This window comes from Dermochelys coriacea, chromosome 5 (assembly GCF_009764565.3).
Source record: "Dermochelys coriacea isolate rDerCor1 chromosome 5, rDerCor1.pri.v4, whole genome shotgun sequence".
Taxonomy (NCBI): Eukaryota; Metazoa; Chordata; order Testudines; family Dermochelyidae; genus Dermochelys; species Dermochelys coriacea.
In genome coordinates, this window is record NC_050072.1 from 81,285,639 (window position 1) to 81,429,817 (window position 144,179).

Sequence of the window (144,179 nt, forward strand, 5' to 3'; positions counted from 1 at the left end):
ATAAACTGGCTCTGATAAAACCAGCCTCAACTCATACCTTTGCCCAACATTTGATCTGAACCAGTGATGACTTTTTAGTGTGTTTGAGCCAAAAACTGAGAGATTCCCATGATTTGGCCCTGTGTAAATGGTTCATGGGTGTTTAATTGAGTGGCATACTTCATGAAACTATCACTAAGAAAATGCATAGGCATCAGCTCTGCTAAGTAAAAGAAGATGGCAACTTTTCCCTCGGAAGAACTGATGTGACTATAAAGGTACTCAGTTCAACATTAGAAATGAGTTACTTTCTGGCATCTCAATATGTGGTGAAAGATTATGGGGAACAAGCATTGGCCCTGAACCCCCTAGCCAAGCACTGCAGTCCAAACTGTTTGACTTTGTTCAGTTGACTGTGCTTGTTGCCATCTTCATCATCAGCCTGTCTAACCTTCCAGATATTGAATGGCCTGAAATCTAAAATGAAAGCAAGGCAGAGTGAATTTAAAACGCCAGTTGAGGTTCTCTAGAGCAGAAGGACCAAACGCAAACATGTTCAACTAGCAGATTTCTCTGACTTTACAATAGGCCATGGAGATTACATATCAGCACCAATGTACTTTGGATTCCACAGTTCAGCATGAGATGAAAGACCAATTTCCTCACAGCGTTCTTGTTGTTGTGCGTTCTGCTGCAGTTTGACTGACAACAAGCAGGGGGAAATGCTTTCTGCTTAGTGGAATGAAGTCCATTCTGTGACCAATATGGCAAGCATTGTCAAATCCATAGTTCTCTCTTGAAAATGGAGTTGACTATGGCATACAGTTTTCTGACATGCTTCTGCTTTTCTGCACATGGAGGCTACATTTTTGATATTAAGCCCATAATGAGATCATTGCACCCTGAAGTCTTTCCTAACATGCATTTCTTTGTTCAGTCTGTTAACACATTGCCTCTGGCAGAGGCAACAGGTGAAAAGTCATTTTCAGCACAGAAATATCTGAAGAACCACTTTCCTCAGGAACAGAATGAAAGAAGAACATGTTAAATACCTCCTTGTTAAACTGTGAAAGCATTATGGATCCTTATAAATTAATAGGCTCCTTTAGAAGTTTACTGGTGTAGTTCTGGCTAGATCAGACTGAAAATTTATTTCTTAGCTACTGTTTAATTAAAAGTGTAAAAGTTCACTTGCTTTGACACCTGAACAGTTTCATCCTCAGGCACTTGTAACAAAGAACTGGGAGAGCAAGTGTCATTCTGTGCTTTCAGGAGGAAAAGTCTTAAATATACATTTGTTACAGTATAATCCAGCCAGAAAATTAATTTTCTATTAACGCTTAACCAGTGTACAAGCCAAGAATTTCAGATAGGCCTTTAAGCATGTGACAAATACAATACATTATTTATACAGCAAATATACATTGCTTAATGTCAGACTAAATTAGAAAATAAACCAGAAGCGTGTCATGGGCAGTCTGTTTTATCAATTAAGAATTTTGTTCTGGAAAAAAATAGCTGATAGTAATTTATGTGAATTTGTTTCCAAAACAAGAGATGTACAGTTAGTGACCTTTGCACATATATTGAATCAGCACATATACATATAGCCTTCAGGTGTGTTCAGTGCTGCAAGGTGTTACAAGTTGCTGTTATCCATTTACAGACACATACTTTTGGTTTTCTTGGCCAGTACAGTACTTGCAGTTTATGCAAATAATTTATACATTTGGGTAACAATTTACAAATACTCTTCTTCTATTCTTCTTAATTGGATTTGTGAATACTCAGATGAGCCAAGTGTTTGGTGATAGAGAAAAAAAACCCAGGTTCACTTTAATGAAGGCAAAAGGCCAAATTACAAAAAAACAAAAAGAAACCAAAAGGACTTTACAGGCAGATACTCGCAATATCCCAGACTGGACTGCTTTGAGGCAAAGGGGAGGAAAAGGGGAAGAGAGGAGAGAACTGTAGCAGCGGAGGGAAAGAAGCAGAAAGACAGGAAAGAGAAAACAAAGAGAATGAAACCCTAACCCCATTAAGGTCAATTGGTATTTTGCCATTGACTTCAGTGGGCTAGGATTTCACACAGAAAACCTAATTCTATTCTTACATCAGTTTTACAATGATGTCACTCCATCGACTCCACAGGAGTTACTCCTGATCATTGTAACCATTCTGAGACCATAGGACCAGATCATGTCCCCTAGATCTGCTCCTGAAGAGGAACTTTTGCACTTGAATCCTCGCCTTCTGTGCAGAAGTGCTTACCCACCTCCACATACCACCTCCTCTACCTGTCTGAATCCTGTAGAGGCCTTTCTGTGCAGTCCAGGGGCAGGACGGAGACTTGGTGAAGAGAAGTGGGGAAGCTAGAGCCATGGCATATCATCTCCCCTTGATCTCCTTGGAAATCAGGCTATATTATCTTTTCCATGCAGGCCCCAAAGGGGCTGCCAATAGATGCTGGCACCAGGGAGTCAAGAGTCCCAATGAGCTGATATAGAAGGCATAGATAGTCACGGCCTTCTGTAGATCCCCAGAGGTCATTTGGGGAGAGCCCCACAGTCATTTTGGCAAGGAAGAAAAACCCACAACTCCTTCATCCTGCCCCAAAAGGATGATGTGGGGAGATAACAGTAAGGAATTGTCAAAGACAGTTCTTCTCCCAAAGCTTCTCTCCCAGGTTTTTACATCAGAAGCTGAACCCAGCTCCTGTCTATTCTCCTCATAGCTAGATTCTGTTGTAATCTGCAATGAGGTCAGATACTTGTATGTTGGTAATCTGCTCAAGAAAAGACTATATTGATAATAAGCTCTCTCAAAACCTCTGGACATGGTTCAGAAAAAGGCAGTCACAATATTCCCTCCTTGCCCCACAAAAATTAAGTTTTTCTTAATTGTTTTTAAATTACTTAATCAGAAGAAATCTTTTTACTCTTCAAACACAGACTGCCTCTTGCAAAGAGCTAGAGAGTTTCCCTCTCTAGAGAAAAATTGATGCTGTTAGTGTGCATGACTTCAGTTGGCTCAAGCAACATACACTGGGGTGAATCTTGTGTCTGACTAAGTCAGCTTTAGGGCAGCTTTGCACCAGCAGAATGGCACAAAGATGTCCCATCATAGAGAATAATCTGTTCTGAGTGCTTAAATTGGGACAATGATGAAACCAGCAAAGCTATTGCACTTTTATCCATCACAAAAATAGGTCAGATCTGAACCTAAATCTTCAGAAATAAGATTAATGTACTAACCCGCAGATCCATTTCACCCCCTAAACTTGGAAAATCTTGAGTGGCTATCAAGCCAATGCATCTGCATCAGGCCTGGTCAAACAAATCTGGGCCCGCTACAAAGTCCTTTGATTTGGGCCTATATCTGTTTAACTATAGCCACTGCTTTCAGTGTATGCGGACACTTGCCATGTGACAGCATTCCTGTAATAAGGTCTCAAACCCTTATTACAGTCTGTATGGTCATGTTCTTTTTCAGGCATGATGAGTGTATTTAGCAAAGTTATTTTTATTTAAACATTACATAACCGTAACACAATAGCAACCATAGCCTGGAGTTAACTGCAGCCTGCAGCTTACTGAGGATAATTTGTGCCTCTTCAGCCATGCCCACATCCTTACACAACAATCTAAACTACTTCAGAGTTTGGAGGGTCCAAAATTCAATGTGTAAACTCCTTTCACCACCTGATTCACACTCCTATATTTTGAAAGCTACACGGAGCTAATTTAGCGAGAGAATAAGTAACTGGTCCAGAATTGGTGTCTGTGGAGAGAGTTAGGGAAATAGTGGACGGAGATTTCATGTTAAACAGGAAGAGGCAGTGTACACCAGCAAGGTCATGTCCTAATTCTTCAGGGGCTCCAGTTTTTATCCCTGCAGAGCTCTCAGCTACAGATAGCAGTTCTCACACTCCACTGCAGTGTGGTTTTATGTAGGAAGTAAACCTCACACTAGCATTAGTGAGGCCCCTGTGACTGCAGTTTGGCAGCATTTTCTGAACTATCACTGACCTGCATTCAGATTATACTGTATTCTGAAATTTATGTTGTACAATAGGCATCCTCTGTTGTTGTTCATTATTGTAACAAATTTATTCCAAAGTGTAGGCAGACTTACTGGCTGTGCAGCTATTGTCACCAAGGGCTTGTGATCCGAGCATCAACTTCCTTGCATACACATAAAAGTGATTTTTCTTTCTAAATTCAAATATTAGATCTAGAATTCCTTCTCTGACTGAACACAATTTTTTTTTCTATTGCAAGGAAATGCAATGGAATTCTCAGGACCTACACAAGTCTTGTGTTTCAATATCAAGACTGGATATTTGTCACAATTATCATTGGGGTAACTTATACCATCGTTATTAGGTGTGTTATTTAATATCCAGAACTCTTGACATTTTGGCGCTTTTGCACTTGAGTTGGTAGCATATGGGGAGGCAAATGCTCAAAAAACCTCCTGCAGAGCCTGAAAGGTTAAACCCTGGGAGGCACATGAAGCTAATGGAGAGCAAAAACTCAATAACAATTCTGCAGCAACAAAAAGCACCTGATGAGCCATTTCTGAGTTTCCTACTCCCCAAGTAAACAAAATAAGTGTTATTTCCTATGTAGGCTCAAGCTGAGTTTTACACAAGCATTTTGCTTGCTACACAGTCAGTCTGAGTGACAGATTCACCATGAAACTTTTATAACTTCCCTCATGATTTACTTTGACAAGCCTCCAGCTATGAACATTGCACAATTAGCCACAGGAGAGGCAGGGGACACTTTAATCCTCAGACTCGGTGGATAAATATTCTGCTCCAATATGGCAATTACTACGTTTGAGTTTATTCAGCATTGTCTCAGAAAGTTGTTGTTCAGAATAAATATAGCACAGTAAAGGATATTTTGGGTATAAGCAAAAAAAATGCTTATAACTTCTGAACTTTTTTATTGCCATCACTATTCATCAGAGCCAAGTGAATAATTTATTAGGCAATGTTCTGTTACCAGAATGCCTGCCGATTATTTACTTTCAGATTTAATTGATGAATTTTCTGAGAGTTTCTTTACTTTATGGATGAATCACCAACATTTTGTTGCAAACATTCAGTACTCAGTATATGAAATTTCAGCTGCGTAGAGTGGCCATGTAAGTCTCATAGTTTTGTTGCGGTTCCCTCAACTGGATCATTATTGGGAGGAGGACTTGAAGAAACCACTAGAGCTTTAATTCTACAGGAAAAGCGAGTAGGAGAGAACTACAATTGCAGAATTTTAGAAAATGTTAAACCCGTTTCCTTTCTCCACATAAACCTGGCATTGTTCCTAGAAAAATGAGGCTATTGTAGGGTGCTCAGTGTAGAGGTTACATTTAATTCCCCATTGCATTCACACATGATAATGATATATGTAGTCCGAGTTGCAAAGGGTGCTCTGAGATCCTCATATGGCTTGTTTAATTGTCTCTTTGCCAAAGCTCTGGTGAGGGTTTTTGGAAATACCTCATCCTGCTGTGTTAAGTAGTGTACTACCTCCCATACAAACTATATTAACTGCCTATGATTACTAGTTTGTAATTTCCTTTTATCACCACAGTTATTGACAGAAAATAATTGCATGTGTGATTGTAGCTACAAAGGGTAGGGTCAGATCCTTATCTATCTCATTTAATTGCCTCTGCGCCTGGGCTCTGAGGAAGGATTTTATTAAATCTTTTACCCTGCTGTGTCATGAATGCCTCATTCCATATAAACTACACCACTTCTAATGTGAATGCTTGAGCATGCAAGCTTAAAATTTGCTTTCCATGAACAATTTTTCCATTAAAACTTAGTCGCTTTAACATTCACAGAAAACCAAAGCAGATCAAGCTGAAGTAAACTCAGAGAGGCGGTATATCCTACTTAAAAGTATGTTGGCTTGAGGATCAGAAGCCCTGGATTCTAGTCTCAGATCTACCACTGGTCTGCTTGGTGACCTTGGAGAAATCCCTTTGCCTCTTGGTACCTCCGTTTCCCTATCTGTAAAATGGGAAAAGTGAGATTTACCTCCTTTGTAAAGCACTTTTGAAATCTACTGATTTAAAACATTAGAGAAGAGCTAGGTGTTGTTATTATTTAATTCTAAGTGGATACCTACAAAAGATGTTTTGTGATATTAGCCCTGTTCTACTTTTCACTTTTCCCCCATGAGGCCACTTAAATTAGCAGGATGAGTAGTGCTGATGTAATGCTCAATCAAGGCCTCATAATTCTAGAATTCTCTACTATATAGGCTATAAATAAAGTCCCCGGGTGAAAGCTCAGATGTTATTTCCTTTTTAATGTTTTCTAGATTGTTTGTGCATATTTATATTAGAGGCTTATGTGTTCCCTTGATCCCCCTTTGTACTTTCTATGAGGCATTTTGCCCTTTTGTTTTTTTAGATACGCTTTGTTAGAGACCCGAGAAGCCTTCAAGCATTTTTCACGAGTAAATTACAAACATACTGGGCCAAATTCTAACCTCACTGATACCAATTTTATCTTCAGTCTAGATCTGAATTTTGTAATTTGTGTTTATCTCTATTATTTATTGATTCTTCCCAAGTCATATATAGACTATATAGACATATATATATTTACTTCTCTAATTTCATTGCTATTGGACTAAGGAACGATTTCCTCACTTACATATGAGCTGATTGCTCATTTTGCACACCAGCTGTTCAGCTTTCACATGTATTGACAATCTACACTCATTTTCTCCATTTATTTGTCTACTTAATAGAAAGATTAATGTAGATATCTCACACCTATATAAACCCTGTAACATATAGCCAAATTATACAAAGGTAGACATTCATACATCTTACATTGGAACTGTTCTGTTACTTAACAGTGACTTTTCTTATTATTATAATTCAGGAGAAGGGATAGATGTAAAATAAGATCTCTTCATCAGTGTAACAGACTGCAGTGTAACAGTCTAACAGACTGCAGAAACAACTGGTCAGCAGGTATTGATCCTGCTGGGAAAGGGGATTCTTTTAACTTGAGTGGTAAGATGGTTCATTAATGAGAAAAAGGACATAGGATGTAGGTTGAGCAGTCCTGAGGGAGAAACCCTGGGAGGAGCCCAAATTTCAGAAGAAGTCTTTAGCTAAATTTTACATTATCTTATTGTTAATTTATTTGTTAATAAGCCAGACTTCAAAAAGGGGTGTTTTAACTCCACTCATTGTGCAGAGCTTGTTTTAGAGCAGGCTGGGATAGAGACATGCTCATAACCAGGTACTGTATTTTTGTGTAAATCAAACTAATTACACACCATAGGCAGATTGTGGCTTTATACTACTGATATACATTGGGGTGATGTCAAGGCTGGCTTGTTGACATCTAGCCTACAGGATAGAGCCAGAGTCAGACATCAGGAAGTTGAGTCATGGGTCAATCCAGGGTCAGGAACTAGGGGCCAGAGTCAAGACCAAATCAGGAGCCAGGAGTCAGTGTCAGGAGGTAAGGCCGAGATCAGAAGTAAGAAGCAAGAGACAAAGCCGAGTCAGATATTAGAGCTAGGAAGTAAAAGCTAAGGTCAGGAATCAGGAGTCAGGAGCAGCATGAGGAAGCACGGTCTGTAGCAACAGCTAGCTGAGGTTCCGCCTAGCTGAATAGTCAAACTTCCTGTATCTTCCCCAGGCTTAAATTGTATGTCCGGACCCATTGGGAATGTCCTGTCAATTAGGCCCTGTGTGGGCCACATCCTGAGACTCATGACCTGTTAAGTGTTTCTGCTGTTAGGTGGCAGCATGGAAGCAGGAATCCACAAACCCAGGTTCTAGGGCTGCTGCTCCTCACAGGTGGACAAGCAAGGCATACCCAGGATGTGCCCCTGGCACCTGGGAAGCTCATGTGAATCAAAACCTTCCTGAAACAAAATATCAAGTTCCAGGCCTCTGCAGATTTTAGTCATGTGACTCCTATTATCATGGGCTTCACTCAGATAAATCTCTTTCCAGACCTTTGAAAATGAAAGTAACATAATAATTCTCCTGAGGATGCAAGAAGGACAAAAATCATCCAGTCCAACAAAGTTAAAGTTATAATCCTCTAGGTGGTGCTAGCCTGCCACATATTTAGGATTTGACAGATGGTAGAATTCAGTTTTACTTAACTACAGAATTCAGTCTCTCACTAACTTCCTGGCTGTGCAGACTTAGGGGGGGGGAAACACTGAATTGTTCACACAGAATATCTCGTTATCATATTCTTATCCTTCATTCTGATCCTTTTTCTAAATTTTTCCAGTTTATATATGTGGCTAGATAAGACACAGATCTACTGCACATAAGGAGGACAATTTTCTTTCAAAAATGTGGTGCAGACTTTGAAATTTTAAGGCAACAAAGCAATGGTCCAAATTCTCCTTACAGTTATAGTGATGAAACTCAACAAGGATGCACTGGCATCCCTACATGGAGAGCTTGGACTGGACAGAGGGAGACAGAATGAAAGGTTAGATTTGTGTAGTCATTGGTGTAGAGATGATAGTTGAAGCCAGGTAAAGTGATAACTTTGACCATCAATAAGGCATAGAATGTGAAAAGGAGGGGACCAAGGATGGAGTCCTGTAGAATCCACACTGAAAGAGGAAGAGGTGAGGAGGGGACCCACTGAATGAAATGCGGAAGAAGGGTCCCGACAGGTAGGAGGCAAGATGGGAAAGAATGGAATCACAAAAGCTAAAATGGGAAACGACAGCTGAGAGTTCAAGGTGGATAAGGACAGAGTACAGGTCCCAAGATTTTAATAGGAAAAGGTGATTAGAGACTTTGGCAAGAGTGGTTCCCAGGAAGTGTAGAGGGCAGAAGCCACATTGGTGAGCATCTAGGATAGAATTGAAAAAGAGGAACTCAAGATGGCAATTGTAGACTCTGTCCCTGGAAAAGTACAGCCTCATCTGTGCTCTGAATCAAGGATGCAGCTGGGAGGAGAGTTAAACCAGATGTGTCAGACCCAGTGGCATGGAGCTAATCCAGTGTTCTTTCTGTTTGTGTACAAATACTCAAGTACCCTAGTAATGAGAATTCTTGACATATGCATATAGTCAACCTCAACACCACTGCCTCATTTCAAACAAAAAGTTACAGCATGGAACTAAAATCTCAACCTCTCTTTCTGCCATTTCCTTGTGGATGACTAGCCATCAGTTCAAGCTCAACATGGTTAAAACAACCCTTGCATCACATCTCCTTTTGCATCCCTCCAGTGGCTCCCTCTTCTCTATTGCATCAGACATAAGTTGCTGGTGTTCATTTTCAAGGCCCTTCACAGTCAATCCCCATCCTATCTATCAGTTCTTATTTGCTATTGAGCTGTCAATGCTTGCCTCCAGTTGGCCCATGATTTCAGCCTCTGTTGCCCACATGTTACTGTGATGGCGCCCCCCATAAGGCTTTATGGAAATATGCTTATATATTATATATATATATGACATAACTGGAATATGTTTTACACTACATATGCCATGTAACATATCTCTGTGGAGGTTATGATCTACTGAATCTGTTAATCCTATTTGTATGCATATATCATTTTTGTATTCAAAGTTATGAATATTGGCTGTATACTTGTATGATTCTAAGTAGGCTTTAGTGAAGCAGTTGATCAGCTTCCTGAGAAAAGACTATTCTCAGTAAGTGCCCAATCAAGAAGCCCTTAAGCCAACTTGGAGACACCAATCCACATCTGGGCTTTCCCAGGAATGTGGCTTGGCTGGTAAGGAACGCAGTCATGCATGGACATTACCCAGGTGACTTACCCTGGTGACTCCAAAACTCCATTTTGTAGCTAGGCTTTGCATAAGAGAGAGGCGGGGGTCTCTACCCACAAGAGAAAGTCTATTTAAACTCCATGGGAGACCCCTCCATTTTGTCTTCAGCTGGCTGAAAAGAGAGCCTCTCCACCCCTAAAGATACTGGAAAGAAACTGGAACAAAGGACAGTAACTACAGAGGGTGTGAGTGATTGCTGGACCCAGACTAGAAGGAGATTAGTCTGTAAAAGAAAGCTTACTGGTGAGATTTTTATCTGTATTCAGTTTTATTACCATACTAGATATAGACTTATGTGTTTTATTTTATTTTGCTTGGTAATTCACTTTGTTCTGTCTGTTACTACTTGGAACCACTTAAATCCTACTTTCTATATTTAATAAAATCACTTTTTACTTATTAATTAACCCAGAGTATGTATTAATACTTGTGGTGGGGGGGACAAACAGCTGTGCATATCTCTCTATCAGTGTTATAGAGGGTGAACAATTTATGAACAATTCATGAGTTTACCCTGTATAAGCTTTATACAGGGTAAAACAGATTTATTTAGGGTTTGGACCCATTGGGAGTTGAGCATCTGAGTGTTAAAGGCAGGAACATTTCCTAAATTGCTTTCAATTAAGCCTACAGCTGTTAGGGGATATGGTTCAGACCTGGATCTGGGTTTGCAGCAGTCTAGCGGGTCTGGTTCAAACCAGGCAAGGCACTGAAGTCCTAAGCTGACAGGGCAGGAAAGTGGGAGCAGAAGTAGTCTTGGCACATCAGATGGCAGTCCCAAGGGGGTTTCTGTGATCCAACCCATCACAGTTACATTTACAAACAAGCACCTTCATGCTTTCTCCCATGCTTCCCCACATGCTTGGGAGGCACTTCCCGTAAACATCCACAAAGTTCTCTCATTGTCCATCTTCAAATTCCTCCTCAAAACTCTCTTTGATGCCTACAGAAAACTTGACAATGACTAGGGTGCTGGTATGCAGAGGCAGTGGCCCATCATGCTGATAAATACTGTCTCATTGACATCAGCCTGTCTGTATTCATCTGTTGTCTCTTGTCTTATACTTAAAATGTAAGCTCCTTGGAACAGGGACCATCTTTTTGTTCTGTTTGTACAGTTCCTAGTACAATGGTCCATGGTCCATGACTAGGGCTCCTAGGCGCTACAGTAACACAAATAATAAATTACCTAAAGAGGAATGGTAATGATTGGTTGAGTCACCTCTAATGTTAGAATGATACTACTTAAAAATGACATAAGCTGTAGAACTGGTTCTGGCTATAATTATAACACATTAAAAAATCAATAATTTTGCTAATTATAACTTAAGTTCTTCAAATATACCTTTTTACAGAGTTTTCAATTAGTTTTAACTATATAGAAAGTCACTAACAGACTGTTTGTTAACTAGGGAGGGGGGAAACAGTGAATGCAAAACTAATTGTTTTAACAGAAATCTAGTCAACTCATTCATTAAGTGTTGGGAAAAGATTTTTCTCTCACTTCTTAATACGGGTCTCAATATTTTGTGCTGGTTTTGATTACCCTGAAGACAGTTTAAAGTTTAATGCTAAATTTTATTATTCTAAAGAACAGCCTGTAGTTCAAAACAATATTTGCAAGCATGGCAATATTGTGTCCCATTTTACATATACACTACCTGTCATTATTGCATTATTTGACACAAACACCCTGTAGACTTTGTTTACTGATTACTTTTAGTTCACTGTTTTATCCTGGACAATAAGGTATAAATAAACCAGTTCAGATCTTCTGGCATATCATCATGAATTTTCCCACAGTCACAAAGCAAAGTCAATTTTACAATGGGAATAGAACTCAAAATTCCCATTCCTCTGCACACCCCTTGTTGAAGTTTGCATTTAAAAGATGGATATTGCCATTCCATTTGCTGGTGAGTTAGATACCAACTTACCAGACTGTCTACTTTTGCTACAGAAAATAGTAACTCCATATCGAGTAATATCCTATACTGAAGAAAATATTGTCTGATTCTAAACCATTAGCTGTGTAATCACCAGAAAGTATGAAATGATGTTTGCAACACAAAAGCAGATTTTTATGCAAAGATTAAATATGCTTTCTTATGTAAAAATGTTTGGAAATCTATATTAATGATTAATGTGTTTTATTTTATTTTACAAACATTATTTTGCAAGTTCCCAATTCTGGAGCATTAATTTCATTTATTTTATATCTTTCTTCAATCTCATTGCAAGGGATTGGGGGGAAAATGCCATTAGGAGATTAAAGTGGAGCTGTGTAAAGCAGTTCGTTAAAAATCTAACCCGTCACCACCACCTTAGGGATTTGTACAGAAATGAATAGACCAGAACTATGCTTCCGCTCCTGCTAGTAATGCTTTCAACTGCAAGCAGAGCCAAAAAGAGCTCTGCTTTCTCTTTAGCTCTTTTTTTTATAGTAATTCGTGACACAAAGTAGTCACTCAAGGGAAGGTGTGCTGTATTGTGGTTACAGCAGAGGAGTGGGAATTTTGAGTTCTATTCCCAATTGTATCATTGACTTTGCTTTGTGACTTTCAGCAAGTCAGTAAGAGGGTAAGATTTTCAAAAGCACTCAGCAACTCGATTCCCACTGAAGTCAATGAACTGTCATTAGATCTCTACTGAGCACTCTGAAAAAATCCACTTTTAAATCTCTGTCCTTCAATTTACACAACTATAAAATGAAGATAAAACAACATATTTTTCACCTACCTCCCCTGGGTGGCATGTAGTTCATTAACTAATATTTGTAATGTACTTTGATTTCCTCAGATGAAAAGTGCCGTAGTAATGCTAAATATTGTTACCTTAAAGGGGCCTTTTCTGTGATTATCTATAACTTGTGTATCATGGATTTCTAATTTAAACAATAGAGTTGACAATTCTCTTTTAAATTACAAAGTATTGTACAATAATCTGCTTTTATTGAAACTGTCTATATCTTAAGAATCCTTCTGATTATATTACAAATTGTGCACAGAGCAGGTCTATGAAAAAAATAATATTCTTTTGCTACATCCTGTCCCTCATGTATTTGTTCATTCAGTGTTTTAAACTTAGACAGTAAATTCTGTGGAGGTAGAAGCTGTCTTTCTTAAATCTACACAGAATCTAGGAGAATGTGGCCCTGATGGACCTCTCTGTACTACTGTAATACAAATAAATAAATAATAACTTGCAAAGGAAGAGGATGAGTGGCATGAAAACCAATGGATCAATCTTTCAAGTGAATTTAATGCTATCATTAGTTGCCAATTAAGAAAGTGGAGTTTAATGTTTATCCTCCCCCAAAAATACACAGCAGCACTAGTGCATGCTTCCATACATTGCCCCACCAATGTGCCTCAATCATGTTCTGGATGAAGGCATTCTAATAAAGGTGACAGGGAATCAGTCTTTATGTCATTCAATCCATTTAAGCCTCTTTCCTGGGAATGCTTACAAAGGTGGCAATTAGAGACAATCAGGGTGGTGGTTTAGTCAGTGACGGGGTGAGAACACTAACACATTTCACACTGGCCACCGAACAAGCAGGAAGCGGAGTCAACTTCTTGTCACCAATAACTTGGTTAGAATTAAATCAGTGACCTAGAAATGAAATGTTCTACATCTCTACGAATCCCATAACCCATTCATTCCCTCAAATAACAGGTTTCAGAGTAGCAGCTGTGTTAGTCTGTATTCACAAAAAAGAAAAGGAGTACTTGTGGCACCTTAGAGACTAACAAATTTATTTGAGCATAAGCTTTCGTGAGCTACAGCTCACTTCATCGGATGCATCTGATTTTCCACTGAATGCATCCGATGAAGTGAGCTGTAGCTCACGAAAGCTTATGCTCAAATAAATTTGTTAGTCTCTAAGGTGCCACAAGTACTCCTTTTCTTTATTCCCTCAAATGTTTTTCCACTTTTCAGACTCATCTTTGAAGAGCTAAACCAACTCCAAAGGGACCTCAAGGAAAAGAGGAATTGCCTGATTTTCTATGCTTTGTCATGCCCTTCCCAATTAGGACTATGCGTGTACTTACACATAAAATTACTATTATAAAATTAATATTATAAAAATATGTGCTAATGGCTATTGTGAATAGTGATAGGTGGTGAGAGAAAATCAGAGACCAATAAATGTATTTAGTAGGTATAAGAAATTATGTTGTATATGGGAATTATGACACTGAACACAAAGGATATGTCTACACAGCAAAGAAAAAAAATGCGGTTGGACCACCCTGTAGGGTCCTAGAGTCCGGGGTCCAGTCTGAGCCAAGAAGTCTACACAGCAAAACAGTCCTACAGACCCAAATCCTGCAAGTCTGAATCAGCTGGCACAGGCCAGCTACAGATCTTTCTTTGCTGTGTAGACATAGTCACAGTTCTTCAGAAGTGCCCTGGCCAGAAGACTGGTACTAACACAGTTAAATCAAATGAAACCAGCAAAGAGGCTATGCAACCTCACCCTTCATATCAAAGGCCAAGCACTATGCACAATTACTAAATACTGAAGTGGAAGAGACTGTGGTAAATTGTGATAAGTGGTAAGTGACAGAAAGATGGGAGATAGTTGGATTCAATCGATGCACTTGGTATTTACTTTGTAAATATAGCAATTAGTGCTGTATGTAGGAAGGGGGATATACAACAGTTCCTGTATCCCCCAAGAGAGAGCCCTGGCAGTGAGGAAATTAATCAAACAAAGGAGACAAAATATAGGTAAGCACACCCTTTCCAAACAGTACATATCAAAAGACAATTGCTTTGAAGGTGCAGTCTATTCAACAAACAATAATGTATAGGGTTTATAAGTTCTTTCTCCCTGAAGCAGTAAGAAACCCATATATATTGAATTTAGGTCTGGTACATGTATGTAGACACATATGATATTATTTCTGAGAGGAAATAGCAGTGACTGCATTTTGGGAGGGCCATGGTCAAGAAGAAAAGGTGATAGCCAGGGAACTCCATGTGATATTTTGTCTGCAGTGTCTGTTTATTTTCTTAATGATAGAATAGAGAAGAAGTTTTTAAGATACGTTTTTAAAAAAATTAGAAAAACAGGCAAGAGCAAAGATTTGGAGGAAGGGGATTTTTCTAGTAAAAACAGAAAATTAAAAAAGATAAGCAATGGGAAACAACAAAATAATTATTAAAATAAAGTTATCCCCCACCCATTTAATTCAGTCTGATTTATCAAGGTGTGTGCTATTATGTAGCAAGGTGATCTTTTCATTGTCTCTCCTGTCCTCCCTCTTATAGTTTGTTAAACTCACTTAGTTATGTCTTGTTTTAAAATTAGATGTTTAAATCTTCTAGCCAAGGACTGTATAGTACAATATGTTTATACAGTGCTTAGCACAATGAGGCCATAATTCTGACTGGGCTTGTTTTTGCAACCCCAATGTGGCCCTCGGGCCAAAAAGTTTGCTCACCCCTCATCTAGTACCTCATGGTGTTTATCCCACGCATTACACTTGGTTCACATGTCTATGCCAGTGTCATTGTGCTTTGTGTACACCACTGGGTTTCCATGTTTCATGTGGTGACTTAGAACAACGCTTCCTCAGCTCTCGTCCCCTAACGCCCTTACTCTACTTGCGCTATATTGATGACATCTTCATCATTTGGACCCATGGAAAAGAAGCCCTTGAGGAATTCCACCAGGATTTCAACAATTTCCATCCCACCATCAACTTCAGCCTGGACCAGTCCACACAAGAGATCCACTTCCTGGACACTACAGTGCAAATAAGCAATGGTCACATAAACACCACCCTATACCGGAAACCTACTGACCGCTATACTTACCTACATGCCTCCAGCTTTCATCCAGTCCACATCACACGATCCATAGTCTACAGCCAAGCTCTAAGATACAACTGCATTTGCTCCAATCCCTCAGACAGAGACAAACACCTACAGGATCTCTATCAAGCATTCCTAAAACTGCAATGCCCACCTGCTGAAGTGAAGAAAGAGATTGACAGAGCCAGAAGGGTACCCAGACGTCACCTACTCCAGGACAGGCCCAACAAAGAAATTAACAGAATGCCACTAGCCATCACCTTCAGCCACCAACTAAAACCTCTCCAGCACATCATTAAGGATCTACTACCTATCCTGAAGGACGATCTCTCACTCTCACAAACCTTGGGAGACAGGCCAGTCCGCGCTTACAGACAGCACCCCAACCTGAAGCAAATACCCACCAGCAACTACACACCACACAACAAAAACACTGACCCAGGAATTTATCCTTGCAACAAATCCCGTTGCCAACTCTGTCCACATATCTATTTAAGGGATACCTTCAATAGGATCTAATCACAATAGGATCATAGGATCTAATCACATCAGCCACACCATTAGGGGTTCATTCACCTGCACAGCTACCAATGTGATATATGCCATCATGTGCTAGCAATGCCCCTCTGCCATATACACTGGCAGTCTCTATGCAAAAGAATAAAGGGTCACAAATCAGATGTCAAAAATTATAACATTCAAAAATCAGTCGGAGAACACTTCAACCTCCCTGGACACTCAATTACAGACTTAAAAGTAGCAATTCTTCAACAAAAAAACTTCAAAAATGGACTCCAATGAGAAATTGCAGAACTGGAATTAATTTGAAAACTAGACACCATCACATTAGGCCTGAATAAAGACTGGGAGTGGATGGGTCATTACACAAACTAAAAACTATTTCCCTGGCTAATTTTCCCCCTACTGTTTCTCACACCTTCTTGTCAACTGTTTGAAATGGGCCACACTGATTACCACTACAAAAGTGATTTTTCCTATTGTTGTTAATAGCCCACTTTAATTGAATTGTCTCATTAGAATTGGTAAGGCAACTCCCATCTTTTCATGTATTGTGTATATATATCTTCCTACTGTATTTTCCACTCCATGCATCTGATGAAGTGGGTTTTAGCCCACGAAAGTTTATGCCCAAATAATTTTGTTAGTCTGTAAGGTGCCACAAGTACTCCTCATTGTTTTTGCTGATACAGACTAACATGGCTACCACTCTGTCACCTGTCACCTACCTCTGTTACCTAAAACATGATACTGCCATTCCACACTGGAGTTGATTTCATTTCACTGTTTCAAACACTATGGGTCTATAGCAAGCATGAAATGACTGAGTGAAGCAGGACTCTGGCTGAAAGACAGCTGGCTCAGACTCAGTTCTAGTAAGATGGTTGGCCAAGAAAGCAGTTCTGAAGAACAGTCAGGAGCTTACCCTGTCTGATGCACAATTTTTTAATTCTGGGGCTTGGCAAGGCTAGACATCTTTGCTTGGGTTGTCAAGCTGTAGCAGCAGCAGTCACCCAGCCTCAAATGAACTAGGAGTAGTAGGAAACAGAAGTGGCTAAACCATGACAAGGCGGGAATTAGCCATGGCTTTGTTCTTTTGGTCACTTCTACTCTATTCTTTTATGAAATCTTTAGTCTCCTTTAAAGAACTAATGGCATTCTCATGGTTTTGCTCTGTTTGTTGTTGTTTGTTTTTATCTGTTTGTTTTCCAAGAAGAGGAATAAAGTGCAGAGATACAATATGGCTAATCAGCCAGTGATTATAAATTAATTCCATTAAGCAGAACCCTGGGCAACTAAAAGATCTGGATAGCTGGAATTCAAAGATATAAAATATAGTTCTGAAAAGTATAGTTAGTATAGTTCTAACTCATTGGAATTCCAGAAAGTTTAACTCAGGGAAGCAGAAAATTTAAAATAACTTCCTTTTTTGGGGGCGATCATTGTCTGTTATTGCACAGATAATATTTAAGGAGATCAACAGTACAGATTTCACTCATTTTTTAAAACTTCATTTCATAAAATTCTATCTATAATCTTTTTACATGTCAATTTTGTGTTTGATATATATTTCTGTTTCTCATATTTTTTTCTTGTATCACAGTGAACCTAGCTTCCTTATCTTTTCTTTAATTTTTTTTAATGATTTTGAGTTTTTACCTCCAAAGGGATGTGCTGTTTTGTATTGATCTTTGCTTCCTCACCTGTGGTGATAATCATGGTGTTGTCATAGCTTGTTTTCCCCTCTGTTCTTTCTGTCATTTATAGTAGTTGTAATTATAGTTTGCTTCACATTGATCACAAAACAGATTTTTGTTTTCTAAAACTAAGAGGCTGGGGGGGTATTAGTTACACAAAGAAACAAAAGTAAATTGTACAGAAAATCATCATAATTTAAACAACATTTATTTTGATTGAATAGTACAAATTCATTACCATTTGCATTGTTAAAGAATCTGTCTATGCAACTTTAGAATAAGAAATCAGGTTCATTGATTTAGAATCCATCAGGCAATGGAATCCTCATAGCTAGACCTTTCTATCCAGATTGAAGGTAAAGGGACTCTGTACAAGCATAAGGGTCTGTCTGCATGGACTGAGGACTTGTAGTAATAAGTTCTAAAGTCATATCACACCACACAGTATGCACTGTGGACAAACAGAAAACCACCTTGTGATGTCATGCTAATATGTTACTTATTAATAGATCTTTAAAAAAAAAAAGCTTGAGCTTTTGCACTTCCTACCGCAGTGAAAGGCTGAGCTTTTAAAGGATCACTTTGGAGAGTGGCTGAATTTGTTGAATTCTGCAGTTAACTCCCTTAAAATGGTGAGAAAAAGGCATTTCTTGGATGACTCGGTTTTTCATTATGAGAATCAGAACAGCTTCCGAAAACCTAGTGATGACTCTCCACTCAGCCTTACAGATAGCATCGGATCAGTGTTTATGTGGTAAGTTCAGTATGGTTCAGACTCTGATTGAGCATTGTGAACCTATTTTATATCTGGAGCGAGAGTGGCAGCAAAAGAGTGGGATGGCACCATAACACCTACACTGCTGGAAACCCTAATAAAGACGTTTAATTTGTGAAGGTAAAGCACACAGTGATAACGATTACAGTTGGATTAGAGACTGCACTTGGTATGCGGGAGTTAGTCTGAAGGGAGCCAAGCAGGGGGAATTTATGGGGGAGGACAAGATTTATGAGATTACAGTTCCTTATTTTTGTATAGCAATAATAAGACTAATTAAAAATAATAAGTAGGACTTTGAATTTGTATAGCATTGTCCATCTGAGAATTTCAAAGCTCTTTGCAGTCATTAAGCCTCATGCCAGCCCAGTGAGGGTGCAAGTGTTATTTAGAAAGTAAAAGTGGATTTGAATACAAAGTGGATTTAAAGTGTACTAAAACAGGGAAGTAGGTCAAATATTTTCTCAAGCTTTATGGCCTGTGGGAAACTTTATAGTGCTTGTTAAATTGAGTTTTAAAAAAAATTCTACCATAATAGCAAAAAGTGCTTGTGTGATGTGAGATTTCATAAAGGCTCTCTAGTAAACTGTTCTACTGGAAAAGCTCATATTCTAAGTGCCAAATCCAGCTTCTCCTTGGCAGTCACAGAGGTCTCCCAAGCAGCACTACCATCAATCGCCACACTATCACTGTGGTTCCATTGGCCAGTGAAGGTTCCAGATGCAGGGCGGACTGTACAGTGGGTGTACAGTTTACTGCATGGCATGGCATGGCACAGCACTCTTCTCTGAGCAGGGGTGGAGTGGGAGGAGCTTACGCAAGTGAAAGAAACAGAAAGGGGAAGACTAGAGGATCCACTGCTATGTGAATCCTCTCATCCGCCCCTTCTGTGGGCAGGGGTGCTGGAACAATTTATATAGTGGGGGTGCTGAGAGCCATTGAACCAAACTGTAAACCCTGTATATGATGGAAATCACTTCAAGCCAAGGGGTGTGGCAGCACTCCTAGTTCCAGCACCTATGTCTGTGGGGGATGGGAGCTATGCAAGGGCCTGTGTGCTGAAGTAGCCTCTTGGTATAGCTCTGCCACCACTGTAGCTTGGATGAGAATTTTTCACCACTGTTTGACCCCTGTATCTGCCCAGGGCCCCAAATGCTGTTAGTAACCACCACAGTCTTTTTTACTAGAAATTGGTGATTGATGTGTTATATAAGCACAGTCACACAGTGCCTCGTGAGGAGCACCCTGACCATTCCCCGATGTAACTGTTATTTTGCTACTCAAGAATAAATCTCAAAGTGTTAAAATAATTGGAGACCAGGGTTCAAAAATATTGTTTACAGTTCAAGTGAAAATTACTTTGATGGCCTCATCTCACTTCCTGTGAAATATTATTCTTGTTTGTTTTAATGTTTATATCTCCATAATGGCTTTTTTATCTAACTTGAATATGGGCGAGAGATTGTCTACCAGCCTGAGCACAGGATTGGGAGCCAGGAATTCCTGAGTTCTAATTAAAAAGAAAAGGAGTACTCGTGGCACCTTAGAGACTAACAAATTTATTAGAGCATAAGCTTTTCGTGCATCCGATGAAGTGAGCTGTAGCTCACAAAAGCTTATGCTCAAATAAATTTGTTAGTCTCTAAGGTGCCACAAGGACTCCTTTTCTTTTTGCAAATACAGACTAACACGGCTGCTACTCTGAAACCTGAGTTCTAATTAAATCTGTGTCAGAGGCTCTTTTTGTTTCCTTAAACAAGTCAATTAGGGCCTGATTTTCAGATCAGCATCCAGTGTTCATTTGTTGTACTCACTTCACCACATATACATATACCAGCTGGGGATGGACATGCATACCCAGCTAGATACCACGGATGCTCTCGAAGCAATGTAATCAGCCCTTCGAGGGATAAAGTCTGTGCCTCATGTCACTCAAAAACAACCTCTCCTGCCAAGTAACCAATGGTGTGGAGAGACCCTGTGGAAACCCAGGCCAATCCTGCTCAGTCAGGTGGGCGGCGGTGATCATAAAGGCCTTCAATAAAAACATTCCTTTCTAAACAGCAAACACTAGAACAACATAAACTAACTTACAGACTACCTAGTAAGAAGTACTAATTCCATGGCATAACCTGGAAGCTGGAGTGAGCTCTTATGAACTTGTTTTCAGTATGTGTGTCATAGTTCTGACACACTCACCTAAAGTGAGGTGTGTGCCGCTATCCGTGAAATAAGATTTTAAAAAAGGCATGCAGGCTTTTTTATTCCAATTAATATTTTCATTACAATCCTGTTTATTTATAGAATATTATCCATTATCCATGTGTGAAGATATACAGACAGACAATTTAGTATATTAATGATTGTTCTCAGTCATCATAATTAGTTATGCTTGAGGCCAAAGAGCGACTGTATATTTAAGCTTTCATATACCTCTGCTTTTCTCTTCCTGTAATTGGCACTATGCAGATGAGTATAAATTTGCAGGAATCCAGTAGGCTATTAACATTTCAGACAGGGGAGCTCATCATTTATCACCACGGCAGCATGTTGCTTCTGATAAAAAGCAGACTTGATTTCAGAAACAGACAGAGGCTGTGGAGCTATAAGGGAGGCTTCTGTTAGTAGTACAACATACACAGCACTGTTTATGTGTCAGGTTTAGCCTGCGATCTGTATCCAAAAAGAGTGCTAGCCATATGGATCTGCAGCACTGTCGGGGTGGATTCATGAAGCTGTCCTGGCTTCAGAGAGCCACCTTCCAGCATTCCAGGCCACAACAACTGGCAACAGCAATGAAGATCTGAACTTCACAGCTGACCTTTATCTCTAAAATCTCTACATTCAAATCCCCCAAACTTTAGAAAAGTCTCATGACAAACAGTCAAATGAAAAAGAGTCCCCTTCAATTACGTCATGCAAGGGGACAGTCAAAAAATGACAAGTTTTTAAAATGCTTATATACCAATGCTAGAAGTCTAAATAATAAGTTGGGTGAATTAGAGTACCTCGTATTAAATGAGGATATTGATATAATAGGCATCACAGAAAACTGATGGAATGAGGATAATCAATGGGACACAGTAATACCAGGGTACAAAATATATCAGAAGGACAGAACAGGTTGTGCTAGTGGGGAGTGGCACTATATGTGAAAGAAAGTATAGAATCAAATGAAGTAAAAATCTTAAATGAACCAAATTGTACTATAGACTCTCTATGGATAGTAATTCCTTGCCTGAAAAATGAGAATATAGCAGTAGGGCTATATTACAGACCACCTGCCCAGGATGGTGTTAGTAACTCTGAAATGCTCAGGGAGATTAGAGAGGCTATTAAAAAAAAAAACTTGCAACATAGCCCAATGCCAACTCTGTCCACATATTTATTCAAGTGACACCATCATAGGGCCTAATCACATCAGCCACGCCGTCAGGGGCTTGTTCACCTGCACATCTACCAATGTAATATATGCCATCATGTGCCAGCAATGTCCCTCTGCCATGTACACTGGCCAAACCGGACAGTCTCTACGCAAAAGAATAAATGGACACAAATCTGACATCAGGAATCATAACATTCAAAAACCGGTAGGAGAACACTTCAGCCTCTCTAGCCACTCAATAAAAGATTTAAGGGTGGCAATTTTGCAACAGAAAAGCTTCAAAAACAGACTCCAATGAGAAACTGCTGAGCTTGAATTAATATGCAAACTAGATACCATTAACTTGGGTTTGAATAGAGACTGGGAGTGGTTGGGTCATAACACATATTGAATCTATTTCCCCATGTTAAGTATCCTCACACCTTCTTGTCAACTGTCTAAATGGGCCATCTTGATTATCACTAAGAAAAGTTTTTTTCTCCTCTTATAATAGCTCATCTTAATTAATTAGCCTTTTACAGTTTGTATGGCAACTTCCACCTTCTCTGTATGTATATATATATCTTCTTACTATATGTTCCATTCTATGCATCCGATGAAGTGGGCTGTAGCTCATGAAAGCTTATGCTCTAATAAATTTGTTAGTCTCTAAGGTGCCACAAGTACTCCTGTTCTTTTTGCGGATACAGACTAACACGGCTGCTACTCTGAAACCTATATTTGTTCAGAATGTAAACTCTCACTTAACACAAATGAAGTTCTCGTGGTGATAACAGTATCCTTCAGAGACCAGCCCAACCCACTCTGTTGTGTTGCCAAGGCATCGTTCAGACAAACTGAAGCAGTAAAGAGAGGGGCCATCTTTCATTTTAAACATGTGCTATCTTTGCAGCCCAGTTATGACAACTTATTGAGCAGTGAAACAGTTCACAGTGTTTTAACACACCAAACTTCTCTAGGAGAAGCATTGGTCTGATGGGGCCTGTTATATCTGGGACACATTTCTTACAGGTTCCAAAAGCAAAAAAAAAAAAAATTAGTTTGAGACCAATTCTGCCTCAGATGAAATAAATAGTTCAGTAGAACAGTTTATTATCCACAGTCTTCTCTGCGTAAAAACAGGGAAGAGCTGACTCGATAATTCATTTTCATTTTTATATATGCAATTCATTTTCATTGTTATATTTTTTCCTCATTCTGAGTTTTTCCTTACACTTTGAGCAATTCATGGTAGGAACCTCCTTTCCTAGATATCTAGAAAAATCTGGGAGCTACCAAAAACAAATAAATGACTAATAATAGCCTCATCCAATTAAAGTCATTGTAGGTAATTAAACAGGCATGACTGGTTTGGTTGGATGGGGAGACATAAGAAATAACTTGTGATGAGGATAGGATCCTTTTTATAACCTTAACACAATCACTACAGCAGCAAGAGAGGCAACATGGTCCTAGGACAGTGGTGAGCAAACTTTCTGGCCTGAGGGCCACATCTGGTTTCCAAAACTGAATGAAGGGTCAGGTAGGGAAGGCTGTGCCTCCCCAAACAGTCTGGTCCCCATCCCCTATCCACTTCCTCCCACTTCCTGCCTGCTGACTGCCCCCCTCAGAACCTCTGACCCATCCAATTCCCCCTGCTCCTTGTCCCCTGACCGCCCCCCCCGGAACCCCACCCCCTATCCAACCCTCCCTGCTTCCTGTCCCCTGACTGCCCCGACCCCTATCCACACCCACGCTTCCTGACAGACCCCCCGAGACTCCCACCCCTATCCAATCACCCCGTTCCCTGTCCCCTGACTACCCACCCCCCGCCCCGAGAACCTCCGCCCCATCCCACAGCTCCCTGTCCCCTGACTGCCCTCTGGGACCCTCTGCCTCTTATCCAACCCCCATGCCCCCATACCATGCCGCTCAGAGCAGCAGGACGGGCAGCCACTCCGCCTGTCTGGAGCCAGCCACGCCACCACGCTGCCCAGCAAGAACTCACAGCCCCACCACCCAGAGCACAGGCGACATGACGAGCTGAGGCTGTGGGGGGACGGCAGGGGAAGGGCCGGGGCTAGTCTCCCCAGCCGGGAGCTCAAGGGCCAGGCAGGATGGTCCGGTGGACATAGTTTGCCCACCTCTGTACTAGGTTCTACTCCTGCCTCTGTCACTGATCTGCTGTGTGAACTTGGATAGGTCACCTTACTTTCAGTTTCTGTTTCCTCTCGCACCCTTTGTATGTCTTTTTTATTTATTTTATTTAGAAATTCTAAGCTCCTTGGATCAGGAATTGTCTCTGACTATAAATATATACACAGCCGAGCACAGTGAGGCTCTGACCTGGATTGGAACCTCTAGGCACTACTCTAATACAAAAAAAATAAGTAGTAGTAGTAATAGCAGAAAGGAAAAGGTCTTTGGATAAAAGAAAGACAGGTTAAAATGGCTGGGTTCCACTGTGATTAAAATATGAGATTTTTGAACTTTAGGTGTAAAGGCTACAACAATATACACTGAAGACATATTTTTTTCATAATCTACTTTCCTAATTCTTGATTTGATATTTGTAGTCCTCACAGACTAAGGTTCCCTCAAACACTGGCTGACATGATCTGCAAGGACTTAACTGACATGATTAGAAAGCACTATGGAAGAAATCCTGGCCCTACTAAAGTCAATGAGAGCTTTGCTATTGATTTCAATGGGGCCAGGATTTCACCTGGTACAAAAATTTATTAGCAGAAGTTTCACTGTCTGTAAGAGTTGGGTATTATTATTATTATTATTATTACTATTATTATAAAGCTGTCCCCACCCTGTCATTTTGGTAATTATCTCCAAGAAGACCTCAGGTATCATATTGTATTTGGGCCTGAAATCCAGACACTGCTGAGTTTTATTCACAAGAAGGAACTTTACCCAGAAGGAAGAGTGGATACTGCATTGATGTTGGTATCCACCAAGAGAAACAGCAGACGGTTTGAGGAGAGCATCTCTGCTGACATGCCTCATAAAAGAAGGAAGGATCAGCCCACAGGTAATGATGATGATAGGAGTCATAACATCCAGGAGGACATCAGCGAGATGGAGGGAATCCATATTTTTGTAGTGTGGGATCATCATATGAACTGGAACAATATATTTTAATAAGCTGAAGTGGAGGAGCTGTGGAAAAAAGAAGACATGCAGTTCATGCTTGTTAAGCATGACTGTGAAGAAAGGAATTCAATACAATTATACAAGCTATGTGAACTTGGCTGAGCCTGTAGCAAAAACTGTGCTGTGATTTACCCCACTTTCAGGATAAAGGTCTCTCTATCACTCCATACTGGGTGAATGTTATTAAACTGCTATTCAGCCACTTGCGTCAGATGAGTTTGTGAGCATCCTGCCACAAAGCTGTCCCAACATACTGTGGAGGTTCAAACAAATAATATGAACATCAGTCCAATCTTTCTTACTAAACTCAGTTGTTCCTCCCTTAGGATTACTCAGAAGCCACTCACACCTCTATTATGTCCAGGGTATTAACGTGCTGCTCTTGCTACAGTAAATCAATAGGGGTCAATTAGCATCTCTCTGCAGGATTCCCCTGTCTGGTAGGTAATAAGGTGGGTCAAAAGAGGAACCCAACTAACCTGTTGTAGTGTTGATGACATTTAATGGGCAAGGCATACTATACAAGTAGTTTGAGTGTTTATATAATGGATAACAATGCTGTACTGATCCTTACCAGAGGATGGATTTGGCATATGATATGCCTGTGGGTCCTTTGTAGAGAAGTGCTGATGATATGCGTGTGAGGTTTTGATTATGTGTTATAACTGTGAGAAGGCACTTGTGTGATGGCCTGTGGAATTAATTTTATGTACATTTCCACTTGTGGATAATAGTGTTTATGTCTCATAGTCCTACCTGCTGACTTCTTATGGCAATCCACAGGGAACAGCTCAGGTCACATATACTGACTATGAGTGTGTGCATAGTTGACTTACTTTGTGCCCTTTGTACAAATTTTGTATGCTAAATGACTTGCAGATGTTTCACAACCCTTCACTGACTTGTTTGTATGCCTAATAGGAGTGTCTCTTTAGCATGTGTGATAGAATTAGAAGTTGTGCTGCTGTTTCAACATCTTTCCACATGTCTTGCCAGCACAATTTTTATATCAGTGTGGTTGTGGTTAGAGCCTGCCCATGTCTCACATGTGTAAAGCTTAGTGAAAAGTCTTTATCTAATCTTATCTTTGTCATTGAAATGACCCTGATAGTAGGATTCTGTGAAATACCCTATAGATTCTGACCTCTTGCGCATTGCAGGCCATAAAACCTCATATACACCCTCCCTTCCTGTAATAGACCCATAAATTCTGGCTGAGTTACTGGAGTCCTCAATCATGATTTAAAGACTTCAAGTTACAGAGAAATCATACATGGAAGAGGGCACAGCATATGACTGTATATGTGGCCTTGTGACCCAGGATTTCCTGGGTTCAGGTTCTTCCCCAAGCATAATTTGGTGATCATATTGCTTCTCTGGCTGGCTTTAACCATCTTACTTTGAGGGTACTTACAGGTCACTGCTTGTTTATCCATGAACTTTTCTAAGTGGATGTTGGTGTGTGCAAGACAACCAAAAAATATGGCTCTTTTCTTAATTATTGGTCTGTGTTTGCCTTACACTTTCCAGGCATCACAATTTTACCTTGGCACTTAGTGTTTAGTGCTAGACAAATTCTTCTGTAAAGTTTCATGGCAGTGTTATGGAGAACTCTGGCCACTGCTGTATTGTGACATAGGCAGTTGGCCAGACACCCACACCGCTATCTTTATGCATAGTATTCATTGTGGTTCTCCACTAGTCAGTTTTAGCATTTTCTAACCTATTTGTTGCATATCCCAAACTTTTCCTGCCTCAAACACTTCTATTAAGCTTTGCACAGCTCTTGGCTTTGTCTGTGTACTGTATATCATGTTTCACCTATGCTATGGACGGCAGTGGCATACACAACAGTGGACCTGTGCAAACAACTAGTAACACAGCATTAATAGTTGTCTGCACAGAGTCCACTATTTTCCTCCCTTGGAATCCGGAAGGGAGTGAGAGACATACTTTGCAAACTATTATCAGTTTCTCCTTTATGTAATCCAAATACTAATTATTCTTATATTGTACCTAACAATTTAACAGGGATGAGCAGAAGCCAGGATGGTTTTGGTTTTGTAAGACCTCATTGTTTCGGTTTTGCAAAACATCATCAGCCTGGTTTTGGTTTCTCAAAACTAATAGTCAGATATATAAAAAAAAACACATATGAAAGCATGCAGTGAACCCTCATAGCTGCAAAAATATGAGCATTTAAAATAGTACCATCCTTATTGCAATAATCTACCTGCCAGGAGTTTGAGAAAAATGGAACCTGGGTCTGAACTACCGATGTGCTGTTGGGCCAGTTCGCAGAGATCACTTTACCTGTCATTGTGATGGAGACCCCTGCTGAGGAGGATGCATGTCAAGGACTCATGATTCTTTGGGACTAGAGTTCTTAGCCCCCAAAGAGGACTGAAAAGGCATCCCGTGAGCATGTGCGGCTCTCTGCCCTACTGTGTACTTTTGGATAAGGAGGATTAAGAACTGGAGGCGTCTTCTTCCCTGGACTGCATTATCTGGTGCTACTGTGCTGAAGATGCTGCCAGCCCTTCCCTCTCCTGACTGTGCTGTATAGTGCTGCCCTGAAGTTTTACTTTCTCCCTACTCTCCACTACTACAATAGACAGAGAGGCTGGGAGAGGAAAAAGAGGCCACTGCCATGAAGGCTTTTTATTTCTTTAAAGAAATATCCCCATCTGTTAAATCTCCTCCTTTAAGCCCTATTCACCCCTCATTAGTAGCTGCCAGTGTAGACAAGAAATCCTGGTTTAAATTGTCTTGGGTGCGGAGGGAGCTCCAAAAGCTGCTACACTATTGACTATAATGTGGCATCTTTCTATTTTCTGATGTAACTACTGTATTTCAACTCTATATATGAAGGTGCAGAATGATAATGTGTATTTCCCACTCAAACATCAACCTTCTTTTAAAAGAGGAAAAGAAGATACATCAGCTACTCACATGGTCCCCATTACCATAGTATCCAAATGCCTCACAGAATAAATGCATGGAAGACTCATATCACTCCTGTGAGGTAGGGACGTGCCCATTGTACAGGTGAGGAACTGAGGACCAGATCCACAAAGAGATTTAGGTGCCATTGAGATCCACAAAAACCCCACTCTTCTGCCTCCTAGACTCACTCAGTGCCTAAATTTTTGCTGTAAAAGTCTTCTAAGGTGCCTAATTTCTGCCTCAGGCATTAAGCACCTGCCTGAGGCAGTGATGCCCAAGCCCAATCTCACACCTAAGCCCCAGTGCAATCTTCAAAGCAGATGAAGATAGGCATTGATTGTCCTGCCTATCTGACCTGTAGTTCATTGGGGTGCTCTGAGAAGGCCTTCCTTATAAACTTTAGGCCTGCAGTTTGGGTACTCATCCATGCTGTAAGAGACCCCAGTTCAATTTCCCCCCTCTGCCTGATGAAAAGAAGGCATTTGAACAGGGATCCCCCACCTCTCAGTGTTGCACACCTAAGTCCCTTTGTGGATCCATTTTGACTTTATATTTCAGTATTATTTTAATATAAAAGTATAAACAGAATGAATCTAATGGATATTGGAACCAAGATATTTCAACATTATCAAAACAAGACAACAGGAATCATTTTGACTTTCCTATAAATTTTTTTGTCAAAATAAACATTCATGTAACATGTTTGATTTTGACAAAACTGAATTTTCCAGCAGAAAACTGTTCCTTTGAAAGTGTTTTGACCAACTCTAGTTATGAATTCTCCAGCTTTTACAATCTAGATTGTGTAATAGTGACTTTGGTATCTGAATGATACTAGAAAGAAAATGACCTGTCCTGGGATGGTCAATAATATTATTCTAGTCACCACCTATCATGGTAGGATTCTTTTTCAGAAATCAGAATTTTTTCAATGTAAAGAAAGAAAAAAGACCAGTATGGATCTAATATTTCAGATGCAAAATTAAAGTATAATAAATACAGATTAGTCTTTGCAGCACTGTTCACAGCAAGTGTATCGGAAGCATTCACAATATCTTATAGTTCACTGTCTTTTAAGTGCATGTAGGGCTGAGGAAATATGAGGCCACATTTTGGGCATAGGTGCTTATTTATAGTATATTAATATTTATATCCTATGTTTAAAGCAATATTAATTCAGTTTTGTTTAAATGGAAACAAACTGCACCATTAGGGGGAGCTGTTCAATGTGGCTTTCATTTAGCACAGTGGTTCTCAGCCAGAGGTACGCGTACTCCTAGGCGTATGCAGAGATCTTCCAAGGGGTACATTAGCTATTCTAGATATTTGCCTAGTTTTACAACAGTCTACATAAACATGACTTGTTTACAGTGCTCTATATACTATACAGTGAAATATAAGTACAATATTTATATTCCAATTGTTTTATGTTATAGTTATATGGTAAAAATGAGAAAGTCAGCAATTTTTCAGTAATAGTGTACTATGACACTTCTGTGACACTTTTTATGTCTGATTTTGTAAGCAAGTAGTTTTTAAGTGAGATGAAATTTGGGGGTACGCAAGACAAATCGGACCCTGAAAGGGATACAGTAGTCTGGAAAGGTTGAGAGCCCACTGATCTAGCAGCACTACACCAACCCTCTGGGAAGAAAGGAGGGGAGAAGCCAGCGTTAGCAAGGGTGTCAGACATGCCTCTCATTATCTTTTATTCTTGCATCTCACATCCTTCCTATATTCCGCTCTAGTTTGCCATCCTTCACTGTGTTGTATCCAGATTAGGTCCTGATCATGTAAGTTGATCTAGTACAGGGATCGGCAACCTTTGGCATGTGGCACACCAGGGAAATCCACTGGCGGGCCAAGACAGTTTGTTTACCTTCAGCATCTGCAGATTCGGCCGATCGCAGCTCCCACTGCCATGCAAGGCCAATGGGGGCTGTGGGAAGGGGCGGCCAGCACATCCCTCAGCCCACGCCACTTCCCACAGCCCCCATTGGACTCGCACAGCAAACCGCAGCTAGTAGAAACTGCAGTTGACACCTGCTGACACTGCAGGTAAACAAACCGTCCCAGCCCAGAAGTGGATTTCCCTGGCGGGCCACATGCCAAAGGTTGCCGATCCCGGTCTAGTAGACCCAGTTTCAGGATCAAGACCTTAGACTGTAGACTCCTTGGAGCAGGTACACATCTTTATTATTTGTCTGTAAGGCATCTTGGCACAGCATACGTGAAATAGCCATGAACTATGCTTTATAATACAATGATATCTATGTTTTCCAAGAACACTTTTTAAAAGCTATATAATTAATATTAGACACGCTAGGATATGGACTTTTATATAATAACAGCAGGTCTCTGTTGCTGACAGCAGTTGATCTTCACACAGTTTCCTTACTGCCCCTATTATATAGTTTCCTTACTGTACCAATTACAACTGCATAACAACACAAGCTCCACGGAACCTTCTCCTTTACGTCAGAAGATTTGCCACAATATCAAAATAAAAGCCACATTAGTACCTGCACATCCAATAGCTTAACATAGAAAGGGAACTCATTCTTATATAACTGTGTCATTGTGATCAGAGACCATACTAAATACCTTACTATAAAATAAACAACGAGGAGTCCTTGTGGCACCTTACAGACTAACAAATTTATTTGGGCATAAGCTTTCATGGGCTAGAACCCACTTCACCAGATGCATGGAGTGGAAAATACAGGAGCACGTATAAATACATTAAAAGATGGGAGTTGCCTTACCAAGTGTGAGGTCAGTCTAACGAAACAGTTCAATTAACAGTAGGATACCAACGGAGGAAAAATAACTTTTGTAGTGGTAATGAGAATGGCCCATTTCAAACAGTTGACAAGAAGGTAAGGGACACCATCATAGGACCTAACCACATCAGCCACACCATCAGGGGCTTGTTCACCTGCATATCTACCAATGTGATATATGCCATCATGTGCCAGCAATGCCCCTCTACCATGTACGTTGGCCAAACTGGACAGTCTCTACACAAAAGAATAAATGGACACAAATCTGACATCAGAAATTATAACATTCAAAAACCAGTAGGAGAACACTTCAATCTCCCTGGTCACTCAATAACAGACCTACTGTTAATTGTATTGTCTCGTTAGACTGACCTCACACTTAGTAAGGCAACTCCCATATTTTCATGTATTTATACCTATTCCTGTATTTTCCACTCCATGCATCTGATGAAGAAGGTTCTAGCCCATGAAAGCTTATGCCCAAGTAAATTTGTTAGTCTCTAAGGTGCCACAAGGACTCCTCATTGTTTTTGCTGATACAATTAACATGGCTACCACTCTGAAACCTGTTACTCTAGAATGTATTTGTTGCACCAACCATTCCCCTGACAAGACCTGGTCACAGATTTATATATATATATATAGTCTGGTGCCTGGATTATTTTCAGTTCTAGATTTTGCATTTTCATTGTAATGAAAAGGCATTGTGTGAAGGCTGTCACACAACATTTTATCAATGAAATGACGTGCACTGAGAATTTGCCAAGAGTCGTTTCCTGAGTAAGATGATGTGCCATGGAACAAAGTGCTACCACCTATTTGTGAGCAGAGATTGGGGATACATTTTCCAATGTCTAGTTTGCAGACACCAGTTTATCTGAGCACAAGCATCTTGTTCAGCTTGTGCCTAATTTTGAAGCTGTAGCCCACGGGGGCTTGGGTTTCCTGAAAAATTATGTTTTGCTAGAGAGTCACCTTTAATTAATTTAGACATGAGAACTAAGTTAGTTTCAAGCAGCTACAAACTAACCTCTAAGGTAACAGAAACAGATTTTTAAAATATGAAAGCATTGTAATTATTATCCTCTCCACTAAGTCATTTCCAAGCTGTCATAAAAATAAAGGGAAGGGTAACCACCTTTCTGTATACAGTGCTATAAAATCCCTCCTGACCAGAGGTAAAAACCTTTCACCTGTAAAGGGTTAAGAAGCTAAGATAACCTCGCTGGCACCTGACCAAAATGACCAATGAGGAGACAAGATACTTTCAAAGCAGAAGAGGGGGGAAACAAAGGGTTTGTCTGTCTGTGTGATGCTTTTGCTGGGAACAGATCAGGAATGCAGTCTCAGAACTTCTATTAGTTAGTAAATAATCTAGCTAGAAATGCATTAGATTTCCTTTTGTTTAATAGCTGGTAAAATAAGCTGTGCTGGATGGAATGTATATTCCTGTTTTTGTGTCTTTTTGTAACTTAAGGTTTTGCCTAGAGGGATTATCTATGTTTTGAATCTGATTACCCTGTAAGATATTTACCATCCTGATTTTACAGAAGTGATTCTTTTACCTTTTCTTTAATTAAAATTCTTCTTTTAAGAACCTGATTGATTTTTCATTGTTCTTAAGATCCAAGGGTTTGGGTCTGTGTTCACCTGTACAAATTGGTGAGGATTTTTATCAAGCCTTCCCCAGGAAAGGGGATGTAGGGCTTGGGGGGGATATTTTGAGGGAAGACGTCTCCAAGTGGGCTCTTTCCTTGTTCTTTGTTTAACACGCTTGGTGGTGGCAGCATAGGGTTCAAGGACAAGGCAAAGTTTTTAACCTAAACTGGTAAGAATAAGCTTAGGGGGTCTTTCATGCAGGTCGCCACATCTGTACCCTAGAGTTCAGAATGGGGAAGGAAACTTGACACAAAAAGCTATTCCCTTTCCCCCACCACACATACAAAATCACAACATATAGGCATAATGCAAAGAGCACCACATATACATTCAGGCTAGATGGTTTATTTTAGGTTAAGAAAAATCTAATGTATGTATATGGGCACCTATCACTATGATATTTGAGCACTTTAGTCTTCAACTTATCTATGCTCACGTGCCTCTGTGAGTTAGGGAAGTATTGTTATCCCCATTTTAGAGATGGGGATTTGAAGCACAGAGAATAAGGGGCAGATATTTAAAAGTGACTTGCCCAAGGTCACACAGCAAATCTGTGGCAGATCAGGGTCTAGGTCTCCTCAATTAAAAGTTAATGCCCTAAGCACTGGATCATCCTTTCTAGAAATGAAGAAGTGCAAATTTTCCACCAGAGAGAAAACAGAGTAGGTCCCTCATTCTAAGTCCCCGCTCCTTAAACAGTTTCACAGTCCTGGTTCTGGTAGACAACCCTCTCACATTTAAAGATTCTGTATATAGAAAGCTATGTAGCTACCTACAACATGGACAATTCTTAGGGTACATCTACACTACATACCCACGGTAGCTCTGATTGAGCTAGTGTGCTAAACGTAGAGCGTAGCTGTGGCAGCACAAGTAACAGGAGAGGCAAGCTGCCCTGAGTAGTATCTATCTGAGAGCAAAGACACATAGTTAGGGCAAGTAGCCACTCGCTCCTGTGGCTATACTCTATTTTTAGCACTCTAGGTTGATCAGAACTAAAGCAAATAGATCTTCTTGAGCAGGGAATCACAACCCCAGCTCAACGTGTAAACAAACCCTCCAAAGAATGAAGGTTACAGTTGTCTAAGTATTGGAAGGTCGGGGCCAAGTTCACAGGTGATAGAAATCAGCATAGCTCCATTGGTATCGGTGAAGATACACCAATATATACAAACCAGGAATCTTGCCCTAGATTTTTAATTTGGTCTTTAGAGTCTCCAGAATTAGCTTTGAAATTTCAACAAAACAGCAGGTTCTCTCACTAGATTTCTGGAACTTCCTGCTTCCACTAGGCCTCAACATACTCTCCTAGAGAGAAACTATTTGTAATGTTGGCACTTTCACTTTTTCCAGATGTGCTGATCCATAAATAATTAAAATAATTCCAGAGGCAGGGTATTAACCAAGGCCACCAATTTGCAGACTTGGGTGCCTAAAATAGAGTGATGTTATGTTGCAACCTTCCAGAAAGAGTATTTTATGTAATTTCTCTTTGTGTATGCCATGAACATAACAACCTAAACTGCACACATGCACAAAGCCTGTTGGGCTGCAGCCTAGGCTTGTAGCCCTTGCTGTAGGGCAGCAGCAGACTTGGACTACCATTGCTGAGTTCCTCCTGCCACTGTAAAACATGTTCCATTTTTCCTCTAGTGCAGGGTGTGCCCAGAATCCCACTCCAATTACCACATATAAGCAGGTAAAATTCCCACCTTATACTGAACAATCTAAACACACTGGCTATAGGCTAAAGGTTACCCCTTTACATATTTGCCTTTATTTTTAAATTAAATTAAACAACAAATCAGCTACAAAATATACCCTAAACTTTATCCTATGCTTTCTCCTCAAGTATAGCTATTCATAAACTGATTTTCCTCCCCCCAAACTTCTCTGTTTCTTCTCTACTCAGAGAGGCACCTGCCTTTTTAATTCTCCTGGATTAGAGCTAATGAGCCTCACCTGGTCAGGCTAGCAGCATGAGATTGCAACAGAAGCCTTGCATCTCCCTGCAGAATACTAGAGCTCATTCTGTCCCAGCAAGTGTGAATTCTGTAACAGCTTCATAGTATGCATAGTTATTCTTATACATAGTATACATAGACTAATACTTAGTCCTGCCATGAGTACAGGGGACTGGACTAGATAACTTCTCAAGGCCTCTTCAGGTCCTATGATTCTATTACAGAAACTATTTTCTTTTACTAGATTAATAAATATTTAATAACAATACTCAGTACTTTCATAGTACTTTACATTTCTAACTGTTGTATAAATACTAACTAATGAATGGATCTTCACCACAACTTTGGTGATTGGTTAGCATTATTATCCACATTTTAAAAACAAGAAAAATAAGGCACTAACTGAGATTAAGAGACTTTTTCAAGGCTAGTCAGCAAGGGGTCTGATCTTGCAGCTCACTTGAGCTGTCTTGTTGAAATCAGAGAGACAAGGTAGATGAGGTAATATCTTTTATTGGACCAATTTCTGTCCAATAAAAGATATCACCTCACCTACCTTGTGTCTCTAATATCCTGGGACCCACATAGTTACAACTACACTGCATACAACAATTGTTGAAATCAGTAAGAATACTCAGATGAGGATGAGCTTCAGGAAAGGGTGCCAAGTCACAGAGGAATATACATATTTCTTTATACTGTCTGTTACTCCTGGAGATATGGGGCAAAATCAATAATAATATAATAGCTATATGTAATGGCTAGAAATTTAGGCCCCAGTCCTTAACACATAGACATACTTAAAATTAAGTATTTGGAGAACCAGGGTTTTATATAGGCACCTTGGAATTGTTGTATTGGATCAGACCTGTGGTCCATCTAATCCAGAATCTTTTCTCCAAGAGTGGACAGTACCAGATGCTTCAGAGGAAGCTATAAGAAACCCTGCAGTAGGCTTCACCCATCATCAGACAATATTCAGCTGAGAATTGTAATGGTACTACATAAAGAAGAAAATCTGAAATACATACAAATGTCCAGATCCTATTCTGGGATCCACTAGCAAAGACCTCTTCTTTTGTGTGGAGTCTCGATGACTCTACAGGATCAGCGGTGGTGATTTTGATACAGACTTAAACATGTATTTATACCATACATTTTAAATGTAATGAAAATGGGCCAGTTTTATTTTTTTATTTTTTATTTTATTTTAGTCCTTATAATATACATGTAAATAAATATACAATCCACACTTTTAAACTTATAGTATTTTATGTAAAGAAACTATATATATTTTCTACCTGGGCCTGTTACCCATTATGAAATACATTCAGAGATCTGGAATATTTTTGATACTCTCATTTATATTTCATTGGTAACATGCAGAAGCCCCTGTGTGAGATGCTGCCATTTAATGTTTCTCTCTGCCTGCAAATTCAATAGCATCCTGCTGAGTACAAGTGGGGGTTCTGACATTTGATCCTACTGTATATTTGTTGCATGACATTATATGGTTTCTTGGGGCTGCCATGCCAACCTAGGGTATTGCTAGACAGAAGCAGAAAACAGATTTATCTGAGCCAGTATAGGTGAAAACATCAGCTCTAGTGATTAGTGAGTTATCCTAATATAGAGGGTTCACACCACTGGCACATAGGCAGACTTCTTCAGGGTACTCCCTATATTAACAATCACAGGTAAATCTTGGAACATAAACCTGGAAAGTGCTGAGTGTCTCATGAGAAGTGCCCAAAATGTCCATGTTTGCTTGTTAGAAATATCAGGAATGTAGACTTTGATCTTCCCTGGGTCTGCAGGAGGACCTTAGGTCTCAGATATGTATACTGTGAGATCTAAAATGCTAACTGAAGGAGCAAAGGTGATGAACTTCAACAGAGACTTCCTTTATCCAAAATGTGAATTAGTCATTGAAGTGAAATATGTTCAAATTAAAAAAACACACACAAAACAATGAATTTTAAACAATTTGCTTTCCCTTGCTCAACTTTCACTCTCTTGATCATCCTCCATTGTCATCAGTGGGAGATTTGCCATTGACTTAATGAGAGCAGGATCAAGCCCCTAGCCTTTGTGATGTCATCATTGCACTTATTCTCCAGACACCATAAAAACTTTTAGTCTAGAGATACCTGAGTTTTTAATGTACAAGCAGGAAAATAAAACCATATCCCCTTTCAGGCCTTGTTTAGACATCAAAACGTTCTTTTTTTTTCCACCTGTAAAGAACCCAAGTCTCTTTTTGTAAGTGTAGATTGAAGTTTGTCCCAGTGTTCTTCAACAATATCCCCACTCCTTACCTCTTCCTCCCAGCCCCAATTATTATTTAGTTTATTGCCTGCTGTCTGACTGCCACCCTTCATGATGCATAAGTACATAATCCTGATTCTACAACTTGTTACATATGGGAAGACTGTTGTACCTATACATAACACTATTGATTTCAAAAGGGCTCCATGCAGACAGATGCAACAATTTGCAAGATCAGTGGTGTCCTTTGTGATGCACTTTGAGATCCTGCAGGATGAAAAATACTATAAAAATGCAGTACCTTATTGCTGTTGTTATAAATCACCATGGCCAGTTTGTTAGTCATCCAGGTTGGGACCACTACTCCATGACTATTGTCTGATCTGAAAATAAACAAAAATTGGCTCTTTGGGGCAGCAAAGGGGTTAATGGCACAGCCACTTGTGTCTCGTGTCGTCGTTGTCATTCCCATATAAAACATTAGAGGGACCTTTTGTTTAAGTAATCAGGAGGCACTACCCGATGAGGCAACATCCTGTTTGAATAATTGAAGTTGTGTAAAAGACCAGCTGCCTGGTGTAATCTAAAAAGACGCGTGTGTTGCCTCAGTGTTGTGTCGCTGTTGTTATATCTTGAGTTAAATAAAGTCAGTGCTTGTAATTATGTTTAACATCATTAAATCCTATTTTATAGCTTCATTCCAATAAATGTATGGTTTAAAAAGTAAAGCAGCCGTGAATTATCACTGTGTTTTCACCTGCTTGGCTCATTAGTTTCCTCTCCCAGAAAGACTTGCTGAACAGGCTTTCTCCCCGCCTTCCTTTCCGCCCACCCCCAACTCGTGGTGGGGTGGAGAAAAGGAGGTCTTTCTTCTTTCTTTCTTTTTTCCTCCTCTTCCCTTTCCCTCTTCTGCCTTCCCTTGACCATTAGGTCCCGCTGATAGGACCAGTTTCAGCTTGCTCAGGTTAGCCAAAGACGAAGAGCTGGACTTATTTTGCTCTCTGGAGTTTCAAAAGAGAGTTGTATGACAGGGAGGGAGGCGAAAGCTGGAGTGAGTCTATTTCAATTGTTGGTAGTAAGGGGTAGAGGAGGAGACACACGGGAACTCACAGAGAGCTTTCTGCAGACGGTGCTAATGACTGAACAACAGTCTGATGTGGAAGAACTAAAACCTGTAAGGGCTGTCAATAAAAGGGAAAACAAAGGTGTCCCACTCCTGTAAGTATCCGATGTATTGTGTGGAAAGTCTCTGCGCTGTTGCCTGTGTTGTGGGGCTGAGCTGAACTATCTGTACAGCATCAAAGGGCAAAATTCCTGTACAAACTTTACATTGTTTCTTAACTTTTGATGCTGGCTGGCCTATGATTTCTGCTGTTTCCTGTTACAGCTGTTAGCGCTGGAACTTAGTAGAGAGACTACAAAGTCTCAGGAATGCAGGCTCGGTCTGATCATGTGAAATTAAGAAAGTATTTGAACGCCAATTGCGAACTGTTTATCGTACAACTACACGTGACTAGTTTTGTAACTCAAAGACCACGACTAGAGCTGAACAGAACTTGAGTCCGGCTTTCTTTAAAGCTAGGAGACTAGAATGCTAGCTGAGGAACATGTAAATGTGTGTGTGTGTGTGTGTGTTGTCAGCAGAGTTCTGCCTGCCAGAATTCATCTTCAAGTTTGTATCCAGTGGGAGCCTTCAACAAAGCTTGTATTGTACAAAGTCTAGTCATTAAAGTACCAATGATGTACTATCTTAGATTATTTTAGTTTGTTTTCTAAAAGTGGTTTGAATCCCTCCCCTCCCCCAGCTTCAGAACAGGAAATTGGAGAAGGTTAAGTTCACCTTCATTCAGAGTAATGGAACGATGATTAGATCCAGACTAAAAAACCTCTAATCATCTTGTTGTGAGTTTCCTTGAAAGCACAGGACCCTTTCTGGGGTCTAATGCTGGTTTGCAGGCAGCATACCATAGTCCTGATTCTGATTCCCCTGAGAACAGTTTTGTACTAGTATAATTCCATTGATTTTCGATACAGTTACCCACGTGTAAATCATACTAGAATGACAGGTTTCAGAGTAGCAGCCGTGTTAGTCTGTATTCGCAAAAAGAAAAGGAGGACTTGTGGCACCTTGGAGACTAACAAATTTATTTGAGCATAAGCTTTCGTGAGCTACAGCTCACTTCATCGGATGCATTTGGTGGGGGAAAAAAAAAACACCAAATGCATCCGATGAAGTGAGCTGTAGCTCACGAAAGCTTATGCTCAAATCTGTTAGTCTCTAAGGTGCCACAAGTCATCCTTTTTTTATAGTAGAATGAGGCTCCTTATCTGTAAGTGGAGCTGAAGTGAAAGGTCAGAGTTTCATTTGGGGTAATTAAAATGCTGCTTCCCTTTTCCCCGGTTCCCCTAATTTAGTGGCACTCTGTATTTAAGGGGAAGGAGCGGTTATGTTGCTTTCTATTCCAAAATTGGGGTGGGGGAGGTGTAATACAATTGACTAATGGAAAACGGACAGAAAAATCGTATTGTGTAAAGATCAGGAGAGCCTTGCAAATCTGCATATATCTGCGGGTGTGGATATCCGCGGACCATGTCTGCAGATCGGATGCGGATACAAACCGTGCAGGGCTCTAAAGATCAGTATCTGATCCAGCTCTGTGATCTGTGTTAACTATATCCTTTAGTGGCAGTGATACCCAGGAACTCATTCAAACTTCAATTTCTTGTTCTTTTTAATCTGTGAAGGCTCTTGTACTCTGTATAGTGTCTGACCTTTTTATATTGAGCTTACTTTAGAAAGGGAGAAAAGCTTTAAAGATAAAATGGCCATTCCAAATACAACATTAATAAATGAGAGTGGATAAAAATGTGTTCCTCCTGAAAGGGTTGGAGTTTCTTTTAAATCATGCCTTCATGATGCTTTTTACATAATTATTTCTTCACTATGGAAAAAATGCTTGTGTTAAAATATCCGTGATACAGGTGGGAGCAGAAGGTGGAGAAAGATGTTGGTAAAATTTTCAAAAGTGTTTAAGTAACATAGGAAGCTAAGTCCCATTTTCAAAAGTAACTTAGACTCTTAAGTCTCATTGAAAGTCAATGGCACTAGAATCCAAAGTCACTTGGGACTTAGTTTTCTAAGTTCCTTGAGCACTTTTGAAAATGTTGTCTGAAACCTTTATATATTTTAAAAAAAACATAGAAAAAAGAGCAAAGGAAGACTCTGTGTGTGTGTGTGTGTGTGTGTGTGTGTGTGTGTGTGTGTGTGTACGCAGTGACTGCCAGAAGGAGAACTTGAGTTCATGTACAAGTTCAATTTTTTTATTAACTTTGCATTAGAGATTTCCTCCTTAAAATTTCTTGTTAATACTTACGACAGCTTTCTTTCATAAAGAAGAAGAACCCACCTCAACCATCATTTTGGGTGCTGTTTGAACATTTCCCCCCCCCCCCATATATTTATGTAATTACATCTTTTTGAATCCAAAGAACTAATAATACATACACAACACACTGATCTTTCACTATTTCAAAATATGCTCTTTGTCCCCTCCCTATTTAGTCTTACCCCCACTCTGTTTAGTTCAAGATAAGATCCTTGTAGGGCTTTTTACAGATAAGTAATTTGTGACGTATACATAATTCCATTTAGAAAAGGAGTACTTGTGGCACCTTTAGAGACTAACAAATTTATTAGAGCATAAGCTTTCGTGAGCTACAGCTCACTTAACTGATGATGCAAACCACATGGAGCACTATCAGTTAAAACTGAACTCCTGTCTGTTTTGCCTGAATATGCTAGACCTCGTGGTGGTACTTATCGAGGGAGTGGTTTGCTCTGGTTTTCTTGGTCAAAATTTCCCATGTTGTCCTTCCCTACCAAAAAGTTGTGCAGTGTTCTGTATACTGTTTAGCTTCTGCTTACTGCCTGACAGGTGGCTGCATTTCCTGTGTGCTGTATGTATGTAGCTTGTGAAGGAGTCTGAGATCCTTCAAACATAAAATATTCTTGAGAAGTTGAAAATTCTTGACGCACTATTTTGCACTAAAATATTGAAGAAAAATATGAACAGTGTTACTCACATGCCACCCAGAGATTAGAGGTCTACTCAAATCAAATATCTAGATACAAAGAAACCTGACTTTGGGAGAGTTTGAATTTTGCATCTTATGGCCTCATCGTTGTTGGTAGTTTGGGAACTGCAATTTCCTATCACAGATCATGATTAGAGCTGGTCTAAAAATTTTCCAACACAACATTTACCTGTCAGAAAATGCTGTTTTGATGGAATCTAAACAGTGTGCTGCCACTTTTGATGGAAACCACATAGGCAAGAAAGCAGATCATCCTGCCTGGGCATGACTCCAACTTCCTGGGGAGTTGGGCACCATGGAAAAGCAGCTGTCTATGGAGCTGGGGAAAAGCTGAAAAATTCAGTTTCAGTTCTCCTAAAATGGAATTTTTCAGAATGTTCCCACCTGTGAAAAATTTTAAATCTTTGACTTTTCATCTGGAGTTGGAACTAAATTATTTGTCTAACCCACTGAAATCTCTCACAGGAGGAACATTCCTTTTCCCAGCCAACTCTAGTCTCAGTCCTGTAAACACTTTGAGGAGGATGGAGAACACAAAAGGCAGCAACCTCATTTTCTGGAAAGGTGTATACACTTCCAACACTTGTATCTCTGATCCAAACAGGTGCACTCCCAAAATACCCCCCACAGTGAAATGCATTGATAGAAATAACTTGTTCCTTAGGCAATGCTCCAGAAATGAAAGAGGCATGTTCCACATTTTTCCCCCTTCCCATGCAGGGCCAGATTAATCTTTTTGTGGGCCCAGGACCAAACATGTTTGTGGGCCCCCCATGGAGGCAATCGAGGAGGGCGGGGGGAGGTCAGTCCTCAGAGTGAGTGGCCAGCCAGGGGCAATGGGACATGGAGGGGCGGCCCTGTTTCGCCCAATGGAGGGGCACTATTTACAAACCGGCAGTTGCCAGATGCACAGTAGCCTACCTAGCCCTGTGCTGCCAGCATGCCTCTTCCCCTCACGGGTGGGCCTATATCACAGCACCCCACGCCCAACACTCGCCGACTCCCTATGGCCAGAGGCCCCCTGGACCCACTATGCCCAGCATCCCCCCAGACCCACCCAAAAATGCACAGCGCCCTGCACAACACCACCCCAGCCCACAACCCCACCACAACTGCCCAGCACCCCCCCACAGAACCCCTAGTGCCCCAACACACAGATCTGCCCTGTCACAGCCTAGCACCACCCCCCCCCCCGACTCCCCACTCCCCCATGCTCTGCCTCCTGGCTGCACTCACCAGCCCTGCTGGGAGGTGACTGTGTCTGCCAGGCTGAGCTGCCAGGGCTGGTCCCGTCCCAGGACTGAGAATCGGTCTGTCCCCTTGGGCGTGGCGCAATCAGCCAGGGTCCCTCAAGACGTACTTTTCTGGAGGGGCCCAGTCAAGCACCCCACGCTGGTCCCCCACACACAGATACCTGGCTGAGACTGGCCAGGCTTCTGCACCAATCCCAGGTGGCTCAGCTCTGAGGAGACAGGTGGGGCCCCAAAGGTGATGGGAAGCAGAGCCTGCCCAGAGCCAGAGGTGCCTGGGGTCCAGCCAGGGGGCAGAGAGGAATGGGGGGGAGCCAGCGGGGTCTCAGGGTTCAGTGCAAGCAGAGCAGGCCAGGGCCCCTTCTGAGCATGGGCCTGGCTCCATGGACCCACTGGAGCCATTGTAAACCCAGTACTGTTCCCATGTGAGGCAGGGAGCAACTATATCCCATACAAATGAGGGGCAGTTCCCTGAATCACTCTTGAGCTTACTGACTTCTTACAATTGATGGCCCTGACTGTGCATACAGATCCATTTTGGTGGATTCCCTATTCATTTCAATGGTGCTTTTTATGGTGAGAAGGTCTGGTCACATGGATCTATTTGTGGAATCCGGACCTATGTTTGTTAATCGTATAGTAATTTTTTGCATAGAATAATATGTGAATTTTAGACTAAATACGTACACTTGGACTGCCCCAGGCTGTGTGAGTCTAAATAGAAGATACCTATGAGATCCTCTTCTAGTTACAGTAGCATGTAAAATCAAGTGCACATTTGTAGTTTAAATGACACTCCTTTTAAGGGTGTTTTGTTTGATTTTACTACAGAAATCTTTTTAATTTTTTAAAGCAGGAGTTGGGTGCCTTGTTTATCTGATTTCTGAAAACTCTCAGAGCACTAGACAACATATTTTAAAAAAAAAAAAAAAGATCAGTGTCACATTAATTGTGGAAGTGTGTGACTTTGTGAGTGCAAAGGATGTAAACAAACCCTGCCATCAAAGGGTTTCATGTCACTTGAAATTCTGTAATGTTGTGTTTTTGCAGAAGCAAGTAATACAATCCTTATGACATTAGATCATATTTTTAAAATGCTATCAGACCTGTTTTTTCTTTCTCCTTCCCATAAGCTTTTCTGGCAAATTTTCAATTTTAAGATCACACCTGTGTATCAGGAAACCCAGGTTATAACACTCTGATGCTATATAGTCCTCATTACCATAGTATCTGAGTACCCCACAATCTTTAATATTTTTCTCCTCACAACAAACCTATGAGGTAGGGAAGTGCTATTTATCCCCATTTTATAGAAAACGAACCAAAGCACAGAAACACTAAGTGATCACACAGGAAGTCTGTGGAAGGACATAAAGCTGAACCCAGATCTGTCAAATCCCAGGCTAGTGCCCAAACCACTGGACCATTCTGGTGCTCTGCTAAATAATAATTAATCTTACAAATTTCCATATGGTGAAAAAAGAGTTCAATTATTAAAAAAGGAGTAATTATGTAATACTGCCTCCATGCTCAAATATCTGTGCTGGCTTCCCACTGAATATACAATCCAACTGATATTCAAAACCCTCCATCAGGCTGCTCCTAGCTCTCTGAGGCAGTGTGCTCACCATGGCCTGTGTCCCCACTAGCTTAGGAGCTGTCTGTAAGAGAGACCACCCCCTCGCTCCATGTGTCCTAGCAGTGCAGTTGACAATCAGCAGAGGCACTCCAACTGGAGGTACTTTGGTTTGTAAGAGAGGACTGCTGGTTGGACTCTTTGGGGGGCCCTTGAACAGGAAATTGGTCCCATCCCCATACCTGTTGGTCCACGATAATCTACCTTCGCTAATCTTGGGGCATTTGTCAGAGCCAGTGTCTGTAAAACAGCACTTGGGGATGGCTGAGGAGTGTGAGGAGTGTGGGGCTGAGGGTTTTGTGGGATCTGAGATATGGAAGCTTTGTTTGGGATTTGGCTTGTTGCTGTTTCTATGAAATGTAATTGTAATTATCTGTCTGGAACCCTACGGTACTTAAACAGGTGTCATTAAATGTGTTCACATTGAAATAACCAATGTGTACGCTCCTGTGGTGTTTAAAAAGCATCCCTCTCTTCTCACTGTGCCTCTGTACCAAGCTCACAGTCCACGGTTCTGGGATGGGGTTTTCCCCAGAAATGCTGAGCTAAAATATCTTACGCCATCATTTCATACGTTAAACTCTTTTTTCTTCTCTATAGTCCTCAGACAAGTTGTTCTCTGAAGCTCTCCCTAAACACATCAAGATTCCTTAAATTGCTTCCAAACTGGCATTCCTGTCATTGATGTCGTGATGTAAATTCCTTGTGGTCATAAGTATCTGGTTCTCACATAGTATGTAATGTAAGGAGCCTTATTCTCCTTTCACATGCACTTACTTCCTTTGACTTCAATGGAGCCACTCTGATTTATACTGAAGAGAATCAGGTCCATGCTCTCTAAATCTGTCTGGGATAGAAAACTCCAAACAATACACCAGTTAAAACAGTACATAATTGGTTTATGCTGAACACAGTATGTGGTGTGTATTTGCGAGCTAGCACACTGGAGTAGTAGGTTCTAGTATTAACTGGTACGTTCCATGCACTAATGATAACAACACAGGACAAATTTTGTCTTGCTAATCTTGGTGCACCAGACTTTTTAAGAAATGAAGGGTTTTAACTTAAAAATGACAGGTTTCAGAGTAGCAGCAGTGTTAGTCTGTATTCTCAAAAAGAAAAGGAGTACTTGTGGCACCTTAGAGACTAACAAATTTATTTGAGCATAAGCTTTCGTGAGCTACAGCTCACTTCATCGGATACATTCAGTGGAAAACACAGTAGGGAGATTTATATATACACACAGAGAACATGAAACAATGGGTTTTATCATACACACTGTAAGGAGAGTGATCACTTAAGATGAGCTATTACCAGCGGGTGGGGGGGAGGAGGAAGAAAACCTTTTGTGGTGATAATCAAGGTGGGCCATTTCCAGCAGTTGACAAGAATGTCAAGAGGAACAGTGGGGCATAAGCTTTTGTGAGCTACAGCTCACTTCAATTTCTGTTTGATAAATAATCACAGGTTGGGAGAAGGAAAAAATGGGGGGCCCTGGTCTGCTGACGTTCATGTGACAGTACACGGTACTTTGAGCTGTGTGACATAGGGCCATGCAAGGGGTGGAGAGTGTTTGAAACTGTGCTAAAGACCCTCCTCCCATCTCTTTCTGTATATGTGGGGTTGTTGGTGTGTGTTGTCTTTTGTTGTGAAGGGTTTTGGCAGCTGTCTGCAATTTAGTGTTTCTAGTTATGAAGAGTCAACCTGGTCAATCTTCAGCTAGGCTCAGTAGCTGTTAAATGTCTGCTCTTCGCTTTTTTATTTTTTTAAATGTGCGTCTATACTACACTTGCATGCTTGGAACTTTGCAATGGAAGGGTTTAGTGTCCTCTGATCAATAGTATCATGTTCATAATTCTCTCATACTACATGCAAAAACTACATTTAAAAGAACATTACTTAAGCCCTCAATTTAGGAAATACTAGAATTAACCTGGTCTGATTTATTTTTATATGGAGAAAACAATGTGTGTTTTCCTAGCCTTAGTCTTGGAAATGGCTGAACTATTTTGTCTGAAATTTTCCCAGAAATGAATCTATCTTAGGCAGATACCTGGTACAGAAAATTTCAGCTGAAACAGTTTGCCAAAGCTATAAGTGACAGATACCATGGTTTTACACTGGGAAGTGTTGGGCAATATTACTAATAGGTGGTACTCCCAGCCTTGCCTAAAATGCATGCTCTGGACCTGATTTTCAGAAGTGCTGAGCACCTGCACCTGTCTGACTTCATTTGCAGTTGTGGCTTTTAAGTACTCCTGAAAATTAGGCCATGGAAATTTCCCCTGGTTGCCCTGAAGATCATGTATACTGTCAACTCACAAAAGTGCAAAGCTGCTTGTCTATGTCTTACTATGTGATACCGGAAAAAGAGCTCTGTGTAGCTCATGAGCTTGTCTTTCACTAATAGAAGCAGGTCCAATAAGGTATTACATCATCCATCTTATCTCTCTCTTACTGTGTATGTCACATACAGGAGCATGACTTTGTTTAGGCTTTTGCTTTACACCAGCTAGTCCCATTGACTAAACTCCTAAAATAACAAGATTCCAACCCTTTTTGTACCACTGTTACTCTTACACACACACAGCTTGTCTATGAAGAATTTTTTCTGGCAACTGTCATGACCCTACAGGTCTTCAAGGTGTGTCCACAGGGTCCACAGTTGACTTTTGCCTCTCTGCTGCCACTGAGCAGGAGAGACAATGAAACCTGAAGTGACCTCGGGGAGGACTTCCCAGGCTTGATTGGAGAAACACCATGAATTCTGATTTGCCAGGGCTTCCCATTTAAACCCACAGTTGTCTCCACAACTGTTCTCTACCTGGCTGTACGTTGGACCCTGCCTTCTTGTGTGACTCCTGAATCCTACTTGCCTTCCTTGCTCCTGATATCTGCTTTTGTTCTTGATCCTTGCCCCAGTCTCTGAATCCACCTCTGACCCTTGTCTCAACTTCCTGACTCCAACTCCTGCTCCAACCATTACTTAGCTGCCTACAGCCTTGACAACAGCTTTATAATTGGGGCTCTCTTCTAATGTTCAATAGTGGCCACAGGACCTCTGAGTGTCAGATCTCCCAGTTGATGCCCAAATATAATACCAGTATCTTTTCTCTTCCCCACCCAAGCCACACAAATGCTTCTATCCTGTAGTTGGAATAATGGTACATTTCCTTCCTGAGGCTAGAACAGATCCCCATTGTCAACAGGCAGTTACCAAGAGAACCAAACCCACCCTACTGTGCTTAATCGGAGAAGCTATACAAAACTGCTCTCATTTGGAAACTGCTCTATATCTCTTTTAAAGAATAAATTATATGAACTTTGTACAGCTTCCCAAAGTAGATGTTGCAGTGGGATCTAATACTGTCAGTCAGTTGACTCTTCCCAGTCTGCACGCCCATGACCAGACAGATGAGTTGACAGGCCCTTGAGGAAGAAAGTATAAATTTAATTTACCATGCAGGCATGTGTTACTGCCAGCCCTTATGCTAGAAGAGCTGTTGCTTGGTCTAGCAACCTTCAAAGATAAAATCAATATGAAAAAAACTGTCTTAACCAGTATTCTTTGACAACTTCCAGATACAATTAAGTTCTCTGCCAGAGCTATTTCCTCAAATGCTATATTGCACAAGAAGCTCTGGCTCAGGATGTAGAAGGCAGATAGCCAAGTACAGCAGCTTCTGTCGGCCTCTGTATTTTCCATAGAAAGAAAGCTCTTCAGGGAGCAATAGCTGAATCAAATGGAGAGAAATACTCAATGCTTTCTCACAAACCAGGTAAAAAGCCAGAGGCTTCAACAGATACATTGTTCTTTTTCCATTGACAAAACAGCAAGAGATTCTCACCTGAGGGAAGAAGATACACAGGTGACAATTGTCTACTTCCAGCGAGTCCAACCTATAAAACTTTACATAATGACAGGTTTCAGAGTAGCAGCCATGTTAGTCTGTATCCGCAAAAAGAAAAGTCTCTAAGGTGCCACAAGTACTCCTTTTCTTTTTGCAAATACAGACTAACACGGCTGCTACTCTGAAAAAAGAAAAGGAGTACTTGTGGCATCTTAGAGACTAACAAATTTATTTGAGCATAAGCTTTGCTTCCGATGAAGTGAGCTGTAGCTCACGAAAGCTTATGCTCAAATAAATTTGTTAGTTTCTAAGGTGCCACAAGTACTCCTTTTCTTTCTATAGAACTTTACTTATCTCCTTATCATAAAATACTGTGTTGTGTTGCTTAATGACAGGATGATTATTGTTAATCTACCTTAGAGCAAAAGGCTGGAGGCAATGGAGAACAAACATATCTGAATGGAGGACTATCCAGGGCCAGGTTGAAGATTCTTGATGGCTTTCCCATATGTATATGAGCATGCGTTTGTGACTGTAACACCTTCCGGGTGTCCCATCCTATGATGGAGGCTACAGTGTAAAAGTGAAGGATGCAGTGCAGTTTACAATCAAAATGTTCACGAAACAGCATGGAGTTTGCTGATGGATATAGTTAAGGACATACACTAATCTGTCACAAACAGCTTAGAGGGGAAAACTATACAGAACATTGGCCAGTGCAAAGATGACATTGTGTGGCAATGGTGGAGATGGCTGATACATATTGTAGCAAGAGATGTCACTATAGCAGACTGATCCTCAGTGCAATGTGAAAATGGGAAAAAAGATGGCTAGATTGCCGGAGGTGGAAATCTTGTATTAATCTTGTACTGCAACATAAAAACCCCTCTGCAATCTTATTTCCTGACACTGCAGGAGAGGGGAATAAATGTTTATTTGTATCTGCAAAGTCCTGGTCAAAGGAGCTGTTGCAGATTGTGCAGAGCCTAATTAATCCAGACTTCTTACGTCCAGGATTACAGTCCAATACTTCCTGCTGCAAGAAGTCTTCATGTTTCCTGGTGGATAAAATTGCTCAGATCAGCTGTCTGTCTCCATGGAAGCAGACACATGACTGCAGGAGATAAATGTGGAGTGCTGAATTTAGGTAGGGTTGCTCGCTGAGGTGCTAGGGAAGTTTTGAGTAATAAACTAAGATAGACCTGTGTCCTTCCTCTCCGGTGGAGGGGAAAAAAGTGGCTAGTTGGACAGGCAGTGCATTACTGATCTCAACCTGTGACAAATCAAGAAGCATGTATGTTTATGAGGGGTTTGTTTGTTTGTTTGTTTGTTTTTTAGTAAACTCTCCAATTATTGTCTTGTCTTTAATCTATATTTCTTAGCCAAAAGTTATTAAGAAGGTTGAGATCAGGTAGTTCCATGATATCTGTTCACTAAGTCTCCTGGACCTTGACCCAGCCGCTTTGGTTTAGGTCTGCTTCTGGCACAAAGACTGCACTTGCAGTGTTGACTGATCAGGTGTCAGTGCTAATTCACAGATATCTCATCTATCTGATCAGCTTCCATTCAACAGTCCCTTTCATATGTTTCCTTCTCTCTCTTCCCCCCTCCCCCCCCCCCGTGTACCTAATCAAGAGCTAGATTTTTTGGTTATTTCTTTACACAGATTAAAACAGTTTAGCACAGTTATAATCCCTGATATCAAAACAGAATCCTTCTAAAAAGTGCTGTAAAAGAGCAGAGATCCTGATTACACTGCATCTGGCAGCCTAATCTCTCACTGTGAGTGCTGAACTATACCATTTTTAAAAAGGAAGCCAGAAGGACTTTTTCACTAAAATTCTTTGAATATGTTAAGTTTAAAAAAAAATTCCTTGCATCTGTATTTTTAAAAGCACCTGGTACAACTAACCATTGCTAAAAGGATATAGAAGAATCTACCATATTCGTGCTACAGATCTCTTGCATAAGCACAGCTAAATCTGAAAACTTGGCTCACACTCATGTGAAGAAGACTTTCCAGTGGTGAAGTCAAGCTTTCTTTTCCTCACTTGTTTACTCCTGTGACGATGCCCACAAATGACTGCATTGTTAGGTAGCAGCCATGGATTTTCATAAACCATGAATATTTGTCAGGCACTATTGTAAGTATGACTGTTAGCAGGTTCTGCAGGCAACTGCATTTTTTCCTTATTTAATTTGGCAGAAAACAATTGGAAGCTCAGACCTCCAGGTGCCTCATCCCTTCCTTTCTTGATCTTGATTAAAACTTAGGGCATGTCTACACTAAAAACTTAAGTCAACCTATATTAGGTCAATTTACAGCCACCAGAGTAATTACTGCAGTGGTTCATGTCCACACTACCTGCCTTCAGTTGGTGGCACTTATCCTCACCAGAAGCACTTCCACTGACCTTAGGGGAGCAGTGTGGGGAGCTGAGAGTGCAGGCTCTCAGCTCCACCAGGAGCCTGGCTGCTCCACAGGCTCTGGCCTTGTTTTGATTTTGGGAATAGTGCTCTGTCCTTGGACTTTCTGCTGAGGCTAGCCAGAAAGTTGCAGTGGTGAGGTTTTGGAGTGATTATTTATTTATTTATTTATTTATTTTTGAAGTAGACAGATGGACTGGGGACATTTTGAAGAAAGCTAGAACAACCAGAATGGCTTACATTCCTGGTTTGTTCTGTTCTTTATTTTTATAAAATATTAGCCTCTCACTTAATGGCATAAGGAATTTGTTTCTGTTTTTCTATAGAACTTGATATCAGTCTGTCTTTGGACAGGGAATACTGCCTGTTAATAATAGATGGTATTTAAGAAGTGAGAATTTACATGCTAATGACATCCGCAATGACCTTACTGCTGTCTGCTGAGGTACTATGGTGTGAGACTTGATCTGGTTATTATGTGAAGTGTTTATTCACTGGGCTAAAAAAGTTCAATAAGATACCTTTCCTTTTTGTTTTGCTGTTTTAAAAGGTATAAGTCCATGCTTAATGACTAGACAATTGTATTGTTTTATTAGACAAAATTCATTACTTGTTTAAAATTAAAATGTATTCAAATTTTCTAATACTATATAAGAATACCAAAACTTCAAACCAAATTTGTATATTGCTATGTTTAAAGGTATTGCTGCAAAGTGAGAATACATCAATAAATATTCAAATAACTCTACTTCCTCACCCTCACAAATATAATCTGTAGCAAAAAATAACCACCAGCAGTGAGGGAAAAGCAAACTCTCCAATGCTAATGTCCCCAAATCCCTTCTGTGTTATCCTAAGAGCCATTTCATAGGCAAAATATACCTACAGCACACATTGCAATGCCTGTCAGACTAGGCATTGCAGTCAATCATAGGCCCCGTGCGTTCTCAGACTGCTGCTTGTGTTGCTGAGAAGGGCTGACACTGCGCAAAACAATGGTGTTCAGAAGATCTGGTAAAACAGAGGGAGATCTGGAGGGAGGGCCGAGGATATAACTCAAATATAGTCACATCTACTATAGCAGGTTCACTCTGTTGTGTTTATATTTGGCTTAGTGAGTTGTTTCTATAATGAGAGAATTAGCCTCCTAGCATTGCTCTCAAAAGGATTGAAGATATGCAGACCATTAATGTCTGCTAGAAAAGAATAGAGCAGGGGTCGGCAACCTTTCAGAAGTGGCGTGCCAAGTCTTCATTAATTTACGGTTTTGCGTGCCAGTAATAAATTTTACAGGGCCCGCCAACAGAACCCGAGATTGGCAGCGGGCTGAGCAGTGCCGGCGGCCGAAACCCCAGAATGGCAGCCCAGGCGGCAGATGGAACCCCAGACCGCTGCTTGTCTGGGGTTTCGTCCGCCGCTTGCACTGCCGCTCTGGGATCCCGGCTGCCAGCCCCATTCATCCTGCTGCCAGCCTGGATGGACAGAATCCTGGGCCAGCAGCAGGCTGAACGAGGCCGGCGGCCGGGATGCTGGCTGGCAGGGGCCGGCAGACGGAACCCCAGACCGGCAGCAGGCTGAGCCGTTCAGCGCGGTGCTGGCTTGGATGGATGCAATCCCAGGCCAGCAGCGGGCTGAGCCAGGCCGGTGGCTGGTACCCCAGCTGGCAGGGGCCGGCAGCTGGAACCCCAGATCTGGGGTCCTGGCCACCAGCCTGGCTCAGCCCGCTGCCAGCCCAGGATGCCGGCTTGGATGGACAAATCCAGGCTGAGCAGGGCCGGTGGCCGGGACCTTGGCTGGCAGCAGAGTGCCACTAAAAATCAGCTCACATGCCACCTTTGGCACGTGTGCCGCAGGTTGCCAACCCCTGGAATAGAGCATCCACTATCTTTAGCTTTGTATCCACTTGTAATAACAAGCTAACCTCCAGTTGTACTGTTCTTGAATTCCTTAATCTTTGAACACACTCTCTCCTCACATGTATAAAGATATGTCTGACAACTTTACCCCTCCAACATACAACTGAAATGGTATCCTTCCAAAATCAGATGCTCAATTTTGGGCTTTTGTATGTACCAGCCAGAGTACTGTGTTCTAAATTAAACAGAGATAAATTTACTCCATCTACTTGAGTACACCATTGGTCTACTTAGCTTCTTGTTTGCCCCATTAAACAGCTCTTCATTTCTTCACTCTTAGTCCAGATGTATTCTGCTTGGAGTTGTGAACATGTTTCAATAGTATTTGCTCTCTGAATCACTGTCAAAAATCACAATACCCCTGTGTGTATTATACCACAGAAGCAGGATAGGTGTACGCTACAGAGCTTAGATGTTTAACTCCAGACAACAGGACAGTTCAGAATAAACGGATTCTATTCCTTTTAAATGCTGAGCATGGTTATGGATTTTATATGGTGTTAGTGGCATGTCTGCTTCAGTGTGACTCACCACATCCTTATCTGGTAAAGATAGGATGCCAGCTGTCATGGTTACAGGTCAAAATGCAGTTTCTCTTTTAGTCCTTCTGACATATACCCCTTTGGCTTGCTCTTTTCACCCATATCTGGCCAGAACTATATGGTTCAATTGCTCTGGTCCGGATCTCTGAACATGGTAACACAAGTCCAACCGGGTTTGGCACCTGTAAACCTTCTTTCTCTATCAGCCTGTGATAATACAAGTTCACAGGGACATAGAGCCAGCATCTTCAAAAGAAAGTATTTATTTATTCTCTTATCCAAGTACAGACAGCCTTGGATTTTTAAGACCCAAAAAACCCAGACAGATTCTTAAAAAACAAAACTTTATTAGAAGAACAAAAAAAAAGATAAGAGAACAGCTCTATAAAATCAGAATGGAAAATAATCTTACAGGCAGTCAAATTCAAAACATAGAGAATCCCTCTAGGCAAAACTTTAAATTACAAAAAGACACAAAAACAGGAATACACATTTCCTCCAGCACAGCGAATTTCACAAGTCAAAATAAAGAAAACCTAACACATTTTCTAGCTAGATTACTTACTGACTTTACAGGAGTTGGAGGGCTTGCATCCTTGATCTGTTCCTGGCAAAGGTATCATACAGACAGACAAAAGCCTTTCCCCCCCCCCTCCAGATTTGAAAGTATCTTGTCCCTTCGATGGTAATTTTGGGCCAGGTGCCAGCCAGGTTACCTGAGCTGCTTAACCCTTTATTGGTAAAAGGACTTTGCCTCTGGCCAGGAGGGATTTTATAGCAGGGTATACAGAAAGGGGGTTACCCTTCCCTTTATATTTATGACAGGGGTTATGGCATTGCAAACCGGTGAAGTCACTTTCTAATCTGTTGAATATTTTCTAATTCTGAACAAACACTGCAAGTGAACAAATGGCAGCCTTTGTGGTGGTGGAGTTTCAGAACTGGTCACCCAAGCAGCATGTTTCTGCTCTAAATGGATGAGACAGCTTACTAAACAAGCAGCTAGTGGGACACTACTTAAGATAGCTTTTGATCTCCGAGAGAGGTTGGATTTGGAAGACAAGAATAGCCACTCTAGGAAATATGAGCAAACCTATAGAATATTAAGAATCTACATAATACGCTTTTGTGTGTTTTAGGGATTATTTCATTTTTGCTGAATTATGTGTTGAGAACTAAAAAACAAATTAATTGGACCTTTCTCAGAACACTTAATTAATGCATTTAACGCTGCTTATTATTAAACTTTTAACAAATCAAATAACGCTGAATATTTGTAAGCAACTTTCATTCAACATCTGACAAAAAACAACCAAAAAGTGGCCTTTGGTGAGTGCAAAGGGAACAGGATGTAGTATAGGTTTTTAGTAGCAATTATACTTCATAATAGTAGCTTTTTGAATTTGTTTTCCTTTGAAAAATTCTATTGTAAACAACTTAATACAATTTTTGCAGCACAGGTTAGCTACAAGTCTGAGTGGCTGATGTTCTAATCCAGAAGACATTCTTTTGAGTTCAAAGGGAACTTTCTTTCTGTAGCATAAAGAACTTGGGCTCTCAGATCTGTCACTAGTTTTCTGTGTTTATATATTGTGTGTAAAAGAGACAAGATCTAGTTCCCATGACTTTTTAAATGTGCTGACTAATGATGTGTCTTGGTACACTTCATTAGAGAGACATTCAGTTCACTGCTTTTTGTTAATATATTTCTCTGCTCTTTTTTTCCTTTTGCTATGAGTTAATCTTGCATTCCTCAGTTCCATTCTTGGTATATTTTTCTCTGTAGTGTAACCAGCTGTTTTTCTAATACACAGAGTTCATATCCTTTTAATGTCACTAATTTTATGTTGTCATTTTAATTGTGTGACTCATCAGTGAAGATGAATCTCTTTAACATTAAAATATAGTTCCTTTGTGCCACAATAAACCTGAAAGTGATTTTTTTTTAAAAGCGGTGGCATGTCTGAAAAGTAGATACATTTTTTTTGCATGTTCATCTTGAAGTAGATATTCTATTAGCGTTAGAGCTGTGCGTTTAAAAGTAAATATTCACAACAAACTCAAAATCTTGATATTTCACCTTGATATTTAAAAAATGGTCTGCTTGCATGAAAACCCTGTTAAGCAAAATGACAGCTACCATAACTTTTTTGTTTGTTTGTTTTGAGGTGGAATGGGCTACTTTCTCTCAAAAATTGCTCTATTGGACTAGAGTGAAATCCTCAAATTGCAAAACTTTGGAACACTAGATCATCTAAGTCTAATCTCCTGTATATAACAGGCCACCACACTCAATCCAACAACTCAAATGAGACTCTCAGGAAACTAGACTATGTGCCACAGGCAGAGACCTGGACGGACTAAGGTGCACCAGTATCTAAGGCGCCTGAAATGGCAGAGAAATTACACGCTATTGCTGATATTTTACAGCTGTGATGAGTTAGTTTCCAGAGATTTCAGCTTTAGCGAACTGGTATCTGTAGGCTCATATGAGAGGAAATGAAGATTTACTCCTTTGTACTGAATTTCTGATTGCATGAGCTAGGTGAAATGTGGCAGTGGTGTTGGTGTAGCGTATATATGAAGCATACGTAGGAAGGTATTTGTAGCTGTGACCCATGAACACATATTTGCAGGAATGGACTCTGCTTAAACTTCTTTACTTTAATCAGGTGCATCCATACATGGGCAGGACTCTCTCTCTTCTTCCTGGAGGCAAGGCCTGAGGGGGAAAAAGGACTTTGGTTGCTTTTAGAGATGCAGTGAAGAGAGAAGGTGAAAGGGTTGGGCTGAGCCCAGCTCACCCCCAAATCCCTCAGAACAAGTAACAGGAATAACATAGTACGATGGAGTTGCTGTTGGGAAAGAAGGCAAGGAGTTGAATGACGGACCGATTCAGGGGAAGGGAATTTTAGGTGTGAAGTCATTTATGCCACCGTTCCGCAGTTAAAATAAATAGGCAGGAGGGATTAATTGAAAGAAAAAAATAAAACAAGATGGAACCAAAACTACTCAATGGATCATAGATTGTAAATGATTTGAAGATTGTAAAGGATTTGGGCTGGAATGTCACTCTTATGAGTTGTTGCAGGAGAAAGGAAGAGGTGAAAAGGGTATTTGTATATTATACAGAGATTTAACCGCTTCTCTTTATCTTGTTGAGTCCCATGAGAAATCCTGAATAACTGTATGATGCTTCATTGTTCCTCATCCTTCCTTCCCTGTTGTTTTTGTGTCACTACTTAAGTCCTGTTTCATAGTAGCAGCCGTGTTAGTCTGTATTCGCAAAAAGAAAAGGAGTACTTGTGGCACCTTAGAGACTAACAAATTTGTTAGTCTCTAAGGTGCCACAAGTACTCCTTTTCTTTTTACTTAAGTCCTGTCAGCTTTCTCTGTAAGCAGCACTGTAACCTCTTTACATAGTTTTTACAGTGCCCAGTCTGGTGTGACCCTGATTCCCAAGGGAGCCTCTCAACATGGCAGTAATATAAATAACAATCCTACATCCAGTAAAGGGTTACTTAAATTCAAGGTGTGTGCACACCCACACTCCCCAATCCCAACAATGCCTACTTCCCTCTCTAGCAAGTTACTTCTCTCGGGAAGCTTAAGAATTGGGGGGGGAAAGAGACAGACAGTTGACTACCTCCTGAAGCCATCATAAGAAGTGGCTAAAGGACCACTAGGACCTTCTATGCCCCTAAGATAGCCACAACCTGGTCTGTAGTGGGAGGGAGCATCTCTGGCCAGCCCAGGGCCTGACCAAAGTCCTCTTTGAGGTTCATGCCTATTGGAACCTCAAACTAAATAAAACTGCTGGTTTGTGTTCTTGATGTAAAAGGTTTGTGCTACCCAACGCCTCTAGATTGCTGATCGAACCTGAACCAGCAGTCATTGAAAGCTGTTACCTATGGTAAAACTGGAGCCCATTGGTGGAACTGTGTGGAAACTTGCTGTGTTGATCCCTGTGCTTTGATTGTTCTGTGGGTAAATGGAATTTTCTTTAGCAAATGTCAATTTGGTATCTCTTTCACAGGCATTAAATTCACTGGGTGTGGGACTGGTTGCTCAACAGGTGGGTGTTCTCTCAAGCTTTCAAATTTATAAATCCCAATGTAAATAAGGTATAAGACTCTGATTATTTGTGTCCTATAAAATAAACATTGGTAATCAGTTGTTGGCTGAGAGAATGTGGTAGATTTGCACAAGCATTTTGCAACGTTTCTCTCCTGACCTCACTCAGCCAACATCACATAGACGCTCTCTTGATTTCTTTGTGCAATTCCAAGTGAAAATATGAAATTGAAGTCAGTCTGAGAAGACCTGTGCTTTGAATGACATGGCCTTGGTCTTGGTATAGTAATTAAAATATCTGCCAAAATTTTTAATTGAAGTTACATTGTGTAATATCATTATCCAATGACATTTGATGGTCTGGACTGTGATTGCCTTGCCATCTGTATAACCATTGTATAATTGCATACAGATCTATAAATACTACACTGAGAAGTCCATTGTAAATTCAGGTCATCCAGGACCACCTTTAAGGAACACAGTTAATGCTGACAGATTCAACATTTAGCATACCTTCTTATTTTCCTTGCTGTTTGTTGGAAAATGTCTAATCTTTCTAGGATTTTATCTCCAAAATAAGAGATGTATATGGTAGCTTACTAAAAAACCTAAGCAACTTTATAACTAAAATCCATGCATACGAGGGGATTCTACCCTCAACTGATATCTTTTTAATTTTAAAAAAAAATCAATATCAACTTCCAAGGTGGAATAGTACATTTTTAAACAATGGATGGGGACAGTGCAAAGAGGCTTAAAAATACAGCTGGTTGGACAGCCTCCTCCTTTGCCTTTAGACTTGAACCCATAAGCACATATATATATTAAAAAATCTAGGATAGTATTAAGCATCAGGGCAAATTTTGCAAAGGGTTGTGTTTTTGTTTAAATGTGGCTACTATATAACTTAATTAGTATGGTAGTATATGTGTTTGCCATGGGAAAGATGGATTTCAGTCTGATATGCAGGCTATTAAACACAGATCCTATATTGTGACCTAGGTCACCTTTATAAACCTGACAGATGCTTCTTCACATTCAAAATAAAATGCAATAAAAAGTTTCATGGAAACTTTGTAGTAAGTAGTGACTGAAGGATTTTCCTTTTATTATAATTGGCTATAAAGAATGTGTTAAGTACAACATATAGCTTGTAGGTTGATTAGAAAATTTAAAAAATTCTAACTCCCTGTGCTACTTGACTCAGTGAAGCACTGAACTCATTTAGTTTAGATTTATTCCTTTACTACTTGGAGCCAAAGCTGGGCTACAAACATGACTGACTGTGTAATAGTAGCACTTTAATTTCTGGTCATTTTCCCCCATTGCTAGAATTTCAGTACTACAGCTCACGTTGCTCAGATGATATCAGGTCTGTGGCTGGAGATTCTTTCCAGAACACTAAACAACAATGTGTACTAAATCGTTATATTTTTTCATTAACGTGTACTCCTCTATTGAATACTCATATTTTGATAGCTCTGCTGGCATTAAATTTTAAGAACTGTTGCTGTATCCTTGAGTACAAGGAACAAGATAGGCTCCTTGTTTGCTTTTTTTGAAAGCGTTATAAATTACAACATTTGAACACTGCTCGAGAAAACAAAGTAGTCCCACTTTCATATGTAGGGTTTGAAGTTATCCCTCAGCTAGATTGGTGCTTTTCTCAAAATGATAAGGGGGTTGGGTTTTGTTTTTGTTTTGTTTTGTTTTTAAACTTTCCTGCATGTTAGTGAGAATCCTAACAAAGATCTTTGAAAGTGCTCTGTGTTCTTTTACTGTTGTCTTTAACTTGAGGCTTATTGGTGGGTTCTACCATATGCCCTGATAAAACTTTATAGTGACACTTTTTGTGCATTTTGCTACATCCTAGGAAACAAGACAACTTTTTGAAATGCATATCATGGAAAGGGTTTAACAGAAACAACTATCTATGTATGTTAGCTATTTATAGAACTGATCAGAAAAATGTGGGGGGGGAGGACTTTTGTCAATTTCAAAACAGTAAAAATCGTCAAAGGAGAACTTGGATACGACAGTGACTGTTGCTATGTAGACATTAGCTAATCTAGAAGGTTATTTTAAGTTTCTATGTTAGTATGGCAGAAAGGAAAAGAGTGACTAGATTAAAGTTCTAAGTAAACAAGAGTGGAGGCTATGCATTTAGTTTTCCCAAGTGTGGTCAAAGATATAAGAATACCTATTGTTAAAGTCTTTATATGTTAAAATCTAAAATTAATGATTTGAAGTACATAGCAGACAATTTTCTTTTTTTAGGTCAGTTTGCAGTGGTTTTTGTTTTTTGACCCTCAGATAAAGAGAACCCCTCCCTGTCTGTCTGTCTCTCTCCAGTTCAGATGGAGAATATGGTGCAGAGGAAAAAAAGAAGGCTGGAAAATCACCACAGACCCCTACTAGTGAGGCTAATTGTTTTGATGACCGGAAAAAAGCTGGCGCCACTAGGTAATGTCAGAAAACTGACTAACAGAAACTGAGCAGCAATAAAAATTGCTGAGACCCATCCCAGAAAACTGGTGAGAAACCAGATAAATATTTAGTACACAAAAGGTCCTGATTGTGGCCCTGCTTGTACAGCTGCACAAGGGAATAATGGGATATCAGATGCTCACTTGTGCCAGCTATTGGAACACAGAAAGGAGCATTTCAGGGGAAGAGCAACCTCTTTGGGGCTCCTACATCCAACCTCCTACACAAGTAGGTGGGAGAAGAAAGAATGAGGTAGGTAGTGGGCAGAACCATTGCTTCAAAGCCAACTAGCATAGTTATACTGGCATGCCAGGGGAAGTACACTGCACAGATCTAGACCTGATGCAGGTTACTTCCATTGCAAAACAGGGAGAGACTGGGAGCCAGGTTGTGTCTGGCTCCAGGGCTACTCCTGGTGCAGCATAATGTTGTAGAGTCCTTTGCTCATGACAAAGGTATAACTGAGCCCTAATATGGGATCCCTGTGGTAAGAATCTTCTGTCTCGTCAGCCCCTCAGTCACACCATTCTTACAGGGAAACAGGATTCAATGATAGAAATATCTGTAGCAGGATATACTAGGTCTTATAAAAAAGATAAATCAAAGAGTTTGGGTGGCAGGGAATACAATAACTCCTACAAAACAAAGGCTGTGATGGCTTTAAAATCCCAGTCAAACAGCTAGATGACTTGCTCACAACCATGGGATGTAAGTCCTAATGCCTTGTCTTCTTGCCTGTTCCTTAGATGACCAATGCAACAACCAATCTAGGATCACAAATTTGCTTACGAGGCAAACACACGTGAGCCTATTGCATCTTCTTGCACATACTGTGTGGTCCCTGCTTCTTCATGTAAAACTCTTGAGGAAGTACAAGAATATCCACAGTAAACTGCACCTCTCCAGTCAGACATTTCTGTCTCAGGAAAAATTTACCAGATAGTCTCTGTACAGTGTTTTTTTTTTTTTTGGTAGGGTCAATATTCTTACCATCATTCAAGATTTGAATCCAATAGTGAATATATCAAATGACACAAATGATGACTTCCCTTAAAACAAGAACTAGGGATCACCCAATGGAATTAATAAGCATCAGGTTAAAAACAAATATAAGGACTGTGCATTTTGTGAAGAAGTACTTCAATCTGTGGAACTAATTGCCAGGGCATGTCATGAAGGCCTTCACTATAACTGGGCTAAAAAAATAATTAGATAAATTCATGGAGGATAGGTCCATCTGTGGCTATTAGCCAAGATGATCATGGATGCAACTCCTTGCTCTGGGTGTCCCTAAGGCTCTGTCTGCCAGATGCTGGGACTAGACGACAGGGGACGGATCATGCAATAATTGCCCCATTCTGTTGATTCCTTCTGAAACATCTAGCATTGGCCACTGTCAGAAGACAGGATACTGGGCTAGATAGACCACTGTTCTGACCCAGTAATGGCATCCTCATGTTCTCCTATCCCAAAGAAAAGTCATAGTCTTTGCCTATAAGGTGAACAAAGTATACAAAAGAAACTAACAGTAGTTAATTTATTCCAAACAACAAATGAACATTCCCTCTAACGTTAAAAGGTTTTTCATTGATCTGTGAGTCTTGCCATGTTCTGAAACTGATGTTAGCTATCCTTATCTGCTTTGCTATCGTCAAGAGACAGGAGAATAAGAATGAAAGTTAATAAAGGTGAATATGTAAATAGACAGAAATATACATCCAGACGGTAACAAAACTAATGAAATGACACTAAGCATGGTATTAGGAATGTTTTCTTACCCTCAGGACGAAGATCAGTGTGGACAGCCCCCTCCTGACAACAGATATCAAGAGTGACTCCAAGACTGAAAGGAAAAAACATGCCTCAAATCAGGTAATATAGAGATAACATGTGTTTTTAGTTAGAGTAAATGACTATACTGTCATTATCTGGCCCAGTAACAGCACTGTTCATTGTATTGTAATGATATTTACAGTGCCTTTGAGATTGAGTGAAACATGGAAAGTGCAAAAGTGAAGCCTTACTACCAAATACAGCCACTGAGGATTTGAGACAAAGGAACAATCTTTAACAGGAGCGGAAGATGACTTTTCCAGTTTAGTTCAAAAGATTTTAGAATGTCATTCTTTTGGGAAAGTTCACCCGTGGGATATTCTCTCTCTCCTCTCCCTTGCCCTTTGCATATCTATTCTAAATATAACACATCTGCTTACTGGTGCAGATACTCTCATGTGGCAACATCTAGAATCTATATTTCTCACTTTGAAATGTTCTTTGAGGTTTTTTTGTTTGCTGTCTTCTGATTTAGCTGGAGTTTGGATGTAGTTTTGCCCCCAGAGTTGAGTAGTGTTACTTCTCCTTCTGCCCTGCCTTTGTGAATTTCTTCACATCACATACAGATGGTACAGCTGTAGAAGAAAATTCAGCTCTAACTATGGAGTTACTAATGCCTCCTTCTCTACCATCTCTGCAGAAGATAGCGCTTTATTCAGACAGCGGAGCTGGAGGACTCTGTAAAGTTTAGTGAAAAGCTCAGTATGGATGTACAACTCTCACACCACTAAAACTAGTGCTATCTTTCTGTTGTATAAAGGTTGTACAAACACAAATAAAATATCCATTGAGCTCTTTTCTCTTGAGGTGTTTAAAAGAAGAGCTATAAGGCAATTTTTTACTTCCAGAACTGGTGAATTTGAGAATAAGGGGGTATTTATTCATTTAAGTGCATTTCTGTAGCACTAATCACCATAGTATCTGAGCCTATAGAGCAAAGGTGGGAAAACTACGGCCCACGGGGGACCATCCTGCCGGGCCCCTGAGCTCCTGGCCTGGGAGGCTAGCCCCTGGCCCTGCCCCCCAACCACACTGCCGCACAGGCAGCACTCTGGGCGGCTGGGCTGCCTGCTCATGCAGGGCAGCACGGCAGAGTATCTGGCTCTGGCTTGGCAGCACAGCATGATAAGGGGGCTGGGGCCAGAGCCAGGGGGCTGGATAAGGGGCAGGAGGTCCTGGGGGGCAGTCGGAGGACAGGGGTGTTTGGATGGGGCAGAGGTTCAGGGGGCATTCAGGGGACAGGGAATGAGGGGAGATTAGATGGGGAGAGGAGTCCCGGGGGGGCAGTTGGGGCAGGGGTCCCGGAAGGGGGTGGTCAGAGAACAAGGAACAGGGCAGGGGATTGGATGGGTTGGGGTTTTGAGGGGGGCAGAGAAGGGGCGGGAAGTGGGAGGGGCAAATAGAGGGCAGGGCCCAGGCTGTTTGAGGAGGCACAGCCTTCCTTACCCGGCCCTCCATACAGTTTCGTACCACGATGTGGTCCTCAAGCCAAAAAGTTTGCCCACCCTTGGTATAGAGGATGCTAAAGAGAAAGCAAGTGTGCAGATTAAGGAGGGTAAATATACTTTAATGAAGGAATAACCAAAATGTGTTCTGTGTTTTGTTTAATTTTAGTTCAAGGCAAATGCTCACTATCACAAGCTATTTCTGGATATCCCAACTACAGAGCCACTGAAGCAAAGTAAGTACCACACCATTGTTTTATCTGTCCCAGAATGCAAAGTGAATCCATGACAGGACAATGGAAGTTGTTAGTTGTTCATTTACGTAGTGGATCTAGAACATCTGTTTATAAGAGCAGTTTAGCTGAACCGATTTATATATTCATAAGGCCTGTTCCTCCATCTACTCAGTGATCCAGTGGGAATCTTTCAGAATTAAACACATCATTCCTTTGTTTTCAGTTGTCAGGAGATGTTTGTGAATCATAACCTGTGATGTGACTCTTTTGCACTTCCAAATAGAAATAACCAAGATTTACACATTCTACTTGGTTACTGTTGACTTACTAATATTACCAAAACCTGCAGTAGAGGTGTGAGAGAACTGACCAAATGACTAGTTCATTCTGAAGACATTCAACTATGTAAAACTCTTAAAGTTCTGGCAAACTTTGTGTCCTATTACCTGGAAATACACAGTGATCAAGCCCAATCCCTTTAAATTTCAGGTGTTGGTAAGAGAAGTAGTGGGTGAGAGGGTGTTAAACTTTTAAAGTTTTTTATATATAGCCATAACTATATAAGAGCACAAAAGATGCACAGCTTGTGACAACATCTTAAAAGATGGAATAGCAACTCAGCGTGTGGTCAGCATACACTGCATAAATGGGGGAGGCAGGATTGTTCTGTAGCCGTAATATAAAACACATCCTATTCAAATGCGCATCTCTCAATTTGCTTTTGGACTAATCTACAGGATTCATATTATATTTAGTGGATTTAGAGAGAGAAGTGGCTAACATACCCAAGAACGCTTCTTGTTTTCCATATGTGGTAACCTGAAATGAGCATAATGTATTCATAGGAAGTAAGTGGAAGTCATTGTGTAAGGTACTTTGGAAGCTTTTTCACAGTGTGTATCCTGCTGTACTCCTCAATGGAAAGTTTTACATTTAAGTTCAGAATGTGTAAGAAACTTCCTGAATTCTTCTTAACTCGTTTGTCTCATCCCTATTTACAATGCATTTTTAATACCTTGAAGGTTTATCAGAGTTCAGACTCATGAAGGTTTGAGCTCTAAAGATTTTTCTGTGCATAACTAACTCTTTCATGTGCTTTAAAGAGATTTATCAATTTATTTTTATGAATAGCACAGGGATTTTTTTTAAAGCACCTTTGCTCATCTTGTGGTTGCCAATCCTGCAGGATCATCCTGGAGTCTCCAGGAATTAAAAAATAATCTTTAATTAAAATTATGTCCTGTGATGAAACCTCCAGGAATACATCCCAACCAAAATTGGCAACCCTAGCTGGACTGCAGGTACTAAAGATGCTGAATAATGATAGGACTGGAAGGGACCTTGAGAGGTCATCTAGTCCAGTCCCCTGCATGCATGGCAGGACTAAATATTATCTAGACCATTCCTGACAGGTGTTTGTCTAGTCTGCTCTTAAAAATCTCCAGTGATGGAGATTCCACAACCTCCCTAGGCAATTTATTCCATTGCTTAATCACCCGGACAGTTAGGAAGTTTTTCCTCATGTCCAACCTAAACTTCCCTTGCTGCAATTTAAGAGCATTGCTTCTTGTACTATCCTCAAAGGGGAAGAAAAAAATTTTTCTCCCTCCTCCTTGTAACAACCTTTTACGTACTTGAAAATTGTTATCATGTCCCCCCTCAGTCTTCTCTTTTCCAGACTAAACAAACCCAATTTTTTTTCAGTCTTCCCTCATAGTTCATGTTTTCTAGACCTTTAATCATTTTTGTTGCTCTCCTTTGGACTCTCTCCAATTTGTCCACATCTCTCCTGAAATGTGGCACCCGGAACTAGACACAATACTCCAGTTGAGGCCTAATCAGTGTGGAGTAGAGCAGAAGAATTACTTCTCGTGTCTGGCTTACAATACTCCTGCTAATACATCCCAGAATGATGTTTGGTCTTTTTTTGCAGCTGCTTTACACTGTTGACTCATATTTAGCTCATGGTCCACTATGACCCCCAGTTCTCTTTCCTCAGTACTCCTTCCCAGGCAGTCATTTCCCATTTTGTGTGTGCGCAACTGATTGTTCCTTCCTAAATGGAGTACTTTGCATTTGTCCTTTTACTGAATTTCATCCTATGTACTTCAGACCATTTCTCCAGTTTGTCCAGATCATTTTGAATTTTAATCCTATCCTCCAAAGCACCTGCAACCCCTCCCAGTTTGGTATTGTCCACAAACTTTATAAGTGTACTCTCTACGCCATTATCTAAATCATTGATGAAGATGTTGAACAGAACTGGACCCAGAACTGATCCCTGTGGGATTTCACGCATTATGTCCTTCCAGCATGACTGTGAATCACTGATAATGACTCTCTGAGAATGGTTTTCCAACCAGTTTTGCACCCACCTTATAGTGCCCCATCTAGGTTGCATTTCCCTAGTTTGTTTATGAGAAGGTCATGCAAGACAGTATCAAAAGCTTTACTAAAGTCAAGATGTACCACGTCTACCCCTTTCCTTCCCCCCCCCCCCCCCAAGGCTTGTTACACTGTCCAAGAAAGCTATCGGGTTGGTTTGACATGATCTGTTCTTGACAAATCCATGCTGATTGTTACTTATCACCTTATTATCTTCTAGATGTTTGCAAATTGATTGCTTAATTATTTGCTTCATTCTCTTTCCGGGTACCAAAGTTAAGCTGACTGGTCTGTAATTCCCAAATTGTCCTTATTTCTCTTTTTTATTATTCTTTTTAATGTTTATAGGTTTTACCTGTGCTCTACAGAAAGAAATTCTGTACCAAGGAAAGTTATTTATATCTGAAAACTGGATTTGTTTTCATTCCAAGGTTTTTGGTAAAGACACCAAGGTTAGTAGCATCTCTGTGTACAAAAAGCAATGAAATTCTCTGGGATCTTGGTGATTTCTAGAAATTGACACTCTTCTAACATGCACGAGTGGTGTTAAGCCTCTTATCTTTTTGCTTGAGCATTACTGAACACTAACAACTATGTTGCAGTAATACCCAGAAGCACCAGTCCTCCATTGTCCTGTGTGCAGTCTCAAAAGCCCAAAGTCAAAGTGGGGGAGGAAAGGAAGAGAAGGAGATCAATATGCAGTGATCAAGTACTGACAAGCCCACATCTTGTTTGTTCCATGTCTGAATTTTTTTAATGTTTGTTTATAATTACTTGCACTACAAATCTAGAGTTGTTGGGAGGACACTCTGGGTAGAAGTGGAAGAGAAGAGAAAAATAAAAAGGAGAGGGAGGAGACAAAGCGGAGAAGCACAATTGACAGGGTGTGGTTTGGGAGTTGAGGAGGTGTGGGAAGGTAGGGGAAACACATTCTCCCAACCACTGTTGTTACTCCATCCAATGAAGTGAGCTGTAGCTCATGAAAGCTTATGCTCAAATAAGTGTTAGTCTCTAAGGTGCCACAAGTACTCCTTTTCTTTTTCCCTCTGTGGAGTGACTGAAGGAGGCCACTGGCCCCAGTGCTCTGTATTCTTGCCTATGGGTATGCTGGGAAGGGGAGAAGTGGGTTGTGGAGGTACAGACTTATCCCTGTAGCCAGTACTGGCTGTTTTGGGAAAGAGATTTTCATGTTTGAAGTTAATCTAGTTGTTGTATATCAAGGTATGAAGGCTCCAAGTACGTCTTGGGCCCTGTTACACTAGGCACTATACATACAGATAATAAGAGAAGGTCCCTGCCCGAAGAGATTTCTGTTTACAACATGAATTTTGCCCTGACTTCTTGTCCTTGGGTTCCCACTGAAACAAATCAATGAGGCTGAGTTTTGGGGGGTTCTTTTTAGTGGGAATACTGTGCTCTGAACATGTAAAATACTTGTACATTTCCTTGAATGAGAATCAGATTTAGATGCACACCCTTTCCTCCTTCTATAATTACTAGGGTGCTGATGCCATACCTTTTGACTTAGTTAGAGAAACGGATTAAAAAGTTATCAGCCCAGGAAGGAAATCGGGTCAAAGGCCTTAATAGGACACCACCTGATATTTGGAGGAATTTTTTTTTCAGAATGTAAAATAGATTTAAAGAATGATAAATTGTTGTTCATAATAGTAGCTTATTGCATTTGCAAGGTGTGCTATTACATGACTCAAGTAACTGAGTTATTGTTTGTTGTGAATTAATAGATTGCATTAGTCATAGTTGATTTTTTGACATGAATGGGGAAATGGCACAAGTGTTTAATAACAGCCATAGAGAGCAAATAAGGAAGCTGAAATTAACAAAAGGGTCATGTTGTGCCACCCTTGCTCATTGAGTACAAACTTCCTTGGCAAGTAGTTCCATTGAAATTAATGAGACTATTTGTAGAGTAAAATGATACTCAGCACAAGTAACAGTGGCAGATTTTGGCCCAAACTGAAGTTCAGCTTTAAAGTATGCAAGCTAAGATACATGAGGAAATGTAATCTGACATGCACTCAATGGGAGGGATAAACCTGGGAAGTCAGTAATGCGGAAAGAGAGTTAGGAATTAGACATTTAGCAATGTGTTATGATTTCAAAATACATTATAGTTTGGGGGGCTACATATGGAACACAGAAACATCCTATCATAGTGCATGGGGCTATACAGTATCTCTGTATATGACTGTGATGCAACTGACCAAGGTTACCTGTTGGAAAGATATTTAAGAAAATGAAGGGATTCAGAGACGAGTAACGATGATTAACAATCAGGAAGGACTGACCTACGAGAAAAGACTTAAAATAAACATTCATAATTTTGCTAAGCAGCAGCTAATGAACCTGCATGTGTGCATGATAAGCCTACAAATATTTCACAGGTGCCAACAACAAAAAAGGGGAAGAGAATAGGAAATGTAATTAGGAATAATATAATAATGTTCCATCGCTTGGAACTCTTAAAACTAGTCTGACCAAAAACAGGAAAACTTGCATTAAGAAAATTCCTTACTGAAAAGGAGCTGGACTACACAATCTAATGGATGCTTTCCATCTCTAACTTCTGTTTCTATAAGGGAGTATTGTTTTAAGCCCTGAGAAAGGTAGCTATTTCAACTAATCAATTCCCAGAGTATGAAGTATATGTGGCGAGTTTTGGTATGACTGATTTGTTCTGAGTAGCAAAGCCCTATTTGTCTAATAAGTAAGAGGTTTTTATTGCAATGCTGTTTAAACCTCAAATGATTTAGCAGGTTTCCTCCTGGTGCTTCTCCAGGTAGCCACATCTTGGTATTGGAGCCTAGCAGGCCCTCTTCTGGGCTGTGCAACAACTACAAGTGTAGTTCCCAATAGTGAATCACACTTCTGAATCACAATATCAGGTTGTCCTGTGTAGTTCTCTACTTGTTTTTTTCCAAGTTGCCCACAGTTTCAGTCCTCTGGACAGTGAGTATTGCAGATGGGTAAAAGTGAAATGGTCTCACAGTGATTCTCCCTGGTAAACAATTGCTGGCATAAGAGTGTAGGAAATGGGTATTCCATCCCACTTAGATTATTTTTCCTCTTTTTGAACTAGGATATCACAGCTAATATCGGCCACCAAAATAGTATGAAGCAGAAACTTCATTAACTTTTTAGTACAGTAAGAATGACTCTATTTGATGAAGTTTGCAGAATACCTTTTTAATTGACCTATTTCTATTTAAATATATTTATTTGATAATGCTGATATGGAGTCATTTTCCAGAAAAAATTTACAAACAAAGCCCTGTTTAGAAATTCTTACCATCTAACTACACAACGTATGATACAAACAACAGGTAAAGGCACAGGTACCGGAATTAGAAGTTCTGGGGTTGCTTCTGCATCCCCTGGCTTGAAGTGGTTTACATCATATACAGGGTTTACAGTTTGGTTCAATTCCTCTCAGCACACACACCAAATTGTTCTAGCATCCCTGAGGAAAGGTAAAGAAAGCAGGTTGAGGTAGACAGACAATTTTCAGTAGAGATTTAAAGAAGTGGGTTAGAGGCATTCTGGTCATGATGTGAAAACAGCATAGTAAGCAGGCGAAGTAGAAGTTCATTTATACACACACACAAAATTGAGAACTGGAGGTGGGTCAGAGTTGCAAATTTTGGATCCAAGCCTCCCAAACCCTCAAGGGTTTTGAACATGAAGTTTGATTCAGGCCCATCTCTTTATCAATAAACTTATTAGCAATGTCTTTTGATCAAAGTGCCCTTGACCTCTTCTCTAGCCTTTAGGGTGAGGGTAGAGTATCCATTTGGTTAGCCATCCCTAAAATGGTGAATGACAAAATGTCATACCCAGGTTAAACATAAGCAAAAGCATTGGTGATATTAGGCAGGTTAGCCAAAACATAATGAGACCATTTCATGTCTCAGTACTGCTTTCCTTAGAGGCCCTTCATAAATAGAAGCTAACAACTAAAAGATGATAGATTATTCCATAAATAAAGTCTCTTATTTCAATTTATTATAATTCTTCGTTTGAGTTACTATGCTTTCAATTCAGTGCTATGAAAGCCAAATTTATTAGCCAAATTTTAGACACATTCCCCTCTCTCCTAATCTCTCGCATGTCTTAGCCCTGGTCTACGCTATGGGGTTAGGTTGAATTTAGCCGAGTTAGGTCGATTTTTAAAATGAATGCATCTATACAACCAACCCCGTTCTGTCGACCTAAAGGGCTCTTAGAATCGACTTCTGCTAAAATGGACCTTACTGGGTCGAATTTGGGGTAGTGCAGATACAATATGATGGTATTGGCCTCCAGGAGCTATCCCAGAGTGCTCCAATGTGACCGTTCTGGACAGCATTTTGAACTCAGATGCACTAGCCAGGTACACAGGAAAAGCCAGGGGAAATTTTGAATTTCATTTCCTGTTTGGTCAGTGTGGCAAGCTCAGCAGCACAGGTGATCATGCAGTCCCCCCAGAATTGCAAACGAGCTCCAGCATGGACCAAAAGGGAGACACTGGATCTGATTGCTGTATGAGGAGAAGAATCTGTGCAGGCCGAATTCCGATCAAAAACAAGAAATGCTAATATATATGCCAAAATCTCATAGGGCATGGTTGAGAGAGGCTACAACAAGGACACACAGCAGTGCCGCATGAAAGTCAAAGAGCTCAGGCAAGCCTACCAAAAGACAAAGGAGGCAAACGGTCGTTCCAGGTCAGAGCCACATACATGCTGCTTCTATGATCAGCTGCATGGCATTCTAGGGGGGGACCCTACCACTACCCCACCACTGTCTGTGGACACCTGAAAGGGGGGAGTCTCACACAACAGGGAGGAGGATTTTGTGGATGAGGAGGAGGAGAATGCGCAGCTGGCAAGCGGTGAATCCGTTCTCCCCGACAGCCAGGACCTTTTCTTCACCTGGAGCCAATACCCTCCCAAGGCGTGATCCCTGATCCTGAAGCTGGAGAAGGCAGCTCTGGTGAGTGCACATTTGTAACTACAGGGTTTAAAAGCAATAGTGTTTAATGTTTGATTTGCCCTGAAGAATTGGGATGCATTCGCGGCCAGTACAGCTACTGGAAAAGTCTGTTAACGTGTTCGGGGATGGAGCGGGAATCCTCCAGGGACATCTCCATGAAGCTCTCCTGGAGGTACTCTGAAAGCCTTTGCAGAAGGTTTCTGGGGAGGGCTGCCTTATTTTGTCCTCCATGGTAGGACCACACCAAGCCAGTAGCAAGAAGTCTGGAATCATTGCAGCACAAAACATGGCAGTGAATGGTCCTGGGTTTTGGTCGTATTCAAACAACATTCGGTCTATATCTTTCTGTGTTAGCCTTAGGAGAGTGATATCATTCATGGTCACGTGGTTGAAATAGGGGAATTTTTATAAGGGAACAGTAAAAGGACCCCATTCATGCTGGGTTGTTTGCATTTGGCTAAAAGGGATCATCCCAGAGAATAGCCACGCGGGGGGATGGCAGGAGGTGTGTGCTGCACATTCACCCGAAAACCGCAGCCCCGCCTTTGAAATGTGAAACCAACAGGCATTCCTTGCTATGGGAAAGGATGGCGCAGCAGTTTGAAACCATTCCCACATGTTATGAACACAGGTGCCAACTTTTGTTGGTGCCGGTGGGTGCTTGCACCCTGGCCCCACCCCGACTCCACACCCTCCCTGCTCCTGTTGAATCCCTGCCCTGGCCCTGCCTCTTCTCCAAGCACCACTGCATTCCCTCTCCTTCCCCCTCCCTCCCAGGCTTGCCACGCGAAACAGGCGTTTCGCGGCACAAGTGCTGGGAGGGAGAGGGGAGAAGCATCGGCCCACTCGGAGGTGGAGGGAGTGTGAAAGTGACTCCCATGGAGTCGGTGCCTATGATTATGAAGGTGTAAGAAGCCAACCCCGTTTACCCTTTGGCTTACCATGGCTGCCTGGAAACCGAATTCTGTTGCCCAGCCATTTGTGATGTGTCACCATACCAGCAGGCGCTCAATATAAAAGGCAAAATGCGATCTTGTACCTAAAGCACATGTGCTGTCTACTGTGAATTGCTTGATTCACTGTGAAAGAGTCTCTCTTTTGTTCTCAGAAATGTATCGTCTTAAATTTTACTCTCCCTTTTTATCTCCCCCCAGATGCAAATGTTTCTATGCTCCCTCTATCATCTCCGTCCCTGAGGTTATCGCAGATTAGAAGGCCAAAAAAACCATTTTTGAAGCTCATGCAGTGCTCCCACACAGATAGGGCACAGCTTAACGCATGGAGGCATTCAGTGGCAGAGTCCAGGAAAGAATTAAGTGAGCGCAAAGAGCAGAGGCAGGAGGCGATGCTGAGGCTAATGAGGGAGCAAATGAACATGATGAAGCATCTGTTGGAGCTGAAGGAAAGCCAACAAGAGCACAGACCCCCACTGCATCCATTGTCTAACCGCCTGTCCTCCCCAAATTCCACATCCTCTTCATCCAGGTGCCCAAGAACATGGAGGGGAGGCTCCAGGCACCCAACCACTCCACTTCAGAGGATGGCCCAAGCAACAGAAGGCTGTCATTCCAACAGTTTTGATTTGTAGTGTGGCTACAATAAGCAATGTGACCTTGTCCTTCCCTCCTCTCTCACCCGGGCTACCTTGTCAGTTATCTCACTTTTTTTTTTAATTAATAAAGAATGCATGGTTTCAAAACAATAGTTACTTTATTTCCTTTGCCAGCTGTGATCGAAGTGGGGAGGGTGGTTGGCTTACAGGGAATTAAAAATCAACAAAGGGGGTAGGTTTGCAGCAAGGAGAAACACACACAACTGTCAGACCGTAGGCTGGCCAGTCATGAAACTGGTTTTCAAAGCCTCTCTGATGCACAGTGCGCCTAGCTGTGCTCTTCTAATCACCCTGGTGTCTGGCACCAGGTGATTTGCCTCAACCTCCAACCCCACCATAAACGTCTCCCCCTTACTCTCTCAGATATTATGGAGCAAACAGCAAGCAGCAATAACAATGAGAATGTTGGTTGTGCTGAGATCTAACCTATTCAGCAAACAGCGCCAGCGAGCTTTTAAACATCCAAAGGCGGATTCTACCACCATTCTGCACTTGCTCAGCCTATAGTTGAACTGCTCATTACTACTGTCCAGGCTGCCTGTGTATGGCTTCATGAGAGCAAGGGAGCATGGGAGCAAGGGGTAAGCTGGGTCCCCAAGGATAACTATAGGCATTTCAACATCCCCAACAGTAATTTTCTGGTCTGGGAAGCCCCTTCTTGCAGCTGCTCGAACAGCCAGGAGTTCCTAAAGATGCAAGCATCATGCACCTTTTCCAGCCATCCCACCTTGATGTTGGTGAAATGTCCCTTGTGATCCACCAGCACTTGCAGAACCATTGAGAAGTACCCCTTGCAGTTTACATACTGGTTGGCAATGTGGTCCAGTGCCAAGATAGGGATATGCGTTCCGTCTATCACCCCACCACAGTTAGGGAACCCCATTGCAGTAAAGCCATCCAGTATGACCTGCACATTTCTCAGAGTCGCTATCCTTGAGAACAGAACGTCAATGATTGCATTGGCTACTTTGATCACAGCAGTCCACACAAGTAGACTTGCGCACTCCAAATTGATTCCCGACTGACCGGTAGCAGTCAGGCGTTGCAAGCTTCCACAGGGCTATTGCCACTTGCTTCTCAACCGTCAGGACAGCTCTCATCTTGGTATTCCTGCGCTTCAGGGCAGGGGAAAGCAACTCACAAAGTTCAAGGAAAGTGGCCTTATGCATGCAAAAGTTTCACAGCCACTGGGAATCATCCCATACTCGCAACGCTATGTGGTCGCACCAGACTGTGCTTGTTTGCCGGGCCCAGAATCGGTGTTCCACTGTATCAACCAGCCCCGCTGCCACCATGATGTTCCAATTGCCACAGCCTGTGCTTTCAGGAAGTCAGTGTCCATGTCCTCATCACAATCATCCTCGTGCATCTCTTAGCCCGGTTCTGCACATACTCCAGGATCATGCGCAAGGTGTTTAAATGCTCAGAGCAGCAGCGGTGAACTGAGCCATGGTATGGCGTCTGCACGGATAACCCAGGGAAAAAGGCGCAAAATGATTGTCTGTCATTGCTTTCACAGAGGGAAGGAGGGAGGGGAGACTGATGACGTGTACCCAAAACTACCTGCAATAATGTTTTTGCCCCATCAGGCATTGGGAGCTTAACCCAGAATTCCAATGGGCAGCAGAGACTGCAAGAACTGTGGGATAGCTACCCACAGTGCACCACTCCTTAAGTCGATGCTAGCCACAGTATTGAGGATGCATTCCGACAACTTCGCTTAGTGGGGACGTACACAATCGACTGCATAAAATAGAGTTCTAAAAATCTACTTCTATAAAATCGACCTAATTTCGTAGTGTAGACATACCCTTAGTCTGACTGATGCAGAGTCCAGAGAGAAGTGTAAATAACAGGGTGACCATTCCATCCTCTGTATAGCCTGAAGTATCACATCTGCCTGTCTTGCTACCAGCCAGTCTTTTATTGGAAACAGAGCCTGCTCTTCATGCTCCCTCTAGTAATATGGGATTTCGAAGTGGACCCCATACCAAACTCCTGAACTAAAACACCCTGAAACTTAAGAGAAGTCGTCATTAGAAACCAAACTTTGTGATCAAGCATATGATCTTGCTAATGAAGCTGTATGGAACTATAGGAAGGAAAAGTATTGAAAGTACTGACCTATGTAAAGTATAATTTGCAGGTGTATTTGCAAAAAGGATGGACAGCATACATGGAGATGTGTTTATATTTAGCATGGGTTGGCTAAATCCTTTTAGTTATGCTGAAAGATCTGAACCGTTTACTCAGCTGCTTGTCACAAACTAGGCACTGTATAAGTAGTGGAGCAGAGTTTGAAATATGTTGATTCTTTGACCTGTATCTCCTGCAATCTATGTTCTGGAATGTTTCTTTTCCTAAATAGTCTGCTACGGGACCTTGCTTCTTTTACACCATTTGCTGACCCGCATATTCTGCAAAATTAGAATAAATTCAGACCTCTTCTGAAAACTCTAGACCCCAGAAAGGGGGAGGGGGAATAGCTTTTGTTTCTTACATGCTTCACAAACTTTTGTTAGAGTAAAATATAGCTGATGAATTAACATTTACACTTGAGCGAGAGCAAAAAAATAGAGTTCCTTACCTCAACCCACACCAAAACGAGGCCCTGGAAAAGATGAGCTAGTGTTTCAACTTTCTTGATCTATATTCGTGGATTGGTTTTCACACGAACTGCTACTTGTATATAACCAATAAGGTGACTGAAATATTACATTATTATGGCATTCTAACAATGTGATCATTTCATTTCAGATTAGTATTCCTGTGCTCTCAGTAACACTAATAAAGAAAACCAAAACTGCCCTCCTGGTGCCAAATGCTCTGGTCATAGCAACAGTCACTGACCGGGTAAGTGTGGGGTTATCTTTTACCTCTCTTGCTTTCTTCTCTCCTTACTCCTAGAATTTGTCATGGTGGAATCTTGAGGGAGCAGTTGCCAGGTGGCTGTTTAGAATATCGAGGCACAGACCAGTCCCTTGTGGCCATTTTAGTGTTACACAAAACCTAGCCCTGCAGGATTTGACCAACTCTACAGCCTGAAGCACCCCTCTGAGGGGACCTTCTCTTTGCCTGTCCTGTGGGAAAGGGGTGCTTCAATCTTCCAGAGTACCATATTTCCCCTGGGACCCACAGAAGATGCAGCTTCTCAGGATACTGAGAGAAGAGAGGGGTATAGAGAAGCAGGGCACCAGCAGCTCTCCATGGACCTATAAACCTCCTAGATTACTACATGGCAATTCAGGATGGAGCTAAAACAGCTGAAGAAATGAACCTATTTTGGAGGCCCTTTATGAAGCTGCAAGGAGGCCTGTCCAGTGGCAGCAGGGCTTGGAGGGAAAGGTGTCATCTACTTGATCAGCAGCCCCACTTCCTACAGCACCTCCGGCTCTGCTTGGTGATCTCCTGTCTAACCAGTAACAATCTAATTGATGTGAGCTGTAGCTCACGAAAGCTTATGCTCCGATAAATTTGTTAGTCTCTAAGGTGCCACAAGTACTCCTTTTCTTTTTGCAAATACAGACTAACACGGCTGCTACTCTGAAATCTAATTTAATTTAGTTCCAACATAATAGCAGCCCATGTTAGTATTCAGGATTGTTTCTTCTTTTTTGTTGTCGTTTTTAAAATATCTGAGAACTCCTACAATATCAATGGAAGGGGTCTGGTTTTTCAATATAATTTGACCAGGGAGGGAAGGGTAAGGCAAGTTGATTTTCCCCCTCCCTCCCCCCCCCCCCCCGAATTTGAGTGGGATGGGGAAACTATACTGCACCTAGTTTTATAGTCCTTCCCTAGCAAAATTTCTGAGTTTTACCTGGGCGTGGACTGCAGACTTTGGCAAATTATGATAGGCCTTGTCCACATTTCTTTGTAAAACTCTTAAACTGTGTTCTTCACTTCATATCTTCGAGGCTGTGCTTTACTATCTGCAGGCCTTTGAAAGTAATTGCTGAACCAGCAAGTGCACCCTGTTAATAATTGATAAGATGAAACTAGTGCAAGATATCTTTTTTCAAACAATAATTATGTAAATTATTACTTTTGTCTTTCAGTACATATTTGTCTCCTTACTCTCCAGAGACACAACCTACAAGCTATTAAAATCTGTCTGTAGACACTTAGAGGTAAGTATTGACAGAGTGAAGTTGTGAAGCTCAGTTATGTTCCTTATGACTGCTTTTTATTTTAAAGAACAGCAATTAGATAACTATATATTATTTAAAAATTGCCTTTCAGGATATAAGTGTTGGCAACAGTCCCAATCCTTCTTCTGCCGAAAACAGCTTCAGGGCCAATCACCCTATGACCCTGTCTTTGGTAAGATGGTTTATTTTGCTTTTGATAAAGTTCCATTTATTAAAGTCCAAATTGTACAAACTCTTCTCCTGTCTCAAACTGAAGGAAAGCTTGACACACACATTCTGTCACCTCAGAAATCTCTGAATAAACTGCAAGTGGTTGGTGATACCAGCACAAATGTAATCTTCTCTCCACAAGAACGATGCATGAATAGATGTGATGTCTGTATATGTGCTCTGAGTATATAACAGTGCCCATTATTAAGGTCTGTATGTGGGCTGTGCACTGACTTGCATTTTTCTTCATTTCCACATGCCTATATTTCCAGCAGTCAGTCTTTCACTATGATCTGTGCTAATTTAGAGTTGCAGTAAGTGACTTCCCTTGCCACTGAAGGCAGAATAACAGGCTTCTCAGAGCTTCCACTTGCAAACTTTCCTTTACATGCCAGGTCAGTTCGTTGGTCTGAAGAAAAGCTGCTGTTCAGGAGCTGACGTGCACTGCCATCAATAACCAAATAGTTCAAGCTATAGCTATACTAAATTCTTCATCTATAGAGTGACAGCTTTTTAATTTCTGCTGCTCTTGGTACAGATTTCAGATACAGGTAACCAAAAGTAATAGAGTAAAAACAAATAATCTTCATAATTTTAGGCCTTGCCTGTTCTTTTCCATGGCTTTTTTGTCCCTTCAGGATTTCAATGAAGACTACTCAGATTTGGATGGTATAGTGCACCGTCGGAGACAAGAGTTGGAAGAGTCTAGTAGTACTGGCTCTCAGACTCCAGAATCAGAACACTTCCAAGGTCAGAATAATCTCAATATTTTAAGACTGAAAGTATTTAGAGCAGTGTTTTCCAAAATGTGAGGTATATCCTCCAAAGGTCAGGTGACATGAAAGGTTAGCCTTGAAAGTACAGATGGACGTCTCAATTTCTCCAGAGTCTCAGCTTTGATTTAAAAAAATTGTGTCTCGCTATTCTGGGTTGTGAAGAAAACCTTCAGAACATAATCCAAGTGTAACCAAAGCAACGACATCTGCCGAAGTCTTCTGGCAGCCTGAAGCAATGGTTCTGAGATGTGAATTGCACCATTCATTTCAATGGGTGCTAAATCAGATGCTAATGACCATGCTTTAGATATCAACATTCCCCATCAAATCATTTAGGAATGGAGAGGAAGTATCATACTATGAAGATCTACACCATGTTTTCCCAAAGTGTGGTTTGGGTGGAGGAGAGGAAAGGACAGAAGATGGATAAATTAAGATGAGTAGGCCTTTAACATTACATCCAGCTTCCAGCCATTGGGTGGTGTTATCCCTTTGTCTGCTGATTTAGAGCGCTCTCGACTATCAAAAACTTTTCTTTGAATGTAGGTACTTATAGATACCTCTTAACATTCTTTTAAATACTCTAATAGATCAAGCTGCTTTACTCTTGCTTCAGGCATATTTTCCACACTTTGAATCATTCTTGTAGCTCTTTTCTGAATCCATTCCAATCTTTTAACCTCCTTTTAGAAGTCTGAACACCCGAACTGAACCCAGTAGTCTAGCAAGAGGAAACATGATCCAGTTTAAGGTACTAGACTGGAATTTGGATTCAGTTCCCTGCTCTGCCTCAGACTTCCTGTGGGAGCTAAGACTTCGTTTCCCAGTTCCCTATCTGCAAAATAGGGTAGTAGCATTTCTAACAGGGGATGTTGTGAAAATAAATACATTAAAGAATGCACTCAGTTACTATGGTAATGGGACCTATATAACCACCTTAGATAGATAGTAATGGTCTCAGCAATACCCTATACAGAGATAAGGCCACTTCCCTATTTCTACTTGGTATTCCCATTTGCTAGGCTTCTCAGAGTATGTCTACACTCCAGCAGGGAACATGCTTCCCAGGGCGAGTAGACAAGACATTTATTAGCTCTACTCAATCGAGCATGCTAAAAATAGCCGTGTAGCCCTGATAGCACGGGCAGTGGCTCAGGCTAGCCACCCGAGTACAAACTACCTGGACCCCTTCGGTATGTATTTGGGCACCAAAGCTGCCACCCATACTACCCCCAGCTATATAGCTATTTCTAGCACATTTGCTCAAGCAGAGCTAGCATGCGTCTATCTACTCACACTGGGAAGCAAAGTGAAGCACTTACATTGCAAGTCTTTTTGTACAGGGCCAGCCCTATGTTTTTTGTCACATAGGGCACAAAATATTTTTGGTGCCCCCGAGCATGGTAACTTGCCACCCTGCAATGTTGGCACTCAGGGCAGCCATCCTGGTCTCCTGTTGTGAGGCTGGGTCTGTTTTTGCAGAGTTAAGGGCATTAAACTCTGTTCCTAGGATCAGGAACTTAATTTACTTTTAACTTAGAGTGATTGGGGTGATTTGTATATGCGTTTGTACAGGAAACCAGATTAAGTTCATGAAGTATTGTCTACTGCATTAATTTTCAGTTTTATATGTCAAGTAGCAATGTAACTTTCTCCTTCTCTGCTGATCCATTCCTAATATGAACAACTGAATTCCTGCTTTATCCTATATAAGTTTAAGTAAATATGTGCTTTTGTATCATGGTGCAAAATAGACAAAACAAAAACTATGTATCCTTGAAGCCTTTGGAAGTATCGCAAACATTTCAGTTTTTCCACCATTTTATTAGAAGAGGCTGGCTTTGGCCATATGAGCTTATTTACTCAAGGTTCTTTGAACAGTATCTGCAAATGCCTCAATGTATACAAAGTTATCCTTCCTTAGCCCTGTGTTTGCTTGATGTAATTGCTTTCTGTAACCAGTCATCCCAAAACATTGCATGAGGAAGGCAGGAGACAGAGAGGATTTTGTTGCATCCTTTAATTATAACGGGAATAGTGGCGTGTCAATCTTTGCAATCTAAAGAAATAAGGCAAAAATCTGCTGTGTTACACTAGTGTAAGTAGTACCAATGTGCCCTGAGTGTCTAGTACTTAAGTTATTTTACACCTCTGGGGCCATTCCGTGTTCTACCTTGCAATTCCAAATCATTATCTGTATCATACGAAAAGCCATTTTAATAACAGTAACTTCAAATGAGGCAGTGTATCAATCCTTTTTTGTTTAGAATAGCCTCAATTATTTTTGGGAAACTGTTCTGTGCTAGTCAGGAGGTCAGACTAGATGATCATAATCATCCCTTCTGGCCTTAGAATCTATGAATCTATTAACTGGGTTAGGTTTAATTTAGCAGGGCTTTTTACTTGCCACAAAGTTTTATTTCCCCCTCCTTCCCCCCCATGTTTACCGCGTGGGTTTCTGAAATGATTATTTGGTGGTGTTAGGGAGCAACAACTAAACTGCTGCATTGCTACCACCCGCTGAACACATTTTAGTTTCAGCTCACATCTCCATGGCAGTATGGCTATATCCCCAGTTATATGACCAGCTTTTCCAATATTTGCATTCTCTAGGCTGCTTCAAGAGTGTAGAATTCTGTCCTGCAGGAACTGAATAGAGTGGTACAAGGAGGCTCTTAAAGTGCACTTCTCTAACCTGCTTTCACAAGTAAAAGCCCAGCATCCCATTTTAAAAAAAACTAGCTTAGTGCATCACTGCGGCATACGCAGATACCACAGGTACAGGTATGCTGTAAGAACCTGAACTGAATAGAATTAGTTTAATTGGATTCCTAAATATAACTACCATCCAATTCCCAGCAAAATAAATTGGCAGTCATCAAAGAGAATGGCTGGTCAGTGTGTGGCTAATGGCAGAACTTGTGATTTAGTCACATTGATCTGATAGTGGTTTTTACCAAAATAGCAAGCTATTATTTTCAGTGCTCTTGGTTTCAAAAGGGCAGGTTCTAGGATTAGTAACCATGTCATCAACATGTCACTTCCACTCATAATATAGGAAACCTTCTTTTAGGACTAAATATTTGTTTGTACCTTCTTGAAGAGGAGATAGGAGAGTAATTTTAAAAAAAAAAAAAAAAAAATATTTCCTTTTTGCTTTCCTCCAACAAAAAATGAATAGTGGACACACTTGTGCCTCTGCCCAATACATGCCTGCATCCAAGTTCTTAAAATTCCAAGTACTCAGATTTTGTGAGAACTCAATTGCAAGAACAAAATTTTAATTTTAATTAAATAAAAAAAGGGAGAGCCACCCTTTAGAATATTAGGAAGCAAGTGTGTTTATTGGAGCTACCCTTTTAAAAAGTAGTAGTGATCCAATGCCCTAACGTTCATGGTATTACTACTGCAGTGGTTTGGATCACTACTATAGAATATTTGTGTCTAGTATTTGTACATGTTCTTCACTGATAACCTGCAAAGCTCATGAGGGTTGCCATCTAACTTTAAACTTGCCAAAGGAACTTGAAACTTGAATACATTATAGCAAAGCATTTCACCACTGCTTTTTTTTAGGCTTGTAAAATATGTTGAACTGCTACGCAGATTGTACTAAAATCTTAAAATGAATCTTCTAATTAAGCCACCTGTATCCAGATCCCAGAAGGGCTTCCCTTAAGATCTTCACATTGGGGGAAACTCTGTCTTAGCTGACCTTGAACATTTCCTTTGTGCTTCATTTAATTTAAAATCCAATCTTGTTTTTGACAGATTACCATGTCATTGAGACCCAGACTCATCTGAAAGTTGCCAAGGCAGAAGCAAAGTCTATCCATACAGACCTACGCAGTAAACATATGCCTGAAGGAACAGGCAGGAACGTTCCCAGAAATGGTAAAGAACCAAAGCTAGATCTTCAGCTGGTATAAATTGGTGTAGCTCCACATAACTGCAGGCCAATATACATCAGTAGGGTATCTGTCCCTTACTGTTTACATCCTTTGCCACATATTTGCAAAGTCTCTCTTGTTCTGTTATGTCAGTCCAGTTTGATGAAAATAATTCTGTTCTTCTCACAACAGGCCAGACTGAAGCCTTTGGATTCTTCCACAGAGTGAAGTCCCACAGATTTTTGTCTCTGAACCACATACTTGTTATCTATGCAGTTCTGTAAGTGAACAGTTCTTTACCAAGACCATCAGAGTCTCCTCATACCTTTATTATACTAGTCTTACAACAGTGCTGATTTCAATGGAGTTGCACCTCCACCCAGTGTAAAACTAGAAGCATGTTTAAAAGTGGGTTTCTTCATTCCTCGTTTGTGAACCAGTAATAGGATTTTACAGTAAAATATGTTCTGCTGCATAAAAGCCAGCAGAAGAATACCATTTCTTGTAAACTTTCTAAATTGCTCAAAGAAGTGCTCCAGGATAGGTGTGGATTTTCTAGCCTATGCCCTAGAGAAACCTCTATGGTGATTGTGACAGCTAAGTTTAAGAACCCTACATAAATGTCCATCCAAATAACACTTGGCACTGCTGTAGACTCTAAGGATGAGATTTTTCAAAGCTACCTGAAACATGTGGGCACCAGATGAATTGAGAGTCCAATGCTCTGAGGCAGCTTTGAAAATCCCACGCTAGGAATTGTACAGTGCACAAATAACTTTATTCACTGATTTTAAAATGACAAGTAGCATCAAACTTCTTTTTGGATACATCTGTCTGAGGGTACTATGTTCCAACTAACGCAGCTGTCTTGTCATTTATTTTTCCTCTGCAGTGTCTGTGTCCTAGTCCTTTCTACCTTCTACATGAGATATAAAATCAATGTTCTGGAGGAACGGCTAGTCTCCATGGCATCCTTTGTTGCCTCCCATATTAATGAGTAAGAAGGCATTTTTAAAGGAGAATAATAATCTTCTGTTTTACACACTAAGCCCTGCTGGACACCTGTCTTCTTCAAAACCTCATGATAATTGACAAGAATTTAGTGCTATGCAGTTCTTGAGCCTGCATTAGTCTCATTTCATAACTTCTTCTGTTTCTCAGGAGCATTGGGGTAAAAGTACTTCAAGAGAATTCAGGTATAACCTGGATTTAAGGAAATTTCAGTTAATTGGGACAATCTAGAATTGTACTGTACCCTCCCTTCAAAGAGGCATATTTCAGAGTTCCTGAAACTGGCTGTTCTGCAAAGGAAACCTTTATTTTCGAGGTGCTATCTGGCTAGCTTTAGACCAGGGGTCTAAAACACGCAGCCTACAGGCCACGAGTTACTTCCTATGGCTCATCATAGCTCCCCTCACCCCCCCGCTCCCTCTCCTCCTTCTGCCCCCCACACCCCAGCACACCATGTTCCTGAGACAGCTCTTTGGCGGCGCTTAGGACTTTCCAGGAGGGAGTGGGGAGGAGCAGGGACACAGCACGCTCAGGGGAGGAGGCGGAGAAGAGGCGGGGCCAGGGGCAGAAGGGGGCGCTTTTGTATCTTTGTATGAAAAGGTTTCAGCAATGCAGCCCTCAGGCCAATGTTCTAGTCCTCATGTGGCCCTCGTGGTGATTTGAGTTTGAGATCCCTGCTTTAGACATGTCAAAACCTGCAGGCAGGTTCCTCCGATTGTGTGCATTGTGGGGAAGAGGGTTCCTGAAGGTTTGGGCTACCTTCATCTTCAGGCTACACCCCTCCTACTGCACTAGTACCCCATTTTGTGATGCAGCACAAAGGAAAGGAAAAGGTTTACTCCTTCAAGAATTTGGGCTGCTCTGAGTGCCAGCGTGGCCATCATCAGCATAAATTAGAGCAGGCAAAAAGTCCTTTTAATTTACAGCAGCCTCCTGAGAGGCACCTATAGACTGCTACACAGTGCAGAGCAGGCTGGAAACCCCCCCGCATAGTGCTGTGCACTATGGGCCTGCCCCCTCCACCAGAAATTGATAAGGCCACTTATGTCTGCTGTGTGCTGTGCGTTCGCTAGGGGAATTTTCCCATGACCCTTGTGGCCCAGTTCCATTCCCTCAATGTTACAGCAGCATGCAGAGCTCAGGTCAGGGGAAAAATTTGTCCCCAGTGGCTGTTTTCTTGCTCCATAGATTTAGGTCTGATCTTCACTAGAAGGGGTTTGCTGGTATAGCTATACTGGTATAATTATATTGGCAACCCCCCTACAGGGGACATACTTTATATAGATATGGGGGTGGGGTTGTTTTTGGGGACTTTTTGCAGGTATATCTTATACCAGTTTTTCAAATAAAATAAGCTATACCAGCTCAAGGATATTTTTGTCATTATAACTGTGCCTACACTAAGGCTTTGTCAGCATAGCTATGTTGGTAGGAAGAAAAGGAGTACTTGTGGCACCTTAGACTAACAAATTTATTTGAGCATGAGCTGTAGCTCACGAAAGCTTATGCTCAAATAAATTTGTTAGTCTCTAAGGTGCCACAAGTACTCCTTTTCTTTTTGCGAATACAGACTAATACGGCTGCTACTCTGAAACCTGTCATTATGTTGGTAGGGGGCTTGATTTTTTTTCCCCATACTTCTAACTGACATAGCTCTCCAAGCACAACTTTTAAGTGCAGACCTAGCCTTAAACTGTAAAATATATTAATGGGGCAAGGGGAGAAGCAGCTAGGAAAATACAAGATTTCAGAGTAGCAGCTGTGTTCGTCTGTATTCGCAAAAAGAAAAGGAGTACTTGTGGCACCTTAGAGACTAACAAATTTATTTGAGCATAAGCTTTCGTGAGCTACAGCATCCGATAAAGTGAGCTGTAGCTCACAAAAGCTTATGCTCAAATAAATTTGTTAGTCTCTTAGGTCCACAAGTACTCCTTTTCTTTTTAGGAAAATACAAGTAATTCAGTTAATGTCAATAACCTAATCCACTAACTCATGAATATTTATTCTTACTGATTAGTACGTACTATGAATGTCTAAATTGCACTAAAAACATATAAGAGGTCAGATCTAATAAGCATTTATTTCTAGTACAGCCAATTGTGGTATTCAGGGATCATTCAGTGCTTAAGGTGCTTGCAAAAGATCAAGTTTATTCTGTGTTTGTTCCAGTTGGCTGTGCTTAACAAGAGCTTCACAGTGCCCCATCCAGACTCTGTCTGGTAATCTCAGCCATTGAAGGCACAATCCCGAATACCACACCAATAAACTCTCATCTGCACTTTCAGGTGGTTTAAAATAGATTTCCATGCACCAAAACAATGGCCTCAGTTATTGGAAAAGGCAATAAAATTAAGTATTGTGTGGAGAGTTTGGATTAACCCTTCGGACCCTCCAAATAAACATTCATCATCCTGGGTAAAAGGCAATGAGGTACATAGTATATTTATAAGCAACGTACTGACCCTCCTGAGGTACCTAAGCAAACACAGGACCTGCTCCTCGTTGCATCATAATTCCTTCTCCAAGCCTCATTTCTTAGCACCCACTATGCTGTTTTTATAGACAAAAACAAATAACGTTTCCTTTGCCAACCTCATTCTACACCTACCTGTTGTCGGGAGCCAACCTAGTCTTCAGCACAGAGTAGGTGGGGGCTCTATGAAAGTCTGACAATACAGATTTTTCCTCAGGCTCCTCCTACACTCTGTCTGCTGGAAGCATGTGATTGATTCCCGAGCTCAGGGAAGAAATGGGACCCAGCAGGAGGGAAATAGCTGTCCTTAAGAGAGCCAATTAGGGAAGAAATAAGTATTCCACAGCAGGGCAGAGCACAACGTGCTTCAGCTAGGGCTCCTGACCCAGCACTGGTCTAAGCCCCAGAAACTTAAGATCCTACCCAGACATAGCAACGCCTAGTCGCTGCACCAAAACCATAGCTAGTTGGGTTCACAGGTGGATATAACAGGGGAAATAGACTAATTTCTTTAGCGTTACATTCAAGAGTGGACTATATTCTCTCCCCCATGTGACTGTGAACCTTCCTAATCTAGCATGCAAAAAACAGTTAAAAATCAAATAGTAAACCAGCATGCAAAACTGCAGCAGCAGGTGTTGTACCCGGAAATATTGACACAGTCAGCCTGCTGGCGAAGCACCAACTGAAAAGAGCAGCCAAAGAAAGCAACGAAAAGCTAAACTTAACACAAGGCAGTGCTGTACCCAGAACGCGTGGGCCTGTCCGCAAAGTATTGAAAGGGCCCAATCTCTTGGGTCAAGTTATGTTACACTTCTAACTGCATTTTCCTGAGGCAGTCCTCCATGACAAAACATTCCATGACAAAACACTCCAGGCCATTTAGAGAAACTATTGCACCATTTAGGGTCTAATTCTGCTCTGTCACTTCTGCAGCTTCCAATGATAGTGGAGGTAGTGTGTATCTATCAGAGGGCAGAGTTAGGCTCTTGATTATTAATTTAAAGGAGTAGGAAGGGAATAATCCCTTATCTTAACTGGAATGTCTGGAAAGCTGTTCATCCACTGGTTTTTCCCTTATTTAGAGTTGTGTGAGACTGTTATGGCCCCTTCAAACCACTTTGATAATGGAGGTAGAGTCATTCCAATGTGGTCCAAGCTTTTAAAGGATATAGAGTGATCCTAATGTGCACTTTCCACACTTTTTTTTTCCCCACTTTGTTTGGATCCATGTCATAAGACACAAGCATACTTACAGAGGGATTTTACTAATAAAAATGCTTAAGAATTTCCATCTTGGTTTCTGTAGAATTAGTCTGGTAAAGAATGTAGTCTGAGGGCACAAATTACATTACAGAAATACTGTGCTAAATAAGTATAGCACTAATAATGTTGCCATTCAAATCATTCATTGCTCTCTATATAAAATTTCTATTACATGTCCTCATCTTTGCTTTCCTCCTTCACATCTCATTCTTTTGTTTAACAGCCAGCCAGTGCAACAAGGCCTGGGATCCCATCTGCAAATTAATGCTGATGCCCTCTGTGGTGAACTAACAGCTAACCTCATAAAATTGGAAAAGGTAATTTATTGAGATGAATAATATTAGGCAAGTACTTAAATGCCCAATACTCAGAATACACGATGAGGACAGCAGGTTCTTGTCAAACCACTGATGTTTGTCTTTGTCTTTCTCAAAAGTTTTTGGGAAAGATTTGCTTTTGTAGATCTCATAACATCATCTCTGGAAGAGTGTGCACCACCTTCCTGAGGTGAGATGGTTTTTGGACAATGGCATAAATTAACAGTTAAGCCCAAACACGTGTGTCAGTATATGTGAGTGCTCCCTTATGAGAGGTTGAGAGATCAATTGCCATTTAATTACTCTGAAACTTCCAGTGATTTGTTGTGCTTATAATCAGTTAATGACCTTCATTTTTGGCTGGTAAGGCAACAGACTTTTGATATTGCCTTTCTTAGGTGATCTGTTTCTTCAGTCTGTTTTGTCCAAACAATAAAAGCTGCTGGAATGCCAGTGTTCACCTACAAAGTGGGTATTTAGTAATAATCTGTTACTGCTTGGTAACATGAATGCACCAGCCATTTGTTCCCTGCGGATGACCTCTTCTCTTTTCCATTTACTAATTGCAGAACTAAATGTATTTGCTTTCCCCAGCTGGAAAATCAAACAAAAGAAGGGTAGACAGGAAGGTATATTTTCAGTTGGTTACATTTATATTTCAAGTGCAGTAAACTGATAATTAAAACTAAGGTGTTTCATTTTTTTCCACTGACACAGCATGTAAGTTGTATTTCTACTGTAATAACCCTTTATTTGAATTCCTACATACTAAAATCACATGAGTTTTTGTTTCTAAAATGTTGATAGCTTGCCAAGGTCTTTAATACAGTTTGTTTTTCAAGAGCAAACTTTTCAGGTTGCATGTCACTGAGATTATTTAATATCACTGGTTTCAGAGTAGCAGCCGTGTTAGTCTGTATCCACAAAAAGAAAAGGAGTACTTGTGGCACCCTAGAGACTAACAAATTTATTTGAGCATAAGCTTTCGTGAGCTACAGCTCACTTCATCGGATGCATTCACATTTTCCACTGAATGCATCCGATGAAGTGAGCTTTAGCTCACAAAAGCTTATGCTCAAATAAATTTGTTAGTCTCTAAGGTGCCACAAATACTCCTTTTCTTAATTTCACTGCTAGTTATATGTCAAAGGTTTCAGAACAACTTTGCTACCAAGGAAATGGGGCTTGATTCTTTCCTCAGTGTAAATCTGAAATCATTCCATTGACATCAGTGTCAATGTTTACTAGTTTAAAACTAGTGAGTGAGAAGAGATTACTCACTATATGGTAAGATATATTCAGAGACCGCTCTTGCAGTCTTGACCCAAGTACACAGGCCAAATTATTACAATGGGATTTCTCATATAAAGACTAATGCTTCAGTTCAGCAAAGCACATAAGCATGTTCAGAAGTCTCATTGATTTCAGTGGGACTTGAGTCTATGCTTAAAGTTAAATGCTTTGTTCAACTGGGGCCAAAAGAACTGAACCCCTAAAGATACCTTAACTATGCTTGTTTTCAGACAATTTACAATACAATGGTGCTAGTGTCCTCTGAGCACAGGTTGTTGCATACCATCACACCTCTCTTAAAAGGGCACTGGCACTCCTCAGTAACAAGTTGCTAAACCTTAGCAAGTACCTAAGTTAATATTATGAAATAATTAGCTGTTTGTGGTTTGTGAAAATTGTACTGCTGGATTGACATTGTGCTCTGATGCTAATTTTTTTATTTTGTTTAAATGAGGAAAGTAGTTGGTTCTGGTACCTGTACTTAATGTATGCTTTCCTCTCCTCATCACATCTTCCCCATAGACTTGCAGAAGTCTGGCCTTAAACCTACTCTCAAAAAGCCTGTTCAGAATTTGACCCTCTTGCAGTGACCTCTTTTGAATGTGATCTTGTGGTTCTCCCAGCTCTTGATTTCCACGCTTGTCGGCCACTGAATTCCCATTGGCTTAGTACCACAATATCTAGCACTTCTAGACTATTTTTGATGGGCTTCATACAGTTTGATTGCCAAATGTACCAGATGTATGCACCAGACAAGTGCTTGAAATTAAAAACCAAAAGGACTGGTGTGCCTCACATAAAGGAGCCCCAGGATCCCTGTTGACTCCTCCACCTTTTCTGAGAAGGGAATAAAATTAAAATGCAAGCACTAGATAAATTTGTATATATTAACCTGGAAGCCAACTTTTTTTTTCTTCCTTTCCCTCAGTGAACCCATCCCTGCTTTTTTTCTTAGTGTTTGTTTGGTGTGCCTCAGGGAAGTGTGGGGGAGGTGAGTGAGGTATGATAATGTGGCTTTAAGGTAACTTTCCCCGATCCTGGGTCAACTGGGGGCTGGACTGGGCATGGCATAATTTTAGAGCAGCCTTAAGGCAGCTCCATATTACACCATCTGTAGTCAGTGGCTATGGCAGCTGAGGCGCTGGCAGAACACCATGCGTCCCACCTTGACATGCGTTATGCTGAAGTGGGGAGAGAAACAGGATACACGGGGCTGGCTAAGCCAGCTTTGCACCATCCAATGGTTCCCTTGGGTAGCATTTTGGCTGCTTTGCACTGCCTTCAGCAACACAAAGCAGCTGGGGCAGAGAATGGAGCCCAGTGTTTTCTCCCTGGTGCTGGCTGCCACCTTGCTTCTACTTAAAGGAGTAAGCTAATTTCTGGAGCATGGAATGTTTTACCTCATGATCTGTAGATTGGGTCCTACTGTCCATAGGATGAGGGGGAAGCCTGCCCTGTTCGAGCTTGCCAAAACACTTTGAATTTCCCACTTTGAAAAACCCAAAGGCTTTTGATAAAAGTTCTGTAGATGTTTTCTTGAGATTTTGGCCACCTATAAAGATGGTCATCATTTTTCAATTATGAAATTTTGAAAAATTATAACATATTGATAAATCACTTCAAAACTTTAATGAAATTACTTGGGTTTTTTTTTTAAACCAACTATACTGATCTTCATGGAGTAGCCCTGCTCTTTCACTAGCTCAAACTTAGGCAGCTACAGAATTTACTGAAAGTGCTCCTAAGTCCTGCCACCTCAGTTCCAGCTTTCCAACCGAGTTTGTTCCTGGCCATCCCTAGGAGGGTGCGGGCCCAGGACAAAGGTGCCGAGTTTCTAATCTGCTGCGGGGGTGCTTCCTCCTGGCTCTGTCCACTCCACCCTTCCCCCAAAGCCTCACCCCCACCCCACCTTTTCCCACCTCCACCCTGTCTCTTCCCTGCCCAGTTCTGCCCCCTCCCCCAAACACACTGTACCCTCACTCCTCTCCCCTCCCACCCCCCCAGTGCCTCCTCATGCCGTTAAACATCTGATCCCCGGCAGGCAGTAGGCACTGAGAGGGAGGGGGAGGCGCTATTCGCGGGGCCCGCTAGCAGGTCGGAGGCGCTGGGGGAAGGGGACTGTTCAGGTTCTGGTAGGGGGACTCCTCCTTGCCCATCTGCCTACTGCTCAACTCCCCATTTGCTTCCTCACCCCACTCACCCTCCTGCCTCACCTCCCCGCTTGCCTCCTCACAATTTTATTGCAGTGTGGGGACCCCACAAAGCATGGGGCCCAGGGCAGTTGCCCCAATTTCCCGTACCCAAGAGACAGCTCTGTACTTGGCTGATACACATGGATGTTGGGTTGACTTCAGTATAGCAACCATTTTAAAGGGTATAAATAGCAGTGCCAGAATTAACTGGTGCACTCAAACTTGCACTGAAAAATGCCTTCTAACTGTGTGAATAGAAGTAAGTTTATCTGAACCTTCTGTTCTTCTTTAAGATACAAAACAACTTACAAAGACTACTTGAAGATGGTGATTGAAACCTTCATGGTCTGGGCTACTTCATACCTCATTCTCCTGCATCTGATAAGCAGCATCAAACACTGCACTGAATTCTGCAGGCTGGAGTTCGTGTTCCGTTTTTTTAATCTAAAGCCACACTTAGATTCCTGCAGTAGCTCCTCTATCTCAAGGATCTGGAGAGTGGTTTATTCTTGTGTAATAAAATATATCTGTGTATTCTGACAAATGTCTTTCCATTGCTAGTCACACATCAGTAGACACAGTGATTTTTATAGTTTGGGGCCAAATTCTGTTCTTGGTTACTCCAGTGTAAATCTGGAGTAACTCTCTATCTCGATATTTATTTTTCATTTACATGGATGTGACAGAGCAGAATTTGGATGTACAGCTATGGAATCATCATGTGCAAATGCTTGTTGTCTTCTGGAGAGAGACACCTGTATCTCTAATATTACTGTAGTTATAAATAAACACTCCATTTTTAGTTTTCTTCTCTTCTGCCCAGTTCCCCAAAATCTATGCATGTGTCAAACAACTTCATGTCTGGTCTCTCTGGGCCTGATTCTCTGAGGTGCTGAGTGCACTCTTCTCCTTATGTGCCAGATTCTCAGCTGGTGTAAATCAGCACAACTCCATTCACTTCACTGAAGCTATACCAGCCTTAATGCCAGCTGAGGATCTGGCCCATTGACTTCAATGGAAATTAAGTGCCCAGTAGATGACAAGACCAAGCCTTATGCAATCACTCACAATTTTTACAGAATACCCCACCCACTATGAACTGTAGCTTCTGCAAACTGTTTATAAGGATAGCAGCCCAGTGTGCCACTTAAGCAAAGTTTAAAATCTCCAGTATATTTTAAATCTATCATTGTAACAATTTGCTCATGATGCCCTCCAGTGCTAACACACTGTCAGCTTTTCAAAGGGTTGCATGAGGTCTTAGCTCTGCAGTTACTGGGAGTCCTATAGCTAATTTGGTCATGGAAGATCCTACAGAGTCTATCACCCTTACACAATGGAAACTGTCAAGTTAATGAAAATACAATGACAGAAACTATTCTACTGGAGGGAACGGAAGAAAAATAGGTGTCCCTCGTTACATTGTTCTGTTTTCACAGAGCCTTAAATGATGAAGTAACTTGATTTTAACTCTTTGGTTTACCAAATGGATTGGTTGGTTTTCATGAGGTAATATTTAGAGTAACATAAGATAGAGCCTGTAAGTAAACAGATGTTTATATATGTATTTTATAATTTCTGTGAAATATACCTTATTTTGTTTAATAAAAAATAAACTGTTTAAAAAAGTTTGGTGCTTACAATTTTGTTTGTACATTCCACATGTGGTAGTTAGTTTTATACTATAAACAAAGCTGATACCAGTTTTTGCAATCTGAAATGTTGCTCTTACTCTGAATCTGTTTTGTGCCTCCAGAATCTGTTTTCAAACCTTCTTCTAATAAATTATACTACACAATGCAGCTAGGGCCTGATCAAAAGCCTAATGCAGGCCATGAGAGGCTTTCCATTGAAGGCTTTCATTCAGATTCTCAGTGTGGATGCATTTTTCCCTCATCTCCAGCCACTGGAGAAGATCCTCAGATGCTGTAAATCCATGTAACACCAGGGCCAATTTACACTAGCTGAGGATTTGCAGGAACAATAGTGGGGATGCTGCTGACTGAAACCACGCATGTGGTGGTTCTTACTACTTTAAGCACAGGAGTGTTGGAGCCCCACCAGCACCCCTAGTTCTAGCACCAATGAGGATCTGGCCAATATTTGTAACATTTTTGAGGCACAGCTTTACCCAAGCTGTGAACCTTGGGTAAAGCAGTGCCTGAAGAATGTGGGACAGAAGTCTCTGTCACCTTCAGCCAGTAGGCAAGGTGCAGTGATCTGCACAGCTGAGCCAGGCAACAGTCTTATATGGTGCACATTGGGCACCTCTCCCATCAGTGGATCTGTTTCAGGTTGATGTGGTTTTCCCACAAATACACACCACAGTGAAGAGAGCACCACAAGGCTTGGCTCTTCAGCATACTGGAAGTTAGAGTTCCATACCCAAGTGGCCACTTTCCATCTCACCCGAAACACAGATGGCAGAAGTTCCACTGAATGTACTCTTTTTGTGGCTGTAAAGTTTCTGGGAAGGTCTTTCATATTTACTTAGATGTATAAATATTACTAGTTGAGCAAACAGATAAACATCTTAAGATATTTCCACACTCAACTTTTCACCTCACATTCCCAAGTATGAGCCAAATTCTGCCCTCACTTGTGAGGTCAGAGGAGTTGCATGGGTGCAATGGAGGGCAGTAGCTGACTTCCACCAGCAAATTTAATGCAAGGGACAGGAGAGGCGACCCCCTTATGCAGGGGCTGGCTCAGCCCCTAGTGCAAGCTAGGACACTGCCGATAGCTGTCCTAACGTGATTCCACTGCTGAGGATTATGGTAGTGAGGAATGGCCAAAACACTGGATCTCCCCAGTCTTATCTCCTCTCACCCTAACACAGCCTGGACCATCCCACAACAGCCCCTGGAAACACCCGGTCTGAGCTGTAGGCCAGCAGTAGATCTGGGCCTCAGAGTTTGCAGTATGAATTGTGTGTCAATGCTGGTAATAGATTTCTCCATGACGTTACTTGGAGAGATGTCACAACAGAGATTGTACTAAATTTTTTTGCCTCGAGGCAACTTTAAGTAGAGTTGGGCAAAAAAAATCAGTGTTTTGGTTTAGTGCTGAAAATGTTTGCGATTTGTCCACAGATCAGAAAAGTCTGTTTCAGATAAGCAAAATAACAGTGAGCATATGTTTGTTGTATAACCTTTAGGGCCATGGTTATGGCACTTGTCTGGGATGTGGGAGACCAGGTTTAAATCCCCCGCTCTGGAGCTGTGCCTAGAACTCAGATTTTCTGTCTCCCAGGTGAGCACTGTAATGACCAGGCTATAGACTGTTTTAGGAGGCATTGCTCTCAATCTCTCCTGTTGAAGCTGGTCCACTTTGTGGACCTACCTACACATTCAGTGGGCTAAAGAGAGACAGCACAAGAGAAGATTTTGAGGCACTTACCTGGGACAGGGGTGTGCTAAGTTCAAGTCCTTGCTCTGTGGAGGGGATTTAAGATGGGGTTTCCCACATCTCATGCAAATACCTTAACCCCTGGGCTAAAAGTTAAATGGGGAAAATACATTCGGTCTTATTTTGCTGGCCTGCAATAAGTTTTTTCCAGGGAAAACTAATTGGGTCAAATTCACAAAGTTTCAGGTCATGTTTTGGCAAATTATTATCTAGATCTCTAAGGCCAAATGTTGTCTTTGGATGTGCCCACATGCCTCCTATTTAATTCAAAGAGAGCCTTGTAAGCAGAGCCCAGGATGGAGAAAAGATTAGCACAGTCTGTGTTCAAAAACATCTGAACAATATTCCTAAACCTGGTGTCTTTTAAACTTTGTGGAGACTATACAGAGCTGCCTATATAACTCCATCCAACTGAGGAGCTGACTTTGAATTTGCAGAGGGTATGAATTAAAAGCAATTCTTGCAATTACAAAGCACAGAAAAGATGTCTCAGAAACAGGGTCAACTGATTTTATTTTGAAGACCATACCAAATAGTTCTACCTATTAACAGCAAGTGCAGTGGGGAGGGGTTTTATGCTAGGCAAGCTCTGATTACACCCACTTTGGAAGAGATCTTTACTGAACTTAGTGATGAGGAACTGCTAATCAGGAGGTTTTTATGGTGTCTTTTAGATTTTAAAATCAAACTAGTTGGACAGGGAAGAAGAACTACACTACTTACAAACAAATGGAGACAAAATGCACTTGCTGGAATTCTCTACAGAGTAATTTTGTTTCCTACAAATTTCATGGGGAAAAAGGAAATGGAGAAGCCCAAGTTTTCAGAAGTGACTAGTGATTTTAGGTGTCCAACTTGAAGCACCTTTAAAAGGGGCTTTTCAGAAAGTCCAATGCAACCGATGAAGTGAGCTGTAGCTCACGAAAGCTTATGCTCAAATAAATTTGTTAGTCTCTAAGGTGCCACAATACAGACTAACATGGCTGCTATTCTGAAACCTGTTTTCAGAAAGTGTTGAACTCCCACGCTATGAAAATCAGACACCCCTTAAGATGTCACAAGCTGCATTCCCAAAATCATCAGCCACGTTTATAAATTTTGACTGCCTACTGTAGTCTTCTAGCAAGGACTTGTTATCCTCACCCTGGGGATGAAATAATGTACAGCATGAGGATTGAGGATGGTCCATAAGGATTCAATGTGGTGTCAACTTCACACCCATGCAGGTGGGGGAAATGGTGCCCCTTGAAAAGGATGCATAACCCTAAAGCAAGTAACAATTGCAAATGATTTACAGTACTCAGGGCAGGAAACTCACAAAAAGCCAAAGCTAATATAACAATAGCTAAGAAGTAAGATGACATCAATTACTTAAGTAAAGAATAGGTTGATCCATAGTACAGGGCTGTCAATATTAATTTTACATAAGTGCCTAGTTAGACATAACCCTTTGTTCTCACATTATATCAGCCTAACACAGAGCAGCTTTCCAGCACTCTCACTCATACTCATGCATACACAAGCCCCCCCATCTCCTGGAGTTCTAGTTATAAATGCAAACTGGCCTATGGGGCTTTCCTAGGGCCTGTGTCTATCCCCTCCTCAGGTACATTAGGACTGAAAGAATTTCCACAGCTTTCATCTAAAGAACTGATGGGGTAATTGGGCAAGACTGATTCTCTTTCCCCTCCCCTGTGCTAGTTCCACAACAGCCTGGAACAGTATCTGCTTTGTTTTGACATAACATGAAAATGGGCTCTATATCCCCCAACACCTCCCTCATGCCCACCAGATAGATTGCTTACTCTGAAGTAGTAGTAGCGTTTTAGATATCGCTTAATAAAAGTACTGTGCCTTTAAAAACTAATGATGGGGTACTATAAAATCAAGAGAACTTCCTAGCAACTATTGCCACTCACTGAGCACAGCAGATCTATTACTCCCTCATAACTGCAAGTATGCCATGTTTTTGCTATGAAAAAGCTTTGTGGGGATATTTATAATATGCTGAATGAAGTCTTACAGAAAACTTGGAAGGAGAGCAGGTAAGCTAAAGATTTATCACTAAACCATACTGTTCCCTAAGCACATATATTAGATAACGGTGACCAGAATAAACAGTTGCAGCAGTAATCCAAATTTATTTTAATAGATCTTTGGGCTGCTAGCTGCCCTTTAACCTAGATTCATAGATACTAAGGTCAGAAGGGACCATTCTGATCATCTAGTCCGACTTCCTGCACAGCGCAGGCCACAGAATCTCACTCACCCACTCCTATGAAAAACCTCACCCATGTCTGAGCTATTGAAGTCCTCAAATCATGGTTTAAAGACTTCAAGGAACAGAGAAGCCTCCCTCAAGTCAACCATGCCCCATGCTACAGAGGAAGGCAAAAAACCTCCAGGGCCTCTCCAATCTGCCCTGGAGGAAAATTCCTTCCCGACCCCAAATATGGCAATCAGCTAAACCCTGAGCATATCGGCAAGATTCACCAGCCAGATACTACAAAAAATTCTTTCCTGGGTAACTCAGATCCCATCCATCTAATATCCCATCTCAGGGGATTAGTCCTATTTACCCTGAATATTTAAAGATCAATTACTTACAAAAATCCCATTATCCCATCATACCATCTCCTCCATAAACTTATCAAGTAGAATCTTAAAACCAGATAGATCTTTTGCCCCCACTGCTTCCCTTGGAAGGCTATTCCAAAACTTCACTCCTCTGATGGTTAAAAACCTTCGTCTGATTTCAAGTCTAAACTTCCTGGTGGCCAGTTTATACCCATTTGTTCTTGTGTCCACATTGGTGCTGAGCTTAAATAATTCCTCTCCCTCTCCTATATTTATCCCTCTGATATATTTATAGAGAGCAATCGTATCTCCCCTCAACCTTCTTTAGTTAGGCTAAACAAGCCAAGCTCCTTAAGTCTCCTTTCATAAGACAAGTTTCCATTCCTCAGATCATCCTAGTAGCCCTTCTCTGTACCTGCTCCAGTTTGAATTCATCCTTTTTAAACATGGGAGACCAGAACTGCACACAGTATTCTAGGTGAGGTCTCACCAGTGCCTTGTATAATGGTACTAAAACCTCCTTATCCCTACTGGAAATGCCTCTCCTGATGCATCCCAAACCACATTAGCTTTTTTCACAGCCATATCACATTGGCAGCTCATAGTCATCCTATGATCAACCAATACTCCAAGGTCCTTCTCCTCTTCTGTTACTTCTAATTGATGTGTTCCCAACTTATAACTAAAATTCTTGTTATTAATCCCTAAATGCATAACCTTACACTTCTCACTATTCAATTTCATCCTATTACTATTACTCCAGTTTACAAGGTCATCCAGATCCTCCTGTATAATATCCCGATCCTTCTCCGAATTGGCAATACCTCCCAGCTTTGTATCATCTGCAAACTTTATTAGCACACTCCCACTTTTTGTGCCAAGGTCAGTAATAAAAAGATTAAATAAGATTAGTCCCAAAACCGATCCCTGAGGAACTCCACTGGTAACCTCCCTCCAACCTGACAGCTCGCCTTTCAGTAGGACCCATTGCAGTCTCCCCTTTAACCATTTCCTTATCCACCTTTTGATGTTCATATTGATCCCCATCTTCTCCAATTTAACTAATAATTCCCCATGTGGCACGGTATCAAATGCCTTACTGAAATCTAGGTAAATTAGATCCACTGCATTTCCTTTATCTAAAAAATCTGTTACTTTTTCAAAAAAGGAGATTAGGTTGGTTTGGCACGATCTACCTTTTGTAAAACCATGTTGTATTTTGTCCCATTTACCATTGACTTCAATGTCCTTAACCATTTTCTCCTTAAAAATTTTTTCCAGGACTTTGCATACTACAGATGTCAAACTAACAGGCCTATAGTTACCCGGATCACTTTTTTTTCCTTTCTTAAAAATAGGAACTATATTAGCAATTCTCCAATCATTCGGTTCTACTCCTGATTCATTAAAAATTCTTGCTAATGGGCTTGCAATTTCAGGTGCCAATTCCTTTAATATTCTCGGATGAAGATTATCTGGGCCCTCCGATTTAGTCCCATTAAGCTGTTCCAGTTTCGCTTCTACCTTAGATATGGTAATATCTACCTCCATATCCTCATTCCCATTTGTCATGCTACCATTATCCCGAAGATCCTCTTTAGCCTTATTAAAGACTGAGGCAAAGTATTTGTTTAGATATTGGGCCATGCCTAGATTATCTTTAACCTCCACTCCATCCTCAGTGTTAAGCGGCCCCACTTCTTCTTTCTTAGTTTTCTTCTTATTTATATGGCTATAGAACCTTTTACTATTGGTTTTAATTCCCTTTGCAAGGTCCAACTCTACTCGACTTTTAGCCTGTCTCACTTTATCCCTACATGTTCTGACCTCAATTAGGTAGCTTTCCTTGCTGATCCCTCCCATCTTCCACTCCCTGTATGCTTTCTGCTTCTTCTTAATCACCTCTCTAAGATGCTTGCTCATCCAGCTTGGTCTACAACTCCTTCCTATGAATTTTTTCCCCTTTCTTGGGATACAGGCTTCCGATAGCTTCTGCAGCTTTGATTTAAAGTAATCCCAGGCCTCCTCTACCTTTAGATCCACAAGTTCTTCAGTCCAATCCACTTCCCTAACTAATTTCCTTAATTTTTGAAAGGCAGCCCTTTTGAAATCAAAAACCCTAGTTGCAGATTTATTTTTGTTAATCCTTCCATTTAGTTTGAACTGAATTAGCTCATGATCACTTGAGCCAAGATTGTCCCCTACAACCATTTCTTCTATGAGGTCCTCGCTACTCACCAAAATTAAATCTAAAATGGCATCCCCTCTAGTCGGTTCAGCAACTACTTGATGAAGGAATCCATCAGCTATCGCATCTAGGAAAATCTGAGCCCTATTATTACTACTAGCACTGGTCCTCCAGTCTATATCTGGGAAGTTAAAGTCTCCCATGATCACGCAGTTTCCATTAGTATTTACTTTATTAAAAACATTAAAAAGGGCTCTATCCATATCCAAATTAGATCCCGGAGGTCTATAGCACACCCCAAGCACTATCGTAGGAGAGGCTTTACTAGTTTTCTTCCCCAATGTAATTTTTGCCCAGACGGACTCTGTCTTATCCATTGCATCGCTTCTTATTTCTTTACATTCTACCTCATCATTGATATACAATGCTACTCCACCCCCTTTACCTTTGTTTCTGTCTTTCCTAAACAGCACATACCCTTCAATACCTGTAGTCCAGTCATGACTACTATTCCACCATGTTTCTGTTATCCCTATAATATCTGGTTTCACTTCCTGCACCAGTAGCTCTAGTTCCTCCATTTTGTTACCTAGGCTCCTCGCATTGGTGTATAAACATCTTAATTTTTGCTGTTTGGCCTCGCTCACATTTTGTACCCTATTAGGCACAGTCATTCTACAGCCAGTATAACCTATTAGACTGGTATCTACACCGCCCTTGCTCCTTATATACATTCTCCTACCTACAGCTGTATCCTTTCTTACTTCATCTTCTTCCCTCTCGGTGGTAAAATCTGGCATGGAGATTTCCTGGACATCTCCCAACCATCTCCCCCTAATTCCTAGTTTAAAGCTCTCTTTATCAGTTGTGCCAGCCTTGATCCTAGAAGTCTATTTCCTTCCCTAGTCAGATGAAGTCCATCCCGAGAGAACTGTCCTCTGTCCGTGAATGCCTCCCAGTGGCCATACATCCCAAAGCCCTCCTTATAGCACCACTGCCTAAGCCATCTGTTGACAGTCATAATCTTGTCACACCTTTGTTGCCCTTCTCTAGGAACAGGAAGGATCCCGCTAAAGATCACCTGAGCCTCAATTTCCTTAAGCGTCTTCCCCAGCCTATCATAGTCTCCCTTAATACTTTCCAGCGAGAATCTAGCCGTATCATTTGTTCCCACATGAAGGATAATTAGGGGATTCTTTCCCGCTCCCTTTAGGATCCTTTTCAACCTCAGGTCTACATCCCGTATCTTAGCACCTGGAAGACAGCACACCCTTCTATTCTCTGGATCAGCTCTAGTTACCTACATGTTGTTTGTAGTGTTGTTGCGGCTCTATTAGAGGGATATAAGGTGGGTGAAGAATATCTCTGTGTAGCTCAAAAACTTTTCTCTTTAACCCAGAAGGCACAATTCAAGGTAAGGTAAACCCAAGTAACCTAATTTCTTTCTAATGCAGGAGAAGTAAGTGCTGCACTGCTCTGTTGTGGGTGAAGGTCAGAACTCATACTTGTCTTCTGATCCTGGACACTTGCACACTACCTTCAGCAAATCATGTGTGTCTCAGTTTCCGCAACTGTAAATCTGGAATAATGGTGGATTACTTCACAAGTGTGTTACAAATGTTTCAATAGCGCTATGGGATTAGAGCCAAAAGGTGTTGTGTAAGTGCCAATTACGGTGCAATGCCCTCCCCAGACCGGGAAATAGAGAGCTGCTGGGAAAGGGCCCATAAAATCTCTGCAAGGTTCATCTAGTAGAACACGTAGACTCTCTATCTCACAGCTCTGAACCTGGTCTAGTCAATAAAGACCAGATCATCCCCTGCTGCAGTAAAACATGTGGGATTATTGCCAGGTATGTTAAGGCAGAGTACTTGAGTTTTACCTGTCTGTTCCATCTGGGTTTTGTACACCTATCGGGACCCTTCTGCCCCTGCCTTGGGCCATATATGTCTATCAGAGTTGCTCATGAAGTGTGTGTGTGGTGACCTGCTGCACTTAAGAGCATTGAGAGTTTGAAGTTATTAAGGAGGAATAACCTGCAATAAAGATAATGAAAGAAGGACGGCTATTTATAAGTGAAACTAAAGCAAATAAACTGGTCCTTTTATCACTTTGTCATATGCTTTTTATAAACAACATAACAATGACTTCTTTATTTGGAAGGATTTCACCAGCTACACATTAATTGCAGTTTGCCAGGTGAGAAATAGCAGAACCCTTATGACAGGTTTCAGAGTAGCAGCCGTGTTAGTCTGTATTCGCAAAAAGAAAAGGTGCCACGGGTACTCCTTTTCTTTTTTCAGAACCCTTATTTAACACTCTTAATTTGCTAGCATACATAGAATGGCTAATCTTACTTATTGTCTCTCAAATTTGTGAAATCAGTGAGCTCCTCCCAAATTCCTGCTGGCTGTTATACCTGTAGCTTACTAACAACCTCCCTCCCCATCCTTGCAAACCTCCTGTTACTAAAAAACAGGCAAAAGCTTTACTAAGTAACTAGATCATACATGGTGCGCCCTGAAGCACTCCAAATTCTAGCTTAGGAAGACCACCAGAGAAGAGGCTTTAAAGATGTGACACCACTACCTTCCATTGAGGTTGCCCTGCCATGGAGAGTTTATTCCTATATATCATGGAAAGAACAAGGAGCTACTACAAGATTTCATGTAGTCTATAGGTATATTCTCCCAAGGTGTAGCTATGCACATCTCTCCCACCTATACATCTCACTTTCTATTCTCTCTCTCCTTCCCAGAACAACTTTCACTTAATATTCAGGTACCTATTTAAGTAACAATAGCAAAACAAAAACAATAGTGTGCATAACCATCTTGTGTATTGTGTTTAATGGCAGTTATCTTTTTCCTATGTACATGACACTGTCTTCCACTGTGTTGAACTGATCTGGTTACTGGCCACGTACTCATTGATTTCAGAGAACTTAAAAACCCAGCCTTGTTGGTCATACAGGAAGCCCTCTGAAAGGCTGTCCCTCAGTTACTCAAGTCATGACGAAATGGAAGTGTCCATATTAAACTCCATTAGTTATTTATAAACAAGTTTCCTGGTCTTTGGCAATGTAGGTAGCATGGGAATAGGACTGTAGATTGAAGGGGCCCTTCAACTGCATTTCATACATAATGATACTGATGAGGTAATTTTCCATTGAGAAGGCACTTTACCAGTACTTAGTAGCAGATTAGAGAGCAATCATTTGGATGTGCTGCCAAGTGCAAAATTAAAAACTAGCTCTTATCTATACATCTGCAGATAGCACTAAGTGTTCTTTCCAAAGTAAAGAATTAACAGATGGCTTAACCACTTCATTACAGCCTCACATGCTGTACCTGGTTCCTGGTGTATGGTGCAAAACATGGCTCTGGAACTGTTCCACCAGCATGGTAGTGCCCATGACTTTGAAGGACTATGCTAATCCTCCAGTTTGATCTTGTTCTGTACAAAAGCTGGAGCTGAGGCGAGCTGTGAAGGGACTTTCGTACAGCGAAGTCACTTTGTACCAATGTTTAATTCCAACATGTACGTGATGAACTGTTGACTTTTTCCTCTTGGAATGCAGTTTGTGACACTGACTCATGATTCTCACGTGAACAACTACGTCTAAAACAATAACTACATGGTATCCAACTTGAAACAGAGCATGGTACTGACAAGTTACCCACATTTTAAGACAAAACCTACCACTGAATCTTGTAGTATTCCACTAGACACCTTTCCCAACAGATACTTTACCATTTATCATTACCCCTTGTGTTCATCCTTTAGCCAGTTTACTGATCTACATCCCAGTGTTCCCATGCCATCCAATTTTAATTACTTTAAGTGGGATTTCATCAAATGCTTTACTGACATCAAAATATTAAATCTATTGTCTCCCCTTCATTAACTAATTTACTAATTCTATCAAAAAAGCTATCCAGTTAGCTGGCTGAGGTTTGGTCTTTATAAACCCATGCTGCTTTACACCTGTGGTTCTTTTAAGGCTTGTCTGCATGGGGAAAATAGCTATCAGTCAACTTCCCCATGCAGATAAGCCCTTATTCTCTGAGCGCTCCAAAAGGATAGCGGGAGTTTTACCATATTAGCTTATATTTGATCAAATATTTATATTTGATAACATCTTCATGTAGACAATATAGTTTAACACTCGCGAAAATGAGAGTCAGTTGAGGTACACAGTAGGGGAGAGCCCAGATTTACCTCAAAGAGATAACATGTGAACACTACACTGGCCTTGCCTTCACTAGGATTTTATTTTGTGTTAGCTAACAGGTGTTAGCCTCCACACACATACACACACTACCTTTTTCCCCAGTGAAGAAAAGGCCTCATATTGAAATCATGGTCCTATTACAGTCAATGGGAGTTTTGTCATTGACTTCAACAGTACTCAGGATTTCACCCTAAAAGTTCAGAAAAGTGATACCAAATGCACTATTGGTGTAAGCAAATCCAGCTCCACTCAAGTCCCCATTTCTGCCAGCATTACTCTTCAAACTTTTCCTCAAAACTTGTTCTATTATGTTGGTAGCAATCTAAGTTAGACTTCTGGCAATTACTTTCCCATAACTGCTCTTATGTCTTCTATTGAAAACCAAGCCAACATTTGCTTTCAACAAATCTTTTGGTATCGCCTCAGATGTGGTGGTATTTTTTTTCCCTTCAGAAACAATTCTCAGTAGTCTTTAATCATGATGCACAGTTTATATGTAGATGTTCAGCTTTTCCAAGCATTCAAGGGGTAGAACACAGATACTATTAAATAGGGGAGGCTCACAAATGTGAACTACATCTTCATAAAAAGTATGTCTATGCCAGTTCTCCTCCCATTCACAATTATACAAACTACTTAGATTCATAGATACTAAGGTCAGAAGAGACCATTCTGATCATCTAGTCCGACCTCCTGCACAGCGCAGGCCACAGAATCTGACCCACCCAATCCTATGAAAAACCTCACCCATGTCTGAGCTATTGAAGTCCTCAAATCATGGTTTAAAGACTTCAAGGAGCAGAGAAGCCTCCCTCAAGTCAACCATGCCCCATGCTACAGAGGAAGGCGAAAAACCTCCAGGGCCTCTCCAATCTGCCCTGGAGGAAAATTCCTTCCCGACTCCAAATGTGGCAATCAGCTAAACCCTGAGCATATAGGCAAGATTCACCAGCCAGATACCCAGGAAAGAATTTTCTATAGTAACTCAGATCCCATCCATCTAATATCCCATCTCAGGGGATTAGTCCTATTTACCCTGAATATTTAAAGATCAATTACTTACAAAAATCCCATTATCCCATCATACCATCTCCTCCATAAACTTATCGAGTAGAATCTTAAAGCCAGATAGATCTTTTGCCCCCACTGCTTCCCTTGGAAGGTTATTCCAAAACTTCACTCCTCTGATGGTTAAAAACCTTCCTCTGATTTCAAGTCTAAACTTCCTGGTGGCCAGTTTATACCCATTTGTTCTTGTGTCCACATTGGTGCTGAGCTTAAATAATTCCTCTCCCTCTCCGGTATTTATCCCTCTGATATATTTATAGAGAGCAATCATATCTCCCCTCAACCTTCTTTTAGTTAGGCTAAACAAGCCAAGCTCCTTAAGTCTCCTTTCATAAGACAAGTTTTCCATTCCTTGGATCATCCTAGTAGCCCTTCTCTGTACCTGCTCCAGTTTGAATTCATCCTTTTTAAACATGGGAGACCAGAACTGCACACAGTATTCTAGGTGAGGTCTCACCAATGCCTTGTATAACGGTACTAAAACCTCCTTATCCCTACTGGAAATGCCTCTCCTGATGCATCCCTGATGCTACAGCTCACTTCATCGGATGCATCTCACGAAAGCTTATGCTCTAATAAATTTGTTAGTCTCTAAGGTGCCACAAGTACTCCTTTTCTTTTTGCGAATACAGACTAACATGGCTGCTACTCTGAACACTGAATAATGTATACATTTTTTTCCCCCACAAGAGGCAAGACCTTGTGTTATATTGCCTTTCACCATCAGAAACCAGATTAAAACACTGACCACAGCCCTTTAATATCTAAATCTGAAGAATGTCTGCCATAACAAGTATAATATTAGCATAGTTTTATGAATATGTGAGGTTAAGAACAGTATAGTGTTCTCCAGTTTGAAACCATGATCACATTCTCAACATTCCCTAGTTGATGGCTTTGGTCATTGTGAGTGACTAGTTAATTTGTCCATTTAACACTAAGCACAGTACTTCGATCATTGAAAAATGAAAATGGAAAAATGAAAACTGGAAAAATCATGGAGCAGGTCCTCAAAGAATCAATCCTGAAGCACTTAGAGGAGAGGAAAGTGATCAGGAACAGTCAGCATGGATTCACCAAGGGAAGGTCATGCCTGACTAATCTAATCGCCTTTTATGATGAGATTACTGGTTCTGTGGATGAAGGGAAAGCAGTGGATGTATTGTTTCTTGACTTTAGCAAAGCTTTTGACACGGTCTCCCACAGCATTCTTGTCAGCAAGTTAAGGAAGTATGGGCTGGATGAATGCACTATAAGGTGGGTAGAAAGCTGGCTAGATTGTCGGGCTCAACGGGTAGTGATCAATGGCTCCATGTCTAGTTGGCAGCCGGTGTCAAGTGGAGTGCCCCAGGGGTCGGTCCTGGGGCCCGTTTTGTTCAATATCTTCATAAATGATCTGGAGGATGGTGTGGATTGCACTCTCAGCAAATTTGCGGATGATACTAAACTGGGAGGAGTGGTAGATACGCTGGAGGGGAGGGATAGGATACAGAAGGACCTAGACAAATTGGAGGATTGGGCCAAAAGAAATCTAATGAGGTTCAATAAGGATAAGTGCAGGGTCCTGCACTTAGGATGGAAGAATCCAATGCACCGCTACAGACTAGGGACCGAATGGCTCGGCAGCAGTTCTGCGGAAAAGGACCTAGGGGTGACAGTGGACGAGAAGCTGGATATGAGTCAGCAGTGTGCCCTTGTTGCCAAGAAGGCCAATGGCATTTTGGGATGTATAAGTAGGGGCATAGCGAGCAGATCGAGGGACGTGATCGTTCCCCTCTATTCGACACTGGTGAGGCCTCATCTGGAGTACTGTGTCCAGTTTTGGGCCCCACACTACAGGAAGGATGTGGATAAATTGGAAAGAGTACAACGAAGGGCAACAAAAATGATTAGGGGTCTAGAGCACATGACTTATGAGGAGAGGCTGAGGGAGCTGGGATTGTTTAGTCTGCAGAAGAGAAGAATGAGGGGGGATTTGATAGCTGCTTTCAACTACCTGAAAGGGGGTTTCAAAGAGGATGGCTCTAGACTGTTCTCAATGGTAGCAGATGACAGAACGAGGAGTAATGGTCTCAAGTTGCAATGGGGGAGGTTTAGATTGGATATTAGGAAAAACTTTTTCACTAAGAGGGTGGTGAAACACTGGAATGCGTTACCTAGGGAGGTGGTAGAATCTCCTTCCTTAGAGGTTTTTAAGGTCAGGCTTGACAAAGCCCTGGCTGGGATGATTTAACTGGGACTTGGTCCTGCTTTGAGCAGGGGGTTGGACTAGATGACCTTCTGGGGTCCCTTCCAACCCTGATATTCTATGATTCTATGATTTCACTGCCTTTATTTACCTGTTGTCTTTTTTTTTCCTCCCCTTTAGTTCTTAATCACTCAGTTCCTGTTTCTTGAATTAGCTATTAGCATATCCTGAATTTTCTTTGTTGAGGAGGACAGATTTGCTTCTGGGTTCCTTGGTATAATTTTTTTGTCTTTTTGTTAGCGGTAAAGGAGTTTTGCTTCCATCCCCCCAAATCCAGAAATGTACTTTTTTTGTATGTAAAAAGGTTAAAACACAGAATATAAAGTTCAGTTCCCCCTATAATAAAACAACTTGATTCTACATTACACCCTTTTCACTTTATATGGATTTTGTTGTGGTTCATACGTGTGCCTGCTTGACTCTACATATGGACAGACACATGGAGGGTGTGAAATGTGCATGTTATTCTGCAGATTCAATTGCACTGCTTATGCCCAGGACTAGCTCACTATTACATGTTTCAGAGTAGCAGCCGTGTTAGTCTGTATTCGCAAAAAGAAAAGGAGTACTTGTGGCACCTTAGAGACTAACAAATTTATTAGAGCATAAGCTTTCGTGAGCTACAGCTCACTTCATCGGATGCATTCAGTGGAAAATACAGTGGGGAGATTTATATACACAGAGAACATGAAACAATGGGTGTTATCATACACACTGTAACCAGAGTGATCAGGTAAGGTGAGCTATTACCAGCAGGAAGGAGGGGGGGAAGGAGGGAAACCTTTTGTGGTGATAATCAAGGTGGGCCATTTCCAGCAGTTAACAAGAACGTCTGAGGAACAGTGGGGGGTGGGGTGGGGGGGAGAAATAACATGGGGAAATAGTTTTACTTTATGTAATGACCCATCCACTCCCAGTCTCTATTCAAGCCTAAGTTAATTGTATCCAGTTTGCAAATTAATTCCAATTCAGCAGTCTCTCGTTGGAGTCTGTTTTTGAAGCTTTTTTGTTGAAGAATAGCCACTTTTAGGTCTGTAATCGAGTGACCAAAGAGATTGAAGTGTTCAGACTGGTTTTTGAATGTTATAATTCTTGACGTCTGATTTGTGTTCATTTATTCTTTTATGTAGAGACTGTCCAGTTTGACCAATGTACATGGCAGAGGGGCATTGCTGGCACATGATGGCATATATCACATTGATAGATGCGCAGGTGAATGAGCGTCTGATAGTGTGGCTGATGTGATTAGGCCCTGTGATGGTGTCCCCTGAATAGATATGTGGACAGAGTTGGCAACGGGCTTTGTTGCAAGGATAGGTTCCTGGGTTAGTGGTTCTGTTGTGTGGTGTGTGGTTGCTGGTGAGTATTTGCTTCAGATTGGGGGGCTGTCTGTAAGCAAGGACTGGCCTGTCTCCCAAGATCTGTGAGAGTGATGGGTCGTCCTTCAGGATAGGTTGTAGATCCTTGATGATGCGTTGGAGAGGTTTAAGTTGGGGGCTGAAGGTGATGGCTAGTGGCGTTAGGTTATTTTCTTTGTTGGGCCTGTCCTGTAGTAGGTGACTTCTGGGTACTCTTCTGGCTCTGTCAATCTGTTTCTTCACTTCAGCAGGTGGGTACTGTAGTTGTAAGAATGCTTGATAGAGATCTTGTAGGTGTTTGTCTCTGTCTGAGGGGTTGGAGCAAATGCGGTTATATCGTAGAGCTTGGCTGTAGACAATGGATCGTGTGGTATGATCTGGATGAAAGCTAGAGGCATGTAGGTAGGAATAGCGGTCAGTAGATTTCCAGTAGAGGGTGGTGGTTATGTGACCATCGCTTATTAGCACTGTAGTATCCAGGAAGTGGATCTCTTGTGTGGACTGGTCCAGGCTGAGGTTGATGGTGGGATGGAAATTGTTGAAATCATGGTGGAATTTCTCAAGGGCTTCTTTTCCATGGCTCCAGATGATGAAGATGTCATCAATGTAGCGCAAGTAGAGTAGGGGCATTAGGGGACGAGCACTGAGGAAGTGTTGTTCTAAATCAGCCATAAAAATGTTAGCATATTGTGGGGCCATGTGGGTACCCATCACAGTGCCGCTGATTTGAAGGTTTACATTGTCCCCAAATGTGAAATAGTTATGGGTGAGGACAAAGTCACAAAGTTCAGCCACCAGGTTAGCCGTGACATTATCGGGGATACTGTTCCTGATGGCTTGTAGTCCATCTTTGTGTGAAATGTTGGCGTAGAGGGCTTCTACATCCATAGTGGCCAGAATGGTGTTTTCAGGAATATCACCGATGGATTGTAGTGGTGTCTTGAAGAAGAAACTATTACGTTTCTCTTTGGGCTTCCACAGCCACAGCTGCAAGCCACATGAGAACAAGAGGGACCTGTCTGTCTTTTACTCATTTGAACTTAAAGCCTGGCAACTTCATTTCCTTTTTAAGGAATAAACTTGTACACAAGTTAACAACCATGCTGGAGTTACATGTCATTAGGCTAATGTTCTGTTTAACTATGGTTATCAAATCATACTGTGATTAAAACCCTTTTGTGCTTAGTAAAGCATGAGGTAAAAGCATAGGCATGTTCAAGAACTACTAAAATGTGCTTTTGGCGGAGAGGGAGAGGGAAAAGAAAATGTCTCTGTCTAAATTACTAATAAAACCATGGTGTTTGTCAACTGCAGCCACAGCTGTGATCAGTTCAGTCCAACCGACCAATCTGATCAACAAAACAATTAGAAAGCTCACCATGGGAGAAAAACAAAGAAGTGTAACATCAACAGACCCCAGTCGTCAGGATTGAACCGGGGACCTTTGCAGCTTAGTGCATGAGCCTCTACAGCATGAGCTAAAGTCTAATGGTCTGTTAGCTAATATTGTAGAGCAAACTCATTTATATACATCTCTTTCTCTCTCTCTCTCTCTCCCCCCACCCCCAATGCCACTACTACATAGGACAGAACACCACACCCAGGAGGTGTGTGGGTTACAATAACAAGCTGGATTCACTAACCAATCTATGACCTGGACATGCTCAGCTAGACCAGACTTCCTGTACTGTGATGGAGGAGAAGAAAGCCTCTTCACTTCATGCTTTCTATAGGACAAAATGTCTGAAAAGTATTGTTAAAAATACAGAACACAACAAGATACCCTACTGTACCAAAGATCTCCAACTGCAAAGATCCTGATTCCCCACTACCTTGTGCCCAGAGCCATAACTGGGGCGGGGTGAGAGAGGCAGCTGCCCAGGGCACAGAGCCAGCCAGGGCAAGGGGTGCAAAAAATGGGGCCGTGCAGGATCAGGTCCAGCGGCATTAGCCCCTCCCCCAACAGGATTGGGACCAGCAGCGTGGGCCAGAGTCCATGGACGTAGTTTGGGGGGGCATTGCCCTGGCCAGGAGTGGAGGGGCTGGTCCAGAGCTGCTTCTCAATGCCTCTGCAGCTGGATGCCACCTCCTGGGTCCTAGTGCCGCTCGTCTCCCCATTCTATATGTGCCAAGTGCCCTATATGGCCTTCATCCTGTTTTCTGTTCAAAGGTGAGTGCCTGGGGGGCAGGAAGAGGAAGTGGGGAAGGAACAGGGATGGGATAGGACAAGGGAAGAGAAGGGGATAGGAGGATGGGGCAAGGAGAGGGGGGGGGGGATGTAGGAGTGGGGGGAGGGAAGGGAGCAGAGAACAATGAGGAGAGGAAAGGGGGTGGGCAGAGGGAGGGGGTGAGGCAGGGGGCAGTGGGGAAGGAGGATGGGATGGGAAAGCGAAGGGGATACGGGAATGTGGGAGCCCTGCATGCAGTTTTCCCTCAGCAGCAACCATAAAGCCAGCCCATTCCCCCCTCCCAGCACTGGCAGCCCACCTCCACTAGGTATCCCCTCCAGTGCCATTCCAGCACCCCACAAATATCCCTCCCAGTACACAAACAGCCCTCCACCTCCCTCTCCCCCTGGCAGTGACCTCTATTTGGGAACATAAATATAGTAACCCTAGGGATTGCTCCATTCTCTCAGCCTTGGTTTCCAGAGCTGGCAGAAGCAAGTCCTGGGCTGGCCACTGAGCTGAGCTCAGAGCTTGGACTGTGTGACCGTGAGCCTGGAAGCCATGGGGTGGGGCAGAGCAGCCAAGGGGAGCAAGGGTGGTTCCTCTCTGAACACAGCAAGTGTGGGGAGAGTGACTCAGCTGCAATGGAAGGTCCACAGGAGGCAAAGGGGTGTGACCAGGCTGCTGAGAGGCAGGTGGGATGAGTACTGCATGGAGCACCTCTGGGACCATCCCATGGCAGCCAGGCTCCATGGATAGGGGCCGGCTCCCAGGGGTGTCACTGGCCAGCACCGAGCTCCTTCAGGGTGCAGGCAAGAGCATGTCAGGGGCACAGCTTGGAGCTATGCCACCTGCTGTGCCTGGGGAGCGTTCAGCTGTGCAGAGGTAGCCTGGCTTGGGAAGCAGGGCAGGGAGGGCTGCTGGGCAGCCAGCCAGCACCCCAGCTCCCATAGCGTGGAGAGCCAGGAGCCCTAGTTGACCAGGTGGCTCCCACCAGCTTCCAGTCTGCCAGCTTCTGGCAGAAGATGAGTGTTTTCAAACTGTGGGGTGCATCCCGCTAGGAAGGCACACTCCACACTTTGAAAACCTCTGTGCTAAATGGAAGGCAGAAATCGCATCGCTTCTAGCAGTGCAAATATGATAGCTCACCTCAGGCATTAAAATGCTTAGTTACAGCTCTGGCTCTGGCTGTGCCACAGAATCATATACACCTGGTCAGAGTGGGTATAAAATGCCTTCATGAGATGGTGTGAATGGAGAATTCTGGCTCAGGAACAGAGACCCTTTGCAGCGGTGTAAGTGACTGCACATGATAAGACATAGTGAGGAAATCAGGCCCATTGCATATGGCGACTCCTTGGGGAAAATGAAATTAATACTTTTGCAGCCAAATTCTACAAGGGTCATTGATTGAAAGGTTAAATGCTGGGGCACTAATGTTCCTAACGCTATCAGCAAGGAAGGAATTCATTCATGATTGTGTAGGTGATTTCAGAAGCAAAGAACAAGAGCATTTCATTTTGCACAACAGTCTGAATAATATTGGGTAATTCAAGGGCTAGTAAATGAGAACATAGAGTGTCTGATCCAGGAATTTAGTAGGAATAAGACATACCAAGTAGTACATTTATTGGAGATCATTGCACTTTTCAGATGGCTAAAGCCACTTGCCTGTGTCTTATAACACCACCTAAACTGAGCAATACTTGCCTGGAAACTTGCTAACAGACATGTTCATATCTATTAATGCTACACTGTCCTAAGTGGCTTCTGGTTTGTTTGATCTCTGTGTTTGGGTTGTGTAGCCAGGCCATAGGCCCCGAGTAAGCAGCTGAGACAGATCCATTTGTTGGTCCCTTGGTAAAGGACGTGAGGCTCTAATCCTTGGAGTTTTGATCAACCCTACTCTTTGAAGTCTCTGAATGGTTAATCACTCCCTGGTACTGAGCTGAGCTAAGCAGAGAGACTTGGTATAAAAGTTATTTGCTTGGCAAACTAGAGAGCTGTGAACAGAGGCAGCTAACAGAAGAGTTTCAGAGGGACTGAGAGAGGCTCTCCTAGGTTCAGCTGTATGGGTGATTTCAAGATGGCCAGCGATGGAACACGAATGAACAATTCTAATTCTTCTCGTCTGAGCATAAATTTGCTCTAGTTGGTATTTCTGAAACCTGGTGGGATGAGTCCCATGACTGGAATGTTAAAATCAATGGCTATATAACCTATTTAAGAATGCTGGAATGGGAAGTGGTAGTGTGTGTCAAGAATGGCATTACCCGTTTCCAAGTCACTGTTAACTCAGAAGAAAATGATCTTGAAAGTTTATGGATCAGTGTTCTACCAGATAAAGCACACAATGGTGTAATGTTGTGGGGTGCAAACCAGATTAGTGAGAGGTTGTGTCACCACGTGCCCTATAATCCTGGGTGCCTTAAATGTTCTGCTGCTGTGGCTCACAGTCTGGATACCAACAGTCAGCAGACAAGCATGAAAGCCCCTGTGTGTGGGCTGTGGAGCCTGGGTTCAGCACTCTGACCCCCAGCAACCTGCCTACAACACAAATGGTCCCACTCTAGTCTCTATCACTCACTTATTTTATGCAAGGTAACCTCAAACACACTCCCCATCTTCAATGTCCCCAAAAACCATCTGCCTTGAAGTGTCCTGCCCTCTTCTGGTACACCTACAGAAGTTATTAAGTTTGCTGTTCCCTTTCAAGAAACAATACACAAGCAACTTACCACTTTAGAACAGAGTGTTTGTTCACTCCAGTAATCACAAACATTTGATAATGGGCACTTCAGTCTAGCAGCAAAAGGTATAAATAAAGTCTAAGGACTGGAAGTAGAAGCTAGACAAATTCAGCATGGAAAGAAGGTTTAAACTTTTAAAAGAGAGTAATTAACCATTGGAACAATTTAGCAAAGGTCATGGTGGATTCTCCATCATTGACAATTTTTAAATCAAGATTGGATGTTTTTCTAAAAGAGGTGCTCGAAGAATTATTTTGGGGAAATTGTATGGTCCGCATTATACAGGAGGTCAGACTAGATGATCAAAATGGTCCCTTCTGGTGCCTTGGAATCTATGAGCGCTTAAAACAAAGGTAGGCATGTAATAGTTGCTGTTGACAAGGTATTTCAGTTTATAGGACTTCTGAAAAAATGTGCTGATGGAATTGAGGACTTGTCTACAGGATGTGCTAGTGTGCACTAGTTGGGATGCAAATTATAGTGCATAATATGCTTGTGCACACTAACTGTACTCATGGACCCTGCTGGTATAACGCCAACAGACCCCAGTCATCGGTGGATGGGATCGAACGTGGGGCCTCTGGAGCTTAGTGCATGAACCTCTACTGCATAAGGTAAAAGCCAACTGGCTGTTAGCTAAGGCAGTAGAGCAGACTCGTTTTATCTCTCTCTCTAAGTGGTCTCGGTGCCACTAGATGGGACAGAACACCACACCCAGGAGGTATGTGGGTTACACAGGCACACATTAGAAGCTCTCCTGTAAGCACTGATATAATGCAGTTTTGTAATGAGACTACATCAGTGTGTGCAAGGGAACTTTTAATATGTGCCAGCTGGGTGCAAATCACCCAGTGCCTGCCAGTGTGTTGAAAACTAACTAACGCATGGTATAGACAAGGCCTGAATCTACACCAGAATTCCCCTTAACTCTAGTAGAAGCTGCCTCAGGCCCATTGTCATCAGGGATAAAAAGTAGTACTGTGACATCTTTGTGGTTTAATCTGATGTTATGACAAAGCAGCAGCTTCTCTAGTGGTTAAATCATACAGCTTGAAGGCAGGAAATATATATTCTATTTCCTGTTCCACTCATACTTTATGGGCAAGTTGCTTAAGATTTGCAAAATTAATAGGGCCCCATTGCCAATTTCATAACCCAGCTACAAAAAAAATGGAGAAATAAGTTAATGTTCAGAGGTAAGCATGAATTTTTCACCATAGGTAACAATAATTGTGCAATTTAAAAAAAGAAGAGACTTTTGCAAAACAAATATACCTAACCCATGCACTAGTCCTTTTGTTGAAACAGTCCATATCGAATAGACAGAGTTAAGCCCTCAGTTTAATCTATTTGTTTTTCTTTAAGGAGCTGGTGATGAGCAACTGGAATAGCAAATAACATAATCAGCATGCAAACTGGAGTATTTTAGGCAAATATTGGCTAGTATAAGATTAGCAAATGTACAGCTGTAGCCAGGTTTGAAATACATGGATTGTTACATCAGAGTTGACAAAAACCACAGAGCAAACTTACACAAGCCCTGGGCTAAGAGATATTGCAGTCATTTTTCTTGTAAAGGTCAGAATACATCTTAAAAACAGAATGATTCGCTCTGTCCCAAGTCCTCCCATTCTTTCACCATCACAGTAGATAGTTCCACAATTGTGCCCACTCCCCAGAGTTGTAACCTACGTGTCATGCTTGATTCCTCTCTGTCCTGTACCATCATTTTCAAGCATTTGCTAAATCTTGTCATTTCTTCCTTTTCAACAGACCCAAAATTAGTCCCATCCCTTCCATTCCTGCTGCCATGTCCAAATCTTGATAATCTCCCACTTGCCCTACTGTAACCTTCTCCACTGTGGCCTTCCTAACATAACCTTCGATTTATTTAAAATACTGCTGCCAAACTCATCTTTCTTGTATACCACTATGACCACATCCTCCCTTTTATCATTCTCTCCCTATCAGTTTCAGTTTCCTCATCCTCACTTTCAAGGTTCTGCCCTGGCCTGAATCTCTTCACTCTTGTGTTCGGACCCCAAACTTTACCAATCCACCTCTCTCCATGTCATCTTTTCTGCTTCTCCCGTAATTCTTTCCTGCCGCCTTTTATGCTGTCTCCTATGCCTAGAATGGCCTCCCTGATCCTGTATGTCATGCAACTTCCTTCTTCACAATGATCTGCTAAGTTCTTTTAAAGCCAAAACCCCCCCAAAAACTCCCCCTAGGCAAAAAAAGAGTGCTGGGTACAGTAGCATGATGTATAATGTACTGCCCAAGAAACACATAACCTTAATCTACATATTTCTTCCTCCATCCTACTGCCTGTTATCGGCCTTAGAGCCCTCCCATATTGTGATCAGTTTCAGAGGAGGGATCATGCGTTCACTCACTCAGAGTTGGCATCGTGAACCCTTTTTTCCATGCTAGCAAGTAGTTCCATGAGTAGTCCCATGGGTCCAATGGGATTACTTGAGTAAGCAAGGGGTTCACAATCTGGGCCTAGGTTAAGTGCTATGCACACTTATGGCACTACATGTAAATATTGTTTAATAATAAAAGATAGTGCTGGGAACCTGGAAGTGTTCACTCTTTGGAATCAAGATTGCAATATTTCATCAATGGTCCATGAAAAATAAGTGTTGCATCAGTAAGGAGGAAGCCAGCTCTAAATTAGGACTAAAGTTCAAAACAATGCAGTGATATGTAGGAATATCCTCAGACACTTTCCATTTACATTTGACACCTATTGTGCTCAGAATATTGTATCATTATAGCCTAGTCTAAATCACATGCTGACCATAGGCCTATGTGGGGGTGGGGGTCGTTTTTTAAACCTCAAGGTGAAAACCAGAAAACTCAAGAATGGTTTGGGAATTAAACGTAGGCCGTAGAGGCAAGAGAACTTTATTCTTGGCTGTCTCCAAGTGTGATCTTAGCAAGTTACTTAACCTTTTTGCCTTCATTTCACCATCTGTAAAACTGGGATAATAATGCTTCCCTACCTCAATGAAATGGCAAAGACAAATTCATTACAGTTCGCAAAGGGCTTTGAGATCCCTGGATAGAAGATATTCTGGGAGTGTAAATTATTATTACCAATTTACATAGGTGGTATAAAACTTTCATTCCTGGAAAAGTATTCCTTCCTCTATGATACAGGAGTAGAACTTCCTCAGTTTCCATTCCACTCAGAAGGGCGCTCAACCCAGTTTGGGGGATTCTTGCACTGAAAAGGGGACAAAAACCCCCAAAACAAATAGAAGTAAAGCATGGAATAAGGTATTTAATTTGATTTGCCCTTTTCCATGGAGCATAGGTGCTTGACTGCAATTAAACTGAAATAGTATTTTCATCTTTGACTTTTTTTTTTTGAGCTAATGTTTTATATAAGAATGGTATTAATCAACTGAAGCTTAAGCAGAGTGAAGTAGCTGTAATTATCAGCTAAAGAAGTAATGTTCCCAGCTGTGCAGAATGTAAAAGACACTCATAAAAGTAGAGGCTGGTGTTTTTACCCATCTGCCTAATGAATGCAAAGGCTGTTCCACAGTGTGACCTCCTGAGTCAGAAGAACTTAAAAACCAAATGCACTCTGCTTCTATTTAGTAGGTCTCATTCTGACCAACAGTGCCACCTAGAGGACAACAAAGTGAAGATTAAGTCCACACAGCTCACTGTACAAGTGTTTTTCCTTACTCCAAGAGACTGGAAATTGTCCATTTACACAATGAGTGGGCGAGTTCACTCTCTTCCTCCTACTACCACCCCCACAAAATATTTAATGTAAAAATAATGCTATGGACAACTCTGTGTAAATTGTTTATACAGGGTATCCATTACTGATCATTTCCAAATTGAGGCCAGATGCCTAACATTGGAAAAAATATATTAGCAGCAGCTGGGATTGGCAAACTAACTCATTTATTCATAGATAGTTTTTCAACTTCCAGGTGCATGCAAAGTTCAGCACAATTTTGCTAGTCAATAAAGAAACGTAGTCTCCTTTTCAGGTTGAAAAGGAATTTTCACTTTTGCAGCTTCGTTATGCAAGATTTCATTGATACATGAACACTAGCCATCCAGACCTCACTACATGTTGAGAACTATGTAAAGGATACTGCAAAGGTACTTGCAACCCACCTGCCCTGTGTAGAAATAACCTCTTGAACAACATCCTTTACAATATATACATCTTTAATAATTCATACCTCCCTTCCACCGCTTCCCCTGCATCCAGTCTATTTTTGTTATTAGCAGTATACATTTATGTAGTGTGTATTGTGACAAAGTTCAATCTCTACCTTGGTGGGTCTTGCACTTATTGGCGGATTTGCTTGCCTTGGAGCTTCACAGCAGCCCTCAATTGGCCGTTTTTCTGAACCCACAGTCCAGGTCAACTCCTCTTGTGTCTGACCAGGAGTTGGGAGGATTTGGGGGGGAACCCAGGGCCCGCCCTCTACTCCAGGTTCCAGCCCAGGGCCCTGTGGAATGCAGCTGTCTAGAGTGCCTCCTGGAACAGCTGTGCGACAGCTACAACGCCCTGGGCTACTTCCCCATGGCCTCCTCCCAACACCTTCTTTATCCTCACCATAGGACCTTCCTCCTGGTGTCTGATAATGCTTGTACACCTCAGTCCTCCAACCGTCTGTGTTCTCACTCTCAGCTCCTAATGCCTCTTGCTCCCAGCTCCTCACACACACACCACAAACTGAAGTGAGCTCCTTTTTAAAAACCCAGATGCCCTGATTAGCCTGCCTTAATTGATTCTAGCAACTTCTTGATTGGCTGCAGGTGTTCTAATCAGCCTGTCTTAATTGTCTCCAGAAGGTTCCTGATTGTTCTGGAACCTTCCCTGTTACCTTACCCACGGAAAAGGGACCTACTGAGTCTGGGGCTAATATATCTGCCTTCTATTACTCTCCTATAGCCATCTGGCCCAACCCTGTCACAGTATCTAGTGAACTACATTATGCAGGAGAAACGTGACATGTTTCACAAGACAAACTGGGCAAAGAGCTTTTGAGCATGACCATCTATTTAGGGACAGCTTCCATTGAAACTAATGCAAAGACTTCCACTGATTTCAATATAAGTTGTTTGGTTTCTCATATGGTAGAGACAGTGGCATCAAATTAGAGTTCTGGTAACCACAAGGTTTTGAATCCCTACGATGTTCAGCAGCAGAACACAGATTTGTAAGAAGGATATCAGAAAGAGCAGTGTGGTGTAATAATACGTGAGGTAGGCAATTCTGAATTTGCTGTTGTATTAGTACTAGATGACCACAAAAACTTGCAAGGTTGTTAAATTCAGCATCGTGGGGCAGCTATTTTCAAAAATACAACCTGAGACTCACTATTAGCTAGTAGTATCCACTAGTTCTTGAGCCTGAAAGCAATTCCAATGTCATCAGGCTGAGAGTTTACTCTCTTATTACAAACTGTGCTAGGAATGTTATGGAATAGCATTTCTTTCCCATGGATTTGTAAGTGATTTTTCATGATTACTTGGTGACAGAAGCCACTGCTACACTGCTTATAAAAGAAAAGGCATTAGTAGCATGTATTTGTTTAATTGGCTACAAATAAAAATGCCCCCCGAAAAGGAAGGCATTTGCAAGTGTCTTCTCTTCAAGGTCATTTCATAGTAAATGATACTGTACTAAGAAATTAATTATTGACCACATCATAACATTTGCAATTAACTGATGTTTCACATTCAATCATAATCAAGTTTATGCACCAGAAGCCGCCAACAGCAATTGCATTATACTACATTATGTAGCTCACTAGCAGCTCTACAACATATATTTCATAAATATTCAAACTGGCTTCCTCAGGGTGCAACAATCAAATGACAGTTAATACAGTTTAGTCTGAGTGAACTCTGAAATTCCACAGAAATTAAGAAACAGCTTGTTCATGGTATCTTTGAACTTACCTGACTTATTAATTCACCATATACATGGCTGCTATAGGCATCTAATCTATGGCACGGGTATCCATGCCAAAAACTACCCCACCATCATTTACACACTCCCCAGATCAGCTTCAATGAAAGCCACTCTGGTGACCAAATCAGAGACCGTCTAGTTACCCATTTTTACAGAGCTGCTAGAATCACCCAAGGGTAGCAGGAGCAGTCTAGGGATCTGATGAAAGTGTGTTAAAATACAACCAGTCATATGGTGAAGGATTGAACTGTAATTCCAGATCAAATTCTAGCCACTACACTAACATGAGCTTTGATCTCATGATTTGTGAGATCAGCAAACTCCTAGATGGAATTTTAGTCCCAATAACATGCAGGTGTTTGTTACTTATTCTCTGTAAAGGAGATAAATGGTGGCAGTAGTCCACAGTGAACAAGGGCAGTGGCAGAGGTGCTTGAAACTGAGAATTTCCCTGAAGTCTCTGCAAGAACTGAGGAGCATCAAGGAGGGAAAACAGTTTAATCATGTAATGACTAGTGATCAATCTGCTGCTCAGGGACTGGGCAGTCTAGTTTTGAATGTCTCAAGCAATGCACTTTATATCTCTACGAAGGCTATGTCCTAATTTAAATAACAAACAGTCAGTTTACAAACAAAGGCTAGATGTTCAAAAACCTTTGGGATCGGCCTAACTCTGCTAAAATTACCATTGACTGCTCTGGTAGCAGAGTCAGGTCAACTTTCAGCTCTTTAGAAAGTACCACCCAAAACACTTCCCACGCTATAGAACTATCAAGTATTTTAAGTTGATAATTTATCCTTTGTTTTACATATAAAATTATTACATGCTATGAAGAGCCCAGGCTCAGCTAGTGCTGCAAGAAGCAGGATTGTGACATTTGTAGCCAATCTCATGTGATAGCTCATGATTTATAGATCTATGTTGTGGCCCTGGGCTAAAGCCCAAACTGAACACATCAGCATGTTCTGTAATTGTAGAATCCTCTGCATGGAGGTTTGGAAGAAAACTAGCCTTCAGCCCAGCTGTGTATATTATAACACTGACCAAATTACCACCAACCCAGTGCCTGCTTGGCCCACAATCTGCTCAGCACAGGGATTGGGAAAAAGGGACCATCTTAAAACCACCTTTGCACCTCTTTGATTCTAGGTCTAGCTCGTAGCTGACCCCCTCAGGATTGCTTTAATTTACCAGTGGCCATTACAGCAGTTGAGCATATCTGGAGGGCAATAGCACTTTGGCCACCCTGTTTCTCCCCAACAAACCCCTCTTCCCTGGGGACTCCTCCTTCCCTAAGGATATTCCCCAGCAGCCAGGTCTATGGCTTCTTTATGCTTGTGGAGTGGACCATAACACAAAGGACAATCTGGCCCCACGACTTGATCCCCAGTTGCCCATTGGAGCAGCCCAGAGTACAGGAGCAGGAACTATTTCCCATGATCTTATCTTCTATGTCCCAACACAAGGGATGGGGTCCTTCTTGCTGACCAATAGCCAAGGAACACCAAATGGCCCATCAAGCCCAAGGGCATTTCTAATATTGATCTTTCAGCAAGGAGAAAATAGGACCCCAAGGTGAAGAGTCCTATCCCTATGTCAGTCATGGGGGGGGGGAGTCAGAAGCATCATGAGTCTCTGAAATGTGCTTTTATTTATACATTTAAGAGGGGTTCAGCCGCCCCTGTATTACAGTCCCCGATATGGGACCGGTACTTGTTAAACACTAAATATGCATTTCTGAAGCGTTGATTTAACAACCACACCCACAGCAAGATCAGTGTTTGGACAAGGGCATAGAAATTCTGCTGACACTGCAGTACATAGAAAAGGCATTGTAAAATTCTGCAAGCCACTTTAATCCAATGCAAAACCCTTCCCCCAAAGATCAAATAAGAATTTGATACATTATTTAAATTGATGCAAAATATAACAATTGGCTTTCTGGCAATTTTCTATAACAATTGTACGGTAGCTGCTGCCGTTATTTTGGTGCAGTATAGTTTCAAATCATTATCTCAATCAAAGATTAGAAAGTGCATGGCTCTGAAATGTCAGGAGTTTTCAGGATACCCTGTTTCACAAGGTTGTTATTGAAACTTGATTCCTTGAGCCAAAGGCAAATCCTTGCTGTAATTGATTGTACTGAAAGAGAAACAAGAAGAATTTAGGAAATAGACTTAATCATTGAAACCAATTACAAGAACCATTTCATGTATACAAGCCTTCCTTAATGCAGTTACCAGTTTATTTTAAATTAAAAAGCATGGCGAAAAGTCATTTTTACCAATCTCTATAGTGTAGAAATTGGGCAACATGGGAGGATTGCATCCCCTTCCTAACTACCTCCTCTTCACCAGACTGAAGAGAAGATACAATCCTCCATTTGTCTCCAACCAAGAATGTTGTGGCAGACAAATTTCTACTAGTGAAAGCAACTTCTACTTCCTAGTCTATACTATGTGGCCCTCTGCATACAGAAACAAGGATGTCAGTTATTGGCATATATATGGTTTAGGACATGCGTTTGCTGCTGTGTGTCAGTAGTCACCCAGTAAAAATGAATATTCACAGAAATTAAGTATTTACCTAAATACTTGCCACTATCAATAGTGACCTTACTCTTTGTAGAGGCCAGCTCACAGATTTCCTTACAAATCAGAGCAATTATATTTTATTCAGTCAAGTTCAAGATCAGGAAGATTGAAACGAATATATTTAAAAAGATAATACCTTCTATAGATGTCAGGACTTTCCCCCCTTTTCCAAAAAGGATGGGTATCTACCCTACTTCCTTCTTGGAAGGATACATCTCCTTTTTGTTCTTAAAAAAAAGGGCAGATTATACCTTTAATTGGTTATCTCCTGCTCTATTATAATGAACTATTTGTTACAAGAATCTGTTGGTCTCTGTAGCTCTTTGGGCAGTCTAGCCAACAGACCACTGACCAAACTCTGAGATTGCTACTAGCTAGGAAGTTCCCATAGTGCCCACACTACCGCTAAGGGACTATTACTGCTGCTGTGGGAAGTTCTCTTGCAACTTAAGATTTACAAGCTATCAACTTTAACAAGTTTACTGTGCATTTTTACATTGATTTGTATCTAAATTATGTAAGCCTAGCTCTTACCAAGTGGACCTTCTCATGTACAGTTTCCATGAATCACTACCAGATTCTCTTCCACCACCAGTGTGCTTTTCACCACCTTCACAAAACAAAAACAAAAAAAGTTATACCACTGTGAGATAGAAGCTCCTTTGTGGTTATTTTATGCTCCCACACTTCAACCAAAGTTATATTTCTACTGCGAGGAGGAGGAGAGTATTTTATAAATTCAGTTAAAACTCTCAGAAGTAAAAAAGTTCTTCTCCTTCCCCAACTTTAGAAGAAAAACCAGAGACCCACCTCCACATACTCAGGTTGAAATTGCTGGCCTTCACGCACTTTGTCTCTCTGCCTTCCTGTTGACAACTGTATTACATGAATGGTTGGTTTTAACTGAATAAAATAACTATGTAGTGTGAGAGCAATGCTGTGGCAGTTTTATTTTCTTCTGTTGCAGAGTAGGGAGGTTTAGGAGAGAGAGGTGCAAAAGGTGAATATATGTTTTACAGATCCCCTTAGGAAGAAGTGCAGTAGCTGGCATGATGTATACACATGCACAGCAGATCTTTAAAAGCCATTTTTCTTATGCATGCAGCAATTGGAATTTTGGTTTTAACAGTTTTTGCTTTCAGCACAGTGAGAGGTTGTTATCCTAAGCTAGGACATCTTTTCTAACATCCAAAATACCTTGTTGATGGGTGTTACCTTTCCTTCATAGCAATAAATGTTCCATATGCTATTCTTTTATTAGATAAAGGTTTTTTTTAATGGAACAGAAAATTTGCCACTGGCCAAATTCTAGTCTCTGCTACACTAGCAAAATGCAGAGCAATAACATTGATTTCTGTATATTTACAGTGAAGAAATTGGGCAGATTTTGGCCTTTAAAATCAAGTGAAGTCAGAAGACCTGAAATAAGCAATCCTTAAAGTGGCAATGCTATGACTAGTCTTTACCAGAAGCTATGCAAGAAGAAAATGGTGTGTTTTTAAAAAAAATTGAACCTCATGTTTATACCATAGGCCCCACTGCTGTACAATAGTATTATCTAAAAGCATCATAAAATAAGAATGGCCATACTGGTTCAGACCCATGGTCTATCTAGCCCGGCATCCTGTCTTCTGATCGTGGCCGGTGCCAGATGCTTCAGATGGAATAAACAGAACAGGGCAATCGAATGATCCATGCCCTATAGTCCAGTTCCAGCTTCTGGCAGTTGGAGGTTTAGGGACACACAGAGCATGAAGTTGTGTCCCTGATCATCTAGGGTAATAGCCACTAATGGATCTATCCTCCATGAACTTATCTAATTCTTTTTTGAACCCAGTTATACTTTTGGCCTTCACAACATCCCCTGGCAACAAAGTTCCACAGGTTGACTGTGTGTTGCATGAAGTACTTCCTTATATTTGTTCTAAACCTGCTGCCTATTAATTTCATTGGGTGACCTCTGGTTCTTGTGTTGTGAAGGAGCAAATTAACACTTCCTTATTCACTTCTTTATTCCACACCAGTCATGATTTTATAGATCTCTATCACAGTCCTCCTCTCCCAATCCTCTCTCTTATCAGAAAGACTGGGACTGCTTTGCTGAGCTCTCCTCACATGGAAGCTGTTCCATAGCCCTGATCATTTTTGCTGCCCTTCATTGTACCTTTTCCAATTCTAATATCTTTTTCTGAGATGGAGTGACCAGAACGGCACGCTGTATTCAAGGTGTTGGCATACCATGGATTTATGGAGTGGCATTATGATATTTTCTCTTTCATTATTGATCCCTTTCCCAATGGTTCCTAACAGTGTTAGCTTTTTTGACTGCCGCTGCACATCAAGTGGATGTGTTCAGAGAACTAACCACAATGACTCCAAGATCTTTCTTGTGTGGTAACAACTAATTTAGACCTCATTATTTTGTATGTGTAGTTGAGATTATATTTTCCAATGGGTTTACCTTGCATTTATCAACAGTGAATTTTATCTGCCATTTTGTTGCCGAGTCACCCAGTTGTGACAGATCCCTTTGTAACTATTAATAAAGTCCAAAGCTGACTGCCATTTTGAGTAATTTTATGTTGTCTGTGATCTTTGCCACCTCATTGTTCACCCCTTTTTCAAATCATTTATGAATGTGTTGAGCAGCACTAGTCTCAATACAGATCCTTGGGGGATCCTATTTCTCTCCCCCTGTGAAAACTGACCATTTATTTCTACTCTTTTTCCTATCTTTTAACCAATTACTGATCCATGAGAGGAACTTCCCTCTTATCCCATGACTGCTTACTTTGCTTAAGAGCTTTTGGTGAGGGACCTTGTCAAAGACCTTCTGAAAGCCCACGCAGACTATATCCACTGCATCCCCTTTGTCTACATGCTTGTTGACACCCTCAGAGAATTCTTATAGATTGGTGAGGCTTGATTTCTCCTTACAAAAGCCATACTGACTCTTTCCCAACAAATCATGTTCATCTATGTGTCTGATAATTGTGTTCTTTACTATAGTGTCAATCAATTTTTCAGGCTTACTGGCCTGTAATTGCCAGGATTGCCTCTGGAGCCTTTTTTAAAAGTCAGCATCACATTAGCTGTCCTCCAGTCATCTGGTACGGAGGCTGATTTATGCAAGCGTCTACATACCAGAGTTAGTAGTTCTGCAATTTCATATTTGAGTTCCTTCAGAACCCTTGGGTGAATACCATCTGATAGTGGTGACTTATTGCTAGTAAATCTATCAATTTGTCCCAAAACATCAAGGTCGGAAATGTAATTAACATACCAAAAGCACCTCCAATCTCAGCCCCACTGGTTGGAATGTTAACATTTACAACACCACAGTCTGATCCCTTAGGCCTAAGAGCAAAGACAAGATAGACAAATGATTTGATCTTCTGTAGTTACATGGTAAGGAAAAGAGCCAGGTGTCTTCTCTAAAAGAGGCTTTAATGTTGAAGAAGTAATGTTTGACTAAGTGTTTGCAAATTAGACAATCCTGTGTTTTAGAAAGAGGAAAAATGTACGAGTTATACCCAAGCCAGCGGAAAATCCTGCCCAAATCCTTGGTGAAGATGCTGCTAGAGAGACCTTGTTTTACTTCATTATTCCAAGCAAAGACCTCTTCTTCTGTCTAGAAGGAATTACATAAGTAATTATGCCAGGACTACTGAAGACAAGCAGTGAACACAACAAAAAGGTACCATGAAAAACAGAATGCTAACTTAAACTAGCGCGATGATGCATCTTGTTAATCACATGGCAAATATGTGACTAGATGTACAGCTATTAGCATGCCAGGCTGTACAGAAAGGCAATGACAAAGAGCTTCCCCTCCCCCCGCAATCTATGCAATAAATATCTACAGTCCTGTATAGATTCCCATCTTTAAGCCTGGGTGCTTTTTAAATAAGATATATAAACATAACCAAGTCCTGAGCCATGCAATTATGCTGGATACCCCTACAGTTGAGAACTATAATAACTGGCCAATAATACACCATATTAGGACCGTTTCATAAACATGACACACACACACAGGAATATTTCTCTCTTCCTCCCTCTCCCCCTTGCATGGTTCAATTTAACATACAAGACATATGCACTATTGAAATAACACTGAACCAAAGCTCATTTAATTCCTCCTGTTTTGTTTTACCTTGAATTTCAGCACATAAAGAATGGGGGCAAATGTCTCAATGTGCACGATGGATGCATTATGGGGAAGGCCAGTCACAATCGTTGGCTCAACATAGTTGCCAGGGCGATTTAGAACCTTCAAAACACACACAAAAAAGTGATACCCAAGTTATTGCTTCAGACACATCAGTCTTTGGCTTAGGAACTAGGTACACTTAGTGCATCCCATTCAGTAGTTTGGATGCAGTAACTATATCTTGCAATGAGAAACAGAAAACCTTCTATGAGTAGCTAAACTGAACACACTGTACCAAGTTCTACTCAGTAACACATCTAGAATAGAAAAGAAAAATGTACAGAATTACACACATAATTATACAAACAAAATCAAATTGCAGACAGCCAGGTAAGCTTCCCTCTTCCCATCTGTGTTGTGAATGGCAAGCAGGGAAGATGACTTTACTGGCAATGTTCTGAACGCACTGAAGGTGGAGAGACTGCAATAATCCAAATGGAAGGCCTGGATAAGAGCTTATTATCCTGCTCCACTGGGATGCCTACATGACTCAGGATGTCATTCAGAGCCCTAACTCCTGTGTTTCATTGAGAATGGAAGGCCAGGGTTTGGACAGGAGGGCAGCTGCTTTTCTTTTTGTGAAAATGTGAACTGCAATTAAACACAGGAATAAGGAAAGCAGTATCCTCTTTCTACAGATTGTGGAAAGTGCAAGAGACTTGTCCAGTGCCAGACAATGAGTTAGTGGAAGAGCTGACATTGAATTCAGGATTTCATTTTCCCAGACTCACCTCAATTCTCTAAAACATGTTGCCTCAGATGTCAGGTGGAGCCATCCCCACCCTCCATGTGTCTGACTTGATAGACTTACATATTTGAAGTTCCTGATAGCACTGGATACATCTGGTCGGAATATGCTCTCCATGACCCACCAATCTGTGGTCATTTTTCTGATGCTCTATTCTAACAGCCCGGATAGTAAAAACAATCACCTTCCCACCATACACCACCGAGCCACCCTGCTGTTTGGCTTGTTCCACTGCATCAAGGAACATCATCACTGCTTGTTTAGTGTGGAGAGGCCCATACAGAGTGGTAGCTGAAAAGTAAAAGAGCATATTACATAGATTTCAAAGACATTATTTTAAGACAACTGTATACATTTCTAACATGCCTATCACCATGATAGCTGGGAAAATAACCACAAACAAAAGGAAGATAAACAAAACAATTAGGATTAATTAGATTCCTCCTCCTTTTTTCACAGCTTCAGTTAGAATAGGGGCTAACTCGATCATTTTGTAACAGTCTTTTCCCTCCATAAGTAGAAGCAAATAAAATAAAACCCTACTTACAGTCCCAAGGGTCACCGACGCGAATCTGTGCATATGCCTTAGCAAGTTTCTCCACCACCTCATCATGGATGCTTTCATGCAAGAACTAAATAGAGTTACAAGAGTTTTATGTACAGTTAGTAATATGTCACAGCTGTTGAAATTTGCAAAAAAATTTTGTGTGTTGAACTTTGGGCATCCCTGCAGAATAGGAGCTATATAATCAACCTCAAGCATTCAAAAAAAGCCCAAATAAGGCCTCAAAAATCGGGAGATTGGCTTAAAAGCTATTCTCTTTTTTTTTAAATAGAGGGATCTTAAATTTGCCTTATGGTTTCTGGGTCTTCAGGGAACACACAGGTCACATTTTCAAAGCTTTCCTCCACAAGGTCTAAAAGGCATATTTTTCCAAATGAAAAGTTGAGATTCCCTCTCTATCTCCCTCTCCCTCCCTCCCACACACAGACACACACACACACACACACACACACACACAGCTATAACCTGGGAATTTTAAGGAAGAAACCCTCCAAATATCCTAAGACTCATGATAACATTGTGAGAGTTAGCAACAAAATGCCGTTAGAAGAGGAATCAGTCCCCAGTAATACAAAGAGAAGATAAATAGATTTAAAATCTAGTTAGCAACTCTGAAATATTTTCTCTCACCCCACCCTACCCCAGCTCACTGGATGGAAAATTGAAGACATGCAGCCTCTCTCACTACAAAAGTACAGAAATGTACAGTAGAGCCTTGATAATCTTCACACTCCGGTCAGTTTAAAAAAACAAAACCTGATTTAGTTGGGGTTGGTCCTGCTTTGAGCAGGGAGTTAGACTTGATGACCTCCTGAGGTCCCTTCCAATCCTGATAGTCTATGATTCTATGAAAAAAAGTGCTACTCCCCATCTCAAGCGAAGTTTGATATCAAATTACTGTTGTGAAGTCTCATGCTAAGATTCAAGAGTTTACACAAAAATCCAGTACACAAACTATCAATTTAAAACTAAATACAAGTCAAAATAAATGGTGAAAACACATTGATATGTTATTGTGGCTTTGTTTGCTTATGGTTAATTTGCAACATTCATTTACAGTGGATCTCCCTCATTCATTATAAATGTCTCTCTAAAGCTTCTACTGAGTTTGAGAAGAACTTCCTCTTTCCAAAATTGCACTTGAACTTTTTATAGTGGCTAAACAAGTGACATCTGTAATTCTGGTGCAAGAAAGACTAGTTTTTGTTTTTAATTTGGCTTTGAAGTCTGAAGTGTAATAATTAGACAAAATATTTGAGCGCTAACATTAGTTTTAGAATCCTAGACTGGGCAAACTAGCTGAAGTTTTCCTGCTCAAATTATCCTTTTGTTCAGTAATTATTCATCTAAAAGGGACATCAGTTAAATTAGGACTCCAATATTTAGATTTTGTTAAAACAAGCTTTGACAAAATAATAATATCAACAGAGATGATCAAAACAATTTTAATCTGACAAATTACTTGTTTAAAACCCAAAAAAATCCCTATATGCTGTAATCCAAACACTGTACTACTTGCTGCACTACTTGCTAGCCGAAACTGCAGTCTATTTCAAATAAATGAAGGTGACTGCCTTGGCAATGAAAACAAAGTGAAATTCAATGAGTATAAAGGATGAGAAATGTTAGATTTTATATATTTTACAGTTTTAGTGTCATTGGGTATTTTTAAAAAACACATGTAAGGAAATAATTCTGGAACTTTAAATCACGACCTGCAGGTTAATAGTAATTTTTCCTGTCGCACTGGCTTTAGATGCATTAGAAGTATGTTTTAAGAATACTACTGCCCGTTCTCCAACTTCATACTGGATGATTTAACTATTCCAACTGTACAATACGTATTTACTCACCAGCCTTCTGGCAGTTGTGCATCTCTGGCCTGCAGTCCCCACAGCAGCAAATAGAGCAGAGGGGATGACGAGGTTAAGATCTGCATCTTCAAACACTTAAAGAGGAATTGAACATCAAGGTGTAAGTTACTGGCTTCTGGTTTCAAGCCCCTCTGAATTCAGTAGACACAAATTAGTTAACATAGTAAACTCTATTAGGCCTTTCAGGTAGCACTAAGAAAGAGATGAATTAATAGTATAGGTTAAGGACACTTTTAAACTACTTTCCTGTATGTATTTGGAATTAAGCACAAATATTTGGTTCTCCAGGCCACTTTGAACAAAGTTCCCAAGCAACACAACTTGATTGTGAATCAAGAAGCTGCAACCAGCTTCCTGCATCCCTCCCCTCTCCATTCTGCTTGAGTGGAACCCAGATGGCATGGAGAAACACCACCAAAGGGCCATCAGATAGCATGGACGATCAATGCCAAAGGGCACAAGTGATTAATACAGTGGAGCCAGGGCAGCAAAAGAAAATTAAAAAAAAATCATGAAGCAAAAAAAGAAGGGGCAAGTTTAAAAATTAATATAGCTCAAACTGGTGTCATATTGGGGGTTGATTGTTCCAAAAGCCTTCAGACAGATTAGCCAGCAGGAACTTTGTAGGTTTACAAGATTATTAAATAAAAGGCAAGAGCAATCAGGCAACTTTTACACTTGTCACACAAACAAGACCATGACCATGAAAGGCAGTACATTTAAAACAACAGAAAGAGAATCTATGCTACTTCCTGCCACAAAACACAGAAATAAAACGTAACAAGTTTCAGAGGAATTTGATATCCATTAGCATGGTTAGAAATTCAACAATCTAAGAAAGCTAAAAGTGTGCAATAGAGGGGAAAAGTGTACCAAGACATCATCAAGTGTTAACTCGCGTATATTTCTCCTGTCCCCATTAAGGTTATATCTACATAGCAGCAAGGAGGTACAATTCCCAGCTCAGGTAGTCATACACGTGCTAGCATGAGGTAGTGTGTTAATATCAGCATGGCTGCAGTAGCGCAAGCTGCAGCTCAGGTTAACTGCTCAAGTAAAATCTTGCCTGACCTGCTGAATACAAACTCGAGTACCTACCCCGAGCTGCAGCCCATGCTGCCATGACCACACTGATCTTGTAGCACATTAGCTTGAGCAGAGGTAGCCTGTGTATAGCTTCCTGAGCTGCTCCCAGCTGCTCCCCAAGACCTTGAACCAACTCCCTGGGAGTCAACAGAAAGACTCACATCAACTTCAATGGGCGCTAGATCAGGCTTTAAGATACTTAAATCTGAACTATACTACTGGACAATAAAAAGAGGGAAATAGGTATTTTTCTTAAGAATTTTTTCCCAGAAGTATGTGCCTATTGGCCGGCACTTAAGTATAAATATATTCTAGAACACTAAAAACACAGCTACCCCCAATTAAAGCCATCCTTAAACATGGTCCTCAAATGATAGTGTATAGTCCAACATTTGAATGTACCAGAAAAAATAAATAAAAATCACATCCCCACGGGCCAATACATAGACAAATTTTTCTTGACCTTTCACTTGTATTTTCCTAAATTAGTTTGTCCTCCACAATACTGCAAACCCAGAACAGCAGTGCACTAGTACACAACAACCAGGACGGAAAAATGACCATTCTAGACTTACCGCCCAAGCAGAGTGTAATGCAAAAAATAAATAAATAAAACAATGTTGGGAAAAGCAGCAACTGGAAAAACTAAATTCAGATTTTACAGTTTTCAGTTAATAGAGAACAGAGGTAATAGCTTTACTATTTTTAGCTTGAGAAACCCTATAAAACAGCAGTCTTATGATCCAGTATTTATGTTCAGCACAACCATGTGAAAACCTGAGTGCAATTTATAATCCCCATCCCTCAATGCCAAGATCAGAGTCCGCCTGTTCAGCTTTTTAAGGGTGTTTTGTTCCACAGTGATCCCTCTGGTCAGGTAAGGAGAGGCACTAACAAACCAAAGGAACTTCCACCTTCCTTGACTGGAAGATGGTGACTAGGATGTAGAGCCTTGAGAGCTGGGAGGTAGAGGACTGCTCATGAGAAGGGAGGTGTGTGTGGAGGGTGAGGGATCATTATTCACATATTATTTAGGCCTGATTCAGCAGGGTATTTCATGTGTTTCGAGTCAGGCACTTGCTTAAGGAACACATTAATCTGGACCTTCACCTGTAATAGCATTCACTGTATGCTAGATACTTTCCATACACAGAAGACGACAATCCCTGATAAAAAGGTTAGTCTACTATGTTAATATTAACATTAAAAGTAACTTGTATGAGAAGAGATTATTATATTGTGTATTACCAACAATGGCATTGTTTCCACCAAGCTCTAACAGACTCCGTCCTGTTGAAAGAAGTAAATCATAACGTGAGTTAAGAACCTAGTTTGAGTAACAATCATAGACCGTCCCTGTACAGTGACTAATACTTACTCCATGAATGCTCCCACTGAAACCAAATGGTACTACTCGAGGACTAAGGGTAACACAGTCTAACCTACAGTGAGAGTTTTTGCTTTAAAAAATAAAATAAATAAATAAATAAAAACCCCACTGAAGTAGTACAGAGTGTGAAAGACATGGACAAGGAGAGAGATGCTATTGAAACCAAAGGGAATCAAAAAGAAAAAATTAGCACTTGTGCTTATTTTCCTGGCAAGTGTCCTAAATCTCTAAATTTGGGGGAAGTATGGCCTTCCATTCTTTGATGAGCCCTTGATAGTGGAAGCTGCTCTGTATTCTATAGTTCAAATCAGGGAGCAACTGAAGAGAGTGCAAAATGCAACCCAAAATCCTCAAAGGGATTGAGGGATAGTGGCCCAAGGCTTTTGGTTTATATGGAGAACTGCCCATTGAAAAATATCTAGATGTTGACAACTGGGCATGGATCCAGGATTCAGCAACACTTCTGCAACAGAGGCAATCTGTGATGTCCTGACCCCCTTTCTTAAAAAAAAAAAAAGGGGGGGGGGGAAGATAGGGCAGCTGCAATTGGTGGGGAGGGGCAGTTGCCCAAGGATCATTTTGTTGACCCCTCCCAGAAATCAGTGCTGACCACAGTGGCATTATCACCTACTAGACAAGAATCAGGTAGATTCAGAGAGGCCATCAAAAACCAATTTGCAGGCCCACTGAGTTCAGCAGAGGCCAGATTTCAGGAGAATCTAAAAAAGTCCTGGATTAGGCTAGAATTCGCAGGAATGCAGCTTTGCTGCTGCACTTGTAACACAGTTTAAAAAAAAAAAAAAGCAATGAAACAAGTTCTATTTGTCAAAGTTCCAGCAGCCCCGCTTCCTAAACAAACAAAACACTTAAAGGGGAAAAAGCAAAAATCTACATACTTACCAAATCTCTCTTGTACCATAAGTGCCACTTGCTTGCCCACCTTAGTGCTGCCAGTGAAAGAGAGCAGGTCCACTCTCTCATCTCTTGCCATTGCTGTACTACATAAGAGAACACATGACTATCCTCAAAAGCATGTACAACTGGAGCAAGCTGACATGAAAAATGGGTTTCTTAATTATAACTAGGGCTATGATTTTGTCACAGAGGTCTCTGGAAGTCACGGATTCCGTGACTTTCCGTGACTTGAGCCCGCAGCGCCTGGGAGCTGCAGGGTCCCCCCCACCACCCATGGTGGCAGGAAACTACGGAGCCCAGAGCTCCCAGCTGCCGCAGAAGGTAGTGGAGTGCCCTGGGTGCTCCTAGCCACTGCGGGTGGTGAGGGGGGACCCTGCAGCTCCCAGACACTGTGGGCTCAAGTCATGGAAGTAACGGGGGATGGAGGGACCCCACAGCTCCCAGATGAGCCACCGGGGTGCTATGGGGAGCCCACAGCTCCAAATTTTGTCATGCATAAGATAGGTCATGGGCTTCTGTGAATTTTTCTTTATTGCCCATGACCTGTTCTTGATTTTTAATAAAAATATGCGTGACAAAATCTTAGCCTCTGAAAGCCAGGAATACAAAACAGATTTAAAAGAATCAAGTCAGTGACTAACTGGAATGCAACACAAAGGAGCATAAGTGCCAGAATAAGTGCCATATTTCCATGTCAGATTCTAGTACTGCGACATCTGCACTAACTCCGAAGTCTAACCCTGCCTACAGGAACAAAGCTGTCTATGCACTTGGCATGCCATTGGTGCTGTACAAACAGCAACCAAGTACCCTAATGTCTCCTTCAGACCCATGCTATCAACTACAACTTGGGGTGTACACCTTCCAAGGCTTTAGGCACTTTGTGGGCTCACATGCACCTCTATGGGAGTGAACATCCCCAATTGGCATGCCCATGAAGGTTGTTGGGGGAGGGGGTATAACAGGGGCTACACCCAGGTTGCATTCTTTATGGCTGTTCAGAGAGTTTGTTAGATGTGGCTACAAAGTAGTGGGAGAGGGGAAGAAGAAGAGTTAAAAATGGGGACAAATACCCTCACCAAACTAGAAGCTAGATTCACAGTTTGTTACATTTGTAGTAACACGGTTGGTCCAGCAACGGTCCATGGAATTATTAATTACATATTTACAGTAGTGCCAGCAATGTGCTGGACGGTCTCCAGATATTCAAAATAGGATGTTTCCTGCCCTGAAGAGTCTATAAATAGACAGGCATGTTCAAATTAAAGGCAAATAAAACAAAGGTAGATTCAACTGGTTTCTAAGTGGTAGTACAAGGCCCATATAGAGCAAAGCTATTTTCAAACTAGACTACTCCCGTAAGCCACCCTTCTGCCATTCCCTTCCCCACAAAATACAAGAGTTTTGCCTACCCAATATCTGCTCCGCCACATATCAGGGAGCAGATTGCACCAGGCACTTTGTTATCCTCCAAAACTTTGGCTATTATCCTAGAAAAAAAAAAAAAAAAAAAAAAAAAAAGAGAAATTTCTTGAGAGACTGGGATTTGAGAGATCTCAGTCAGATGCATGTGATAAAAATCAGCAGTTACTATTTTCACCTTGTCACAAAAAAAAATAAATAAAAATAAAAAAAATTAAGAGTATCATCTGTATCAGGTGCACTGTTTATATAAATATATTCTCCTCTCTGAAAAGATCTTTTGTCTAGTATAATAGTAAGGCTTATAACAAAATCCACATATTTAAAATATAATGCATCTTCCAAGATGTAACTGGCAAAGAGAAGACAGGTGAGCATATAAAATCCCAATTATAGCATTATTCATAGTATTTCCTTTGGAAATTCAATGAAATTATTCTCAGAAGTAGCATCTAGCATTTGGGGGGGAGGGGCATACTCTCAGGAATGAACAGTATTTTAAATTTTGTAGTACTTTTGTTACTTAAAACAGGTTAAAGTGCATAGCAAGCCATCTCCTCAATGTACTGATAGTGTCATCACAGCTGTCACCGAGTGGCGCTGTTACAATTGTCCAAGTTTTCTTTCTTTGCGTGTGAGCAAGTTTTGATTATTGGGAAGACATGCTGGCTTGTTAGTTTTGGATTAGGCCAGGTTCTGTTTTGAGACAACTTCAGGAGAGAGCGAGAGAGAACTATGCAAGCAGCAGAAGAGTTTGCCTCAAGAACTGAAGTTGCTTCCTGACATCTAGGCATTGGTGTTGGGCTGAGGTTCCTGGAAGACAGGAGCGTCAGCATGCTGTTTCAGTGTCTCACTCAGAACTGGTACGTGCACATATAAAACACGTTCCACTTACTGCATCATGCAGACTCTCCATCATTGATTTCTCCTCCACTGAGAAGCTGAACTGCAAGGCCCCAGACATCTCCTACTGTTCAGCAGAGGACTCAAAAAAGGGGTAACCAAGGGAATGAATTTATTCAATATAGTTGTTATTGTCTGTATGGCAGGGGAAGGAGACAAAGCCACTCTCATCCCAGCTACAAGATCTCAGAGACAAAGTGCAAAAGCAATTATATGTACAGATATTCAAAAACTTACTTTGTAACAGCTACGCTAATGAGGGACGTTGTAGGAGCACCTTTCCTTTAAGAAAAAAAATGCAAAATCAAATTTCATTCCCAAGAATACAAAATACTTTATGCAACTCTTGTAATATGCAAGGAATCAGAGTTAGAGGTATGGCACAGTAACCTTAGCTATACATTTTCAGATTTGAGTGTCTAATGCTAGATACTTAGGTGGAAGTGACTCAATATTTAGAGGTGTTACAGATCCAGAATGTCTAGTGAAGTGAAACTGAGCTACAGGTACCCAGAGCCTTTGAAAAATCAAACAACTTATTCAAATGCCTAGCTCTATGTACCCAATTTTTAAATATCAATCATATTCTTTATTATTTGTATGACAGTAGAGCCTAGAGGGCTCAATATCTAATTGGGCTGTTACAGTCATTGTGCTGGATGTAGTATAGACATGAATTCCAAGACATCCCCTGCTTCAAAGAGCTTACAGAAGTATAAGGTAGAATAGAGCTTTTAAGCAGGACTTGAAGCCAACCTAGAAATATTAGATGTGAAGAGTTTGTAAATGTGGGATGAATAACAGATACCTGAGATTTCAAATACAGTATTCCTTACATGCCTGAGAGTATCCTTACAAACATAGCTCTGCTGTGACAAGCAAAGACTACCCCTATCAGCATTTTAGTTTAAAGTATTTGTCGCAAACTATTTGAGCATCTTACCAGAGGCAAGCATTCCCACAGATCATTGCAATTGCATTATTCCAACCATACACTGCTACGGGGAAGTTAAACGCAGTGATAATTCCTACCAATCCCACAGGATTCCACTGTTCTATAAGGGCATGGCCAGGTCCTAAAAACAAAGACACAAATTAGAGCAATTTGATTGTGTGCGCGTGCATGACTGTTTTGCTCAATAAATGAAAAAAGAAAAGGCATGAACTGCAAGAGATCTTCAGGATCTGAGATAGAGCCAAAGTTTGTTGACTTTTGGGACCCATCTATTTACGCAAGTGTTTATCAGAAGTAGGTGGATAGTTTATCTTATCTTATTTGCATTGATGTGGGCAATACTCAATTTATTACCTTTGTATTGGCAATTGTAGGACATTTTTTTTTTAAACACAACATAAGTTACTTGTTGGTAGATTCCCCAGATTTCATTCAATATTTCTAATAACCGTTAGGATAGACACAAAAAACGTCAATGCAGATAGTCTGCTAAGAACAAAAGGAGAGAGGCCAGTTTCAGCAAAATTGTATTAGAGCTGTCCTGGTGCATGGCTGTATCTTAGTACATAGAAAGGCTGTTTACATTCCAGCTAGATGATCTGCTGGAAAATACAATGAAACTTATTTCAATAATCCACAAACCAGATATTTCCATCAAATAGTATCATCTCATTTTTCAGCAGAACTTTAATAGCTTTAGTGAAGTCTATTTGTAGGAACTAATTAGTCATGCAATATATGTATGTTATGTTACAGTTGTACTCTACAGCATGCTGGTAAACTAGTTGTAAGGAGTAATCATGTCAATTGGATAATGAGGGAAACAAGAGTACAAGCATGTTTCTTGCTGACTTATCAATCTGCAAAGTTTAATTGACAACAGGTTTCCCATGTCTTAGTGCAAACTAGCTAGATTTTGCTGTACTCATTCCATACTTCGATTTAGTTACTTTGTTAATGGAGAGGAACTCAGTTCTCTGTTACTGTATGTATGTAGTTTCTAATTGAGGCAAGAATGGATGCACTCTGTAGCACCAAAACAGGTCATCACATAGATCAGATAAGTCACAACAGCAGATACAGTAAACTGGTAACTTGCATAAATATATAATATACAGTGCAGTAATGTAGAAAGAGCTCCATTATATCCAGAACTTTATAAATACAAATGTTAATACACGTTCTTACTTTCTGAAGGCAAGACAGGTCCACCGATCATTCGGGACAAGCCAACAGCATAGTCACAGACATCAACATATTCCTGAACTTCGCCAACACCCTCGACAAAAATCTTTCCCATCTCTAGTGAGACCTGACAATGTTAACAACACATGGGATCATTTTTTAGACTCTCAGACTTTAAGGCCAGAAGGGACCATCATGATCATTTAGTCTGACCTCCTACACATTGCAGGCTACAGAACCTCACCCTCCCACTCCTGTAATAAAGCCATAACCTCTGGCTCAGTTACTGAAGTCTTCAAGTCATGATTTAAAGACTTCAAGTTATGGAGAATCCACCATTTACACTAGTTTTAACCTGCAAGAGACGCAAGCCTAATGCTGCAGAAGAAGGCAAAAAAAAAAAAAAAAAAAACACCCAGGGTCTTTGCCAATCTCACCTAGAGAAAAATTCCTTCCTGACCCCAAATATGGCACTCAGTTAGACCCTGAGCATGTGGGCAAGACCCTCCAGCCAGACACCTGGGAAATAATTCTCTGTAGTAACTCAGAGCCTTTCCATCTAGTGTCCCATCACAGGCTGTTGGAGATATTTGGTGGTAGCAGTTACAGATCAGCTACATGCCATAAACTTATCAAGCTCAGTCTTGAAGTCAGTTAGGTTTTTTGCCCCCACTGCTCCCCTTGGAAGGCTGCTCCAGAAATTCATTCCTCTGATGTTCGAAACTTTTGTCTGATTTCAAGCCTAAACTTGTTGATAGCCAATTTATATATTTTTGCTATAAGCTGGGGACTCACCAGTTGGAAGCGACAGAGAAGACCCAGATGTATTGGTTGATGACAGGATGACTATGAGCCGCCAACCTGATGGGCTCGTGAAAAAGACTAATGCAGTGCTGTTCACCTTTCAATTCTCATATTAATCCCCATCTTCTCCAATTTATCTAATAATTTCCCACATGGAACTGTATAAAATGGGACAGGGCAGGCAGCAGAACAGGTCACCTGCTACTGCTGCAGACACACAACAGGCTAGGAATCTGAGCTCTGGGTTCAAAAGGCAGCTTGTTTTTATGGCCACTATGAGTCTGCACCACACTGCACTCAAGATCAGCCACACAAGGAGAAAGAGGTGCCCTCATCTGTGACTAAGGGATGGACGTTGGAGGGGCACTTGAATACTGGTGGTTTAAAAAAAAAAAAGTTCATCTGTATCTGTAAAGGTGCTGGAGTGATTTCTGCCTCCCAAAAGGCTGATGGTGGCTTCACCCAAGGCAAGGAGTGGGAGTTTGAAACTACTAGGGATCTGTATAGGATCTCAGGACCACATTAGGAGTCAGAGAGCCAAGATCCAAAGATACCATTATGATCATCTCCTGTAGAACAGCGGACATAGATTTTAAGCAGGGTTCTAGTATTTTTTTCCCATATCAGGTTGAAAACCATGTAATAACTTCATGCTTTAGCAACTCAGAGCTGCAGCACATGTGGTCTCTAGCACATTTTTCAGTCCTCTGTCTGTCCACACTAGGCAGAAAAACAGTACTCTGCGTAAACACAGAGGTACCTAGCACACTAATTCCATCATGGAAACTGCCTAATGGTCCAACAGCAGCAATCCTCTGACTTTTATATCCTGAACCAGCACTTACTGAGATCCTTTCACAGACCATCTCACCTCCTAAATCCCTCGTTCTCCACATCTTAGTTCTCACAATTTTTCAGATCACCAGAAAGAACCCAGGTTGAAAAGCTCTGTATGAGAGGAAGTCTTCTTTCAGGACCATTTTAATATCAGTGCCCTGTCTCACAGAAAGGTGGGGAAGCAGCATGGTGACAGTTGAGCATGATAAAGGTCTTTGTTTGGAAAGAGGACAGTTTCAGAATCACTTACTTTTTTCCTGTTTTGACAGGTGCGTTGAGGACAATGCTCTTAGGGGAGAAACTGGAGATGACAGCGTGACCATGAGCCTAGTGTAGTTTTAAGACCATTTGTGAATTAGAGATACGATTTTTTTCCAAGTGCTAGCTTCCGAGTCCACTTAAAATCACTGAGAATTTGACAACTGGCTCAAATGGGAGCCAGAGGACTTAGACTAATTCTGAACACCTTTGAAAACTCCATCCTAGGTTTATTAATTCATAAATATTTGTGGCCCACTTCCTAAAAAACAAACTGTCTTTTAAAAAAACTGAAGCAGTGCTTCCCACACGTAGACACAAGTTACAATAAATACAGCTTTGTGAACTGGTACAAGGAGGAAAGGAGAAGGGGCAGTGGATGACAAAGAAAAATATTGATCAAATTCTGAGCCTGAGAATTGTGATGGCATCACTTTAAAACTCTAAAGCAGAGGTGGGCAAACCATGGGACCATCCTGCCCAGCCCTTGAGCTCCCAGCCTGGGAGGCTAGCCCCCCAACCCCTCCCCTGCTGTCCCCCCTCAGCCTCAGCCGCCAGTGGCTGCTGCTCTGAGTGGCATGGCTGCCAGCCCTGCTGCTCTGAGCGGCATGGTAAGAGGGTGGGGAGCGGGGGGGTGGTTTGGATAACAGGCAAAGGTCGCGGGGGGCGGTCAGGGGCAGGGAGTGGTTGGATGAGGTGGAAGTTCGGGAGGAGGGGGCAGTCAGGGGATGGGGTGTGGATATGGGGCAGGAAAGTCAGGGGGTTGGATAGGGGATGGGGTCCCAGGGGGGCGGTTAGGGGCAGGGGGTCCCGGAAGGGGACAGGAAGTGGGAGGGGGCAGATAGGGGGTGGGGGCCAGGCTGTTTGGGGAGGCACAGCCTTCCCTACCTGGCCCTCCATACAGTTTCAGAATCCCGATGTGGCCCTCAGGCCACAAAGTTTGCCCACCCTTGCTCTAAAGTGAAGTGGCATTATTTTTAAAATAGGGCACCAAAAATGCAGGCTTACATTTTATTTCTTTAAAAAAAAAAAATCTTTTTGGTTTCCACTAATGATCTGTGGTAACAAGTAAGTATTTAGAAGTTATTAAGACTAACAATTTCTCACTTAATTACACAGAGCTACATTAAAACCAGAGTTAAACATAATTTTGACTTTTTCAAAATGTGTACACATTGCTCAGGACACCTTACCAAGCTTCCCAGATCTTTGATTTTCTTTCTCAAGGCATCACCAATCTGCCTCACTATTTCTCCACGTTTAGGTGCAGGAACCTAGACAAAAAAAAATTTTTTTTTTTTTTTTAAAGAAACTGATTCAGAGACTAAACTGCACCTTCTGCTACAGGCACTTGCAGCCAGGCCATCAAGGGAAGACCAACCAGTACCTTTTTCCTCTCTCCTCCCACTGACTACAGTGAACTACTCATGTTTAAAGTTAGGCTGAATCCTTGCTGAATCAGGGCCTCAAATAGAACTGCTCATGGGATTAAGGGTTTAGGGCTTCTGGTGCTACGACATCATCATTGGCTGAATGCAGACTTCAAATTACTGTTCTCCTTATCCCATTCCAGCATACATGTGGACCATTTTCAAACAGATATGAGCTTTAGGGACCTGTCAGAAAGTAAATTTCTCACATACCACGCTCACTATGCATTTTTACTGCCCTCCTTTGTAGTCCAGCCAGCCCTGATATCATATAGTGAATTGTGAATATCTTGCTAGAGCCCAGTGTATAATGTACTTACAGGGCAGACCAGTTGGCAACACAATTCCCTGTTTTAAGAGATATCTTATGTAGCTATGCTACAGAAGCTAAACTGTCCAAAAAAAAAAATCCATCTAATCCTTTTGGTTGCAAAAACAACCTTCAAGACATGAACTTTATGTAATCACTTCAGTAATATCTACCACAATCTGCAGGCAGACTGAAACTATAGTACTGTTGATATTAATGGGAACAATTCATACTCAGCTGCTTATTGATTCTGAAGCCTACTATGAATATTTTAAATGTTAACCTTGTTAACTATTTCACTGCTGATAATTTCAGCAGAAAAGCTGATGAGCCAAGTCCGTCTAGCATAAATATGCTGATGTACCCTAGCCAAGAATTTGGCCTGTTGTATTTATCCATCATTGTTGGGTGTCTTATTTTTGGGAGAAGAGCAGCTATTTTCACTAAAAGGTTTCTGAGGTGAGAAAAATAATGGAATTGCAATATCCATCTTTCCCAAAATTAAAAAGTTATCCAAGGGGAAAGTAGATTAGTGCCTTCCCTATTACCACAATGATCAACTGCCCTTCTAGATACTAAAACCTCCTCCATGGGCTGCTTCAGGGTGGTTTGCGAGGATAAACTAACCAAACAACAAACATCTTACACACACACCTTAGCCTTTCTTACTTAGCTTTAAAGACTTTTAGCTTCCTTCCACTCCCTACAACAGCTTCTGTAGTACAAATGCACATTACAATACAAATGTCTATGGCACACTGAAAGTTTGGAGACACATTTAAATGGTTTGCATTTTATATCAAATGAACACATTGGACCTGGAGGGCAGTGAGGGCTTGGAAAAGGTGCTGTGTGATCATGAGGTCCTTGCTGCCCAATTTAGGTTTAAGTATCAGGGGTTAGCCATGTTAGTCTGTATCCACAAAAACAACAAGGAGTCCGGTGGCACCTTAAAGACTAACAGATCTGAAGAAGTGGGGTTTTTACTCACAAAAGCTTATGCTCAAATAAATCTGTTAGTCTTTAAGGTGCCACCAGACTCCTTGTTAATTTAGGTTTAAGGTATCATATAGGACATGGAGTCTTAAGTCTCCAAAAGAAAACAGTAATTTAGCGGTTTCAGGGGTCCTTATCTGCTGTAGAGACACTTTCAAAAATATGAATAATCATTTGTCAACTTACATCTGCCCATATTTTCCATGCGTCTTTAGCTTTCTTTATTGTTTCTTCATAGTCCTCCAAGCTGGCCTAAATGAATAAGGATTTAAGCGGGGAGTGAGACACAAAACACAGAAGTTACTTTGCTATTGGTTGCTTGAAGCTGAAATACAGAAGAGGCAGTGAGCATGACTCAAGCAGAATGGATTTTCTGTGGACAGTGCTGAATTGGGAGGTATCATTCTTTAGGAAAGTTATATTCTAAGCAACTGTGTTCACAGCTTGAGATGCTGGTTTCTAACTGTGCTGACAAGACAGTTGCTAGAAACGAAAATTAAATTGGAAAATTAATACCATAAGGTGTCTGGGGAACATAGCTACTATCCTAGCTAAAGTTCACAGTTTAAATAAAGTTTTCCTTCAGCTGTATTCCCCATGGGAAAAAATCATGGGAATACATAGCCCATTTATCAGAGGGGTAGCCGTGTTAGTCTGGATCTGTAAAAGTGGCAAAGTCCTATGCCACCTTATAGACTAACAGATGTATTGGAGCATACGCTTTCGTGGGTGAATACCCACTTCGTCGGATGCATGTTAGTCTATAAGGTGCCACAGGACTCTTTGCCACTTTTATAGTCCATTTAGTGACATTTTGCTTTATTATTGTAAATCCCACTATTAATACAAAATAAAAAATAGTGATAATAATAAAAAGTACTGCAGAGTATCTACCCTCCCAGCTTCACTCCTTTGCACCCAGCCCATCTTCACTGGATCTATGAAGCCTGAAAACTTGGAGGGTGGGAGAATAAAGAGAATAGGCTAACAAGCCCTCTCTCCCCCATGCAGTATCTCCTCCATCTGGATCCACTGGTTTGTGCTCACCCCATCTATAGAATCAGATTGGCAGCATTTGAGCTTAAGGGTATATCTACATTGAAAGAAAAAAAAATGGGGGGGGGGGCACAGTAGTCTTAACTAGGGTTAGGTAACCCATGTTAGCTAACTCGGGTTAAAACAGTAGCGAAGACAAAGCAACTCTGCTTTTTAACTTGAGTTAACAAGAGTTAAAGCCTATGGGAACCCTGTCACAGGACTCTGCCACTCGAGCTGTGAACCTGAGTTAGCTGAGCTGCTGTCTTCACTGATATTTTAATCAGAGCTAACCTATATTAAGAATACCCTTTTTTTCTTTTTCCCACAGTGTAGACATACATTTTTGAATGTTGCTTTTGTAATAAAGGGAGTAGAAGTTTAGTTAAGCACCACAGCACGCAAGTTGACCGGACTATATTATGCACAGGTTGACCAGTGAAATTGTGAAGACTCTTGTTCCATGTCATTGCTGCTATGTAGTGAAACCATGAAGAGACATGTCAGTTTCAGATACTTGGATGAGAAAGTTATGAACAGAAGCAACAGGCACTAGAGCTAGTCACAAAATAGGAGCTTCCCTTATATCCCCCAACTCCTTAAAAAAGATTATGGAAAGGGAGAGTAGCAGAATCTCCTCCTTTTCTGCAACACCTCCAGGACTAGAGAGAGACTGAATAGCAAAAATGTCCCCTTCCCTCCAAAAGACAGGCAGGAGGTTGGGGAGGGAGGGAGAGACCAATCCAGCAGCCACCCAAGAGTTTCACATTTACCAGCCACCTGATTGCAAGAGACTAATATGGGTAGAGGACCCAGATACAGCAACTTGATCAGAATTTCATCTCCCTCTCCTTCCTAGCAGCTGGGGTGGAGGACTGGTCGTCTCACCAGGGTGTTGGACTCTATCTTCCAAATTAGCCTTTGGCTACCATGTGCCTTTTTTGAGCCCTTGCTCTAAGTAGGCACCAGAAAGAGAAAAGACAAACTTACCTGTCGCACACTTGCTATTGGCTCATTGTTAGTTGGGCAATACGTTGTCACAATCTAAAGAAAGAATATTTTAAAGTCATGTTAGGAATATGCATAACTAGGGGAAAATGTTGGTGTGTATTGGATGGAGCGGGGATGGAGACACAGTGACTTTTTTATGCAAAAAGGAATTTAAGCAATAACGCAAACACATACAAAAAAAATATACTAAACACCAAGCGTGTCAGAAAAAATTACACCTACTTCCAAGTGAGAGACCAGACTAGATGCAACAAGATAACATCACCCTACAAAGGAGGCAAGCCAAATAACACATACCAAAAGCTGGAGCCTAAAGAGATTGCCACATACAAACCTGTGATTATTCAACCCTACCGACGATTAACTTCAGAGGGCCGATAACGGGGGATAGGGCAGACAAACGTTTCTACTCTGCTCTCCCACGGAGAAAATTTTTTGCACAGAAACAATAACTTTATAGGGTTTCAAAGCTGTCCGATTGCAACCTAGTTATCAAGTTTCTTCCTTCTTTCAGCAGCACATTGATTTCAGGGGCCTCCCGCTTTTGGCAGCAGCTGGCTTTTCCTAATCCAGAAAGTCAGCCACTCTTAATCAGGGCCGCCGGAGCTACAAACCTACCTCTCCTCTTCCTCCCCAGATCCCATTATACACTCCTTCGTTTTCTTCTTTCAGTCCCAGGTCTTTCAACCACGCATACTGGGGCTGATTGATCAGCAACGTAGTCATGAATGCAGCAGGCCTCTTACAAGACGCTAAGATTCTCTTCTTCAGGAAAACGTGTCTGGAGAGAGCAAAGCTTAGCTGCAGCATAGCGAACCCAAGCTATAAGGCAAGCAACGAAACCTACTGGAGGCAGCCAGCAATACGTAGCCCTGAGCCGCCCCCAAAGTCGGGGAGACATGATTGGTGAATTCAGGGGTCTGCCCACATTCTCGGTCCGGGCAGGTTCTTCAGCCTGGCTTGTCAGACAAGCTGTTCCTCCAACCATCGATCAACGAGGGAGTTTATTCTTACCGAAAATAACATATCCTTTTTACAGACTGGCTAGCGAAAGAGGGAGCGAATGAATTAGTTACTGCCATCTAGTGTGTAAAGAAATCAATGCTACAGGCACCAACCTGGGGAATTCAAGGAACCTCTTCTGTGCAAAAAGGAGCGTTTGCTTCACTGTGCAATTAAATATACGTTTACTTTTGCAATAGAGAATTTTAAACTATGTAGCTTCCTTTTTTGCGTCAGAGTGAGGCTAACAGACAGCTTTGTAATAACTCATGCAGGGATTTTAAGCGAAGGCATTTGAGAACTCAGACAGCAAAACCCGCTAAAGCCTGAGTTCTGGAGCTGCACTATATTCCCAAAAAAAAGAACAGGAGGACTTGTGGCACCTTAGAGACTAACAAATTTATTTGAGCATAAGCTTTCGTGAGCTACAGCTCACTTCATCGGATGCATTCCTGATGGACATCATACCAAAAGGACCGAGGGAAGGAATGCATCCGATGAAGTGAGCTGTAGCTCACGAAAGCTTATGCTCAAATAAATTTGTTAGTCTCTAAGGTGCCACAAGTCCTCCTTTACTTTCTGCGGATACAGACTAACACAGCTGCTACTCTGAAACCTGGCACTATATTCCATAGCTCAGAGGAGATAAAACACAGTAATCCAACAATACCGAGGCTGCAAATCAAGATCCACTCCAAAATATTTCACAAAGAAAAGATGCCATCCTAGAAAAGAACAGGGCAACCAAAGTCCTGGAGTACTATCATGCCAAAAGCTCCCAGGCCTACTTTCCCATGGCTTCTGCTGGCACACAAGATTACTGCTCTCTGGCAATATTTAGAAGATCTCTGGTCAGTTCCCCTCCATCTGTTGATGCCTGGTTTCCCCTGCATATAGTCCTTGAAACAAGTTAATACAAATGGGAAAGGGCTGCTGTCTACTGATGACTTGTCAGATTGCTTCTTTCTCCTTTTGCAGTGCAACCAGACCATCAGTCTTTCACAGTCCCAAGCAAAGGTGTATATAGTCCTTTGAAAGGACCTTTAGTAAAACATCAAGTTTACAGCACCTGCTTCCCCTCCAAAGGATCTCTTTAAAACGGCTATGGCAAAAAGGTTCAGAAGTAACTACTGATTTTTGGGGTGCCTCCATTTTAATGTGTCTGAATGGAGACACCTTGAAGCTAATATTCATAGGAGCTGTGCTGCGAAGTCAGTGGCAGCTGAGGGATTCAAAATCAGAATCCACCTTTAAAAATGTTGGACTAAACCTGTAAGCCCAAATATAGACCTCCGAAGAAGGCCAGGCTCCTTCCTCAGCTTCTGCCTCACCACATCTCCCTTCAAGCTTTGCCCCACCAACCAGGGAAATACAGGAACTGACTCCATTCTTGCTCTAATTCCACAGCTTTACATGCAACCACAGCATGGCTGACTCAGACTTTTTAGGGCTACCTTCTCTAGCTCTGTGGCACCTTGATGCTGTCTCCATTTTTGAGAGCTGCCGCATCAGGCAACACTCCACTCACAAGTAAACATCATTTTTTGTCAGCCTTACCACTAGACTC

The 144,179-nt window shown here is 41.3% G+C and overlaps 2 protein-coding genes across 7 annotated transcripts; one reads left to right on the forward strand and one right to left on the reverse strand.

Annotated features, from left to right (window-relative positions):
- The first annotated feature begins 18,450 nt into the window (after positions 1–18,450).
- Positions 18,451–90,741, forward strand: GRAMD2B (GRAM domain containing 2B). 5 transcript variants are annotated; one of them, XM_043514697.1, is made up of 14 exons: positions 18,451–18,590; positions 58,904–59,014; positions 60,823–60,910; positions 62,486–62,552; positions 65,286–65,389; positions 74,299–74,394; positions 75,600–75,671; positions 75,784–75,864; positions 76,541–76,652; positions 80,450–80,572; positions 80,761–80,848; positions 81,461–81,565; positions 85,542–85,635; positions 89,414–90,741. In XM_043514697.1, exons 1-14 carry the CDS (start codon positions 18,466–18,468, stop codon positions 89,453–89,455), a joined length of 1,308 nt encoding a protein of 435 aa, XP_043370632.1. In that variant the 5' UTR covers positions 18,451–18,465; the 3' UTR covers positions 89,456–90,741. The 5 variants fall into 5 exon arrangements, with proteins under 5 accessions (XP_043370632.1, XP_038258908.1, XP_043370631.1 ...); XM_038402980.2 differs by lacking the exon at positions 18,451–18,590 and adding an exon at positions 37,495–37,978; XM_043514695.1 differs by lacking the exon at positions 18,451–18,590 and adding an exon at positions 52,602–52,735.
- Positions 90,742–118,711: 27,970 nt separating this feature from the next.
- On the reverse strand, positions 118,712–142,710 carry ALDH7A1 (aldehyde dehydrogenase 7 family member A1). 2 transcript variants are annotated; one of them, XM_038402408.2, is made up of 18 exons: positions 142,229–142,710; positions 141,590–141,643; positions 139,751–139,816; positions 138,022–138,102; positions 134,933–135,056; positions 133,733–133,865; positions 133,027–133,071; positions 131,877–131,954; positions 130,450–130,547; positions 129,408–129,449; positions 127,053–127,147; positions 125,182–125,266; positions 124,819–124,925; positions 123,830–123,946; positions 123,207–123,304; positions 122,957–123,030; positions 120,208–120,283; positions 118,712–119,221 (listed from the first exon to the last, which is right to left on the reverse strand). In XM_038402408.2, the coding sequence occupies exons 1-18, from the start codon at positions 142,418–142,420 to the stop codon at positions 119,167–119,169; spliced, it is 1,620 nt and encodes a 539-aa protein (XP_038258336.1). In that variant the 5' UTR covers positions 142,421–142,710; the 3' UTR covers positions 118,712–119,166. The 2 variants fall into 2 exon arrangements, with proteins under 2 accessions (XP_038258336.1, XP_038258337.1); XM_038402409.2 differs by having other exon boundaries at positions 142,458–142,613.
- Between the last annotated feature and the right edge of the window lie 1,469 nt (positions 142,711–144,179).

Bases quoted from the DNA above. Each gene is read 5' to 3' on its own strand.
- GRAMD2B (XM_038402980.2), top strand. From the start codon at position 37,785: ATGACAGGGAGGGAGGCGAAAGCTGGAGTGAGTCTATTTCAATTGTTG. The intron at 60,911-62,485 runs GTAATATAGAGA...GTTTAATTTTAG, and splicing joins AAAAACATGCCTCAAATCAG to TTCAAGGCAAATGCTCACTA. The intron at 76,653-80,449 runs GTCAGAATAATC...TGTTTTTGACAG, and splicing joins AGAATCAGAACACTTCCAAG to ATTACCATGTCATTGAGACC.
- ALDH7A1 (XM_038402408.2), bottom strand. From the start codon at position 142,420: ATGCTGCAGCTAAGCTTTGCTCTCTCCAGACACGTTTTCCTGAAGAAG. The intron at 135,057-138,021 runs GTAAGGTGTCCT...TAACATTGTCAG, and splicing joins TCAAAGATCTGGGAAGCTTG to GTCTCACTAGAGATGGGAAA. The intron at 133,866-134,932 runs GTAAGAACGTGT...CTTTGTTTTTAG, and splicing joins ACCTGTCTTGCCTTCAGAAA to GACCTGGCCATGCCCTTATA.